This window comes from Malania oleifera, chromosome 5 (genome assembly GCF_029873635.1).
Source record: "Malania oleifera isolate guangnan ecotype guangnan chromosome 5, ASM2987363v1, whole genome shotgun sequence".
NCBI lineage: Eukaryota > Viridiplantae > Streptophyta > Magnoliopsida > Santalales > Ximeniaceae > Malania > Malania oleifera.
The window spans coordinates 72,782,131-72,926,309 of NC_080421.1; the positions used below are offsets into that span (position 1 = coordinate 72,782,131).

Consider the following 144,179-nt stretch of genomic DNA (forward strand, 5'->3'; position numbering starts at 1 on the left):
CTCCCTCATTGGATTTTAAACTTTTTTACTATAAATAATTTTTTTTTAAAGTACTTTTCTATTCATGATGTTAAATGCTTCCAAGCATTTTTTTAACATCCCCATACAAAGCTGTTCTTCTTTTATGCAAAGCATAATATTCAAATTTCTAAATCGTGTATGGCATGGCCGTAGGGGGTGTGCAATCAGCCATTTCGTCAATTAGGCCATTAACCGAAGTTAACTGAAAAAATTCGGTTAGAAACTTATTTAGCATAATCAAATCGACGACACTACCCTTCTACTTGAACCTTACCCACCAAATCGAATTTTTGGATTAATTTGGTTAACTAAATGAATTGAATCAAATCAATTATAATCAATATATGAGAAAACTATATTGTATTCTTTCAATTTTAATTTATATTTAATTATTAATTATATAATAATTATGGAGCCCTAATTTTAAATTATATAGATTATATTTTAATTATTAATTTATAATTTGGGTAAATCGGTTAATCAAAATATAATTTCTCCATACCAAACCAAAAATATCGAATTAACTGATTATGAAAATAAAACCAAATGTAAAAAAATTACGAACCTGAACTTACCAAATTTGGTTATTTATTTCAGTTGATTCGATTTTCACCGAATTATGCACACCCCTTGTATGAGGGTATAAAACGTGAGGCTTATGTGTTGATACTAAATAATTAATAAAATAATATAGTTATTTACTTCTAAAATTTTTTATTAATTTGATAAGCTTGTCTGTAAATTATGTAATGCATGTGATAGGATTTTGAGAAGTCTTAAAAAGGAATTGTTTGCGTCCACAATGTTAAGTCCATTTCACCACATTAATCTATCTGAATCTGATTCTATACTTTTAAAGCCTAAAGGACTTTTCTGGTGGTCTCATTGCTGAATAAATTTTAAAATATCAATTTTACCTAATTACATCAATACTTTATTCTACTTTCTAATTTCGTTTCTGTTGGCATCTCATTTTGTTTAGGGTAACCAAAAAAATTATCTAAGCAAAGATTTAAAAAAATAAAATAAAATAAAATAAAATTTTAAAAATTGGCCAAAATTCTATAATAAAATTAATAACTTTTTTTTAGAAAAAATTAAATAAAATTAAAAAAGAAAAAATCAAGAAAAATAAATAATAAAAAAAATTACTTGGGTGCATGAATTCACATGCTCATACATGGAAATAAATATTGAGGGGTCAAAAGTCAAAACATCTATATGGTGATCGACACTTTATGAAATAAAAGAAAAAAAGCATCAAAATGTAGGAAATCTCCACTACATACGTGTGTGTGTGTGTGTGTGTGTGTGTGTGTGTGTGTGTGTAAGCCAAGTACTTTAGAGTATTCTCAGTATGTAGGAGTGTGAAAGCATATGTAACATTGCTAGTTGATTGTTTTGAGCAAGTGAGATAAGCTATCGTTGGAATTGGTGTATTCCCAAGAAGGGGGGTGGATTGGAGATTTTTAAATTTTTTCCTAGGTTAAATCAGATAACAATAGTATTGTACAACTTAGGGTCTATCTAATCAATCACAATTCTCACAATTATTTAAAACATGTATGTAAAGCATTTAATATAGAAATAATCAAACATACATGAGTTGAATTTAAAGTGCTGAAAAAAAAATGCACAAGGAAGAGAATGACACAAGATATGATATCGGGGTTTGGCCAATACTGCCTACATCCCTGCCTCAAGCTCACAAGTAAGAGGTTTCCACTAAGTGCTCGCTTATGGGTGGAGTATCACAGATTACAATTACCTTCTCCTTATTAGGCAAGGGAGGGCTGACCCCAACCTTATACAACCACACCTTAGAAAGGTGTACCTGGTTTTCTTAAACGGGTCTAAACCATTTGGTGCTTTCTTAATCAGGTCTAAGCAATCCAGTGCACGTTACAACCCAGTGCAATCCTCTTCCGACCACACGTCAGGAATACGACCAAATTCCATTATTTTGTGTACAAATAACATGCTTCTAATCTAAGCAGGTGTGTACAACATTAAGCACAATACACTCACATATGATATGAATTTAAAGCTCAGAGAGTGTGAATTTTCTTAAAATATTTTGAAATCTTTGAATGAGATATTTATGATAAGCACTTCAAAGATTTAAACCCAACTAAATTTCTCCAAAAATATTTTCAATAAAAGGTGTAGGAGAACTTAGGATTTTGCTTTCAAGAAACTTTTGTAAGATAAAGATTTATCAATAAAAGCTCAAATATAGGAAGACTAATCCAAGCACAAACTATATGAATGTAAAATAAATGCTTAAGTCTTTCAAGAAAAATCAATAAAAATTTTCTCCAAAGAAATATTTATCAAGAAGATGTGTGGAGAAACTCTAGATTTACTTTCCAAGAACGATTTGTAAATTGAGATGTAAAATGAAAGTAAATGCAAAAATAAATATTATGCCTAAGGAAATATTCCTCCAGCAATCTTCAAATACAATAGATTTGCAAGTGAAAAAAGTGAGTAAAATCAATGCTCTTTTTCAACAAGAATTTTTTTTTAAAGATTTGTCAAGAGAATAATGAAAAGAGAGTAAAGAATATGAATAATACACAAAAATATTTAGGGAGGATTTTCTCTCTAATCTCTTTGTTAAAAATGAGTTATGAGGGGGTATATATAGACTCTGGGAATTTTATGACCGTTGGGAATATGCTCGTCATTTTAGAAAAGATTAAGTGAAAAATTAATGTCGTTTAGTGGCTAAAAAATAAGCCAACCTGAGAGGTTCGGTCAGCTGACCCTCAATGTCGGTCGACCGAACACACACAACAAATTTGATTTTTGAACAGGTTCGGTCGCTGTGGGCGGTGGTCGGTCGGCTGAGCCAAAAACGATTCCGAACCTTCATAGGTTCGATCGACCACGGCCTAAGGCTGGTCTGTCAGTTCTTAAGGGTCAGTCGCCCGTGGCCTTTTTGAACTACAAGGTCGGTCAGTCGAGGAGCAGAAGACAGACCAAAATGTATTGGTCGGTCGGCCGAGCAATGAGTTCATTTTTAGGGGTTGATCGCCCGAGATTGACCACGATTACATTTTTGCCCTTAGAACGAGTTTGGTCGACCAAGATTATTTAAACTGTAAAGGGTCGGGTGAGACTTTTTAATTAAGCCTAAAAATTCAACGTCGATCGATTGAAATCTTTGTCAAATTAATTTTAACCCTAATTTTTTACCCTAACCAATTAGTTAAAAAGATTTTTTTGTGAAAAGTGTTGGTCCCTAGGGTCTGCCTATGGTCATTTGAGCTTTCATTCATACCATGCATGACATGCATTATTACAAACCAAAATATAAAACTAAATGCTATTACAATTAAATCAAACGTCTTCTTGTCTTTTGCTCTTCCGTCTTCCATGCAATGCGCTAGATTGTATAGACTTCAAGTTCCTCATGGCTTCCATGACCCTCTTCCATGTGTGTATTCTGAATAATTAACATGTCCAAGTACTAGCCACACACATTAGATCCAAGTGCTTTGTCAGCATCAAAATAGGGATCTAACTCAAAAAGTCAACAACTACCATATCACAACTATTTTAAAAACTTTATATTTAACATAAGGTCAAGGAACCAATAGTCTATTACCAAAATCTATATCAATTAGATAATTAATTACTACAAGTTGATCTATCTTTAAGTTAAACATTAGGTCAAGGAATTGACAGTCAAAGTGTATATTACCTAAATTCGGTTCGAAAATATGGTTAAGCAAGGGAAGCTATTGACAACCTTACCTACCACCTTGTTCCACGAAATGTATCTCAATAACTTACTAAGATAATTATCTTAGTTTGATCAAATGTCATTAATTAATTGCAATTTTTTTAATTATTAGTCATTTTAATATTGAATTGTCCGTATTTATTTGGAATTCCATTCAGGAGCATGAATTTCATCTTGGTATCTCAAAAATTTTTTAAAGGAAATCCAAATCTACAATCTTCACCTCCATTCAAAATTGTAGGGAACCTTAGGGTCCCCTATAGTGCTGCCACACCTACTCTCCATGGTTGCCACTAGACATGACTATCCTTATTGGTTAGATCCAACTACCATCATCTCCTTGACTACCATGGAAGGGGTAGACACCTCATTTTATCTAGTGTTATATAACACAATTTGGGTAAATATCCAGTAATATAATGCAAAAAATAAATGAAAAATGAAAAATACAATGTAAAATGAAAATTTTTATATTGAAAGTAAAAAAAGAAAAATAAATAAAAAATTTAGAAAGAAATCTAATGGGTCTGCTTCTCCATGCTTGCACCTGCATGCTTAAACATAAAAGAATTTCAGTTAGGAAATTAGAATAAACTAATTGGTTTTCAAATTTGATTGAACAATTTAGAATTGATTAATTAATTTAATTAAAAATATAGTTTTAAGTTTGATTGATTAATTTAAAACTGATTGGTTAATTAAATTTTAATCAAGGTTCTTCATTCAAGCTAATAAATAGAGAACTTTAGAAGGAACACAAACATAAGCAAAGAACAAAATAAAGAGAATTGCTTAGGGAAGAAGGAAAAGGAGAAAATTTGAGAGAGAAATATTGGGAGAGCTTAAGGTTCAAAGGAGAGAAGCAAAAATATTAAAGGCAAGGTGGCTGAAAGAGTGAAGGGTAGGAGCAGTAGAAGATTGGTGGTAAAGAATTCAAGGGGCTCAGGCAAAGGAAGAGAAGGTTGTAGATCGGAGAATTCAGGTACAATGGGTGGTATTTTTAAATTATATATTAATCTTGTTTAAATTTTTGGCATGCTGAATGTTGAAGTTAAAATTCTGTAATTAGAGTTTAACATTTGAACAGAACAAAAATCAATAAATCTAAAAATTTTTCTAGAACATTCCAAACAAAACTTGAGTATTTGAAATAATAACAAAGTAAGTGATGCTTGAGAAGCTCTTCCCCAAGCTCAATTTGATTTCTAGCTAGAACTATCAATCCTCAAGTTGTGAAGCAGAAAACATAGGTTTATCTCAATTTGTAGGCAATTGAGGAGATCATGCTACCACAAAAAGTTAGGGAATCTTAGTTGTAATTGGGTGATAAAAGCAATAGATTCTTCTACATCATAGCTAATGAGAAGAAAGTTGACTCCCAAATAAGATAGCACCTAAATTCTACTAAGGAGAAAATTGAAACGGATGATAGTGCTTTAGTTGATTACTAAACTTCTATAAACAAATATTGGAGAAGAGAAATGACGAGCTCAAGCCATGTAATAGGTAATATCTCAAAATGATCATGAACTTTGAATGGAACTGAAAACATAATAAAGCATAGGGAAACCATAGGATGAACAAGAAGTGAAAGAGGCTATCTTCTCTTTTTTTGATAATAAAGCACCACATCGTGATAGTTTTAATGTCGAATTTAATAGAGCGTGCTACCATATAGTGGATAATTCAAGAAAGTGTTCATTTTCCAAACTAAGCTCTTAAACATAGGATTTTTATTTTGACAAAAGAGCCATGTAGCTAGAGAATGGAGAATGTAAAAAAAAAAAAAAAAAAGGAAACTAGCTATTAAAGTCATATGGCATAAGAATAAAATATTTTAGGGAAAAAAAAAAGAAGAATAAAAGATTAAGTAGGAATTTTATGATTTTACACTATATTCCCTCTTTAAGAATAGGTCTCCTTATTCAAATTTAATGGATCACCACCAATTAAGCATCAAAAAAAAAGGAAGAAGAGTAAAAGATTAAGTAGGAATTTTATGATGTCACATTATATTCTCTCTCTAAGAATAGGTCCCCTCATTCAAACTAATGGCTTACCACCAATTAAGCACTAAGAAAATGAGGAAACTCCTTTGCAATTATTGAGACAACCATAAATCATAGTCATCTTTTATTTCAGGGTCTTCTTTCCTCTTTCTTCTTTTGTTTATATATATATTGGGATAAAGCCAAGTACTTTAGAGTATTATCAGTATGTAGGAGTGTGAAAGCATATGTAACATTGCTAGTTGATTGTTTTGAGCAAGTGAGATAAATTACCATATCACAACTAATGTAAAAAGAAAATTATATTTAACATAAGGTTAAGGAACCAATAGTCTATTACCAAAATCTATATTAATTAGATAATTAATTACTACAAGTTGATCTATCTTTAGGTTAAACATTAGGCCAAGGAATTGATAGTCAAAGTGTATATTACCTAAATCGGGTTCAAAAATATGGTTAAGTAAGGGAAGGTATTGACAACCTTACATACCAACCTGTTCCACAAATTGCATCTCAATAACTTACGATTATCTTAGTTTGATTAAATGTCATTAATTAATTGTAATTTTTTTAATTATTAGTCATTTTAATATTGAATTGTCCGTATTTATTTGGAATTCCATTCAGGAGGATGAATTTCATCTTGGTATCTCAAAAAATTTAAAGGGAAATTCAAATCTACAATCTTCACTTCCATTCAAAATGGTAGGGAACCTTAGGGTCCCCTATAGTGCTGCCACACCTACTCTCCATGGTTGCCGCTAGACATGACTGTCCTTATCGGTTAGATCCAGCTACCATCATCTCTTTGACTACCATAGAAGGTGTAGAAACCTCATTTTATCCGGGACTTATATAACACAATTTGGGTAAATATCCATTAATATAATGCAAAAAATACATGAAAAATGAAAAATACAATGAAAAATAAAAAAAAAATTACATTGAAAGTAATAAATAAATAAATAAATAATTTAAAAAGGAATCTAGTGGGCCCGCTTCTCCATGCTTGCACCTACATGCACAAACATAAAAGAATTTTAGTTAGGAAATCAGAATAAAAACTAATTGGTTTTCAAAATTGATTGAACAATTTAAAATTGATTAATCAATTTAATTAAAAAATTAGTTTTAAGTTTGATTGATCAATTTAAAACTCATTGGTCAATCAAATTTAAATCAAGGTTCTTCCCTCATGTCTATAATAGAGAACTTTAGATGGGACACAAACAATCAAAGAAAAAAAAAATAAAGAGAGTTGCTTAGGGAAGAAGGAAAAGGAGAAAATTTGAGAGAGAAATATTGAGAGAGCTTGAGGTTCGAAGGAGAGAAGCATAAATGTTAAAGGAAAGGTGGTTGAGAGATTGAAGGGTAGGAGCTATAGAAGATTGGTAGTAAAGAATTCAAGGGGCTCGAGCAAAGGAAGAGAAGGTTATAAATCGGAGAATTCAGGAACAATGGTTGGTATTTTAAAATTATATATTAATCTTGTTTAAATTTTTGGCATGCTGAATGTTGAACTTAAAATTCTATAATTAGAGTTTAAAATTTAAAGAGGAAAAAAATCAATAAATCCAGAAATTTTTTCAGAACATTCCAGATGAAACCTGAGTATTTGACTCAGATTTGGAAAAGCCAGATCCGAATACCCATATCTAGTGTAGACTCCCCATTTTGTCTTGGGGACAAATGTGACAAGAAAAGACATTATTATTATTATTATTATTATTACTACGTTGTTTATACAACATATAGCAGAGAAAAAAAATACAAAAAGGTAATACAACAAAAAAATACAAAAAAAAGGGAATAATACGATAGAAATAAAGGCAAAAAAAAAAAAAAAAAAGAGGAGGAGACATAAGTCTTGGAATATTGCCGGCACCTACATGCCTACATAAGGGAAATTGGCCAGTAATTAATGGATGGATAGTTGTTGTGAATTAAATGCATCCCTAAGCCTATAAATTGAGGTTCAAAGGCATAAGTAGGAGGATAGGGATATATAGATAGAGTAACAACAATAGCAGGATTGAGTAATTCACAGAAACATTGAGTAATAACACAAGCAGAGAAGAGCAATTCACGAAAAAAAAAAAGAGGTTCTGATATTCAGAAGCATACATCAAAAGAGGAAGCACAAGAGCATCAATAATATCGAAAGGGCCATCAACATTCTGTTTAAAGACCGAAGGAGTGGATAAGAAGATAGCAGGTAGTTTTCTTTTTTACTTATTCTTATATTTTCTTTGTTGTTTCATCAATATTCATTCCAAAACAATAACAAAAACACTCAGAAATCAATCGGATCCGACCTACTGACCCATTTACCCAACCTATTGACCCAACCCGTTGACCTGACCCGTTAACCTAGACTCCGTAAAACCCAGGTCCATATGGACTTGGGGTCCATTGACCCATTGCAAATAGAACCCAACCAAAACCCCAACTAAATGGGTTAACCCAACTCAGTGGGTTAACCTAGCTCGATGAGTTAACCCACCTTAGAACCAAATCAAATAGTGCAAAAAATCCAATCCAAACTCAAATCCATGAAACCTGATTGAATCTTGAGAAACAAAGACAAAGAAATAGAGGGGGGGGGGACTTATCTTCATCCACATTCAAACCAAATGATCCCCCTATTCCAATATGATCTTCAAACCTAGAAAACAAAAAAAAAATGAAAAAAATATTAGTAAAATAAAAAACAAGGGCAAAGAGAGCACGCAGAATAGATGGGAGAGATAAGAAGAATAAAAAAAAAAACAGAACAGGGAGAGCATGTAGAACAAGAAAAGAGAGAGAGAGAGAGAGAGAGTGTGCATGTAGAATAGAGGGGAGAGATAAGAAGAAGAAACAAACAGAAGAAAGAGAGAAAAGAAGAACAACTAGAGAGAGATAGAGCACACAGAACAGAGGGGTGAGATAAGAAGAAGAAATAAATAGAAGAAAGAGAGAATAGAAGAGAGGAGAGAAAAAGAGAGAAGAAAAAGAAGAGAAAGTGTGAAGAGAGAAAAAAATCATTTTATATGGGGGGGGTTAGTAGGCCACGTGTCACCACTAGAGGGTAACATGTGGCACATTCTGGTCCAGTTTTTGTTATAGGCGACGTGGCCTCATCTAGATTGTCTGATCTATATTTCTTTAAACAATTGGATTGCTGCCACGTCGGCAATCCAAATCACTTTTCTTGAGCCACTCAAAGGCTGCCACGTGACATGGTGACGTTATGATGACATCAGCCACTAGTAGAAAATAAAATAAAATAATAAAAATAATAAGATAAAATAACAATGTGGGACACGTGTCACAATCTCAGCTGTCAAATTTGTGTTTTCTCTGGACAGTTGGATTGATGCCACGTCAGCAATCCCTGTCATCCATCCACACCCACTTAAGAAATGCCATGTGGCAGGATGATGTCATGATGATATTACCCTACTATAGTAAATTAAAAAAAAAGAATAAAAAAATAAAATACAATTAGCCACGTGTCACCACTCTATGTTTTGACAAGTCGCCCCCACTCCCTGAACCGGTTGACTCGGTACAAACTGGCCAAACCGATTTGTTTCATTCGAACCATTTTATTTATTTATTTATTTATTTTATTAATTTAATTTTGAATTAGTTTTCTAATTAAAAAATAAAAAAGACCTAAAAATTAGGAAACAATTTGTACAAATCAAGAAAAAATTGGTGAAAAATTAGGAAAAATGTTGAAAATTTTCAGAAAATTTCTCCAAAAATTTTGAAAAATCTGGGGATGTTTTCAACAGTTTTCTTGCTTATAATTTGACATTTTAGCCTAGTTTTTCCTTACTTGTGTGTCCCCATGATTTGAAAAGAGCAATGAAGTATTTTAGACCTCACTTGTATTAGCTTTAAAAGGGGGGGGGGGGGGAGGGAAGCTTTATCTAACAAGAACCCCTTGTTTGGAGCTCTTATTAGACATTCCTAAATCAAACTGAGGATTGTAGCCACTTATTAATTTTGTTTGTTTGTTTGTTTGTTTGTTTATTTGTTTGTTATTTTATTTTAAAAGGAGTTAATTAAAGGTTGTTAAATTTAATTTAGGGATAATTCATAATTAATTGGGTACCGTTCGTTGAACATGTGTGCAAGGGGTGTGAATACCTTCCCCTTGCATAACTGAACTCCTGATCCCAATTTTGGAAACAAACAGACTAAGACTACTAATTCCTTAACCTAGGTTTAGTCTAGTGACCAATCAAATGAGTAGTAATTAGGTATTCTAACTGCACCTAGAAAGATAATAGGTTAGTGGCGACTCCATCAAATTTCAATATGACTATTTCCTCGCCATTTGGGGTCCTTATCCGAGACATTACGATAGCTTGGCGACTCCACTAGGGATATTAGAGAGTTGAGTCATTAATTAATTAAGAATTATCCCAAATGTGAATTGTGGTATTTGTATGTGTGGCTCTTCTACTTAGGATTCATAAACAGAAGATGAAAAGCATATGGGTTGAATTCTTGAAGAGTGCAGTAGTGACTTGTCGATGAGTCACCTGTTTTCATCAATGAGTGCTTGCAGTGACTCGTCAACGAGTGTCCTGTTTACTCTATGAGTCTAATTCGGTTTTGATAATGACAAATCACTTGGTATTTGATCTGTGCATTGAGATTGTGAACAAGAACTATATTAAGCATGCACAGAAGGATAACAAGTCATGGAAGCCATGAAGATTAAAGCATACACAAATTGATTTGTTGATTGATATCTATCTTTCAAAGAGCTTGTCATTACAAAATCCATTTTTGAATATTTGTAAAGAGGTTGATCTTGAGTGTGCATATATTAAATCATTTTGATAAGATTACCACTTGAGAAAAGCTTTTGTTATTGATTAGATATTTTTGATTCAAGTGAGTTTTCATTCAAAGACTTGATATTTTTAATATTCCAAAATCTACTTGATTGAAAAGTCTAAAGGTTATCTATATACACTTGAGAGAAATATTGTTGTGACAAAGTGTGTTTCGAATCTTTGCAATCTTCAAAGCTCGTAGAAGAGGCTATATTTCTCGTCGACGAAGTCTCTTCTGTGGCTCGGCGACGAGATGCAAAGACCCGTCGACAATGAGATACTGAGGGATTTCATTACTTCCATGCTAAGTTATCCCATTCTCTCTCTCTCTCTCTCTCTCTCTCTCTCTCTCTCTCTCTCTCACACTTGAACTCGAACTCAAACCAACCCTCTCTCTCTCTCTTTTTAAGATTTCGTTTCGTCTGTTTCCAGAATCAACAAACCGACATTACTACGTGGATTATGAGGAGAATCTCTACAGTTAAAGCGGATCAGATTATCGTTTTGAAGATTTTCGAGTTTTCCCTAAAATCGAGGTAAGGATTTTTGTATAATAGAGTATAACAAATCTCAATAATAGTTTTAGGGTTTCAAAGATGCTGCAAACAATATTCAAACAATCTCAAAATATTTTCTATAATGAAATAAGCACAAGATTTTTTTTGAAAAAAATATAGCTCGTAAAATATTTTCCACAACAAAAGTAATAGCTATAGGAATCTTGCAATAACAATGCAAAGATCCACAAGCTAATGAGTTTTCCCAAACACAAGATTTATTAAATTAAATCTGTGGGAAACACTCTTTCTTAACTCTCAAAAATCAAATGATCAACAACCAATCTAATGAGAGCGTTAAGTAATCTATAAAGCCTGGTATGATATATGGCTCAAATACTGAATGAGATGCATGTACAAGGAGAGAACATTGTGTAAAATCATAGTGCAGAGGAGCAGCGGCGAAACCGTCGATGGATTCACCATAACCATCAACAGTTTGGCACCTGATTTCATACAATTTCTATTCTATCTTAAACCATTGATGGTTTGACTCAATCCGTCAATGGTTTGGCTCGGGAACCCAGTGCTGATTTTTGAATTTTGAAAGAGAGACGTTAAGTTGGTTTGGGTTTGGAAGGAAAGCCTCCGGGAGCTTTATATATACATTGTTCTTGATGTATTTGTAATGACTCACTCTAAAATGAGCAGCACAAAGGCTATTCCAAGTATAGGAGTTCTTTCGTGTAATAATTAGCCCAAAATGTCAAATCGTCTCCTCAGGGAATGCAGATTAATCTTAAAATTGCGTTAAAAAAACAAGGAGAAAATAAGAAAAACATTTACTAAACACAGTTCAGATTCATATTTCTAGGTTTTTAAGAGTTTATGATGAAATTAAAACAAAGTGAAACCTTAACTAAGAACATAACATGCACAAACAGTAAGATAAATACTATGAAATTAAATGGTCCTAACAACTATATCAACCCAATATAATTCATTCAATAACTCATTCAAACGATCAAATAAACTATAAAGAAAGTAAATGAACAAAATAACCCAAGCTTGAAAATATTCAAATAGTGAATCAAAATGATGGCTATATTAATCTAATGAAAATCCTTCAATAATAAACTAACTCAACACAATAATAACTTGAATAAAAATTAAGGAGATGGAATCACTACATAAGAATCAAACTTGGGATTTGGAGGAGCTTCCAGATGGGAAGAGACCGATAGGTTGCAAATGGGTATATAGGAAGAAGGAAGTAATTTCAGAAAAGGAAGGGAAAAAATTCAAGGTACAGTTAGTGGCAAAAGGATACTCATAGAAGAAAGGAATGGACTATGATGAGATATTTTCACCTATGGTCTGACACACTTCTATTAGGATATTGTTGGGGTTGGTAGCTTATTTTGATCTTCATTTTGAACAAATGGATGTGAAGATGGCGTTTCTTCATGGTGACTTGGAGGAAGAGATTTATATGGTGCAGTCGGAGGGATTTAGCGAACCAGGAAAAGAAAACTTAGTTTGCAAGTTGAATAAATTTCTTTAAGAGTTAAAATAGTCTCCAAGGCAATGGTATAAAAAATTTGATTCCTATATGATGAAGATTGGTTACAAAAGATGTGAGTATGATTGTTGTGTGTATGTGAACAAGCTTGATGATGGTTCTCTTATTTTCTTGTTATTGTATGTCGATGAAATGTTCATAGCCGCAAAAGATTTAACTAAAGTAAATTAGTTAAAGGAATTGTTGCATAAAGAGTTTGACAAGAAAGATCTTGGCCTAGCCAAAAAAGATACTTGGGATAGAGATTCGCTGGGACACAACTGTAGGGAGGTTATGGTTATCTCAGGGTGGTTATGTACAAAAGGTGTTGGAGAGGTTTCCGCACAAATGTCATGTGAAAAATCTGGGTTTTCACTATTTATAGAGCTGGATTTGTCAATAAGACACGTCACCTCGTCGACGAGTCCTTTAATAATTTCGTCGATGAACTTCCTCCCTCGTCGACGAATTTCAGACTATTCCAAAAACCTCTCTGAGTATTTTCTCATCGACGAAACCTGTCCTTGTCGACAAGCTTCTCTTATATCCTCGTCGACGAATCCCCTGTGTTCGTCGACGAGATGCAGAAAATTCTTCGGGTTATTACACTAAACATAATATCAGGCCTACTAGCAGTGAGATATAGGAGACTCCAAATCATGCCACGATACAATTTTACGTCAACATGAATTTCTTACTCATCTTTATCAAGCTTAATGGAAGAGTTCATAGGTGTACCAAGAATTTTGCAATCTTCCATATTAAATTTCTTTAGCAAGTCCCTGATATATTTAGATTGGGATATGAAAGTTTCATGTTTGGCTTGTTTGATTTGTAGCCCTAAGAAGAAACTAAGTTCACCCATCATGCTCATTTCAAATTCACTTTGCATGCATTTGGCAAACTCATTACACAATTCATCATTAGTTGCTCCAAAAATGATATCGTCCACATAAATTTGAATAAGGAGCATATCATCATTTTGGATTTGATGAAGAATGTAGTGTCAATCTTGCCATGGGTAAACCCATTTTCTAGTAGAAACCCGCTAAGCCTCTCATACCAAGCTCTAGGAGTTTGTTTCAATCCATATAAGGCTTTAGACAATCGGTAAACATGATTGGGATATTTATGATTTTCAAAACCGGGTGGTTGTTCTACGTATACCTCTTCATTAATGTAGCCATTCAAAAAAGTGCTTTTAACATCCATTTGAAACAATTAAAAATTTTTAAAAGCAGCCAAGGCAAGTAGCATACGAATGGCTTCTAAACTAGCAACAGGAGCATATGTTTCATCAAAGTCAATCCCTTCCTGCTGGTTAATCCCTTCCTGCTGGTTATACCCTTGGGCAACTAGTCTAGCTTTATTCCTAGTTACTACCCCATTCTCATCTTTCTTATTTCTATAAACCCATTTTGTTCCAATAATTGATTGATCATTAGGCCTAGGTACCAGAGTCCACACTTTGCTTCTTTAGAATTGATTAAGTTCTTCTTGCATGGACATCACCCAAGACTCATTTTCTATGACTTCTTTAATATTTTTAGGTTCTTCTTGGGATAAGATAGCGGAGTGATTTACTATATTTCTCAAGGAGGATCTTGTGGCTACTCCACGGGATGGTTCGCCTATGATTTGATCTATAGGATGATTTCTAATGAATTTCCAATCTCTAGGCAATTCCTGATTTTCATTTTTATTGTCTTCAGGTGATTTTTCATTTGCTTCTTGATTTTCACTTGCATTATTTTCAATACACATTTTTTCTAAGCATTTTTCTAATATCAATATCATCTTCATCATCCTTATTAGAAAAAGGATTAGATTCATCAAATACAACATGAATATATTCAATTACGGTCAATGTTCGTTTATTGAAAACCCTATATGCTTTGCTATTAAGTGCATAACCTAGAAAGATGCCTTCATCAGATTTAGAATCAAATCTTCCTAAGTGTTTATTATCCCTAAGCACAAAGCACTTACAACCAAACACATGAAAGTAGGAAATATAAGGCTTACGGTCATTCGTCAGACCAAATGGCATAACAAGGAACTCGTAATGTCCAAACCTGGTCCTGAAGGTCATCTTCGATACATCTTCTGTTTTACTTTTACCTAATGATAGCCTGATTTAAGGTAAATTTTAGAATATTCCTATGCACCCTGGAGCTGGTCAAACAAATCATCTATACAAGGTAGAGGATACTTGTTCTTGATGGTCACTTTATTAATCTCCCTATAATCTATGCACATCCTCATAGACCCGTCCTTCTTCTTCACAAATAATACTGGAGCTCCCCATGGGGATACACTAGGTCGTATAAAACTCTTATCAAGTAAGTCCTATAATTGATTTTTTAATTCTACCAACTCTACTGACGCCATTCGGTACGGTGCTTTAGAGATCAGCACTATACCTAGATTTTTGGAAGAGTTTGCAAGAAGCACTAGGGTCTCAATTGTCAATTAGTACGGCATTCCATCCTCAGTCAGATGGACAAACTGAGAGGACGATACAGACATTAGAGGATATGCTCCATGCCTGCGTATTGGATTTTGGGGGTAGTTGAACTCAGTTCATGCCACTAGTAGAATTTGCGTATAATAACAGTTATCAAACCAGCATTGGCATGGCACCATTTGAGGCTTTATATAGTAGGAGATGTCGTTCTCCTTTATTTTGAGATGAAGTGGGTGAGTGGTGAGTAGTGGGGCCAGAGCTTGTGCAGCAAGCGCGTGATAATGTTCGGCTTATCAGAGATAGGATCAGTGTAGCTCAGAGCCGATAGAAAAGTTAAACTAATAATCGCCGCAGGAATCTAGAATTTGATGTGGGTAATCATGTGTTTTTGAAGATAGCTCCGATGAAAGGGGTTATGCGATTTGGGAAGAAGGGTAAACTTAGTCCTAGGTTTATCGGTCCATTTGAGATTCTAGATAAAGTGGGACCGGTAACTTACAAGCTAGCTTTGCCACCTGTGTTGTCCAAGATCCACGACGTATTCCATATTACTATGTTAAGGAAATACGTCCCAGCCCGTACGCTGGCAAATCATTTCTATAGTTCGGCCCGTATGCCGGCAAATCATACACATTGCACAGCCCGTAAGCTGGCAAATCATATACATAGCACAGCCCGTATGCTGGCAAATCATACATATAGCTCGGCCCGTACGCTAGTTTTCCATTATAAAAATCCATATCATTAATACATTACCAGAAAACAGTATTTCATATCATTTCTACTCATGCCACACGAAATAGGTTTTTCATATATCCAACATACCATCATTTTCAACAGTATTTCCCAAATATAAATCGTATATAAATATATTTATTTCCCAGAAATCAGATGTTATAATAATATAATACATTTTCATAAAATAACTAGTTTAGTTTATCCCCTTACCTGATTCTTGAAAAACCCCTAAATCAAACACTTTTGCACCCGCAGGGTCCCCTGTTCAATACCCTGAAAACAACATTTCCCAAAACTAAAGTTCAGTATTTCTACGCGTACTATGCTTTCTACAACTATCAAAAAGTCAAATATTGAGTAGAAAACCTTATCCTAGATTTGGGATGGTTTCTAACTCAGCCCCACCGACGATTCGCTCCGGGCAGACTTGCAAAGAACTTTCCCAGGAGCGTCGTGGCGGCTTCAGATCATTGAACCGGTGGAAATTCAGCCCAAAAGCTTAGAGAGAAGGTGAAGAAACCGAAGGATGGGAGAGAGAGAGTTTCTGCGCATGAAAATGCACTGAAAATCATGTTTTACCCTATTTATTCTGTGGGATTCATCAACGAGCAACGTCACCTCGTCGACGAGTCCTATAGGAAGTTCGTCGACAAACTTCAACCCTCGTCGACGAATTTTAGGTTTCCATAAGTCCTCTTTTGGTATCTTCTCGTAAAAATTCAAGACCTAGAAAGAAAGATAGAGAATCAAGCTAAGATCATCCACACATTTACTAAGGGAAAAGAAAGTTTTAAAATCCAATTCACCCCCCCCCCCTCTTGGGACTACACCTTGCTTTTCAAAACAATCTCAAAATATTTTCTTCAATGAAATAAGCACAAGATTTGTTTGAAAAAAATATAGCTTGTAAAATATTTTGCACAAAAAAAAAATAATTATAGGAATCTTGCAATAACAATGCAAAATCCACAAACTAATGAGTTTTCCCAAACAGAAGATTTATTAAATTAAATATGTGGGAAACACTCTTGCTTAACTCTCAAAAATCAATAATCAACAACCAATCTAATGAGGGTGTTATGCAATCTATATCAAAGCAACAAGCACAATAAGAACTCTCACAATGTTAGGATTAATCAAAGGAATGATTGTATGAGAGTATTAGAAGAAGATTGGGCAAAATAAGCTTTCTAGGTTTAAAGGGATTTTTGCTAATGATTTTCACTAATTTCTTACTAATCAGCACAAATGAGGTCATATATATAGAAGTTGCCCAAATTATGACCGTTAAGGACTTATAGTGTGAACGCACATGGCCACATATATAATTCATAGCAACGGTTCTGTGCTCATAACATAATGGTCCGCAGGGTTCTTAAAGCATATCGTGCAATTTAAGTAATAAAAATCATATTTCATATTCATTTCATATAAAACTTGAAATTTAAAAACCTCCGGCCCTTAGCTGTCATATGAAAATCGGATCACAACCATTAAACATATTCCTGACCCTCACAGATGTAAACATCATCTTGGCCCTCGCAGCTGAAAACATAATCCTGTACTTTCATAAGCAGTTCCAGTATTTCACAAACATTCATCATTTCGGTTACAAAAGAGTACATACATATCATTTGCCTGCCATACAATTTCCTGTACTTTGAACATAGGCAACCAAGAAAACATAGCATATATGGTTTAAAATATAAAACCGAGCTTCCCACCATTCGTTTATACTAAAAAATACCAATAACATATATCCTAAGTTTGAATAATGATCTTTTGAATGGTCGGTTTTAGAAATCTAAAATGAAAACATAAATATGCTTACTTCATAAACATTTCAAACGGTTCAATTTCATTAAAAAGCTAACTTAACTTAATCTCCTTACCTTTTTCTTGAAGACAACCTAAGACACTCAAAAACCAAATCCTAGCTTTTTCCTGAAATCAAGAATCTACTTCGCTAGGATTGTAGATAGTTGCTCCTTAATCCTCGTGGCAACTTTTGATCGTTGATTCGGGCGACGAACGACAAAGAAACCAGAGAGAGAGAGAGAGAGAGAGAGAGAGAGAGATTTATCTTTCTTAATAAAGAAGCAAACAAAAATCCTACTTATAAACTCTTGACCCGATCAAATTCGTCGATGAAGTGGCGCCTTCGTCGACGAGCTACAGAAGGCCATTCATCAACAAAAGAAGGGCTTCGCCGACAAACCCTAAACTTGATATTTTCAGCCATTCTGGATCTCTTCATCGATGAGACTCTGAATTTCAGAGACGAAACACCTAAGGGCATTTGTTGATGAGAACCTAGATCTCGTCTTCAAACCATGGATTGGAAAGCTTGGGAGGTTGTCACGGATAGTGATCTAATTCCTACCACATTAGTAGATGGAAAACAAATACCTAAGGAAAAGAAAGACATGACTGAAAGAGATTATAAAATGTTGCAAATAAACTTTAGTGCTATGAATGCTCTATATTGTGATTTAAATGCCAATGAATTTAATAGAGTAATGGTTTGCAAATTAGCTAAGGAAATATGGGACAAGCTTGAAGTCACTTATGAAGGAACCATAGATGTTAGGGATAATAGGATCGATATGCTTACAAGTGAATATGAAGCCTTTAGGATGAACCCGGATGAATTCATAACTAATATGTTTACTAGGTTCACTCACATAATAAATTCCCTAAATGCATTAGGAAAAACCTACACTACTTATGAGATGATAAGGAAAATTCTTAGAGGGCTGCACCCTAGATGGGAACCAAAAGCCACTACTATAATTGAAGGAAGAAATCTGAAAACCACTTCCTTAGATGAGCTTATAGGTTCTTTACCCACATATGAAATGTCAATGAATGAAAAGAGTGGAAAAACCAAAGCCCAAGATTCAATAGTCTTTAAAGCCTTAAAAGAAAACTCAAGTAGTGAAATGGATGAAGATGAAGAAGCCTTCATATCTAAAAAGCTAGCAAGGATATTAAGAAGGAGAAACATATTTAAAAGAAGAAACCAAGATACCGAATCAGAAGAAAAAGATATTAGCAAGAAATCAAAGGATAAAAATCCTACATGTTACAATTGCAACAAAGTTGGACATATAAAATCAGAATGTCCACTACTATTTAAGAAAGAGACTAAGAAGAAAAAGAAAAAGGCCATGAAAGCAACTACTTGGGACATGATAAGTACAAGTAGTTCTGAAATTCTGAATCCCGACATCCTCCTGTAGACTCTCCTCTACTATCATGGCTTTATCAACCAAAGTGACAAAGTCTTGCATCTACTAGATCGCATTCTGCTTACGAATCTCCTTCCTCAGGCCCCTCTGAAATTTCCAGGCCTTCATTGCCTCGTCCTGAACCATGAATGGAGAAAAATGGGATAGCTCCTGAAATCTAGCAACGTACTGCTAAACTGTCAGCTACCCCTGCTCCAGACTCACAAATTCCTCCATCTTGGCATTCCTGATTGTGGCTGGAAAATAGCGTTCAAAGAATAACTCCTTGAATCTAACCCACGTCACTACTACAAGGATGGGTCGATGCTCTTCAAGCATCTTTATAGATTTCCACCATCTTTCCGCTTCGCCCAACAACTTGAACGTTGCAAAGGCCACTTTCTGCTTCTCAGTGCAGTTTAGGACGTCCAAAATTTTCTCAATATCCCCAATCCAATTCTCAGTTTGAATCAGGTCTGCACTTCCCATGAAAATAGGAGGCTTCAGCCGCGTGAACTGATCAATAGAACAACCTAACTCAATCGCAAGATGATCCTGCCCCCTATCCGTCCAAATCACCTCAGCCATCAGCTACTGAGCGAAGTCCCGCAGAACATTAGTGGAATCACTGCCAACCTCAGTGCCAGCTCCCTCACTTCTACTACCTCCAACATTGGCAGTATTATTCCTGGATTCCATCCTGAAAAGCAATTGAGGAAACCAATTAGAAGCTTAACCAACTAACACTGCAATACTATAAACTTACTTCCCATAATAACAGTCCTAGTACTGACGTACCCTAATAACTCACATGCTCATTCTAACTCGAGTTTTGCCCTTCCACTTAGAAACAATACTGCCAATAGATTGCCGTGATTTTCAGAACCTTTCAAATGATCCAGAAAAGCATAGATGTCTGTCTCTAGGTATACAAAGAAGCACTCACTAATCTTATTCACATTCTAAACTCTGGTATATTCTAAACTACAGAACCTAGTAACCTAAGCTCTGAGTATACCCCTAACTAGGCAGTATGAACCATATCACACTTCCGACTGGTTAAGGGCTCTGATACCATACGGTAACGCCCCGGTCCTTTATACGAACCTAGAGTGCTACTCCACATATGGAATTCTTTTATCTGATAAACATACATAAACAACCCGCCCTAAATAGGGACAAATAGGCGTATCTTAGACATATTTATAATCATGCATATCGGAAAAAAGAAGCATTCTCATTCGGGGTTCAATTAGACATATACCAAAGTTCTATCTATATTCCTCAGTACAAAGGATTCATGTTTAAAACATAAACATATTACACTCTCTTCCATTCTACCAGGCTAAAAACCCAGTACTGATACAAAAATTTACGTCTACTAACTAGACTATACGCGCCAAAGTCCCTCTATAAGAACTAGGACCAACGTCCTGTAGGACCTGAAACAAAGGTTGTAAGATTGGGGTGAAACACTTCTCAGTAAGGTGGAAGATATTACATCAGCACGTGACTTCATGAGTTTATTCCAGTTAAAAACAATTACACAGTATTACATACACAGTACAGTATTATCAAAGATATATAAACATAATACGACATCATTACAAATGAGAGTCCCCAAGGTTAGGATAGGGTATAGGCCCATACGTTGTACGATTCCCTCCACACGGTACTCAACCCATTGACTTTGTCCATTTCAGTTTTAAAATCATGTATATGAAAATTTAAGACAATGACCAACTTTGGAACTTTCAGTAATATACCTAATTACCCCGTGGCATGGGGTGTGCACTGATAACTTTGATAGAGCCTTGCTCGTGCAGGCACTATTAAGCATCACAAATATAGTTCGGCTGCCCCACCTAGTCTATTATTTCACCAGTGGCCTCATACACTTCTGCAAGCCCCCTATCTCGATACCCACACTGATTCACATGTGTGGTTGCACTATACCTCAGTTAGCAATGGAACCGCGTCTCTAACTATTTAAAGCCTCAGATAACCTGGAGTATATTTCAACTCCTTCGGAGTGTCTTTCAACTCCTTTAGTAACAAGTTGTGGTCCCAATTAATCATATATATATATATATATATATATATATAATTTGCAATAAAACATAACAACCTGCGCAGTTCCAATATTTTCACAACCGTAACCATGCAATCTTTCATGTATTTTTCTTTTTTGTCAGTCAGTGGGGTTAGCCAGCACAAATACTCTTGGTTCAAATCTTTTACACTTTAAAGCTCGGTGATTAACCGACATCTGTTTTCCACATTTTCAGATAACAGAATGCAATTTCAGTTTTCCCAATTTATTCACAAATATAACAGTTTAGTATGTTCTAGTTCATATCACATGTCATATTCATTTTGTCAAAAGCCACTTTAATCAGTGTAAAACTTGAAAAATATCATTTGGACCGCAAACATGGGTATCAAGCAGTTCCTACCTTCGTTTTAAAGCAGTTAAATTAGTTTTGAAAAATTTAGAGTTCATATGCCAAACCCCTATTTTTGCCAAAAACCGTAAAATTGTAAGAAATAGCATTTATACTTGGTAAATTTTTGCAGATAAGTAGTCAAAATGTGCAATAAGACATAAGCTATCTTTCTAGTGGCCCAGTTTTCTAAAAATACTAATGTAAACAAATCCCCTTACCTTAATCCTGAAAATAGAAATACGAACGGATCAATCCAAAACAACGACCTGGGATCCCCCAAACCAAAAAACCGAAGAACATTACTTCACTATAATCATGACTATTACATATATTTTGAATTAGAAATGGAATCAGATCCTTTACTCAATTTTAGGGAAAACCCGAAAATCTTCAAAATGATGATCTAATCCGCAATAACTGTAGAGATTCCCCTCCTAATCCACGTAATGATGTCGGATTGTTGATTTCAGCAATAGATGGCATGGAATCTTAGAAGAGAGAGGGTTGGTTCGAGTTATAGAGAGAGAGAGAGAGAGAGAGAGAGAGAGAGAGAGAGAGAGAGAGAGAGAGAGGGGGGGATAACCTAGCATGGAAGTAATGAATATTCCATTTATAATTAGGTTGACTTGGCCAGCCTCGTCGACGAGTCGGAGTTCTCGTCGACGAGCCGAAGAATGTCGCTCGTGGCCAAGAAGGTGACCTCGTCGATGAGTCTGAGATTTGAGAATCTCTGAAAATCCTTTGGTATCTCATCGTCAACGAGTCTTTGCATCTCGTCACTGAGCCACAGAAGAGACTTTGTCGACGAGAAATGTAGCCTCGTCGACGAGCTCTATTGTTTTATCCTTTTTAATTTCCCTTCTCTTTTCTTTATTTATTTTACAGATTCGGGTCCCTACATATATAATCTTAATCGGTCAACCGAGTGGTCAACTTGTTGACCCAGTGGGGGTTCGGTCAACCTAGGATCTCAGTGTAATTGAGTTCGGTCGACCAAACATGCCAATTTTGGAATTTTCGATCCTTTTCTCTTTGAAATGTTGTCCCTATTCATATGATGACTAACTTAATTTTAATAGGACACTTATTTATACATGCATGGGGGATCTAAGGTCAGTCTAGGTCTTTTTGAGGACACAAAAAAAAATCAGCGTCAGTCGACTGCCCTAAGGTCATTCAGATCCCCATGGTTAATCTACGGTCTTGTTTGAGCTTTATTTATATCATGCATGCAGATGTAAATATTACAGACCCAATAGAAAAACTAAATGCAATACAAGTAAAATTTAAATGTTTCCAATCTTCTTTGCTCTTGTGACTTCCTTGGAATACGTCAGCTGATGTACATGTCCTTCGTGTTTCTTCTAGTTTCCATTTTCAGTCCTTATGTGTGTGTTCTAAAATGTTACCGGTTCAAACACTAGATACACACATAAGAAACTTGCAGTTTTTCATTATCAAAACTAGGGATCAGACTCAAAAAGTTAACAAAATCATTATATTCAATTTAAGGATAATTCATAATTAACTAAGTATCGTTTGTAGAACGAGTGTGTAGGGGGTGCTAGTACCTTCCCCTCACATAACTGAACTCTTGATCCTAGTTCTGGTAAAAGCAGAGTGAGACTACTAATTCATTGGCTTAAGATTAGTTTAGAAACCAATCAATGGTTAGTAAAGGTGTTCTAACCGCACCTAGGTAAATAATAGGTTAGTGGCGGTTCCATCAAATTTTCAATATTATTATTTCTCATCATTAATTCCGAACCCTTCTTCGAAACGTTGTGACAAACATATCAATTTTTTTTTCTTATTTTAGAATTACAGTTTAATATGAAATGGATGGACAGTCACACATTAAAACCATCATTAATAACATGTATAAGTGATGGTTATAAATTACCATTAATAATAGATACAAATACAAGTAAACAACATTTGTAGTGCTTTTTATTTTTTTTAGTGACAATTCTCTTTCCTTGTAACTAACATTCATTATTAGTGACCACTCTAAAAATCTGCCACTAATAAGGCTTTAGATCATTGATGGACATTGAATAAATGTCAGCAATAATTATTTGTGACAGATCGTGCTTATTAAATATGATTTTAATGACTCTTAACTCATTAATAGTTAATCTTTTAGTGGGAAGTAAACTAACCTAATTAACCTAAAATATTTTTTATTGTTTGAAAAAATAATAACCAAAAAATTAGTAATATATAAGGCTTGTTTAGCTGCAAAAATGGGTTTTTATTTCTAAATTCTCTAGTAATTAAAAAAAATACCTTGTTTTTAAATTTTTAAAATTTGTATAAAAATAAAAAATATATATTTTCAACTTTCAAATACAAATTATGAAAACTAAAATAATTTGGTATTTTACATTTGTCTAAAACTTTTAAAAAAATTTTCGTCATATCTTTTGCTTTTCGTAATATGATAATGAGTTCCTTGTGAAAAGGCCTGCACTAGAAGACTTGCTTTTGGAGTTTTCTCTTGTTTTATCTTTATTTTAAAATAATATATTAAATAATATTTATTTAAAAAAATATTTTTCAAAATAACTCTGATCTAATCTCGATACTTGGTTTAACGAAATTTAAACAAATCTCGTTGAATCAAAAAATAAAATTTAAAGGATGAGTATAGTTCAGATATGACATGCGGCAAGAAAATCTCGCAAAACCATGTAGCGAGATTCAGAAAACAGAATGGCAAAATAGTCACGAAGTCTGGACTCTTCTTCGAGCTCTCAATGTACTCCGATCATGGTTTTAAATAAAGGTCGCGACCGTTACGTAACGTCGTTACGTAAAGGTTTTTTGGGTTACCGATACCGTTACACACCGCAAAATTGGTGGGAAGAAAAATCACTGCCGTAGCGGCCATTACGGACCGCGACCGTTACGTAGAGGCCGCTACGGCCGTTACATAACCGCTACAAGACTGTTACACCAAAAAAATATTTTATTTTTTACTTTTTCTTCTCACTTTTTCTCTCTCTTTCATATATCATTCTCAATGTATCAAGTGGCAACAGGGGGAAAAGATTATAATGAGGATGACAATGATACAAAATTTACTTTTTCTTTAAATACTCACAATAGATGCATTAATTAACAATTTCAAAATACTAACTTGTTAGGAATTTTTTTTTAATAATATTAGTAATGTGATATTTATGTTCTTTATTTTTCAACTTCAACCTTCTTTCTTTTCTAGCTATTTTATATTTATATTATTCGTATGTCTTATGTGTCTAATAGACTAATGGAGTGTATAATGTATTTTATTTTATTAATTCATTTAGCACACATAAGAATTTATCACAGATAAGAATAATGAGAAGTATAAATACGCGCACACACGTAATTTTCTATCAATGATGGTTTAAAACAAATGTAAACTTGTTGTCCTTACCAAATAACTTAGTTACTCAAACTAAAGGGTCCAAAATACACTAAAACCCTTTCTAAGAATGGTCAAAAGTTTAAAACATGCAAGTACGCTAATATGCACAAGGTTGTCCGTGCTTCAAAAAAATTCACAGCCGTTACACCCGTTTTCCGTTATGTAACATCCGCTACTCCTGCTTCCCGTTACACCTGTTACCGTTACGTTACGCTACCCATTACCGCGATTTAAAACCATGACTCCGATGAAGTCGCGAAGAACGGCAAAACACTGTTGCCCACGTCACCGTCCCACGTCTTCCTGACCACTCCTACTAGCTCTGAACCATACGATTTGAGCATGCAGAGGCGAGATTGTAGAACGATCTTCACATTTTTCGGGGGAGATTCGGCGGATCGAGACCTCTGGACCGGAGTTGTCAGTTTCTGCGCCCTCAACTTGCTAAAGATCGCTCGAGCCGCAGTTGCCATCGAGTGATCGGATCAAAGGCGACCAGAGCTGGAGAGTCTCTAGAATCTACTGGGATATTCTGGTGGTTTGGCAAGTCAATATTTGGGTAAGGGGTGCCGAAGTCGTAGCCATAGTTGTAGCAGCCGCTGCCGCAACCACCAGACCATATTTCTGGAGCCTCCGCAGAGCTAGGGTTTTAGCTCTTGTGCGGACACCCAAGGACGATTGCGACACCTCCATGACCGCTACTTCCACTGTAGCCTTCGCCTTCCTCATGTACTTCCCTATCTCGGCTACAATCTCATAGACTGAGAAAATACACAAAGATTATAGAGATAGAGGATAGACATATGGTGAAGGAAAATACAGGTGGAGTGACACAGGAGACAGAGACACAGATGTCTGAGACTAAGAGAGAGAGAGAGAGAGTGAGTGAGAGAAGGGAGGAGAATTTTCTGTTGGTGGTTTGGGAGGTTAAGAGGCTGAAATTAAGAATAACTTGGGGTGAATTGGATTCTAAAAATTTCTTTTAATTTCTTTTAAAATATCTTAAATTTTTTTTATTTATTTTAACTAATTCTTGACTTGTTTTTTAATTTCTTAATCAATCAAGAACTTAATTCTTTTATCTAATCAATTAAACACAATTTTCAAATCAAACAATTAATTTATTTGTCAAGTACAAGTGAAACAATAAACAACCAAATCAAGATATAAAGTATTCAGCAATTTGATAATATAAGATCTTGAGATAGTTTGTTTATTTATATAAGTCCTGTGGTTATGAATTATAATTTATGCTTACTGAAATAAAGCCCTGTATAAATAAATCCAATCACTCTTTTCAAATATTTAGAATTCAAATAAACTCTTGGTAAATTTATCTTTAGGGTGTTAACCAAGTAACGTACTCGCGTATGATTTCCGTAAGATATGGTGTAACTAACTACTCCCTTTCGATTTCCGCAACCCAAATCAAAATTGGATTTTAAGTTTACTTGATTTCCAAATATGCGTAGTATGTATAATTTAGATATTTAAATTATCCACGCTGTTGTATATGAACTGAAAATAAAGAATAGGAAAAGAGAGAGTGAGACGGAGATTTTTACGAGGTTCGGCTTATACGCAGCTTACGTCCTCGCCTTTGGCAAACCACCAAAGGATATTCTAAACCTGTTCTGTTGACGGGTATAACAAAACAGATTACAACATTCCTTGGTTAAGGTTAGAGTCTGCCTTCTCCAAATGATATTCCCTCGTTCGATCACTCCTTACATAGGCTAGAGTTCGCCTCTCTAAGAAATATCCCCTTACTTAACCAATGATCCAAACACCTTGGAACGTCAATGAATTACAAGAAACACAAGATAAAATCTGCGTACAAGTATACTCTCTCAAAGAGCAAGTTGGTACAATTTCAGCACTATATACTTCAATGTAAAATATCAATAGGAAATAGAATGAAGCTCAAGTGTAGAATTCACCAATATCCTTCTTAGAAAAGGATTAGCAGTAGGAATTCAAAGGAAGAAGGATTGGCACTTCAGAATTCTTAGTAAAAGAATTTTTCAATGAGTGAGCAAGAGAACTTAGGAAGAATAAGAGTACTTTCAGCTCCTCAAAACAGATTTTTCATTTCTTTTGTTTTTTTTTATTTTGTTTTGCAAAACCATGTATTTATAAGCTTTCAAACTTGCAAAAGTTTCCTTAAAGAATTTCCCTATTTATTAGAATATTTAAGGTTCAAATGGCTATAATTTAAAACATTAGAATTTTAAAAATTTGCCCATTGAACAGTGTTTAAATGTCTGACAACAGTGACCCCATTTCAGTGTTTTGGCCATAACTTTTTATATATAAATCCAAATTAGATGTTCTTGGTGTCAAGAGAAAGCTAAGAGAACCTCCTACAACTTTCATGTTTACTACTCTTTAAAATAATGAGTGTTTGATAAAGAAAAATTCACCTCAATGCGACTATATAAAACTGACAGCATTTGAGAAAAACTCTTTTTGGTGCTCTTTATTCCAAAAATGATTCTAACCTTTTTAAAATAACTTTTGACCTTATAAAAATATTATTCAGGTATTTTAAAAAGTATCTAGGTCTAAGAAGTTAACCTAAGAGCTTCAAAATATTTCAAACGATATTTTAAACATTAAAGCACTTACATGAGACTTCTAAAATATTAACATTCTAAGTTCTTGAGTCTTCATGTTTTGTCCTTGGATTGAATCCATTTTTTCTTCAAGCTTCCATATTCTTTAAGCTTTCTTACTTTACCTTTTTTTGGATCTTTTGACTTTAATATGCCTTGGCTTTCAACAACTTATCCATGTCCTCATGTTCTTCAACAAGTAATTCATGTCTTGGCTCATTTAAGCTTCATTTGATCCTTGTGAGCACTTTGACCTTACTTCCATCATATTTGATCCTTGTGAGCACTTTGACCTTACTTTCACATATATGAACCCTAAAATATCATTACTCACACAAATACATTAAATTTCACTTGTTTGTTAGCATTAAAACATGATAACAAGATTTTAAGCCTTGTAAGGCTAACAATCTCCCCCTTTTTTATGATGACAAATAAGGAACAAAAATTTGAGTAAGCCTTAAAAAAAAAAAAAAGGCTCCCCCTGTCAATAAGCTTCATCTTAATAAAATCAATATTAATTTCATCGATCATGCTCATCACTTTCTTTTGGTTTTACAAGCTTTTTCAATCAATATTAAATACTTAAATACTTCTTTTGAATAGATATAATGTTCATGCTCAATTATGCCCAATTTTTGCTTCACAACTTCTCCCCCTTTTGACATCAATCAAAAAGAAAAAAAAAATGATTTAAATTCAAATACAAATCATTTTGAGCATATCAATAACCATGTATTCCAAACATATGTACACACTCAAGTTATTGTTTTTCAATATAGCATTTATTCAAGATACCAACTAATATTAATTTGATGGTTTTTATGATACCAATTTAAAATTTAAAAAATAATAATAATAATTCATTATATCAATTGATTAATGATTCATGACACTCCCCCTGAATTCAATACATTCAGTTTTGTTATTAATTTTGCTTTTATCATCTTATGTAAAATATTGAATTATATCACATATCAAATATCAATACCATGATAAGATCATCAATGTCACATCATGCTCATAAATATAATCATGCTCATGAATAATTTGACTTTGTGATACCAAGTAAGCTTTTAGATTTGATATCTATTGAAATTTTTAACATGTAAAACCAAAACTACTTTATAGATACCAAAGCTTAATATCACATAATGTATAGTTCATGGATACCAATATAACTACTATTATCTTTCATAGCTCATAGATAAAGAATAGTATGTTTATCGATGTGATTCATTTAAAATCATGCATATTCAAGAATTATCCTTATATCAAAAATTTATACTTAAGCTCAATAATCTCATTCTCAATTTTCAACATAATGAGCCATACTTTTCAATATAAATCAAGTCAAGTTAATTAATACACATGTAGCATATTAATACATCACTTGTAGGCAAGTAAGCATGTAGCATGTAACATCAAGGCGCTTATATAATAAGCTTAAATTTGATATTTTCCTTATATTTTCTTAAGTTAAGCCTTGTAAAAAGTCATCCTATGATTTTGGCTAACAATGTCATTTTCTCTTTTATATATGTATGAAGTCATTATTTCATTTTTGGTACCCATATTTTCTTGGGTTCGGAGGATTTTTCAAGGGAGGTTTCTTTTATTTTCCATACTTGTTTGGTTTTAACACTTTTCCTCTTAAACGGACATTCAAACTTTATATGCCCCTTTTTCTTGCATTGATAGCATATAATGTTTGTGTAAGCATTAGAAAATGTGCAAGTATAGTCTTTGGATTCTTTCAAGAAATATTCCATGTAAGAATTCTTTTTCTTTTTATTTTCAATTCCATTGAAACCAATGCCTTCTTTATTTAAAGACATTCTTTGTAAGTCAATCATTTTATCAAGATTTTCTTTTCCTTTAGTGAAGTTATGAATGATCTTATCTTTTTCTTCAATCTGACTCTTGAGATTTTCTATCTCTTTCTTGTTATCAAATTTCTTTTGTGATTTCTCTAACTCTAGAGATAATTTTCTTATTCTATCCTCTAATTCAGAAATATACATATCTTTCTCATATACGGTAAAGGATAGAGATCGAAGGTCTTCTATCATTTATTCATTCTTGATTTCTAGTTTCTCAATTTTCAAGTTGTTTTCTTTTTCAGCAAAATTTTTGGATTCTATTTCTTTCTTTGCTGATTCATACTTATGTTGTAATTGCTTGAGTTTTGAGTCTTTATCTCTTTCAGTATTCTTCAAGAGTTCTAACTCTTTTATTAAACTTTCATTCTTATTCTTCAATAAGGTGTTTTGTTTATTTGCTTTCATCAGCATCTTATGTACTTTGAATAGATAATTTTGAAGTTCATCATAAGATGACATACCCTCCTCACTTGATTCATCACTACAAGAATTATTTGAAGATTTAGTTGAGGAGCTTTCTTTGTTATCTCATGCCATAAAGCACGCGTAAGCAACCTCTTGGTCACTTATTTCATTCTCCGAACTACTTGTACTATCCCAAGTAGTGGCTTTCATGGCCTTCTTCTTTTTCTTCTTAGATTCTTTCTTTAGTAGTGGACATTCCGGTTTGATATGTCCAGCTTTGTTGCAATTGTAACACGTAGGAGTTTTATTCTTTGATTTCTTACTAACTTCTTCTTCTTCTTCATCTGATTCAGATTTTTGAATTCTTCTCTTGAATTTGTTTTTCCTTCTTAGTATCCTTGCTAGCTTTTTAGATATAAAGGCTACTTCATCTTCATCCATCTCTTCACTACTAGAGTTTTCTTGTGAAGTTTTAAAGGCTATTTTTTCTTAGGCTTTGGTTTTCCCACTCTTTTCATTCATTACCATTTCGTATGTGAGGAGAGAACCTATAAGTTCATTTAAGGATGTATTTTTCAGATTTCTACCTTTCGTGATAGCAGTAGCTTTTGGTTCCCATATGGAGGGAAGGCCTCGTAGAATTTTTCTTATCATCTCATAAGTAGTGTAAGTTTTTCCTAAGGCATTTATGGAATTTATTATATGAATGAACCTAGTAAACATATTTGTAATTAATTCATCTGGGTTCATTTTAAAGGCTTTATACTCGCTTGTGAGCATATCAACCCTATTATCCCTAACATTCGTTGTTCCTTCATAAGTAACTTCTAGCTTATCCCATATTTCCTTAGCTGATTTACAAGTCATTACTCGATTAAATTCATTAGCATCTAAAGCACAATATAACGCATTCATAGCACTAGCATATCATTTTTTTATTTGTAGTATCTTATAGTCTAGGTCGGTCATATCATTTTTCTCTTTGGGAACTTGTTTTCCATCAATTATCTTAGTGGGAATTTGGTCACCTTCCATGACAACTTCTCATGCTTTCCAATTCATAGTTTGAAGATATATTTGCATTCTCTTTTTCCAAAAAGTGTAGTTCAAACCACAAAAGATTGGTGGCCTAAGTGAAGATTGTCCCTCTCCAAAGGGAGCTACGCCTAAGTTAGCCATTTAGATATTTTTATAGCTACTATTTAAGATTTGTTATAACCCCGCGCTGATACCAATTGAAATTAGGAATAGCTTCCCAAGGGGGGGTGAATTGGATTCTAAAAATTTCTTTTGATTCCTTTTAAAATATCTTAAACTTCTTTTATTTATTTTAACCAATTCTTGACTTGTTTTTTAATTCATTAATCAATCAAGAACTTGGTTCTTTTATCCAATCAATTAAACACAATCTTCAAACCAAACAATAAATTTATTTGCCAAGTACAAGTTAAACAACAAACAACCAAACCAAAATATAAAGTATTCAGTAATTTGGTAATATAAGATCTTGAGATAGTTTGTTTGTTTATATAAACCCTGTGATTATGAATTATAATTTATGCTTACTGAAGTAAAGCCCTGTATAAATAAATCCAATCACTCTTTCCAAATATATAAAATTCAAATAAACTCTTGGTAAATTTGTCTTTGGGGTGTTAACCAAGTAACGTACTCTCGTATGGTTTTCGCAAGATATGGTGCAACCAACGTACTCCCTTTCGGTTTCCGCAACCTAAATCAAAATTAGATTTTAAGTTTACTTGATTTCCAAATATGCGTAGTATGTATAATTTAGATATTTAAATCATCCACGCAGTTGTATATGAACTGAAAATAAAGAATAGGGAAAGAGAGAGTGAGACGGAGATTTTTACGAGATTCGGCTTATACCCAACTTACGTCCTCGCTTTTGGCAAACCACCAAAGGATTCACTAAACCTGTTTCGTTGACGGGTGGAACAAAACCGATTACAACATTCCTTGGTTAAGGCTAGAGCCTGCCTTCTCCAAACGATATTCTCTCGTTCGGTCACTCCTTACATAGGCTAGAGTCCGTCTCTCTAAGCAATATCTCCTTACTTAGCCAACGATCCAAACACCTTGGAATGTCAATGAATTACAAGAAACACAAGATAAAATCTGCGTACAAGTATACTCTCTCAAAGAGCAAGTTAGTACAATTTCAACACTATATACTTCAATAGGAAATAGAATGAAGTTCAAGTGTAGAATTCACCAATATCCTTCTTAGAAGAGGATTTGCAGTAGGAATTCAAAGGAAGAAGGATCAGCACTTCATAATTCTCAGTAAAAGAATTTTTCAATGAGTGAGCAAGAGAACTTAGGAAGAACAAGAGTACTTTTAGCTCCTCAAAACAGAATTTTCAATTCTTTTGTTTTTTTTATTTTGTTTTGCAAAACCATGTATTTATAGGCTTTCAAACTTGCAAAAGTTTCCTTAAAGAATTTCCCTATTTATTAGAATATTTAAGGTTAAAACGGTTATAATTTAAAACATTAGAATTTTAAAATTTTGCTCGTTGAACAGTGTTTAAATGTTTGACAGCAGTGATCCCGTTTCAGTATTGTGACCATAACTTTTTATGTATAACTCAAAATTAGATGTTCTTGGTGTCAAAAGAAAGCTAAGAGAAAATCCTACAACTTTCATGTTTACCACACTTTAAAATAATGAGTGTTTGATAGAGAAAAATTCACCTCAATGCGGCTGTATAAAAAATGACCGCATTTGGGAAAAACTCTTTTTAGTGTTCTTTATTCCAAAACTAATTCTAACATTTTTAAAATAATTTTTGACCTTATAAAAATATTATTCTGGTATTTTAAAAAGTATTTAAGTCTAAGAAGTTAACCTAAGTGTTTCAAAATATTTCAAATGATATTTTAAACATTAAAGCACTTACATGAGACTTCTAAAATATTAACATTATAAGTTCTTGAGTCTTCATGCTTTGTCCTTGGATTGAATCCATTTTTTCTTCAAGCTTCCATATTCTTTAAGCTTTCTTACTTTGCCTTTTTTTGGATCTTTTGACTTTAATATGCCTTGACTTTCAACAACTTATTCATGTCCTCATGCTCTTCAACAAGTAATTCATGTTTTGGCTCATTTAAGTTTCATTTGATCCTTGTGAGCACTTTGACCTTTCTTCCATCATATTTGATCATTGTGGGCACTTTGACCTTACTTTCACATATATGAACCCTGAAATATCATTATTCACACAAATACATTAAATTTCACTTGTTTATTAGCATCAAAATAAGATAACAAGATTTTAAACCTTATAAGGCCAACAGGGGCATCGTTCTATTTGTTTGCCAACTTCTCAACTGCCCCGATCCTTTAAATCTCGCTATTTGATCGAACGAGACTTGTTTAATTCTTATTGGATCAAAGTGGCAAAATTATGTAAGAGTTATTCTGAAAAATATTTTTTCAAATAAAGTTTTATTTAATATATTATTTTAAAATAAAGATAGAAGGGAAAAAAACTCCTTGCTTTTGTGCATTATCGCCTGACAAGGAATTCTCGCAGGCAAAAGCATGGACCCTGGCCTGTACTGCAATTATTTGAAAAGAAACAGTAAAACTCTCTTCCAATAAATGGATGCATTACCCCATAATTTCATCATCATCGCTCTCTCTCTCTCTCTCAAGTAAAGCCATGAATGCGCCAGCCGCCATGGCGCAGGGGCCAAGCAAGGACGACGCCGAACAGAGACTCGCCAGAGAAAGCGAGCTATACAACGCTCTGATGATGGGAGAAGAGGACAAGGTGGTAATTGAGATGTGCAAGCGCATCCCGGAGGGCCCATTCCACAGCCTCACCGTCCACCACGACACCGTCCTCCACGTCGCCACCTACTCCAAGCGCAGCGACCTCGTCATCCGTCTGCTCCAGAAGTTCGCCGACGGCGCCGATCCCGCCTTGCTGACCCTCCAGAATGACGTCGGAAACACCGTGCTTCACGAAGTGGCCACCACCAGGGCTGCCGCCGCCGCCGAGATTATGCTGGCAAAGGCTCCCAAGTTGCTGAGGGTGGCCAACCTACTAGGGGAAACCGCGCTCTTCCGGGCCGTCCGGTATGGAAAGAACGAGATGTTTGAGTTTTTAGCGGCGAGGGTGGCTGAAGCCGCCGCCGAAAAGAATGGGGAATTTGATCTCAGACGCCACCTTCAGAGGGCCGACAGGACCACCATCCTTCACATGGCTATTCTTGCTGAACACTTCGGTGAGTGCGTTCTATACTCGCGCCGTAGTTATATTTCATTTTTCTATTTTTTTAAAAATTAGAGAAGATTAAGGAGAAAATATTAAGGCTTGTATTCCCTGTGGAATTTTTTTTATTTTTTTATTTTTTATTTAATTTTTCTGATAATTATAAAAATTTTGGCTTATTTTTTAAAATTTTCAAGATTCAAATTAAAAATTTATAAAATAAAGAATTCATTTAATGTGTCAAATAATTTTTCATTTCTAATTTCTAGATTACAAAATAATCAACTTACTTTCTAATTTTTCAAATTTTAGATGAAGTAGTATTGGGAGTAATAAATTTTGGGATTTGGATTTTGATTTTTATAGATTTAGAAAAAAATTTGTATATAATTTATACAAACTATAGTCGAACAACTAAATTTTATGGTTGTATATCAAAGTTAGGAGTTAGAAATTTAGAAGAATAATAAATAGATGTTTTTCTAACTTATATATTTGAAAAATTAGAAAACAAAGTGCATTTATTTTATATAAATGTTATAAAAATGAAAAATTAACTAAATAAGTTCACTTTATATACTTTTTTAGAAAAATAAAATAGAAATAAAAAATATTTTTCAAAACTAAACAGATCCTTAGGTACTCCAAGTGTACACACAAGGCCAATACAATTTTACTGTGTTAGAAAATAATTATAATTGTCTGAAATTATACTAGTCTTAGTGTGTACACCTAATGAATCTAATATTTTCTCAACTCCATTTAGTTGTGGAAAATATCTTTATTTTTTATTTTTATTTTTATTTTTATTTTTGTGTTGAAAAAAGAAATTTAAAATTTTTTTTAGGGTTTTAAGATTCATATTAAAAGGGTAGAAAGTAAGAAATTTGTTTAAATGTGTAAAATAAATTTTCATTTATTTAAAGTAATTGTAAAAAATAATAATTTATTTTTTAATTTTTTCAAAATTATACAAGGTAGCATTTGGTATCATGAATTTTACGGGCACAAATTTGGATTCATGTGAAAAAAAAAAAAAAAAACTTAATACATAATATACACAAATTAGAGTCTTATATTTGAATTCATGCTCCCCATACACAGAGTTAGAAATTTAAAAAATAATAGTAAATAAATATTTTATAAATTTTTTATACAAATTTGAAAAACTAAAAAATAAGGTGGCTTTTTTGTGATTTAAACAAAAGTTAGAAATGAAAAATAAAACTATTTGCACAGGCAAATAGCAGCAAAAGTTTTTATTATAATTTATTTATTTCATACAAATGTTGTAAAGATGAAAAATTAACTTTTTGATAATTTTTTTGGAAAATTAAAATACAAAATAAATTTTTTATTTTTTAATTTTAAAATTTTTAAATAGTTACAAAAAGTGCCTTTTTAGTTTCTTCCAAATTTACGAGAAAGTTAAAAATATATATCTTTTCATATTTTCTAAATGAAATTAGAAAATAGAAGAATATAATTTTTTGTCTATGTAAATGTGTTAACAATGAAAAATTAACTAAATTTTTTGTATTTTTTTGAAAATTAAAATAGAAAATATTTTTTTCTTTCTAATTTTTAATTTATCAAATAGTTACAAATTTTGCCCTTATAGTTTCTTCCAAAATTAAGAGAAAATTATATACATCTTACAACTTTTCTAAAATTTCAATATAAATTTCATGAAATTAGAAAATAAAAGAATATCATTCGCATAATTATTTACAAATTTTAAAATAAAAAATATTTTCCACTATAAAACATACTCTTAGGTTGTTACGCAAAAAAGATAAAATATAATGTAATTTTATTACCATTCCAAAACCTCCTCATGCCTTCTAGACCAAAATTCATACTATTATTGTGCCTATGATTAGGCTTTGTCATCACTAATTTTGATTGAAAATAAATATTACTTTTAATAGTTATGTATAGTCTAAGAAATTTTAGATTATACACAAAAAAAATTTGAGATAAAAACTTTAATTTTATCTTTTCCTACTATTTTTTAACTTTTCTAATTTTTTTTGGTCATTTTTTATCATTATAGGTGATCCAAAATGGTTAGGAGCAATTTAGTAATGTATCGCAATTTAGTAATGTGTCGAGTTTCACGCGTGAAAGTTAAGGCAAAAATCATATTTCAGTGTTTTCCTATAGATCATCTATGTTTATGCTCTCTTTTGGTTACAAGTGGTCCAATGAAGTTCCAAACTTTGTGCACAAAACTTGAGAAAAAAATTTTCTTTTTATGTGTTTTCTCTTTTTTATTTTTATTTTTTTTCTATTATCTGATATTTCTAAATTTTACTGAAAAAATTAGATTTTTTTTTCTAGGACAACCCAAATTTTACTTCTTTTTGGTATGTTAAAATATTTTCAAAAAGATTAATTAAAAATTAATTAAAAAATTTGGCGAGTGACTCGGTTAAAATGACGTAATTTGGTCAATGCATGGGTAAAATTCAAACAGGCACCACTTAACAAAAGGACATTGTTTTAATTCTTATTGTTTTTCTAAACAAAAAATAAATAAGAAAGGGAATCCGAAATGACATCCTTTTTATTTATTTATTTATTAGTAAAGGGTAAATTATATTGATCAAAGGAATAACAGATAAATCCGAAACATATACTAAGAAAGGAGGCCAAAGCTCCCAATCAAGAACAAGCAGCATCAACTTAGGATGAACCTAGAAACAAGTACAATCAAAACCTGGGCATTCCCAGGGCACAAAGCTTACAGACAAGTAGCAACAAAACTACGAAGAGCCTAGAAACAAGTACAATCAAATATGGGCATACCCAGAAAATAAAGGGAAGGCAAGAACAAAAGAGCTCAAGGAGGCCTAGACCCCATGTTCCTTTTCTTCCTTTTCACAAGCGGAAACCCCTTGTCCTGCACCATTACATTCCCGTTGGAATTTCCACTGACCGAAGGCACAAGAGGGCCTTTTCCTATATCATTGATCTTTTCAGCTTCATCCATTGCAGCAAGGGAAAAAATACCTTTTTCCCTAAATAATTCAGATTCTCTCCCCCTTTGCAAGGAAGAAGAAGCATTAATCTTTACTGCTTCAAAGGACACCGAAGTGTTAACCTTCTCAGCAATAATCTTGTCATTGGACCTGCAAGAGTCCAAGCAGACATCCAAAGGCTCTTTAATTATGTTAGGAGCTTTCTTCTTTTTGTCCTTTTCTCTATTCAAGTTCTTTCTTGTTTTTACCATTCACTTCTGCATGACCAAGCATATTACAAAACTTACAGAATTTTGGCACATTCTCATAAGAAACCTCTTGATTAAAGATCAGTCCATTAGGCATACGAACTCTCACACTATACTTTAGTTCTTTGGCAACATCAATCTCAACCAACGCCCTTGCAAAGGAGATACTTTCCTGTTGGTGGTCAGTTTATCAGCATGTACAGGCCAGCCTAACATAGAACAAATCTTACCAAGAGCATTCAGAGTCCAAAGCTCTTCAATTGAATCCAAACAGGCAAAATGCTCAGTTCCTCATTATTAAATTGAAATATGTCTGGCAATCTTTTGAGAAACAGAGGCCTTCCATATGCAAGAAATGGACCACCTTGCAGCACCTGAAACATGTCCTCCTCATTGTAGAACTTGAAAATGATCCAACCACTCTTATGGTGGAAAATGTCAACTTTAGCATGCCAAGATGAGACAATATCATTAAGGGCAGACTTTCCTGGAAATTTGCCAGCAAAGTACCCCGCTAAGCAAAATTTCGACTTCTCTTCAGGGTCAACCATATCTTTTTCTTCAATAAGAACTTCATCACCACCAGAATCAAATGAGGGAAGAGCACCACAGTTTTCTTAATGTCTATTTTTAGCAAACATTTCAGCCCAAGACCTTTTCTTAATCCCATTCATGAAGCCTTCCTCCTTCCCTCTTGCTGTGGCATTTTGACAAACACCTGGAGCATTTGTACCCTCAGTGCCCTTGGCCTTCTTAGAATCCACAATAGAAGTGCCCTTTACAGCATTAAGGCAAGAACCTACCCCGTTAGAATTGTTTCCTTCAGCTAATCCCAAAGAGGAAATTTGTCGAGCACTTGGAGTGCACACTGCGTTCACAGCTTCAACAACCGGTCTATGCTGCCCTTCATTCCCTTTCACAACAATTAGGTCCTTTGAATTGTTAATGAGAGGGCGAGTAGCAGAAGCCCAACCTGGGTTCGGGACAAAATCACCCTTAGGGGCAGATGTTAGAGCAACAGGAACACCACCAGCATCATCCTTCCTTAAACCTGGCAGAGTAGAGGCGTTTTCCAGCCCTACTGTGACATTTCTTCGAACACCTGGTGCGCGAGCGCCAGCAGTGCAAGCTTCTGTCCCTTTCGAAGCATCAACAGCTCCATCTTCTGGCAGACCACCAACAGATCCAATCCCAGCATCACAATCCGAGTCGCACCCACCATCAGAAATGACATCCTTTCGTGCATCCTTTTGCGCGCTGTCTGCGCACAACCCGCCGCAAACAGCCATAGTTTCTGAGTTCTGACCTATTGTTCCCTCGGCCATCATCTGACTCCTCCGCCACCACCCCAAACCCGCCGGAAACAGCCATGGGCGCGCACTGTGGATAATGCATGGGAGGGAACAGTGAAACACGACCACATATGCATGTATGGTGATGGCTATGCATGTAGGTTCGTTTCACTAGTTCATGAGGCTATGGAGTGGTATGTATATTCTTGAGTGGATAAGTCAGCATGTGAACATGTGGCAGCATTGATGGATGCATGAATGACTCTGTATGCGATCATGTGCATGTTGCTTGAACATGAATCCATGAACTAGAAGCAATGTATTCATGTGGGTGTGTGTGTCTACATGAACACATGAATTAGGGTCATGTGCTTCAAAAGTCAATAGATCCACTTTCTAATCCTATTTAAACCAATTTAAGTAGGTATTGCTTTCATGAATACATTTTTCTAATGAAATTAATAAAAATAAAAATCATTTGAAAATGTGTTTTTTTTGAATGTTCGAGTTACATTTTTTTTTTTTTTATCAAAATTTGATAAAATACAAATCACATATGGAGATGTATTAATTAACTACTTCCGCAATTAATTTTGTATCAAACTTGCATTCCTTTATCTTAACATCTTATTTGTATGAGACATGTTATTTATAATAATCTATAATGATCACGAGTTGATGTAGCAAGCAAATAGGTCAATATAGGAATTGTGTGTCCTGTCTTACTTGCTTGTCAAGTCGATCAACCCATACGACAAATATTGTTTTTTTTTTTTTTTAAATACTTCTATTGATGGTAGTACTTTTATGAAAAATGTGAAACAGACTTGGCCTATTTGATAGCAAGCAAATATGAGTATCTAATTGAGGAAGAGGATGGAGATCGTATGACAAGCCTTCAACTCTTAGCATGTAATGCTAAAGCATTCAAAAGTTCCATGAAGCAAGGTTTCCTAAAGCAACTCATCTACACTAGTATGTATATTAAGCCACTTTTCTTTTTTTAATATTTTTTTGCTCAAAAACCTCCTGTTCATTAGTGAAAACCAATTTTATTTTTTTTTATATAATGTTTTGTATAATTACAAAAAAATTAATTGTTTATTACCCTCACTCTTCATGCTTCTCACCAACATCACATTTACCAAACTAACTCAGATGCAAATGCTTCCACCCCAACCTTGTTTTCTTTTGTTTTTTCTTATATTTTCATTTAAGTCCGACCCTAAAGCTCAAACTTCTAATTGTCAAACTCAAAAATAGAAATTTGTGCAAACTTGTTTTCTTTCATATATATTCACAATCATATCATTGTCTACTTTCATATCGCCATTTCTTTTATACATAAACTACAAATGTTAAAAATACAAAAATGGAGTGTTTTCAGGAGTCTCAACTGATGATCCAACTCAACGAAACAACAAGGGGCCAAGTACGCAAGTTAACAAGTGGAAATCCGGTATGTTGCATGATACATTTCAATTCACCATACTTTGTACAATTCTACGTAAAAATTATGGTATTGATAAATGCGTAGTTTGTGTCCAACAAATGATTCATGCCCCAAGAAATAGTGTGTCAACATGCATGTGACACATACTCTTTTAGGCAGTATTTAAGAGTTTAAAATTGGAGGTGCCTGATTAAAGAGGTGTGTGTGGTCGAGGTGTGCTAATTACTAACTTTTATTTTGTGTGCATGTAGTAAAATCATGTTGCAAATTGCCCATGCTTGAAGTCATTAGAAAGGAAAAACAAAGGCATGATTCAGCATTGAGACTAGCCAAGCTTCTAATAGCAAAAGACAAGTCATGGGAAAAAACATCCCCTCTAATAGATTGGTCCAAGCCCAGGACACACAAATTTGGGAAAGTTCCAACAGGAGGCCCCATCAAAGTAGCTGAAACAATGTCCAGTGTAAATGCATCACCGACCAAAGGAGAAGGGTTCTCAAACCCAATGCATCATTCCCCTACTCAATTGCAGTACAAAGAAGAAGAAGAAGAAGAAGAAGAAGAAGAAGGCTCAGGCCAAAGTAGTATTGTGCGAAATGGTAACTCTGCATTGATTTTGGCAACAAGGTCAGGTTGTGTAGAGATTGTGGAAGAAATCCTAACAAAGTACCCTCAAGCTGTGGAACATATTAACGCCAAGGGAAGGAATGTGTTGCATGTAGCCATTAGACACCGACAAGTGAAGGTTTTAGACCTTTTGGAGAGGATGGAAACACGGATGAGGAGGCTCATAAGGAAGATTGACAACCAAGGGAACTCTATTCTGCATATGGTTGGTATGAAAATGAAAGAACATATGGAGGAGAATACCCAGAGCCCTGCACTCCAATTGCAACAAGAGTTGCACCTATTTGAGGTGAGGCGTGCATTTCTAATAACTAAGTACTCATTACTGCTGAAACCAAATCATAAAGAGAAGTCATTTCAAAGACAGGAAAAATAGACATAATTAACTTGAACATTAACATAAAGCTTTGGGAGCTTAGGATTTAAAACTTGAATTCAGATTTTCATGGATTTTAGCAAAATACAATAAAAATTTCAATTGAACATCATACAAATCAACAAAAATTCAATTTTAAGCTTCAAATCTATGCTTCCTACCATGATCTAAGTTTTGAACTCTATTGAGATTCATAAATGAATAAACTTTGGCCGAAGTTAGAAAATGACACCACCTATAGTTACATTTTAACATAATGATAGTTGTCTTCTATTTGTACCATTGACTATTTGTATTAAAAAGGGGGGGAAATGAGTCAATGTATTCTTATTCTTTGTAACTGGTAGTAAAATTGCAAATAACAAATACATGATGCATCTTTCTATGTTTATGCTTCTTATTCTTACATGCATATTTTTTAATATGGCATCTTTGCACTAAAGAACTCGTTTCTCATTGAAACCCAATGAACAATTGTATCGAAATATTTTTTTTACAATTCCTATGGTTCTCCACATGCTAGCCTATAGAAGTCAGATTTGTTATTAAAATCTAAAATATCAAACATTTTAGCTACTTATATGTGAAGGGAATTTATCCTCTTTTCTAGGTGATTTCTAACTGCATTTATTTTGTGCAGCGTGTGAAGCAAATCTCAACAGTGCATTTCATCAAACACTACAACTCCAACGAGCAAACTGCAGAAGAGCTATTCATTGCCAACAAAAAGGACCTTCATAAGGAAGCTAGAGAATGGTTGAAGAGAACCTCAGAAAACTGCATTATTGTGGCAGTTCTCATGGCCACTGTGGCCTTTGCTGCTGCCTATACCATTCCTGGTGGCCCAAACCAAAGCACCGGCCTCCCCATTCTCCTTTACCAGCCATTCTTTGTGGTCTTCACCCTCACTGACGTCTTGTCCCTCATGTTCTCCCTGACCTCAGTTATCACCTTTCTCTCCATCCTCACCTCGCCAATTCGACTCCAAGATTTCAAGCAATCCCTCCCCCAGAAGCTAATGTTGGGATTCACGTTTCTACTCCTCTCAGTGTCCATGATGATGGTGGCATTTGCAGCTACTGTCATCCTCATGATCCGTAACAAAGAAAGATGGACTAAAATTGCATTGTATTCAATGGCATTCCTTCCTGTGACCATCTTTGTGCTGTCCTATCTTCCACTCTACTTGTCCTTGATGAAAACTTTCATGTACATGGTCAGGAAGATTGGGGACGCTTGTCCTCGATTCGATCACATACCTATTCCAAATTTTATCTTCAACTTGTTCAAATGCCGAAAACCCCAATTTCCCACAATCTCCTCCAAGCATCAACATTCTCAAACCAATTCCACACAGCTTTCATCACCTAAAATGAATCCCGTTTGAGTTAAAACTAAAAATGGAATACCATGTAATACCATTCTAGCATCGTACTCTTCCCAACACACCATTTTCTCTAGCATCAAAGTCGCATACTCTTAATAACTTGTAAATGTAGGTGGGACTTGTTCTGTTATAGTTAAATAAAGACATCAACCCCTTATTTTGCAAAAATATTATGGCTACTACTGATTAGTGAGCACTTGTAAATTCCAAAGTCACCCTCCGTGACAAACTAAAATTTGCAAAAAAAAAAAATTGTGGAGTGAAAGAAGCTTCCCTAATCATAATTCCCCTTTAACTAAATTTTGCTATTATTGTTTTACTTTTCATTTTTAAAGTAGAGCCTAGCCTTTTGTCCCAAAAAGTTATTCTCCTTCGTATAAGAGTGAGTTTAAGGTCTAGTTCTAGGGGTCAAAAAAATTACAAATAATCAAACAAGAAGGTAAGATAATTTTTATGAAGGATGACCAATAGACCTAGTTATTATTATACATAAGTCTTTACATATGAAAAATCATTAACCCTAAAGGCCTTAGCAATTGAAAAGAGCATACTAAATACTTTCTAATGAGTAATGGCAAATAAATTGTAGCTTAATACTCCAGAGTTTGAGATCAAATCTTGGTCAAATTATGGCTTGTACTCTTAGATGTGAGTGTTACTTAATATAAGTACTATCGCAATGCCCGGATAAGGGTCTGAAATGGCGAGAAATAATAATATTAAAATTCAATGGAGTCGCCACTAACATATTATTTTCTTAGGTGGGGTTAGTTCACATGATTAGCACTTGTTGATTGGTCTCAAGACTAATCCTACGTCAAGAAACCTATAGTCTCAGTTTGTATTTACTAGAATTGGGATTAGAAGTTCAATTATGCAAGAGAAAGGTACTAGCACCCCCTACACAGTCGTTTTACAAATGATATCTAATTAATTATGAATTATCCCTAAATTTAATATAATAATCTTTAATTAACTTATTTAAAATAAATAAAATAAATAAATAAAAATCTAAAGGGAAAATGAAAAATAAAGTGCGATTTAAGAATGTCTGATAAGACCTTCAACGGAGGGGATCTTGTTAGATAAACCTCCCCTCCCCCCTCAGAATTAATATAAGTGAGGTCTAAAATACCTTTTTACCATTTGTTTAATCAATAAGACACACAAACATAAAAATAGAATATATATATATATATACATATATATATATATATATATACATATAATAATAATAATAATAATAATAATAATAATAATAATAATAATAATAATAAAATCATCAAATTTGAGCAAAAAAAAGTCGTAGAATTTTTCTAAAAGTTTTCCAATATTTTTCTAAAAATTTTTGGAATTTTTAAAAACTTTTCTTCATTTTTTTTGTATTTTTTTTCTGAGTAAAAATAACTCAAATATTTTATGTATTTTTTTTCTTATTTTTTAAAATACCTTTTATGATTTTTTCCAATTTTCTTGATTATTTACTTTTTAAAAAAAATTAAAAATCAATTTTTCAAAAAAAAAAAAAAATTAAACTAAACCGGCGATGCAGTTAACATCAATTTAAATCCAAACAAGTCCTGTAAAGCTTGAATAAAAAACTTCCCAAGCTGATACCAAAAAAATATCTCATAAAACCAAACTTGAAGAATGTTTTTTCCTCCAAAACCAATCCCAATTTCAACAAGTTCTTCTTTGCTAACTATTGGAAGCAAGAATTTTAAATCTTGAATTTAAATTTTTGTGAATTTAAAAAAAAATGCAATACATTTTTAAATTTTATTTTGTTCAAATCTGCATATATTCAAGTTCAAACTTTGAAATCCATGCTTCCTAATAGAAAGTTGGTGTTTTTCTCGGCCTTTAGCTAGTAATCAAACTTTCCTCTCTTAGAAAAAATGTATACTTTTAGATAGCTATAGCTCGTAGAGATGAAATGCTCTTCTCCAAAACGCTAGAAAAACCCATCCAAATCCTCCTTCTAAACATTAGGCCTAAGGACTTGTCTTCTATTTAAACCAGCCTAGCTAGTAGGGATGAAGAATTTGTCAAAAAAAAAATAAAAAAATAATCAATGGTGCTTAAATAAACAGATGTGTAAGGTAGACATGTCCTAATTATTGGTGCCTAATTAATTAACCACTATTCACACCAATTTGGGAGAGTTTTAGAGGGAGTGTACCAGACAGTGTGACATAGGAAGTAAAACTTTCAATACGCTGGGGTTAAAATCATTGGTGCTTAATTAAAGGGGGTGTGTATGGTAGAAGTTCTGATCTAATTACTGACTTTCATTTTATATGTATGCAGTAAAACCTTGTTGCAAACTGCCCATGCATGAAGTCATTAGGAAGGAAAAGCAATGACATGGTAGCATTCAAATTAGTGAAGCTCCTATTAATAAAAGGTATGTCATGGGTGAAAACATACCCTCTAATATACTGGAGCAGGCACCAGACACAAAAATTTAGGAGAGTTCTCAGGAGCCCCCATCAAAGTAGCTTAAACATAGTCTAGTATCAATGTATCCCAGTCCAAAGGAGAGGGGTGCTCAAACACCATGCCAAGAAGAAGAAGAAGAATAGTGAGGAGCAGTGACTTTGTGCTGAAATATTGACATGGTACCTCATTTTATGGAGCATATTAATGCCAAAGGGATAGATATGTTGCATGTAGCCATTAGGCACTGACAAGTGAAGGTTTTACACCTTTTGGAGAGGATGGAAACATGGATGAGGAGGCGTACAAGGAAGATTAACAATCGAGGGAACTCCAGTCTGCGTATGGTTGTATTGAAATGAAAGAACATAGAGAGAAGAAGGCTCAGAGCCCTGCAATCTAGTTGCAGCAAGAGTTGCACCTATTTGAGGTAATATTCGGATCGATGATCTGAAGCCACCACAACGCTCCTGACAAAGTTCTCTACAAGTCTGCTGGAACTGATCGTTGGAGAAGTTGGTTTGGAATTCGTCCCAATCTCAGGGTAAGACATTTTGTTCAGTATTTGTCTTTTCCTCAGTTATACAATACATGAAGAAATACTGATATTTTGTTCTAGGGGATTTGATTTTCAGGATGTTGAGTGGAGAACCCTACGGGTATCAGGCTAGAGTACAATAGGGACTTTTTAGAGATAAGGTAAAGGAAATATGCTATGCTAGGAGATTTACTTACATTATAAGAAATTTTATATATGTATGCATGTGTACTAGATATTATACAGGATATGGAATTTTAAAGCATGTGTAGCCAGAGTATATGATATTGATATGGAATTTTATGTAGTTTTTCAGTATTTCAAGTTATACAGATATAGTTAGATAATTGCAGATTTTATACAGATATAATTTGTATACATATACAGTTTATTTCATATGATTACATAGACAGTTATATATATATACAGTGTATATAAAAAGTTATGTTTTCCTAAATGCCATAACACTTTGATTATACAGAAAGGATATTATATAGAAAGAAAGTACAGATAGATTACACAGTTATAGCATCAAGATGCTACAGATATTACAGTATTTACAGTTCATCGATATAGTCTTATGGTTATTTCGGAAATATAATGAAAACAGTATAGAGTATAGTATGTATATATATAGTATCAGATCCCTGTGGAAAGATTACAGACAGATATAGTACAAATATAGAATACAGAGTACGGTACAGTTGCTAAATACAGATAGAGTGCAACCACATATCTTAGATAGTGTGTGGGTACCGTCGACCGTGCTCGGAGAGTATGCAGCTCCCCAGTTCGTTGGGTGGAGGGGGCCGGTTTAACGAGGTAGCAGCCAATCCTGAGTTTAGGAGTGTACGTAGTTTGGCCGGGATGGAGTAGCGTAGAGTATAGTGACTTACCTGGAGGGCCAACCAGGTTAAGTCCCGCCTACGCGCTGTACAATCCTATCATGAGGGGTTAAATCATGACATACAGAGTCCCAGGGAAAGAGCACAGTTATGTATATGTATACAGTGTTACAGTTTTATTGTATGTAGTATATTATATCAGTATGAATAATAGAAAGCTCAGATGATACAAATGTTTTAAGCTATTATACATATGTTTTATAGATTTTTCAGATCATGCAATTTTTAAATACTATTACTATAATTTTATGACTCGGTCGCCATACACTCGTAATAGCATATTTCCACTTACTGAGCGTCGACTCATCCCATTACTTTAACATTTTCAGGTGAGCCAGCTAGGCGAGTAGATCAAGTTCGCTGATAGGCGGGTTTACTTGATCACTCTAGTTATAGGGTAAGTTTTTGTATAGGGTTTTGTATTTTTGGGGTAGTTGACACTGGAAATAATGATGTATTATGTAGCTATGGTTGAAAATACTGAATTTTGGTATTTTATATATATATATATATATATATATATATGTATATGTGATTATGTGATTTATGTTCCTGCTGCATAGGGGTGCCTATTATATTCAAGTATTGGAGTAATTTTTTATTATTATTAAAAAAAATGAGAATTTTGAGGTTGTTACATTTTGATATCAGAGCCTTGGTTGCTAGGTTCTGTAGATTCTAGAGTGCAGCGGAAAACAATACCAGAATATAGGAAAAAGATTGGGGGTTTTGTTTTGTGATCTAGATACGAGATTTTGTGATTGAATCTGTGTTTTTCCTAGGGTGACGATTCCAGGAAAATCATAGTAAATTGTTGACGAGTCATGTGTTTTGGTTGCAGGATTGGATTGTGGGATAGGATCAAGGGGAAAAGTTGATAATGAATTTGAGGTTTTAGTTAAAGGAAATAAGATAGATCTGTGTGGGAAATAGGATTCTGAAAACAATGTTCTATATGTTTACAGGATGGCCCTAGGAGGCAGTAGCACTCACACCAGTGGGGATGATGGAGCTAGACCTTCTAGCACAGGAGGTGGAGATTCCGATGCTGTGCTACGAAGTGTGGCTCAGCAGGTTATAGCTGAGATAGCATGGAGCTTTAGAGAGCAGGAAGGTCCATCTCTAGTTTAGGGATGTACCATAAAGAAATTTTTGAAAATGAATCCGCTGGCCTTTTCTGGAGCGGCTAATCCTATAGTTGCTGAGAATTGGATACAGGAGATGGAGAAGATTCTGACAGTACTTCACTGTACCGATGAGCAGAGGGTTTTATATGCTACATATAGGCTAGCAGGGGAGGCCGAGAGATGGTGGTCAACAACCAGACTGTTGAAGGAGCAAAGGGCGATACCAGTGCCGATGACCTGGGCCCAATTCAGGGACATTTTCTTTGATAGATATTATTCTGCTTCAGTCAGAGATGCTCGAGTACAGGAGTTTCTGAGTCTGTCCAGGGGTCATCGATTGTCCAGCAGTACACTGCGAGTTTTATCGAGCTATCGCATTTCTGTCCCTATATTGTCCCAGATGAAGCGAAGAAGACTAGAATGTTTGAGAGAAACTTGAGGCGTGATATTTACAGGCAGGTGGCAATACTGAGGATTCAGGACTTCTCAGAGTTGGTTGTGAGGTCTATTATAGCAGAGGAAAGTTTGCCCAAAGAGATGAAGACACAGAGTCGGAGGAAGAGGACTGCACCCTCGAGTTATCAAGAAGGTCCTAGCCGAGGCCCTTGGAGAGGGGGTAGATTTGGCAGAGGCTAGAGACAGATGGTAGAGCACGGAGGATTTCAGGGTGGACTGCTTCCTGCCATTTGTCCTAGATGCGGGCGAAAACATCCTGGTGAGTGCCGACTGGGGAAAATGTTTGTTATCGATGCAGAAGGCCTGATCATATAGCTCGATCATATTGGACACCGTCGAATTATGCACAAGCTCCCAGACCATTTCGGGGTGGATATTAGGCGCCCCGCAGTGGTCAGCAGAGGAACACTGCGCCGGCGAGGGTCTACGCATTGACACCTAGAGACGCTGAGATAGCTGGAGACATGGTCACAGGTACTCTTACTACTTTACCATATAAAATGATTGTTTTGTTTGGTACAGGTGCCACCCACTCTTTTATATCGGCGGGATATGTGAAAATAGCTAGAATAGAGACATAGCTATTAGATATAGAACTGTCTGTGGGTACACCGATGGGATCTGTGGTTAGATGCAGGAGGGTACTTTAGAATTTTCCAGTAAATATTCAGGAGAGAGTGCTATTAGCCGATCTTATGATCCTGGATATGCAAGGATTTGATGTGATACTAGGCATGGATTGGCTAGCTATTTATTACTCTAGCGTTGATTGCCATCAGAAAGAAGTGATTTTTAGACCCCTGGGTGAGCTAAAATTTAGATTTTTGGGTTCACGCGTGCGTGCCTCGCCACAACTAGTGTCAGCTATTCAAGCGAGGAGACTGCTATAGGGTGGTTGCCGGGAGTATGTCACATACATAAAAGATTTTCCAAAAGAAGAATTGAGACAAGATGACATACTAGTAGTGAGAGAGTTTCCAAATGTATTTCTAGAAGAATTACCTGGTTTGCCACCAGATAATGAGATTGAGTTCATTATAGACCTTTTGCCAAGATCTGCACCAATATCAAAAGCACCATACCGTATGGCCCCAATAGAATTAAAAGAATTGAAAGAACAGATACAGGAATTACTGAATAAACGTTTCATCAGGCCCAGTGTGTTGCCTTGGGGTGCGCCAGTTCTGTTCGTAAAAAAGAAAGATGGGACCATGATATTGTGTATCGATTATAGGGAGATTAATAAATTGACAATCAAGAATAAATATCCCCTCCCTAGGATCGATGATTTATTTGATCAGCTTCAGGGAACCCAGGTTTATTCTAAAATTGACCTGCAGTCGGGTTACCATCAGGTGAAAGTTAGAGCAGGGGATATTTCGAAGACCGCATTTTGTACAAGGTATGGGCATTACGAATTCTTGGTGATATGCCATTTGGATTGACTAATGCACCAGCAGTATTCATGGATTTGATGAATCGGGTGTTCCATCAATACTAAGATCAGTTTGTGGTTGTGTTCATCGATGATATACTGGTCTATTCGAGAAGTTTTGAGGAGCACGAGCATCATTTGAGATTGGTGTTGCAGGTATTAAGGGAAAGGAAATTATATGCAAAATTCAAGAAATGTGAGTTCTAGTTAAGGCAAGTTACTTTTCTCGGCCATGTGATCTCAGAAACAGGAATATCAGTTGATTTGAGTAAGATAGAAGCTGTGGTAAGTTGGAAAAGGCCGGAAAATGTTTAGGAAGTCAGGAGTTTTCTAGAATTAGCAGGTTATTACTGGCGCTTTGTGGATGGTTTCTCCAGGCTATCAGGTCCATTAACACGACTTACGAGAAAAAATGTAAAATTTGAATGGACTAATGACTGTGAGCAGAGTTTTCAAGAGTTAAAGCGACGGTTAGTATTTGCTCCGATGTTAGCTATTCCATCAGGGGAGGACGAGTTTGTAATATATAGTGATGCCTCTTTAAAGGGTCTTGGATGCGTGTTGATGCAGCACGATAGGGTTATTGCATATGCGTCTAGGCAGCTTAAAGAATATGAGAAGAATTATCCTGTCCATAACTTAGAGCTTGCTGCGGTGGTGTATGCTCTTAAAATTTGGAGGCATTACCTATATGGTGGGAAGTACAAGATTTTCACAGATCACAAAAGCCTGAGGTATTTCTTTACCTAGAAAAAGCTAAATATGAGACAAAGAAGGTGGCTAGAGCTTATTAAAGACTATGATCGCACGATTAGTTACCACCTAGGAAAAGCGAATGTAGTGATAGATGCTCTGAGCAGGAAATCAGGGGGACCCGTACTGGCAGTTATGGAGATTCAACACTCAATTCTGATAGATTTGGAGAGGCTCATCATAGAATTGGTAGAGAAGAGTCCTCGGGCAGTTATTGTTAGTCTAGTGGTTCAACCTATGTTATACGAGAGGATCAAAGCAGCTTAGGTTGATGATGTGGAGTTGGTAGAGGTGATAGCTAGAGTGCCGGATGGTCAGGGTGAGGAATTTAGCATATCATATGACGGAGCCCTACGATTCCGTACTAGGCTATGTGTTCCTACAGATACCGAGATCAGGAGGACTATGCTAGAGGAGGCTCACATATCCCTATACACCATACATCCAGGTAGCACTAAAATGTATCAGGATCTGCGGGAGTACTTCTGGTGCAGTGGAATGAAGAGATAGATAGTTGAATTTGTACAGCAGTGCTTGACGTGCTAGCAGCTGAGCACCAGAGACTAGCAGGACAATTACAGCCATTGTTTATTCTTGAGTGGAAATGGATTTTGTTACGGGATTACCACCAGTGTGACAGGGATTGAATGCAATTTGGGTATTTGTGGATCGTTTGACAAAGACCGCACATTTTATCCTTATTAAAGTTGGCTACTCCATGGACAAATTGACAAAAATTTATGTTCAAGAGATGGTTCACGTCCACGGTGTGCCGATATCGATAGTCTTAGACCGAGATCCTCGGTTTACTTCACGATTCTGGAAAAGTTTTCAGGAGGTTATGGGTACACAGTTAGCTTTTAGCACTGCTTTCCATCCCCAGACAGATGGTTAGACTAAGAGGACGATTCAGACACTAGAGGATATGCTTCGTGCTTATGTGCCAGATTTTGCTGGTAGCTGGACTCAGTTTCTACCACTAGTTGGATTTTCTTATAATAACAACTACCAGGCTAGCATCGGCATGGCACCCTACGAGGCATTGTATTGCAGGAGATGTTGTTCTCCTCTTTTCTAAGATGAAGTAGGCAAAAGGCGAGTGTTGGGTCTAGAGATGGTGTAACAAGCTTGTGACAAGGTCCGACTAATTAAAGAAAGAATCAGTACAACACAGAGTCGGTAGAAAAGCTACGCAGACATTTGCCGCCGAGAGTTAGAATTTGATGTGGGAGATTGAGTATTTTTGAAGATAGTTCCTCTAAAAGGAGTTATGAGGTTTGGAAAGAAGGGCAAGTTGAGCCCTAGGTATATTGGCCCTTTTGAGATACTTGAGAGAATAGGGCCAGTTGCCTATAGGCTAGCTTTGCCGCCAACTTTGACTCGAATTCATGACGTGTTTCATGTTACCATGTTAAGGAAATACATCCTAGACCCATCCCACATCATTAGCTATGCAGAGATAGAGCTTAAAGATTCATTGGCATATGAAGAAGTACCAATACAGATTTTGGACAGAAAGGTTCAGACTCTACGCACTAAAGAAATACAGTTAGTTAAAGTCTTGTAGAGGAATCACGCCATAGAAGAAGCTTCTTGGCAGCTTGAGGAGCAGATCAGACAGAAATACCCGCAATTATTCTATGAGATATAGAGGTAATCAGGTAAAGTATAATAGTTAGATAAGTTTCTTTTGCAGGTACATGTATTGATTTTAGTTAGTAGATAGTTTTTAGTTTTATATGTGTAATCTCCCAGAACATAAATGTAACCACGGTATTCCTCCGCCACAAGTGAGGGCAGGTAATAAAATAAGTAGACCATTTGCCTTTATAGGATGATAAATGAAGATATAGATAGTAAATTTCGAGGACGAAATTTTATAAGGAGGGGAGAATGAAACGACCCAAAAAAAAATAAAAATAAAAAAATAATGGTTTTTAAATAATAAAGAGGGAGAGAAATGGAAACAGAAACAGAAGGAGGCAGCAGACTTCGTCGACGAACGCTTCGTGTTCGTCGACGACATTGTACTGAAGCGTTCGTCGACGACATTGTACTTTGGAGATAATAACCCGAAATTCGTACATAGGGTCTCGTCGACGAACACAAGGAATTCGTCGATGAGCGCATAAAGGGACCTCATCGACGAAGCCACACCTCGTCGACGAGAAGATATCGAGAAGGGTTTTTGGACAGTCTGAAATTTGTCGATGAGGGGGGAAGTTCGTTGACGAAATAATTAAAGGACTCGTCGACGAGGTGACGTGTCTCGTTGACGAATCCAGCTCTATAAATAGTGAAAACCCGGGTTTTTGATGAAAAATCAGTGCAAGAAACTCCTTCTCTCTCTTTAAAGCGTCTTCCACCCCTTCTCTCTTCGATTCTGGGCCTGTTTTACGCCGGATCGATGATCTGAAGCCACCACAATGCTCCTGGTAAAGTTCTCTGCAAGTCTGCCGGAGCTGATCTTTGGAGAAGTTGGTTTTGATTTCATCCCAATCTCAGGGTAAGATATTTTGTTCAGTATTTTTCTTTTCCTTAGTTATACAATACACGAAGAAATACTGATGTTTTGTTCTGGGGGATTTGATTTTTAGGGTGTTGAGTGGAGAACCCTACGGGTATCAGGCTAGAGTACAGTAGGGACTTTTCAGAGATAAGGTAAGGAAAATATGCTATGCTAGGAAATTTACTTACGTTATCAGAAATTTTATATATATATGCATGTATACCAGATATTATACAGGATATGGAATTTTAAAGCATGTGTGGCCAGAGTATATGATACTGATATGGAATTTTATGCAGTTTTTCAGTATTTCAAGTTATACAGATATAGTTAGATAATTGCAGATTTTATACAGACAGAATTTGTATACATATACAGTTTATTTCAAATGATTGCATAGACAATTATATATATATATATATATATATATATATATATATAGAAAGTTATGTTTTCCTAAATGCCATAACACTTTGATTATACAGAAAGGAAGTACAGACAGATTATATAGAAAGAAAGTACAGACACAGTTATAGCATCAAGATGCTACAGATATTACAGTATTTACAGTACATCGATATAGTCTTATGGTTATTTTGAAAATATAATGAAAACAGTATAAAGAGTATAGTATGTATATATATAGTATCAGATCCCTGTGGAAAGATTACAGACAGATATAGTACAAATATAGAATACAGAGCACGGTACCGTTGCTAAATACAGATAGAGTGCAACCATATATCTTAGATAGTGTGTGGGTACCATCAACCATGCTCGGAGAGTATGCAGCTCCCCAGTTCGCTGGGTGGAGGGGGCCGGTTTGACGAGGTAGCAGCCAGTCTTAGTTTAGGAATGTATGTAGTTTGGTCGGGCTGGAGTAGCGTAGAGTATAGTGACTTACCTGGAGGGCCAACCAGGTTAAGTCCCGCCTACAAGCTGCACAATCCTGTCATGAGGGGTTAAATCATGACATACAGAGTCCTAGGGAAAGAGCACATTTATGTATATGTATACAGTGTTACAGTTTTATTGTATGTAGTATATTATATCAGTATGAATGATAGAAAGCTCAGATGATACATATGTTTTAAGCTATTATACATATGTTTTATAGATTTGTCAGATCATACAAATTTTAAATACTATTACTATAATTTTATGACTTGGTCGCCACACACTAGTAATAGCATATTTCCACTTACTGAGCGTCTACTCATCCCATTACTTTAACATTTTCAGGTGAGCCAGTTAGGCGAGCAGATCAGGCTTGTGGATAGGGGGGTTTACTTGATCACTCTAGTTATAGGGTAAGTTTTTGTATAGGGTTTTGTATTTTTGGGGTAGTTGACATAGGAAAGAATGATGTATTATGTAGCTATGGTTGAAAATATTGAATTTTAGTATTGTGAATATATATGTATATGTGGTTATGTGATTTATGTTTCCCGCTACATAGGGGTGCCCATTATATTCAAGTATTGGAGTAATTTGTTATTATTATAAAAAAAAAATGATGAGAATTTTGAGGATGTTACAGATTTACATTTACTGCTACTTAGATTTCCGCTGTGAATGTCAATTGTGTCCCTATTACCCACGAGTTTGTTTTGACTATATTAATAAATATATTTTACTATATGGTAAGATAAGTAGGTCGTTACAGACACAGACACAAATAGATAGAGGAGACAGAGGTTGATATATATATTTGTGTTAGTCAGTTTAATTTTGTTTAAATTTTATGCATGTTTAAAAATTGAATTTGGTAATTTGATCTTAAATTTGAACAAATCCTCGAATAGAAATCAATTTTAAACTAAACGAATTTGAGAATTCTTTTAGAGTCATAAAAGGGTAGTTGGGGTATTTAACTTGAACCCGAACACTTAGATCCACATTTGGATCCAAAACCTCAGACTTGAATATTCCTAGATTCGACCCAAAAAAAGTCGGGTCAACTTGACCTGGGTCCAAGTCAACTTACCCGAATACTCAACCAGAGTCTAATGACCCAGGTCTGACCTAAAAACTTGGACCCAAGACAATGTTGACTTGGGCTAGCTAAGCCCTGATTCCATCTACAATTTGAGCCCAAAACACATGAGGCTAAATTGGGTATGATTCAATTTAAGTTAACCGGCCCACAACTTGGCCCCATTGTGTAAACTAAAGCCAATACCTAAAAGAAACCTAAACTAAGCCTAAAGCCCAATCTAGTCCTAAAGCCCAGGACCAGTTGGCCCTAGCCTAGCCTGATTAACCCAACCTAGCTAAACCCCCAAGACCTAATTAATCCATGGTCTAATTGGGTTTGTCTTCAGCCTAAATTCAGTTCAATCCATATTAACCTAAGCCCAATTACCCTAGTGTAACTCAACCCTGGTTAAGTTAATCTAACTTGAGACCCAAAATCCGTTTGGTTCCCAAGAAAATCTAGTGAGATTGGACAAGAAATTGAAATCAAAATTTAAAAAATGGATTTACCTTTTAGTTATTCAGATTTGCACCTTTGAGAGCTTCATGCTCTCTGTTCTCTTAATCAAGACTTGCAAGAATGAGAAAAAAAAAAGCGAATGAGAGAAAATAGATAAGAGAGAAGAGATCATATAGAGAAAACAAAATTAGGGTTTACCTCTTTAAGAAATCCAAGCTTGGATCTAAATAGGATAAAAAACTTTAACCTCATGAATCTACATTCAAACCTGTAACAAATAGAGATCGAGTAAGAAAATAGAAAGAATAGAATAATAGAAAAGAGAAGAGAGAGGAAGGATTGAGATAGAAGAAGAGAGAGCCGTGAGAGGGAAACAGAGAGAGAGAGAGAGAGAGAGAGAGAGGTAGAGAGAGGTTTGTAAGAGAGAGCGAGAGAATGAGGAAAGAAAGAGGGGGGATGATATCTACAAGGAAGAGAAAGAAATGAGAGAGAGAGAGAGAGAGAGAGAGTAGAGAAGAAAAAAGAGAGAGAGTGAAAAGTAGAAAGAAACGAAGAGAGAGTTGTGAGAGAGAGAGAAGAGAGAGAGAATGGAGAGAAAAGAAAAGAAAAGAGGAGAGAGAAAAAGGCCTTTTATATTTTTGAAAAATAACATATATTAGTGGGACATGTGTTACCATACGAATGGTAACACGTGGCACAACCAAGACTGCATACTGAGGGAGTGACATAGTACAATCCTAAGCATCCAATCTATGTTTTCTCTAGATGGCCAGATCATTGCCACGTCAGCAATTTGTGCCAAATTCTTAGAGTTATCAAAGCTTGCCATGTGGCGGATGACATCATGTTGATGTCACCCTACTGCAATTTTTTTAAAAAAAATAAGAAATAAAAAAATAATGAGTGCCACGTGTCGCCACCGATGGTTGACATGTGGTCATTGTTCCCTAATCTAATTTGACTTAGGTCAACTTGAGTTGACTCGTTGACTTGATTTTGACCGATTGAACTGATTTGACTCTTCCAAACCATAGGTTCATTTTATTTAATTTTAAAATTAATTTTAAATTTTTAAAAATTAGAAAAAACTAATAAAAAAATGAGGAAAAATTAGGAAAAAAATTGAAATAAATAAATAATTGAAACTTATTTAAGTTAATTTGACTCGGATAACAAGAATTGGAGAAATAAAAATATCAAAAATGAAAGAAAAAGTCTTTAAAAATTTTCAAAAAATTGCAAAAAATATTGGAAAATTTTCAAAAAATTCTTAAGAAAATTTTGGAAATTTGGTAATGTTTTAAAGACTCTTTTTACTCAAATTTGATGAATTTATTTGATAATTATTTGTATATATATATATATATATATATATATATTTGTGTGCATCTCAATGATTAAACAAAAGATAAACAGGTATTTTAGACCTCACTTATATTAGTTATGAGAGGGGGTTTATCTAATAAGATCACATTCTTTGGAGGTTTTATTAGACATACCTAAATCACAACATAATTCATATTTACTTTTAAAATTTTAAAATTTATTTATTTTTATTTTTTTAAGGAGTTAGTTAAAGACCATTAGATTTAGTCTAGGGATAATTAATAATTAATTACGTATCGTTCATAGAACGGGTGTATAGGGGGTGCTAATACATTTCCCTCACATAACTGAACTTCCAATCCCAACTCTGGTAAATGTAGGTCAAGACTACTGGTTCTTTGACCTAAAGTTAGTCTAAAGATCAATCAACGAGTAGTAATTAGATAAACTAACCACACCTAGGAAAATAATAGTTTAGTGGAGACTCCATCGAATTTTTAACATTTTTATTCCTCACCATTCCGGACCCTTTTTTGGGGCGTTGAGACAGGGACCAAAAAAAAAAATTGAGAGAGAAGACATACAGTAACCTAGTTTTTGCATTGTTGACAAATTTTGCAGTTGAAAAACATATATCAACAAATTTTAGATTGCACTTGTGTTATATGTTATTTGCTCAAACATCCATAACTCTTGATCAAACTTATGCCCACGAAGATTGGATATGAGTCCATCGTCCGACATAGTTAAATTTGTCACCTAAAAGATTCACGCCACCTTATTAGAATATGCTCATGGAGCTTTCAAACCAATAGATTTATTTTCAAAGAAATTGAATTACAGAAATTTTTAATTCTTCCTTATAAATAATTCTCATGAATATTGTATCCATTCTTTACAAAATACAAAATTAAATATTTGTACATAATATCTTATTTGAATTTTTAGACACAAATTTTATTGCTATAATGATAGTTTTGCATTTTACTTTTTGATCGCTAATGTAAGAAAGTTTAATACACTCGATAGGATAAAAATGAAAATAAAACTTCAAAATTTAAAATTAATGAGGGTTTGAGTGGATATTAAATCTTGCTGCGTGTCACGAAAAAAATTTAAAAAATGCTTATGTTGCAATAAAAATAAGTTTGAACCAAATAAAAGTTGACTTCTTGTAACTCTATTTTACAAAAGAAATCACGTTTGAGCATTACTAAGCTTATTTAGTAAATTATTATTATTATTACAGCTTAAATCAAATTTCGCCTCACGGTCATTTGAAATAATCAACTTTCAAAATAATGAATATAATTTGATCTAAATAGTGAGGTTCTCGTGGGAACGAGACTCTCATAAAACTTACCCATAGAAGAAAGTAGAAATAGGATACCATGTTTCGTGAGAATCCTTCCTTATATTTACAAGAATGTGAGGCACGTCATATTTTCATACTCAAACAAATATGAGAATGAGATGCCATAGGAATCACATTCTATGGAATGTAAGGGGTATAACAATTCATACTCCTTGCATAATAAGGGCCCATTAAAAAGAAAAAAAAGACTCAAAGACTCGTTTTTACTTCATGGTGAACCCATATACAACCAATCTTCGAGTGGAGACATTCGTAAGTATTGAAAATATATAAATGTCTATATTTAATTTTTAATTAGTTAAAATAAAATAAATATAATTGTGACAAGTTATTCTAATCATTTATAAATATTAGAAAATACATAAATATCTATAACTAATTTAATTGGTTAAAATTAAATAAATTTATGACTAATTATTTAGTTATAGCCTATTCATACTTTATGACATTTCTTAAGGGGACAAAAAAAGAAAAGAAAAGAAAAGAATTTGTATACATCCACTTAATCTTTGTTCTGGCAAATTTTATAGTAGAAAAACATATATCAAACAATTTTAGATTAAACTTGTTTAATCCGTTTTTTGCTTGAATATCCATAAATTTTTTTTTTTTAAAAAAATGTTGCAATGAAAGTAAGTTTGAACAAAAATAAAAGTTGACTTCTCGTGGCTTCACTTTATAAAAGAAATCATAGGGATAGAGAAAAAGAAGAGGAAGGAATAAGAGAGAAAAAACAAATAACTTTCGCCCCCCTTCTTCTTCTTCTTCTTCTTCGAAGACAATATTAGTGGAAGCAATTTGCTCTCTTAGTTGAGTAAGAAGACAGCGTCACCTGCAGGTCACTGTGAAAGGTAGTGGAGCCTCACACGTGTCTCAACACTACGCGCTTCACACCATAAGCGTTATTTACTTTCCCGGAAAATGACAGTGGTCCCACCTGCAAGTCGTTCGTTTTCTTTCTTTGATGTTCATAAAAAAATGAAGCAGAGTCCAGGGAGACAAAAGAACAGGAGTATGTTCAGATCTCATAGCTTTTAGGAAGTTCGCGTGGAGAAACGAGAGAGAGGATTGGTGAGAAAAGATTACGCACAGGAAGAGAGTGTAGAGATGGCCTCTTCTGCTTCCCAACATATCATGTCTTCGTCTTCGTCTTCGTCTTCGTCTTCTTCACCAGTCGACGAAACCCCCGCCCTAATTCCAGGCCTCCCAAATGACCTCTCAGCTCTGATTCTGGCCTATATCCCGTATTCGTACCATGCTCGTCTGAGGTCCATCTGCAGGTCATGGAGGGCCTTCCTCTCCTCCAAAGCCCTAATCTCCCTCCGCCAGACCCACCTCCCGATCTCTCGTCTCTCTCACCTTCTCTGCCTTTTCCCTCGGGACCCCTCCATCGCCTCCCCTTACCTCTTTGACCCGCGCTCCCTCGCGTGGTGCCCACTCCGCCCCATGCCCTGCAACCCCCACGTCTATGGCCTCTGCAATTTCACCTCCGTCTCCCTTGGTCCCCACCTCTACGTTCTTGGTGGCTCGCTCTTTGACACCCGCTCCTTCCCCATCGACCGCCCCTCCTCCTCCTCGGCTGTCTTCCGGTATGACGTCGTTTCGTCCTCCTGGGAATGTCTTTCTCCGATGCTCTCGCCGCGCGGGAGCTTCGCGTGCGCCGCCATACCCAATTCGGATCAAATTTTGGTTGCAGGCGGTGGCTCGCGGCACACCATGTTTGGGGCTGCCGGGAGTAGGATGAGTTCGGTGGAGAGGTATGATGTGAAGAGGGATGAATGGGTGGCGCTAGATGGGTTGCCGCGGTTTCGAGCCGGGTGTGTGGGGTTTTTGGTGGGGAGTGGAGAGGAGAGACGGTTTTGGGTGATGGGAGGTTATGGTGAGTCAAGGACTATATCTGGCGTGTTTCCAGTGGACGAATATTACAGGGATGCTGTGGTGATGGAATTGAAGAATGGTGGGAAGTGGAAGGAGCTTGGGGATATGTGGGAGGAAGGGGATAGGAGGCGGCTGGGGAAGATTGTTGTTGATGATGAGAATCAGGGAATGCCTAGCATCTTCATGCTCGATGGTATTGATATTTTTAGGTAAAATTTTCATTTGCTGAACATTGTACTCTGTTCCAATTGGCGTTTTAAATTTGTTGTTTGTTCTGTTTTTACCGTTACGGTCAAATTTAATTCAGTGCATATACGTTATTTAGTGTTATCTTGAGTTACTTTTTGATTTCTATTATTTATTTATTGTTATTTTTTATTATTTTATTTTTCTTGCATTTTGTAAAGATATAATTTGTGTCATTCAGTCGCTTGATTTCATTGTTCTGTTTGTTCAAGTGAATTTTAATTTTTCTGAGATGTGTAAAATATAATAGAGGATAAGGGTGGTAAAGAAGTGCAAGATCCAGGCTCTAACCTTGCAACTCATGAAAAGAAAAGAAAATAGACATTTTTGTTGATAGTAGATACCATTATAGTCTTCTTAGGAAGACAAAAATTGGTTTGGAAGCATATGAACCTTGCAACCCATGAAATGAAAACAAAAGAAAAGATGAGTGTAACAGTCTCAATATACGTAGTTTTAATTGATAGAAAAAACTATGATGGTATGTACTATCTGTATGCTTCCAAACCAATTGTTGTTTTCCTAAGAAGACTATAATGGTGTATAGTATATACTATCAATAAAAAATGGTACTTGTATCAACATTGAGACTGTTACATTCATCTTTTCTCATCTTTTCATGGGTTACAAAGCTTGGATCTTGCAGTGGTTTTAAATAGCGTCAGCAACGTAATGGTTTTTTGCGTCCCCGATTTTTGTTAGCCCCCCGCTAAATCAGTGGGAAGAAAAATCACAACTATAATGGCCGTTATGGACTGCTATCACTATGTAATGGCAGCTATAACCGTCATGTAAACTTTGAAGGACTGTTGCAACAAAAAATATATACATTTTTATTTTTTTGTCTTTTCTTTTCATTTTTATTTTTCCCTTTTCATAAATTATTCTTGGTAAGCTATGTGGAGGGGGGCTATAATGAGGATAATGATACAAAAATTATTTTTTAGTTATTTACAAAAGATGAGTTAAGTAATAATTTGATATGGACACTATTTTGTTCAAAATACTTATTTTGATAATAATTTGATTTTTCTTTTCTATATTTTTCAATTTCAACCTTCTTTTCTTTCCTAGTTTTTAGCTTGTTCAAACTGTTAGTACATCATTGATTTAATGATAAATTTGATGATTATATATATTATAGTGTTATGATTATATATTACAGTGTTAAGTAATAATTTGATATGGACACTATTATGCTAAAAATATTTATTTTAATAATAATTTGATTCTTCTTTTCTATATTTTTCAACTTCAACCTTCTTTCCTTTCCTAGTTTTTACCTTATTCAAGTTGTTAGTACATTATTGATTTAATGATAAATTTGATGTTTATATATTATAGTGTTAAAGCATGGTTATAGTTACACAATATAACTTGTTAGTCTAAATTAATTAAATTTTTATTACTCAAACAGATAAAATAATAGAATGTGTTTAATTTATTGTATTATTTGTATGTCTATGTGCCTAGTTGATTAGTGGAGCATATAATGAATTTTGTTTTATTAATTAATTTTTCAAGCATGTGATTAATGAAAAAGTGTATATATAATTTTTCTGTCAATAGCAATTTGAGACAAATGTAAAATTTGTTCCTAAACAATGTGTAGTAAGTTGAACTAAAGGATTGAAAATACACAAACTCATTTTAAGAAGAGTTAAGAGATTAAAACATGCAAATTTACCAATATACATAGGTTATGTGTGCTTGAAAAAAATTCATGGTATTTGCTTCCCATTATGTAACATCCACTACTTCTACATCCCGCTACACCCGTTACCATTAGGTGTTTCTATCTCTACCGTTATTTAAAACCTTGCTAGTGAGTGGCAACCCTAGTTACACAAGGATTGCCTCCAATAAATTACCATTCTATAGGTGCCCCTATTAAATATGTCAATACTTGAGGCAAGCTGTGTCCCACCGCCATCCCTATGAAAACATGATAATGCAACTACTATGACCACCACCACCATTAATGCTACCAACTATGAAAATCCTTTACCACCATTAGCAAGATACCATCCCCGTGACATTAATTATGCAACAATGATCTCCATCTGTTGCATCGTTCTAAGTATTTTTAAACATAACTACGTGAGTAAATTATAGCTCTATGATTGCATCTGTTAAATTTATCAAGATTGGAGGCCCCCTGTCTTTCAGTTACCAGCTCTATAACATCATAATGATGCCATCATTATATCCACTATCTCCATACAATGATTATTGGCCCTGGACTAGAGTTTAGAGGGGGGGGGGGGGGGAGTGAATGGACTCTTTTGCATATTTTGGTTTTCCTCTACAAAATAATAATTCCTGGTAAGATACAAGCAATTATATCTCAATATAAAGAACATAAATCATGCACAAGGCATAAATTAAAGAGTATAGGGAAGAGAAGCTTGACAAACGATATTAATGTGGTTTAGTCCCTTGCCTACGTCCAAGCCTTAAGACACACTCAAGGATTCTCAATCCACTATCAACCTTCCTCATTGGTGGAGAAGCCTTTACACAACAAGGGGAACAAATTCCTATTACTCACCAAGAGCCGCAAGGTTCACCAAGAAACTTCACACGGGAATCAATCCCTTTCGCTCACCAAGAGCAGCAAGGTTCACCAAGAATTCTTGGAATTCGGTTTACCAAGAACCCTTCGCAACTTGGTTCACCTAGAACCCTTTGCAACAAGAAGATGAAAATGATTTATAAAACAAATGCTCCTTGAATGAGCTGATAATTGATACAATCAAAATCCTCATACAACTCTCTCAAAGTAATGTATCACACCAAGATTAAGGAGTAAGAGAAAAGTTGAGCACAAATATGATGAACTAATTGAAGTGTGCTTGCACATGATATATGACTATATTAATCACCCTTTAAACAAGCCTTTAGACTTGTATTTATATGCAAAGTGAGTTACTAGCCTTTTTATGGCCGTTTGGACTAATAAAATAATTGTTTACTTTGAAAACTAGCCATTTATAGCCGTTGGGGGCTTGAATCCTGACACAAACCGTCGACTGTTTAACCTAATGAGTTGACTATTTACCCCAATTAGTCAATTGATTACCCCAATCAGTTAGCTGTTTCATTTGGGTTACATTCTGCCTGAAACCGTCGAATGTTTACCCCAAACTGTCGATTGATTACCCAAATCAGTGAAAGTCTTCAACATGAAAGTTGTGAGATTTTTTCTTGGCTTTACGTAGATATTAAGATCGCCCTTTTTGGAGTTTTCTAGAAAAAGTTATGCTCCAAATACTGAAGGGTGTTCAGGAAATTTGAGTGGTGCATAAATGACGTTTTAAACCCAACCGGGACCAAGTTTTTAATGGATTATAATACTAATATGATTTAAAACTTGTCCCATATAAAAGTACATTTGAGTAAAAGATAATTTTATAAAACTCTTGTTTTGACTTTGAAAACTCATAAGTACTGAAGATATCCTATATACTCCTATGTCCTAGTATGCATATGCAATTTGCTCAACTCTTGCTCAATAAATATGTGTGAAATAGAACTATAAGAGTTACAACAAATACTACCTCAAACACTCCCTATTACATATGTTTCTACATTAGCTTCCATTGGTATGTGCTTGAGCTCTTCCGATTGAGTATCCTCTTCATCTTTGCCTATTTGATTGTCCACTCGATCTTTGCCTATGAGAATGTTTGCTTGATCTTTGTACAAAACCCGTATCTGTGTGATTTTGCCACTTATACCCGCCACAACTTAGTATTAAAGATTAATTTAACTAAGAACCACTAATGGGTTGATATCATCAAAATACGATAATTATGATCATGTAGCCACTCAGACTAACAAAATTTCCCTTTTTGATGATGACAAACCATTGGTGTTCTCATAGGATATAGTTGTAAGCTCCCCCTTAATTTATGCTTATTGTTAAATAAGATGAAATTTTTCTCCCCCTTACTATATGCATATAAGTCATAATTAAAACATTTAACTAGATGCTTGATATCCATTGGAGCTATAGCAAACAATTATACAAACTAGAAAGTTCATTTTATATTAAAACAAATAAGCACATAAGCTGAACTTTCATTAAAATAGATTAAGTAACAAATCTGCGTTTTAAACATCACTACAGATTTGTACTTAATACACCCACCTATAGTACCCAACCTATAGTACCCAACCTATAACACCAACCTACTACTCCCCCTTTGATCATCATAAAAAAGAGAGGAACTATTCTTTTAGCTTAAAAAACCTTTTGGAGATAGGAGACATGTTCTCCCGATTAAGCACTAATCGGAAGATACCATAAGTTAAGATTAATTTCCCTAGGATTCAATTTTATGCAAGAAGTACGCTGACTGTGCATATTCAAGAGTTTTACCATCATATTTTCATAAGACTAAGGAAATCATATTTTGTCTAAGAGGTGGGTTCTTGGGCATGCTTTTGAGATTTTAATCAAAAGTAGATGACGTAGGTTGTTCATCTTAGACTTACAAGGTTTTTCTATTATTTCCCATAAATTTATTCCTAAGGAACAAGCTTAAATAAAGAGCTTGTGAGGGTGTGCATGCTACTTTATCCCATAAACTATAACCAATACTTTTAAAATAAATCAACCAATCAACAAGGATATATACAGTTAAAAGATCATATTGGTTTTAGCATTTGAACTCATCAATATTGGTTTGATTTTCTAAAGTTCCCAGCGTACTAATCAACCAATTATTATGCATAAATCGGGAATTTATACCTTGAGTGCTATTATGGCAAGTCTCTTTAATTTTTCACGATATAAACTCACTTAGTCAAACACTTGTTCCTAGGTATGTTTAAATCTACCTAATTCCTATCAAATCCAATAGTCTAAAACTTAGGTAATTCGTTTTGGTACCCATTCTTCTTTGGGTCTCAAGGGATTAGTCTTCTTAACTACCCATTCCAGTTTCCTTTCTTTGCCTCTAGCACCTCTAAATGGGGCACGTGAAACATATGTGATCTTTCCTTTCACAATATAGGCAAGTCTTGTTTGCATGTGAAGAATTTGATTTATTTGCCCTATTTGATGATGCATAAAAATTAGTATGACCATGGGAATTATAAGAGGAATTGTAATTTAAACCCTTTTTGTGTAATCTATTTCATTGGGTTCCTAAGGGTTTATTAAAGTTTTCTTTCCCATTGGTGATTTTACAAATAATCTTACTATCATCATCAATCTTCCTTTTCAATTGTGCATTTTCTTTTAAACAATTTTTAATTTAATTTTCAAATCTTCAGCATTTGCAATAAGCTCTTCATTTTGCCTTTTAAAGGAACTATTTTCGTCTTTCAATAAGGAACAAAGAGGTTCCTTTTGTTTACGCTTTTGTAATTTGTTCGTTAAGATTCTTGTTCTTACTTTTAACTAAAACTAATTCATCAAATAATTTGGTACAAGTATTTATCAGTTCATCATACGTAGGAGCATATTCATTGTCATTAGAACTTACCTCTTCTTGCTCGTTAGCCATGAGACAAGAATGTTCCGCTTCTTCCTCTATTTCATTGTTGGTGGAAAGTCCATCAAATTCGTCCCAAGTTGTTGCAGCATCCACATCACCGTTCTTCTTAACTTCGTATGTGTCTTTGAGCTTGTTCCAAATTTATTTTACGGTTTCATATCCGCAAATACGATTGTACTCTTCATCGCACAAGCTACAATAGAGATAATGTTTTGTTTGAAGTTAAGTTGTACTAACCTCTTTTCAACGGTTGCTAGCTCCATCATTGACTTTGGAACATCTTCATTTTTCTTGGTGAAGGAGAAGTGGCCATTTGAGATGATCTCCCACATATCCAGATCGCATGATTTAATGAAGATGGTCATTCTATTATTCCATGATGGATAGTTGGTGCCATCGAACTTTGGTGGTTTAAATATGGATTGTCCTTGGGAAGAAGTGTCCACCAAGTATGCCATTTGATCTTTTCACTCTGGAATTTACTTCGAAAAATTAAGCGCCTTGCTCTGATACCACTTGTTGGCCCTGGAGTAGAGTCTAGAGAGGGGGGGGGGGGGTGAATGGACTCTTTTGCGTATTTTGGTTTTCCTTTACAAAATAATAATTCTTGGCAAGATACAAACAATTATATCACAATATAAAGAACTTAAATCATGCACAAGATGTAAATTAAAGAGTATAGGGAAGAGAAGCTTGACAAACGATATTAACGTGGTTCAACCCCTTGCCAACATCCACGCCTTGAGACCCACTCAAGGATTCTTAATCCACTATCAACCTCCTTCACCGGCGGAGAAGCCTTTACACAACAAGGGAACAAATCCCTATCACTCACCAAGAGTCGCAAGGTTCACCAAGAACCTTCACACGGGAACCAATCCCTTTCGCTCACCAAGAGCCGCAAAGTTCACCAAAAATCCTTGCAATTCGGTTCACCAAGAACCCTTCGCAACTTGGTTCACTAAGAACCCTTTGCAACAAGAAGATGAAAATGATTTATAAAACAAATGCTCCTTGAATGAATTGATAATTGATACAATCAAAATCCTCACACAACTCTCTCAAAGTAATGTATCACACTAAGATTAAGGAGCAAAAGAAAAGTTGAGCACAAATATGATGAACTAATTGAAGTGTGCTTGCAAATGATATATGACTATATTAATCACCCTTTAAACAAGCCTTTAGATTTGTATTTATAGGCAAAGTGAGTTACTAGCCGTTTTATGGCCGTTGGACTTAAAAAATTATTGTTTACTTTGAAAACTAGCTGTTTAAAGCCGTTGGGGCTTGAATCCCAACACAAACCATCGACGGTTTAACCTAATTAGTTGACTATTTACCCCAATTAGTCGACTGTTTCATCTGAGTCACATTTTTCCTGAAACTGTCGACTGTTTACCCCAAACCGTCGACTGATTACTAGGGGTGTACAAAAATTACCGAAAAACCGAAAACCGGACTGAAACCGAACCGAAACACATTTTGGTTCGGTTTTTCGGTTTGCGGTTTCGGTTTCGGTTTTGAAATATAAAAAATTTCGGTTTCGGTTTTGGACCAAAACCGAACTGAAAAAACTGAAAACCGGATTAATAAATAATAATTGTATAACTTTATATAATAGTGATCATGCTGCCTGTTGGATCGCTAGTCGCCGGCGAGAAACCACCTTCGAATCCACCATGGCTACCGCCTACCAAAGTCAGAATAGTTCAAGTGCTTATGGTGGTTCTTCTAGGTTTAATCGTCAATCTCCATCTTCGATCTGGAATGGACTCTAACCAGTCCCGAAACTGTTTGCATCCTCGGATTTGGGTAATCAACATTCAACACCAGATTTTTCTTTCCAAGCTTGACGCCATTTGGGCCTTCAAATCTGCCGCCGACATGTTCGACGACTCCAACTCCATGAACTTCGGCGAGATAGCCTCGCCGAACAATCTAGCTTGCAGGCTGCAGCCTTTCCCGGTGGGCGGAGACCTTCTCATGCAGAAAACCAGAGAGAAGAAAGATGCAGGAGCAGGAACCACAAGAAGGGGAAGAAAGCAGAGACAGGTAGAGGTAGAGAGGGAGGTACAGACAGAGGAAGAAAGTAGAGACAGGCAGAGCCGCAGAGGTAGAGAGGGAGAGGGTGCTCCGTGCTTTCTTCCTGCGTCCCACATCAGTTGGGAATGGGAAGAATACAAGTATCTCCACCCTATATATTTTATTTGGATCCTACGCTTTGCAAGTAAAGCCTTGGCCCATGAGTTATAAAATGGGTTGTGGCCTGTTGATGCAGCCCAACTTGGGTTCAAGTTGTTTCATAGTTCAAAATTTAGTAAAACCGAAAATAACCGAACCGAACTACAAAGTTTACGGTTTGGTTTGTTCATAAACCGACGGTGTACGGTTTGGTTTCGGTTTAGTCATTTTGAAAACCGAGGAGTTCGGTTCGGTTGGCGGTTTTGGCAAAAACCGAACCGAACCGAACCGTGTACACCCCTACTGATTACCCAAATTAGTGAAAGTCTTCAACATGAAAGTTGTGGGATTTTTTCTTAGCTTTCCGTGGATACCAAGATCACCCTTTTTGGAGTTTTCTAGAAAAAGTTATGCTCCAAATACTGAAAGGTGTTCAGGAAATTTGAGTGGTGCATAAATAAGGTTTTAAACCCAACTAGAACCAAGTTTTTAAAGGATTATAACACTAATATGCTTTAAAACTTGTCCCATATAAAAATACATTTGAGTAAAGGATAATTTTATAAAACTCTTGTTTTGACTTTGAAAACTCATAAGTACTGAAGATATCCTATATACTCTTATGCCCTAGCATGCATATGCAATTTGCTCAACTCTTGCTCAATAAACATGTGTGAAATAGAACTATAAGAGTTACAACAAATACTACCTCAAACACTCCCTACATATGTTTCTACATTAGCTTCCATTGGTATGTGCTTGAGCTCTTCCGATTGAGTATCCTCTTCATCTTTGCCTATTTGATTGTCCACTCGATCTTTGTCTATGAGAATGTTTGCTTGATCTTTGCACAAAACCCATATCTGTGTGATTTTGTCACTTATACCGGTCACAACTTAGTATGCAAAGATTAGTTTAATTAAGAACCACTAATGGGTTGATATCATCAAAATACGACAATTAGGATCATGTAGCCACTCAGGCTAACAGTGACAAATAGGATCATTGTTAGCTTGATGTCATCACCACCATAACCATTTCACAGCTACCATGTCCACCTTTTAATTTGCCCAGCATCACTGTAGTACCACGTGACTTCTATTAACCTACCATTACCATACTATTGCATCCATCATAGCCACTGCCTCGTTTTCATGTTGACATCTCATCCCATCCATTGTGGTATCATTTCAACTACAATTTCAATATTTTTCTGAAGTTTGATTTGACCTAATAACCCATTCAAGTATGAATTAGTTCCATTTTAAGATTGTCTATAGGGCGTTTTTGAAAGCTAAAGAGGAGATGAGGCAATCCCTTGGAAGCTCTAAGTGTGAGGGATGGCTAGAGAAACCATTCCAATGGATGGAGGGGAGTGCCAAAAGATCATTAATAGAGAAGGAAACATGTGTGGGTTTTCATCCTCCAATGAGAGTGCCACACATTATGTCTCAACAAATGAGAAACAATTAAATTGTTGCTCCAGGGGGTTACAATACAGGGAAAGGGTAAGAGAGCAGAGAAGGGACAATATCATGAACAAAATGTGCAGTAAGTTTTCAGCAGCCTATGGCTGAAGAGGGGGGGGGGGGGTGGGTGGGTTCAGGACTCCCCTTAACAAACCTTGGTTCAAGCCTACTAAGCCAAGACATTCTATAACATCCTAGGATCCCCATTTTTACTGGTCATGTCTCCACGGGCAATCTCGTGCATGCACCCTACCAGTTTCTCCAATGGTGCAAAATAAGATAGTTACTATATTGTCATTAGAGCCTCATCTTCCTTTTGTGACTGGTACACTTTTTTTTTTTACGCTTTGTGGTTGCAACCATGTTGGTTGTGTGCTTCTGTGCTGTTTCTGAAGTGTGAAGTAATCCCTTGTTTTCTATTTTATAAGAGCAAGGAGTTAGAATATGTTGCTCAATGGAGACTAGAGTATCTGGTTTGTGGTTTATTCATATAACTTTTTGCTGGGTATCGGATCTATATTTTTGATTCTGCTGTGTTATCATATCTGAACTCCTCCTCTAGTATCACAAGATGTTGATAGTTGCTGTTCTAGTGTTCTGGTTTATCTCCAGTATGTGGCAGCGATTCTGCCTTTCTGGTTATATTTTTGAAGTTAATGTTTCCGCTGTTGCTTGTGTCCTCTGTTATATTTGTGACGAGCTGTTCTTGTTGTTAGTTCTCTGCCCTTGGCTGCTTATTGGAAAAAGGTTGGAGTACAAGATGATTTCTACTGATAAAGTTATAAGGGACTCTGTCATTAAATTGGCTGGAGCTTCTAATTGCTTGCTGTGGTCTTAGGCTGTGAGGGGCTATATTATTGCAAGAAAAGAAAACTAAGAGCCCATTTAGTTGTGGAAAACATTTTCCAATTTCCAATTTTTAGTTTTCAAAGAATTATAAAAATTTTAACTTATTTTTTATTTGTATTAAAAATCTTGAAAATAAAGAGTTTTTTTTTAAATGTGTAAAATAGTTATTTATTTATTTTTTTATATTTTAAAAATTATAGTGATGGAGCACTTGTTGAAGGGAGGAGTCTTCGATCATTCGATTCTTTGTCCATTCGTTGATAGAAAAGCACGATTGGAAGGGCCTTTCTGCCCTATTTTGCGGTTTCTTTAATTTTTTTATGTTATTAAAGTAAGTAAAGGGCGTTTTTTCAGTGGAGTCGTATGCTCCGACCTAGAAAGTGTACACATAGCAGGATTTTCGCATTTTGAACTACGCCTCAGTGTTTTCTAGCAGCAAAATGCCTCAAGGCATGCCTCAACAATGCCTTTTAAAACACTAGTGTGAAGGTCTTCCATTTTACTCAATTATTCAACATGATATCAGAGCAAGATTTGACCGAAACCCTAATTGCATGACCGCTGCTAAATCAAATCCTAAACATCATAATATTATGCAACCTGTTGCTGTAGAAGGGTCAGCAACATCACCAAAGTCCAGGAGCAGGTTCAGCAGTTGCTGGAAAAAAGCTTGCAGTCACCAGAAAAATCCTGGACGCCGCTGTCCTCTTCAACACCTCAAGAAATACCTCATATTTTGCAAAACTAACCTTAAAATTTCATAGCCAGAGGAGCATCTGCGCGCTACAGTGCTGACCCCACACACTGGTGCGTGAGACACTTTTCAGCAGTCATTTTGCTCCGATTTTCCTCCCAAATGTCTTGAATCCTTCCTCACACTATAATACCAAGTTGTCTGTCATCTTTTTTGTCTAAAGATACCACCTTTTTTAGTTGTTCATGTGTGGCATTCTGGGAATGATTGCTTGCTAATGTCTGAAGCTGTTGGTCAATGTTTATAGAGTTCATTGAGGCCTGAAACAGTGGTATTGCTGTGTTCTTGATTCATTTTTATCTTTCTTGTTCATTGTGTTCTTGTGGTTTGCTCCAGTTGTTGAACGTTGTGTGTTGGGATGGTGTTCATGAATTCTAGGAGGATGTTGTTTCGCTGTGTGCTTCTGATTTTCTACTGTATAGGGGCTGTTTGGTACTGTTAGAGCTGTATGTTGGTTTCTTGGGGCCGTGTCTAAGTCTCTTGGAGCAGTGGCAGTATTTATACATTGATTTTGTAGGGTTGTGGCAGTGCTATGTCCAGTTGCTGGTGACTCGTTCGTGGTTAAATCAACGGTTGACTCATTTGGTCTGGAAGTTCACTTGCGGTTGTTTCGGTTGGTCCAAAAGTTCACTTTTGGAATCCCAAGAGCATTTTTCTCATTGTGTATTTATGATTTACTGTTGTATCGAGGTTGTGTATGTCTTGGGATAGCATCCTCAAATCCCAAAAGTTTGTTTCCATTGTTAGGCATTTGTTCACGTGAACAACCGACTATAACTATTTCGGAGGAAAAGTATTCAAGGTTCCTATAGTATCAAACATCCTAGCAAGCATCTCATCAAATTGCATCTTTTGCTCAAAAGGGTAATCCTATAGTTGGTATGTCATAACGTATCTCTCCCACTAATCCTTGGATTATTGACTTCGCTGCTATTGACCACATGACAGATATAACCAACTTCTTTTCTGGCCTCCAGTATCCTAAAAATCCACCTCAAGTTTCCCTTGCTGATGGGTCCACAACTATAGTTAAGGGAATAGGAACAGTAAATCCTACTCCCTCTATGTCTCCTTCTTTTGTTTTATACATTCCTAAGTTCCCTTTCAATCTCATGTCATTTAGTAAGCTTACAAGGGCACTAATTGTTTTGTAACCTTCTTTTTCCTGATTCTGTGATTATTTAAGATTTGAAGACGAGGAAGACGATTGGCACAGGATGTGAAGCTCGTGGACTCTACTACTTTGAGCCGTCCTTTTCTCCATTGCTTGCATTGCCGCTGCTACATTGCTTCGAATCCATTGTCACTTTGGTTATTTGTCCTTAGACAAATTAAAACAGCTAGTTCCTACTTTGAGCTCTATGTCTAGTCTTGAGTGTGAGTCTTGTCAGTTGGCAAAACATCATTGTGTTCCCTTTCATTCCTGATTCAACAAATGGACTTATAGTCCTTTCATGCTTGTCCATTCTAATGTTTGGGGTCCTAGTTCTGTCACGTTGAAATTGGGGGTTTTTACATTTGTCGATGATTACTCCAGGATGACTTGGTTGTATTTAATGTAAAATTGTTCTAAGTTGTTTCTTTTGTGCCTTCTACTCTCAAATAAAGACTCAATTTGATATGCTAGTCTAGATACTTCATAGTGATAATGCCAAGTAGTACTTCAGTACCTAATTCAGTACCTATATGACTAATTTTGGTGTAGGATCCATTAGTCATCTTGTGCGCACACTCCATAACAAAATGGAGTTGTAAAACGAAAAAATAGACATTGTCAAAGTCACTCGTACCCTATTGTATCAAATGAATGTCCCTAAAGTTTTTTTTTTGGAGTTATGTTGTGCTCACTGCTTGCTCTCTCATTGATAAAATGCCATCCTCTGTCCTTGGTGATAAAATCCCATAGTCAGTTTTCTTCCCTAAGGCTCTTTTGTTTTCCCTTTCCTTGTGCATATTTGGTTGTCTTTTTTTCCATCAGTTAACTACAAGAGTAGATAAGTTGGATCATCGTGCTATCAAATGTTTTTTTTATGGGGTATTCCTATACTAAAAATTGGATATCGATGTTATAACCTTACTTTATGTCGATTCTTTTTCTCTTCTTTCTCTTCTAATGTGACATTTTTTGAGTCTACACGATACTGCTCTGATTCCTTGAGTTCTGTTGACCTTGATGAGTCTCTTCTTTTGCCTAGCCTTCTCGATCCTAACTTATTTCCTTCGTCCTGGCATCCTACATCTTCATCCAGTTTGAGTCCTTCTCGTCACTTGGATTGGCCCAATTTGCAAGTGTGCACACGATGACTCAAGGGAGGAGAGCCTCCTCCAACTTCCACTTCTACGCTTGTAGTTCCCTTGTTAGATGATCCTCTTCCCCAAGTTGTTAATCCTCCTATTGATGTTCAAAAAGGTAAGCGCACTTGTACCCAACATCTGATCTCTAATTTTGTTTCTTATGATTTCTTGTCACCCTTATACTACTATTTTGTTAGTACCTTGTCTTCTATTGTTCTTCCCAAATCTAATTTTGAAGCTGTGTCCCATTTTGGGTGGAGGGACACAATGATAAAAGGGATGCATGCTCTACAAGAAAATGATACGTGAGACTTGGTATGTCTCCCCTTTGATATGTCGGTGGTTGATTGTTGTTGGGTGTATACTGTGAAGGTTAATCCAACTGGTTTCCTGGTTCGATTGAAGGTCCACTTTGTTGCTAAGGGGTATACTTAAGTGTATGGCCTGGACTATTCAAACATGTTCTTCCCTGTAGCCAAACTTGCCTCAATACCTTTGTTCATCTCCTTAACCACCACCTATCACTGGCCTTTACACCAGATAGACGTGAAATACTTTCCTACATGGTGATCTTCAGAAGGAGGTTTATATTGAGCAACTACTTGGGTTTGTTGCTTAGGGGGAGTTAGGCTTAGTGTGTTGGCTCAAGAAGTCGCTATATGGTTCAAAATAGTCTCTAAGGGCATGGTTTGGTCGCTTCAGAGCTCTACTACTTGAGTTTGACCTTCAACAATGTGTAGTAGATCATTTTGTAGTTTATTGTCACACTTCATTCAAAAGGATTTTTCTTATTGTGTATGTGGATGATATTGTGATTATTGATGATGATGATCAAGGTATTTAGAGCCTAAAGCATTTCTTGAAAAATAAGTTTTAGGCAAGGGATTTGGGATCGTTGAAGTACTTGGGCATAGAAGTATCAAGATCTCGTACTAGAACGGTCTTGTCACAGGAAGTATGTTCTTGATCTTTTAGATGAGACTGGAATGTTGGGATCCAAACTCAATTGATGTATGGATCCTAGCAATAAGCTAGTGTCAAATATGGGTGCTGTTGCCCAACCTAGGACAATATCATAGACTTGTTGTTAAGTTGAATTATTTGACGGTCACTTAATCGAATTTATCTTTCGCAGCAAGTGATGTGATTCAGTTTCTTGATTCTCTGAAAACAAGTCATTTGAATGCACTAATTTGCATCTTGAGATATCTTAAAGGTGCACCTAAGAGAGGACCTTTATATCAGGATCAAGGTCACACCGTCACACTCATATTCAAGGATATACTGATACAGATTGGGCCGGGTCACTTTCCGATAGAAGATCCACAATCGGGTAATGTATCCTTATTGGTAGAACATAGAAATTTGGTTTCCTGGAGGAGTAAGAAACAAACTGTGTGGTCAGGTCAAGTGTTGAGTCGGAATATAGGGCCATGGCTCACATTGCACGTGAACTTGTTTGGTTGAAGAATTGTTGAAAGAACTAGATTTCCCACATTCTCAGTCTATGGAGTTAATGTGTGATAATCAAGATGCCATTCATATTGTCTCCAACCCGGTCGTCTATGAGCGGACAAAACGCATTGAAGTTGATTGCCACTTTTGTTTGGGAGAAACTTGTGTAGAAGCTCATTACCACCACTAATGTGAAGTATGATTTGCAGCTTGTTGATTTATTTACTAAAGCCTTGGGGGAGGGGGGAGGCTCGTGTTAAATTTTTTTGTAACAAGCTAGCAGCATACAATATGCATGCTCCAACTTGAGGGGGAGTGTTGATGGTTAATCTTAGTCATTTTAGCATTTTTAGTGTGCGAATGTTATGTTAATGACTCACTCTAAAAATGAGCAGTGTAGAGACTATCCCAAGTATAGGAGTTCTGTGGTGTAATAATTAGCCCAAAGGCCAGATCGTCTCCTTAAGGAATGCAGATCAGTTTCAAACTCGTGTAAAACAGAAAATGAAAATAAGAGAACAAATTTTTATTGAACATAGTTTTGATTCGGTTTCTGGGGTTTTTGAGAGTTTGTGATAGAATTAAGACAACGTGAACCCTACTTAAGTTTTAACTTGCATAAAAACAACCAACCAACTCACTTATTAAACGATGATAAACCAAAATTAAACTCAACAATAACGTAAGGATAAATACCCAACTCAACGCAATGATATCTTTAACGCAATAAATAGACCTTGCAATATCTCAAATAAATAAGAACAAACTAAACTAGATAATAAATAATGCTCAACTAAATAAATTTAATAATAAATAAACTCAAACAAGCTTCAACTCCAACAATGTCTAAAAAAAAGAACCGACTTTAATAATATAAATATCCCAAAGAAATATTTAAATTCCAACAAAGACTTTAAATAAGAAAAAGACAAACTGAAATTGACAATAAAATTAATTCAAGCAGAATTTAAATTCAAACATAGTATTAAAATAACTATTGAAATAACAAATACGTTAAAACAAAAGAAAACCAAAGAGAGAGAGAGAGAGAGAGAGAGAGAATAGAGAATAGGCCGTAGGTAATGGAGAAGGGAGATGCTCCTGCTGCCCACGGCTCCCAAGTAAGAACTTCACCAAAGCTGCCGCCTCACTGCACACCTTTTTTGAACCCTAAAAAAAACTTGCTAATAAAACACCCTAGCCTCCCTTTTTATTCCTTGAAGCTGCCCTTCTTTTTTTGACTCTTTCAACCCGTCCCAGAGTCCCCTCACGCATGGATGTACACAGCCCCACATCATCTCACGTGCCTCTAGGGGTTCCCTCATCTTTTTTAATGCTCCAGTGCATGCCTTCTTGCTTAGGTATTAAAGCCCAGTTTCTTCACACCGTTGTTGGCAGCCGACGTAGTCTTGTCACAGCGCATGGGCTTCTCTGCATGCCTCCAGCGCCTGGTGTTATTTGCATTTGAAGCCCTGCTCTCCTTGGATTCTCATAACTCCACATGGCCCGGCCTCCTTCACGCATGGGCCTATGTGCTTGGCCCATGCACGTCCAACCCACACGCATCTAAAATTCCCCCTAGGCCTCTTTTTCCTTTCCTCATTAAAGCTGCCTAAGACCCAATCGTGGTCTTGTCATCTTGCATGCATGAAGCCTACAGCCCAGCTACTTTAGTGCACACCCTTCATCCTCGTGCATGATTTTGTTCTTCACACGGCTCAAGCTCACGCATGCATTGCCCGGTCTCTTCAATTTTACACACGCACACGGCTTCCGTACACGGCCTCTTTTCATGCTCATGACCTTGATTCGGACTCCAGCTCACGTACACGGCTCACTTTGCATTTTAATTTCGACTTTAATTTCTAAAAATTATCCTGTAATTATAAAATACGAATATCTGTAAATTTATGACAAAAATATGATAATTATCTTAAATTTATTAAATAAGCTCAATGATTAAAATATTGGACATAATAAGTATTTAATTGAAATGGTAACACTTAATTAATGCATTTAAGTACTCAATTACGCAACTTTGACGCTTAATCACACCTCTCAACTAACGTTTTGTTAGTCTTTGGCAACGGCGCTAAAAACTTGACACCCTCTAAAAATGAGTAGTGCAGAGGCTATCCTAAGTATAAGAGTTCTGTTGTATAATAATTAGCCCAAAGGCCAGATTGTCTCTTCAGGGAATGCAAATCGGTTTCAAACTCATGTAAAACAGAAAAAGAAAATAAGAAAACAAATTATTATTCACACAGTTCAGATTCGGTTTCTGGGGTTTTTGAGAGTTTGTGATAGAATTAAGACAACATGAACCCTACTAAAGATTTAACACACATAAAAACAACCAACCAACTCACTAATTAAACGAAGATAAACCAAAATTAAACTCAACAATAACGTAAGAATAAATACCCAACTCAACGCAATGATAACTTTAATGCAATAAATAGATCCTGCAATATCTCAAATAAATAAAAACAAACTAAACTAGATCATAAATAAAGCTCAACTAAATAAATTTAACAATAAATTTAAAATCAAACAAGCTTTAACTCCAACAATGTATAAAAAAAAAAAGAACTGACTTTAATAATGAAAATACCCCAAAGAAATATTTAAATTCCAACAAAGACTTTAAATAAGAAAAAGACAAACTGAAATTGACAATAAAATTAATTCAAGTCTAAATTTATGACAAAAATAAGATAATTATCTTAAAATTATCAAATGATCTTAATGATTAAAATATTGGACATAATTAAGTATTTAATTAAAATGGTAACACTTAATTAATACATTTAAGTACTTAATTACGCAATTTTGACGCGTAATTAATTAACAAGTGAGAGTTAGTAAGGGCATTATAGTCATTTGTATTTACTTTGGCATATATTATAAATAGAGGAGAGGCCTATCATTATGTTCATTTCACCCAATTATTCAACAGCTAGCATGAAGCTTATGGAAATGTGTCGGATCCTAGAAAGAAGTGGCAATGTTTCTTATGCAAGTGCTTGGAAGTTTATTTCCTAGATTGTATTGTCTTTTTTTTTTCTTTTTTTCTTTTTTTTATCCTTTTCCTTTTACTTGGTTCAGGGTGAGTAATGGTAACAAGATTTGGTTTTGGGAGGATATTTGGGTGGGAGAGATCTCATTGGACATATTAGTGCCTTGTTTTTTCTCAGCTATGTTGGTGCCTTGTCTTTTTATGCTATCTTGAGTTGTCAATGCACCAATTACTTCTTTCTTTTGTCAGAAGGAGACTCTCTTTGTTGGGACTTCTAGTTCTTCAGGAATATTAATGACAGAGAGGTTCATGAGCTTACTACATTGATGAGTGTTGTGGACTATTTTGTTCCCCAAACTAGGTTCTTTTTCTTCCATGTCTTTTTTTTTCTCCTTCATTTAATAAAAACCTCCAATCCTTAAGAGTCAATATCCTTTGAACCATATCATTTAGAAGGCTAAGTTTGCTGAAGAGATCCAAGCTTTTATTTGGACTGACTTTTTGTAGGATTAATGCGAATGACTTGTTACAGGTTTGAAGGCTTTATAAGGCCATTAGTCTAGATTATTTTTATGACATGCCATGAGTCCAAAAAGACAAATGAGCATCTCTTTCTACATTTTCAGTTGGCAAGCCAACTTTGGAACACTCTTTTTTCCTGCTTTGGTGAAATGTGGGTGGTGTCTTTAGTGTGGTGACTTCTTGTTGGTGAGATTTTAGGGCTTTGGAAAAAGTAGAAAAGAAAGGTTTTATGACCTGTATATTGAGGACCTTTTGGAATGAGAGGAATACAAGAGTTTTTAAGGCTCAAATAGCTTCCCTGCCTTTGTCGTGTGATGGAATTGCCCTCTTGGATTCACTTTGGGCACGTTATTTGGGATTTTTTGGGGGGTTTTGTGGTTTGATCTTCAAAGTGATTTGTGGGCAGCAACACTGTAGTTGTTACAGTTGATTCTTGGAGGATGTCTTGTCCTTCACATGTTATTTTGTCTCATTTTTTTAATGAATTCATATTTACTAAAAACAAGTTCCCAATTGGAGTCCATAATGCAATCTTCTCTACATTGTAAAGCCATCTTAATTTGATTATAGCCATCTATGGACGAGAACATGTTGTTTCCTACTGCTGCATCCATTAAATATCAATATTAGGAAGAGGGAAGTCATCCTCTGGACGAGCCTTGTTGATGTCTCTAAAATCCATGCCTGAATTTGGCCATTCTTTTTCTTGACGGGAGCTATGTTCGCTAGCCATGTAAGGTAGCCATTTTTGGTGTTGGATTGGCTTGATTATTCTGGTTTTTTGATGAATTTCTTATTCTCCATCCTTCTACCTTATATTAGAACTCCCTAGAGCAACTTCCAATCTATGCATTCCTAACTTCTCATCCAAGTTGACATCTTTTCATCAGTCTAAGAAAAGACATCCCTATACTTCTAAAGGAGCTTAATAAACTTCAAATGTTGTTCCTTAGGTTGTTCCCAACTTATTAATATAGAGGTTTGGAATATTTAACATCCTCAGCTACATTTATTTCCTCCAATTCCTCCTCTCAAGTCAGTCTTAGACTGTCTTAGGGGCAGGAGTTGGGTCTTGAATTGGATGCACTTCGAGAGAAATGGATTCTTTTCTCTTGGGCTTGTAGTGTATGTGGGAATGCAGGATTGGGAGAGATATCCTTTTGAAGCCCTCTACTCCATAATTGGTACACCTTTTTGTTGTCTAAGCATATGTATGATTGAACCTTCACTTTTTTAGTCTTCTTACCTATTTAGGGATTAGAATTTCCCCTCGTTCTATTTCCTCCCCTCTTCTTCTTCTTAGCTGCCCCCTTCATCTCCTCTCATGAAGGGGCTCTCCAATATGGCAGGAAATGGCTGTTTTTCTGCTTACGCAAACTGTTCGAAGAAAGCTGACCTGGTCGGGTAAGATTTTTGATATTGAAAGGTGCCTTTGCTTTAGGAATAAATATGTTATTCTCACTTCATTGTACCTTGATGTATTGATGATGGGTAGAAATTAAGTTGTGATCATGCTGTTGTTTCCTATTAGTAAGTAGATGGTAGATGCCATGATCATCAAACACATGAAATTTGGTAGAACCTTTCCATCCAAAAATAACATTCTCATACCCTAGTGTTTTCAATGAGTACATGTTGAACGCTTGGATTGCTATGGATTGCCTCACAAGATGTTGTCCTCAAATATTTGCAACCTTGAAGGTGAAGAGAGCATAATGTTCATGGATGTCTTGTTGTCAATGAAAGTGTTCTGAACATTGTGCTCTTCATGTATAGAGGATGATTGTGGTTGGCAAATTTGGCACAAAGACCATGACATTCTTAGAACACCTTTCCCATTGGATGAGAGCCATGGCTGCAAACCCTCATGGAATGAGAGTCCCAAGTGATTAAGGAAAATCATAAAATTTGCAATCTTTATTAAAGCACACACCGCTTGAGCATCCTTGTTCTTTTTGCCTTAGTTAAATGCTCCAACTAAAAAAGTAGGTTGCTTGTTGTTTCAATAGAAACCCAACTAAAGCGTTAGCATGAGCTCCCCTATTATCATGGCAACACCATCCCTCACATTTAAGAGTTCACCATCCACAATCTTTCTTTGGAAAACAATTCTTCCTAAACATCCTGCAATCCTTTGTAGGATGGCTGACAACTCTATTGAAAAAATTGACAATATTTTGGATGATCCTTCCTTAGTTCCTTGCATTAGTAGGCTAGTGCTAGGCATTTGGGGGAGTTGTACCAACTACCAACCCATTTATCAAAGAGAATGTACACCTTGTTCATCTTTCAAGGAAGAGCTTAAGGGGTGTTAGATTTCTTAAGGGATCCTCCCGTTCTGAAGCTTATTGTTGAATTTGTTCTCCATGCTTTGGATTCCATTCACATTGGGATCTATGTTCCCAAATTGGCACTGTCATTACTTTGTACGTGGATGGAATTGTTAGTCTTCAAGTAGCTTTGAGCATGGTATTAAATAACGGCCGTTACGTAGCATAACGGCCGTTATGTAACGGAAAACGTAACGGCCGTTATGTAACGGAAAAACGGGTCACCGATTCTGTTACAGGCCGTATTAGCGGCGAGCCAAAAATTCACATGAGTAACGGCCGTTACGGAGACGTAACGACTCGTAACGGCCGTTACACTAACGTTACGGAACGTAACGTCTGTTACTCCATGTCATGGCCGAAAGCCCCTTACAGCGTACCTCGTCTCCTCGAATATGCTCCATTGTGCGTCTCTCCTTCGTCTGATATCATCATTTGAATCCTCCAAAGTCCGAAGAACTGAAAAGCAGCTTCGAGCGTTCAAACCTTTACATCTGTCGTCTGCAAGTTGAGTTCAGTTCCCTCTTCACTTGAATTACTCTTCGATTCTTCGTCTCCTTCGTACGTACAGTTTCGATCTACTGATCTGAAGCTTCGAAATCCCTAAAACCCCCAAAATCTGCTTTGTAGAGCTTCGTCTTCCTTGGTCCGTCATTCATCTCCTTCGTCCAAGAACACAAAAATCAGCAAGCCTTCGATTCCTCCAAAATTTGGAGGCTTGCAGGTTGCAGCTGCAGCAGACCAGCAGTTCTCTCGCAGAGGCTCGCAACTTCCGCGGGAGTGGGTATTGGGTATTGGGTAAGTGGTAACTGGGGGTTGTGGGTGGTGGCCAGTGGGTATGTAATTTATTATTTCAATTTATGCTTTATTGCTTAATAATTTATTCTGTTTTATTATTTTAATTTATGCTTTATTGCTTTATATAAATTATAAATTTCAGTTTATTTAATTAGTATATAAATTGTAAATTTCAGTTCATTTAATTAGTATATAAATTGTAAATTTCAGTTTTAAATTTAGTTTGTTTTATAATTTCAATTTATAGTTTATATAAATTATAAATTTCAGTTTATTTAATTACTAATTAGTATATAAATTGTAAATTTTGTTTTATAATTTCAGTTTATAAATATAATTAGTATATAAATTTAGTTTATTTATTATTTAATTAGAATACAAATTAAAAATTGTAAATTAATAATGATTGTATAAGTAGAATTTATTAATTAAAATAAAAAAAATAGTATAAAGTTTTTAAAATATAAAATTTATAGAGTTACTTAGACTCTTAGAGAGTTAGAACCTAGAACTTAGAATTTAGAAACTTAGAGTACAGATTTAGTAAATTAATAAATTCTTAATACCTTGAGGTCCTTGACAATTAATAATTTAATATTAGATCTATAATTTATAATAAATTCTAATTTGTACACAATTAGTCAAGTCTCAATTCTTAAGTGACTCAAGTTCAAGTCTATTACCATTTAAATAATTAAATTGTAAGATTTACAATTCTCTATTTATTTTGTTAAATTGTAAATTTTAAAGTAATGTAAATTATAAAAAAAAAAATATTTTTTTTGTAAACAGCACACTAAAATTAATCTAAAAATCATAATGCCTATTAAAAAACATTTGTAGGTTGAATGAAGACCTTTAAAATTCATTAAAAATCATGTATTAATGGATTTCATGCTTATTTTTCGATTTTGGCATGGTTGTGCATGTGTGAAAAAAATTCACGACCGTTACACCCGCTTCCCGTTACGTAACACCCGCGTCTCCCGCGTCCCGCGACCGTTACGCGACGTTACCCGTGATTGCGATTTCGAACCATGGCTTTGAGTAATAAAAAATGACAATGCTGAGTTCTCCAAATGCATGGGGTATTCAATGAGCATCCCTTGGATGTAAAACCTTAACAATCTTTCACTCTTCGATCTATTCTTGGCAAAAATTCTTCACAAGAGCATCCTATATTGTCCATCAAATTCTTCTAAGAGTTTTGATGCTAAGAATTTCTTGCGATGAAGATGACATATATTACTATGTCTCCATTGACCTTTGTTTAAGTTTGGCATTGGGTTGTGTATATGTCTTTTGAATCATGATAGTCATCCGACACATTGACATTGCATGTCTCCACAAAATATATTAGAAATTCCTAGGTGTTATAGGCATGGTTCGAAATCGCGGTCGTGGGTAACGTCGCGAAATGGTCGCGGGTGTCGCGGGTCGCGGGAGACGCGGGTGTTGCATAACGGGAAGCGGGCGTAATGGTCGTGAATTTTTTTCACGCATGCACAACCATGGCAAAATTAAAAAATAAGCATGAAATCCATTAATACATGATTTTTAATAAATTTTGAAGGCTTTCATTCAACCTACAAATGCTTTTTAATAGGCATTATGATTTTTATATTAATTTTAGTGCACTGTTTACAAAAAAAAGCATATTTTTTTATAGTTTACATTACTTTAATGAGTAAAAAGATGTAGAAATGTAAGAATCAATTACTTAAAGTCATAAAGTTACTAAAAATGAATCAATACTCAATAGACTTAATACTCAATATACACATTACACATACACGAATTTAAAAAGTGATTAATATCAAATATCAATAAATAGTTGAAAATACATGAATACAATATTACAAATTTATAACATAACACATGTCACCACAAAAAAGAATGACGTAGAGGGTCTTCATAATTTGCATCTGTATCTTGAGATTGGGATGAGAAATTATCTCCCTATCCTTGTGGAAATACATAGTTGAATGAACCTAAGTTTGCGTCATTTTGTTGTTGCTCTTGAAAATGTACTGGTGATGAAAATTCTCCTGAATAATGTCTATAAGTTGGGGCAGGGGCAGGGGCAAGGGTTGGTTCTAGGTAGTGTGTAGAAGAAGACTCACTAGATCTTGAGATTCTTGATCCATTGGGATAAAAATGTGAGTCACGAGATGCATAATGTGGATATGCTGGATGAGATCCATATGATTGTGATGATGAACCATCTAAACCAAAGTCGCCAAAACTACGAACCACACCATATGAATCTTCAGTAGAATCACTAGGGTCACCACGAGCACTCCTTCTCCTGGGTTGTGAAGATTGGTTCCCTGGAGGAATACCCAAGTCATAATTTTCAGGTATGTCATGTAGTCCATAAGGATCAGAAGGATATATATCCCTTGCAAATGATGTCCCTGTATTATATCCATAATTATATTCTACACCGCCGCCTCCACCACCACCACTGCCACCCCCCCCAACCCCAGCTCCAGCACCACTATTACCATCATCATCACTTGGTGGGCTCAAACCAAGATTGTCATCACTTTGTGTACGTTCAGGGCTTGAACTTGAATCATCATGCGCGTTTATTGGTGGTTGATCACCTCCTTCTGTAGTACCACCAACTTCTTCATTTAACCAATTTGAATTGTCCTGACCGTCGAGTAGTGGTGTCTCTCTCTCCTCTAACCATTGACTTAAAGGATCATCTTCTTCGAAAATGTAGTTCAAATTGATAGGATTGAAACCCTCTTCAATTTCTCGTTGCCTTCTTCTCATTGTACGTCTTAACTTTAACCTCATGTTGTAATGTACGAAAACAAGTTTTTGTAGTCTCATGTACTTTAATCTATTTCTTGTTTTCGTATGGATGAGGCTAAAGGTGCTCCAATTATGCTCACAGTTCGAAGCTGATGTGGTCTGGCTAAGAACTCTAATTGCTATTCTTTGGAGCTCAGGAGCACACAAGCCATAATGAATCTACCATTCAGTTGCATGAATAATTAAAAAGAGTTTTATGTCAGTATAGCGTATATTTCAAAAGTCAAATTTGAACACAAAGAGAGAAAATAGAGTCATTCTCCATTATTTAGCTATATAGCCATATTTACCAGGATTTGTTTGTTTCACTGTCCTTTGAGCCAACGGGGTTCCAAAAGTCTCCTGCCTATCTCGATATAGCAACAACTAAAAAAGGATGATTGTGAAATATAATTAATTAATTAGATGTATTAATAATTATTCTTGAAAGTATTACAGAATACTAGAACAACTCATTATTCAATTTAATGAAACCAATACTTACTTGATTAATAGCCCGAATTTGAGTATTTATATCGGGTACCAACTTGGTTATCACTTTTTTTCCCATCAATGACTTTTCTAGCAACTTCAGGAGAGGGTGGGGCACCATAAAGAAATTGTGGGTTCAAAAAATACCCTACAATTAAATTTAGAAACATAATAATCAATAGTTTTCTAATGCAACTATGCATAATTTAAAAGTTAAAATAATAAGAAATTGTATTTGATTTACACTTACTAGCAACGTGCAAATCTTGGTGCAACTAAAAACTTCACCAGTTGTCAATAATTTTCCAATAGTCTTTGTAAAACCGGCAATCTTTTTGAAAGACTAACTTCGCCCTATCAATTGCCTCATATATGAAGCCTATGGTTGGTTTTTCATCACCATCAACCAATTTAAGAACTTTCACCAAGGGTTCTTGCACTTTAATTATATCAGAGGCCTTTTGCCAAAACTCTTTGCCTAAGATAATTTTCTTTGAATCATATGCTAGGCCTGATTTTGCCATTCCAAATCTTGAGTTTTTCCAAGCATTAGATGTAAACATTTCCCTTAGTGCTTGTTTATGCCTGACAATAGTCTCCAAAGTAATGAAATTTGTGGCAAATCGAGTGATGGCAGGGCGAAGTAACTCTCTATTATTTGTGAATTTCTTCATGAAATTCACTGTCCATGTGTGGTTGTAAATAAATGAGGTTATTGTTCTTGCATCTTCTAAGACCTTCTTCACGTTACTTTTCTTACCAATATCTTCAAGAATAAGGTCTATACAATGAGCTGCACATGCTGTCCAATAGAGATTGGGCCTTTTCTACATTAATAATTTTCCTCCTGCCTTCATTGCAGCTTCATTATCAGTCACTACTTGGACAACATTTTCGTCTCCAATTTCTTCAACCACCTCGTCCATTAATCTGAAATGAAATTATAGATTCAATAATTACTACTATTTAATTAAAAACATGCAAGTCCATAATACTATTTACATATACAATTAAAATTAGAAAATTACCTGAAATAATATTCAGCTGTTCTGCTTGGGACATCAGAGGCATCAACTGATTTATGAAACACGGTGCCTCTATCGCAATAAACTAAAAAGTTTATAAGGTTTTTTCTAGTTGGTCCTGACCAACCATCACACATAAGTGTTACACCTTTCTCCTTCCAAATTCCAGCAAAAGAAGCTATATAATTTTTCATTTCTTGATACTCTTGCTCCAAATAAATTTCAGATATCTCATAGGGTGATGGACCCTTCACTCTCTTTCCAACCTCTGCAGCAATATCAAGCATAGGCTGCATAAATGAAGAGTTAGCTACATTCGCTGGAATCCGATTATAAATTAGGAATTTTCCAACCGCTTTTCCTAATTTACTTCTTAAACCTTTCAGTAACTTTGTGTTGATTTTTGGTTGTTTCGCACTCTTGCTTCTTTTTAAAATAGGATCCATTGCCTTTAGTCTAGCTTCAGGGGCATCAGGATTGATCCATTGTCGTCCACTACCTCCAGCTTCTCGACCACTATAAGATCGAGCTCCTGATCTATTGAAACCATTGGTAGCACCACTGCCAGAGCCACCTCCCTCTTCATAAATATTACCCCTTCCAGTTGTTCTTGCTCGAAATCTTTGTCTCTCTTCCCATTGTTGTTGTGATCGTATGCTTTCTTGTCGAGCAAATTTTAAACTTTCTTCTTCCAAGTCTTCTTCATCGCTCAAATTCTCAAAATCTTCTCTAATTTGGGCTTCTGCTTCTTCTTGCCTTTTTTGTTTATTTCTTTTCTTCTCAACATACTGTTGTAGATGTTTCATCATTTGTTCTCTTACTTGTGTGGTCACATTTGAGCATTCAGCTACTTGACCCTTTTTATGTGCCAAGTGTTGTTTCAAGCGTGTAATGCCCCCTTTGATTATCTTTCCACATAACTTATACATAATAACATGTCTATTACCGTCCACCGCAGTACCAAAATGCCATCCAATATCCTCAGTAGGTAAGTTTTCATTTCCTCTATCACGTGACATATTGATAGACTTAATTTGATGATCTCTACATAAAACATAAAGAAAATACAAAGTTACAACCTTTCTACAATGACAGGAATAATATAATTAGTAATTTAGTGAATATTAAATAATAAGTACTAAATAGTCCTAATTTTAAATACTTATTATGTAAAAATAAAGTATAATATTTGATTAAAAATAATAAGTAATGTTTATTATTTTTATATTTAAATAAACAAAATTATAAAATATTAGATATTTTATTACAAAAAAAATATATTCCTTTATCTTTAAAAAGATATTTTCATTATTTTTTATAGCTTGATTTTATTTTCATTTATAACTATAAGAAATTAACATTGTAATTTTAAAGGTGAAAAAGATTTTTGCTCTACTTTTATATACATCACAGCATCACAAATAGAGATCCATACATTACAAATTGACTATTTAATTTTTTAAGCATTTTCTTACTATATGGATTAAAATTAAATTTTTCTACAAATTCTAGTAGTAATTAGTAAAAATCAGATTTATTAATGTATTAACAATTAGGTTAATTTTTTTTATTAAGTTATCATTTTTTACTTTATTTGATAACTAAAAACAAAAAATAGATGTAAACATTTATTTTACCTAATTTTAAATTTAAGGTCAAAATGATGTTTTAAAACTTAAAAAATATTAATAAATAGGGTCACCCTACTCAAGAAATGGCAAGTAGATACACACGTAACATAAAATGGGTGACAAATGTTATTTAATTTTTTTTTCTTTTATAATATGAATATTATTTAATATTTTTTCAATAGATGGGAGTGAATATGATATCTTCTTTATCAAAATGACCACTTTGTCCTGCTGAGATAAATAGTATGTTAGCCAATTGGTGCCATGAATTAATTTTATTTCTATAAGTTTGGCAAATCCTAAGACTAAATATTATAATAATTGTGCAGAGTATTCCTTGGAATTTTTTAAGAATGGTGAAAAATAGAGCTCAATTAAGCCTAGATAATATAAAATGCCATCACATGGATGTCTTGTGTACATACATTATTTTAATGCTTTGTTTACGATGGTGAATGCAGTAGTGGATATTCGAATATTATTATAAAAAAGGCTTCAATTATTATTGGTAAATATTAATTATTTACTAACCTTAAAAAATATTAATTATATACTATTAATAATTGCTTGCTATGTCATGGAATTAATTTTCATAATTATCTTTCAAAAAATATAATACAATTAAAATATTTATAAATTAAGAAAATTTTATTTTACATAATTATTAATGATTTCTAATTTTTTACTCTATTAAATTATTATTTTTTTAATTCAATTTAACAAACCTATTTTACAACAAAATATAATTTAAAAAAAAAAATATGATGATAAGTGCTATGGGTGTTGAGTGTTGAGTGTTAAGAGTGTCTTATACGCTGGGAGCCAGGAGTCGAGTCAGATCGAGAGAGGGGAGGGATTCGAGGGAACTCGGAGGAGCCTCGAAGGAGCGAAGGCTGTGAAGCGCAAAGCAGCGATGACTCCAAGCTCCGACGTTGAAATCGAGAGGCTGGCTGGTGGCGACTACGACGACTGGCGGAGGAAGGTGCCGATGGGCTATCGGCGACTCGTAGGGGCAGCGGAGTTGCTGCAGACCTGTCGCCGGTGACTCGCCAAGCTGCTGCAACTGTAAGTCTGCAATTCCTGAGTCCTGGAAGGCTGCGAAGTGCGAAGATGAGTAGATCTGCTCAGTGCGCTCACTCTCAGGCTTCGAAGCCTTCTTATTGCTTCGGCCAACAAATTTTCAAGGTCAGTTTGTAACTTTCCATTTTACCCTTTGAATGGCAGATGGGTGTGGGGACTGGGGAGAGGGGGAAAGCAGCGCTGCTGCCTGCAGCAAAAAGCCTTCAGCGAATCTGCGACTTGTCGGCCATGTAACGGTCCGTAATGGACCGTTACGACGTGTAACGTTGGGGTATCGGCCGTTACGGCCATGAATTTTTTCCGAGCCGCATTATCTGCCCGTATCGGTTTCGGGGCCTCCGATTTCCGTTACGTATCGGCCGTTACACTACGTAATGGCCGTTATTTAAAACCATGGTTATAGGTCTTGCCATTTAAATTTGGGATACGTGTAATCCTTGGTAAGGCTTGGAGACATATTGAGTCCTGTAAGGCAAATTGAAATTTACCTAGAATACAGGATTTCTACCTTGTCTCTAAAATTTTGTCTAATTCCCACATAGTCATAGTGGGAAAAATTAGATCTAATAGTAGTTGAAGGTATGGAGTGAGGTTTAGAGGAGCATGTGAAGTGGGTCTCGTGCTCAACTTGGATTGTCACGTGCTTTTATCACACGTCTAGAGGAACAATAGTCATTGTTCCCATTTGGAGGTAGGTTGGTTGAGGAGGCTGATATAGTCTATTGATGATGTGAAATCCAAGTGAATATAGAACCATTTGACTGATGGTGGCCACCGCTTGATTAGGTTTTCTAGTGTTATCCTGGAAAAAATCCTACACCATCTTTGGGGAGGATTGAAATGTTTGCATCATCTACGCATGTAGGTGGCAAAGTCTTAGGGTTTTTGGCATTTGGTAGGATGATAATTTAGGTCCATTCATCATTTTAATTAGTGGTAATGGTCCGTTTAATGTTAATGTTCGGTTGTCGTGGATGTACATAAGGGGTAATGGACACTGCATCTGTGAATTCATATTTTGCATTAGCAAACTTCTTAATAACATAGACTTACATGTTTTGATCCTAGAAACCTATATACTAATACTTTAAATGATCTTTTAGTTAATTTTAATCACTTTAAATATAACATATAGTACAAGTATAGGATGTCATCTTGGTTGCTTTACTTGTTATTGCTGAGAGGAAACATGCGTTTGCTACTTTTCACTACTTACATAGATTATAAGTGAAATTCAAACTAAGAAATCATGAATATGAAGAAATATACAGTGTAGAATAACATCTTTTGTACCACTTTAGTCATTAATGGAAGGAACAAAAATGTATACAATAGGACATATTTTAGTTTCCAAACTAGGTGTAAGTAAAACAGGAAAAATGAAATAAAATTGAAAGAACTTAGAAATACAAACATATGTAATCTAATGAGAGAAAAAGTTGAGTTTATTTGAATGGTAGTTATTTAAAAAATGCACAGAGTGTCAAGGAAAATATAACTAAACCCAAAAAATGATTTTCTTTTTAAATTGGAAAATCTCTAACTAAATAAACCAACTGGAAATATGGAAAAGGGGTTAAATGCAAAAAAAAAGAAAAAGAAAAAAAGACTCATAAAGTTGTTTTATGATTCACATCCAGTCTGGCACTGTAACGGCATGTTACAGACCATAATGCCAGTTATGGTTGTGAATTGGAGCACCTCCAAGATATTACCCTGTAATGGTTTTGGGAGCTGTCAATACCGCTACGTAATGTTTGTAACAGCCATTATGCACTAGTTTTAGAACTATTGAGTCCTTTCCTTTCTCCATGTCTTGGGCATGTTAAATGTTTGAAACTTCTTATTAAGTACCAGACCACCTCTTACATAACCCTCTGCACAATCACTCTCCCTAGTAGAGTTCCAAAATGTTGAAGTTCTTTAAAGGGAACAAGAGCCTGCATTGTACACTAGGAATAGATGTTCTAGCGGGGGTCCAAAGAGGAGAATTGGGCAATGCTTGGAACTTAAAGCGTGTGGGTGGCAGGTGAGAAGGTTTTGATGGTTGGAGATAATTTGTGAATTTGAGGGATTCCAAAGTTTTTTTGGGGTGGGGGTGGGGGTGGGGTTGTGAGAGTGAGTGGCAAAGAGAGGGCCCAATTACCAAGTACCAAAGAACACCTCTAAAGTATGATTGTTGGTACGTGGTAGTTATAGGGGAGAAGCAAACTTGGTGGTTTTTTATCCTCCAATGAGAGAATGCCTCCAGTTCCCAACCAATGAGAAAGAGATTAATTGGTGGTTTGATGGTGACACTTGATCATGGGGTGAGAAGAAAAAAGGATGTGTCACAAAGGGCATGTGGCAGATGCTTGACCAATTTATGGAAAAGCTAAGTGGTAGGGACTCTCCTTAATAAGCACTGATTCTAGTGCACCAAACCATGATGCCAGAACATCTTAGGACTGGGATTGGTAGACCATGTTCTGTGTCTTTAGACAAACCCTTGGGTGCACATATTATTAGTTCGACCTCTTTAAGGGTGTAAGCCAACGTGGTTAATAATTGGATCATAATTGTGCGGCGTGCGCCCACATGTTCAATGTGGGCCGATTTCATAATTCAGGGAAGAATTGTACAATAATTTTTTGAACACCACATATTAAATGCGGGCAACGAGACTAGAACCCAGGACCTCTTGTTTACTAGATATGACACCATGTTAGATTATGACTTCATCTAAAAGCTTTAAGCTGTTAGGTTGGGGGCCAACAATGCGTATCAAGCTTTAAAAGTTCAATGGTTTTGTTCCAAGCTGGGCCGGGTCAATTTGTCTGCTGAGGGGGGATTGTTTAAGAATATACTTGAATTGTAGAGGCAGCTTTGGGATATTGTATTATCTGGTTTATGGAGGGTATTTTAGTCTTTTAATTACAAGGATGAATCAAATCTTGGACAATCAGCAGCATGATCTCTAGTTTAGATCCCTTATTTTCTTCATCATCTTTTGTTGAGATATATTTATTTTAGGTTACCAATTGGAGGATTTTGGTTTTGTTACAACTTGTTTTGTGGATATATTTTTATTCTAGTGTGTTGACTGTCATTGACCAAATGAATTCCATTATGAAAATGGTATACCTGGAATGTATTTTCTTGATTTTTTTTTTTGTTTTTTTTAACCATGTCAAATCATGTAATTATTGTGTATTGATTTTTCAATTTTGTCTGGATTGTATATCATTTCATATCGTGCATCTCCAGTTCTTTTCATAGTCAAATACCAAAATAAATTAGCTATTGCATCTCAATTATAGCAGTTGAAACTTAGTTTTGTTTGGATTCTGGGAGATCAGATCCCTTCCTAATTGCTTTTCTTCTCTACATATGCAATTAAGCACACCTGAACTAAGAAAATTTGGTAAAAAGAACATTGAAATAACCTTTATTCTATGAAGTTGTCTATTAGATTCCTTTCACTTTCAGAAAAATTACTTGCATATATTAGTGGCACAAAAATTAAATGCAATAGTTACTAAGACAAAAGAACAACATTTATGTGAGACTGATGGAGGTTGCTACAAAAGCAATTACAGCCTTAATATCCTATAGCATGTATCTGTAAGGTTTTAGAAATGCTTTCCAAGTTCCATGTATTTTGTGGGTGTTGGGGGGAGGGGAGAGGAGAGGAGTAACAAATGGTTAATAGCCACAAGTTTCTTAATCAAGAGTGTAGGGAAGTTCACATGATTTTTGCGAGGCCATAGCTTTAGTTATTTATTTATTTTTCCCAAGTAAGATGATCTGGGTGATATTGAATATCATTGACAAAAAAATGGGAGTTATCATCTGTCATAATTTTTTTTAAACTATGATTTTTATTTGCATTGCCCCCGCCTGGGGGGGGGGGGGGGTAAGAGAGTAGTAACAAACTGTTAATAGCCATAAGTTTCTTAATCAAGAGTGCAGGGTAGTTCGCATGATTTTTGCAAGAGACTGGCTTTATTTATTTATTTTTTGAAGTAAGATGGGCTGTGTAATGCATATTAAATTTCCTTGACAAAAAAGGGAAGTTATCATGTATCATAAATTTTTTATAATTATGATTTCTATTTCCATTAACCAAATAACAATCAGCCAAAAAAATCAGTATGCAATTTTTGAAGGGTAAGCAGTGGCCTTAAGGTCGTGTACCTCTTGAACTTTTTCATATCATATTGTACCTTTGAAAATTTGTTTTTGATTTTATTTGGAAAGACTCATTTATATGTTTTGAATGTCGTATCCCAGGTATAACATGGCATCAAACACTTGGACGAAGGAATCATGTGTTCCAAGAAAGGGCCCCATTGATTCTGAATTTGGTTTTGTTGTATTGGATGGGGAGCTCCATGTAATGACCCTTCTTAATGGAGCTGACTCAGTTGAAACCCGAAGGCCACGGCATCAAAAGAAGTCGGCAACATTGTTCATACAGATTTACCATCCTGGGAAGAAGACATGGAGATCACTGATCACGAAGCCACCTTTCCATTACCTTTTTGATTTCAAATCGGCAGTAATGTGCACCATCCGAATATAATCTCAGATGACATGTTGTTAGCGCAGTTATTCTTTGCTTAAATGGTTAAATGATTCAACGGTAGGTTTGTCTGTATAGATCTTTTAGTCCTCTGCTGTCAGCATACTTCCTATGGGTTGTACAGATTGATGATGTTATTGGTCCTGGACTCGTTGGGAAAAGTATCAGTTTATTCTGATTGGATCCTAGTACCTATGAATTGTATTGAAATCATTGTAGTTGAATGAATGTAGTTCTATATTCAATTTGAGAAGTGCAGCTTGCTTGTCACCAGTAATTTTTTGTGGTTCTATTGAGGTTTGTGATCCTTAATGCAATCTCTTCATTTCCACTCATGCTATGGCATTTTTAGATAGATTTTAATTTATGGTCCCTTCAGTGATTTCTCATTTTTCTTTTTTCTTGTTTCTGTTTTGAATCTCCTCTCTTCAGTTGAGCATTTTTCTTGGAGATCTAGCACTGCTGTAGGCTTTAGATTTGAATGTGTAAATTTGAATAAAATACAAAAATTATACTCAGTTACATGCAATACCAAATTCAAGGCTCCAAACTGTATACTTTGAAATGCTATGTCAAAAAAATTCTCCTTTTACTCATTATTAATGTCTGTGAACTATGAGCAGGCTTTCACTGTACGTTTCCTTTTGTTTTCTAGTGAGGGTATCAAATTATACTGGCTTATAATTTGGATTGCCTTACCAGTTAGGCATCATTTTAAGAAATGTTTTTGTATTTAATTTGTTGGCATAAGTTTGAATAATCCTTTGACAACATTTCTTAATGAAGGGCATTAATTAGTGCCCTAGCTGCACTCGTTAACAAAAACCATTTTAATTTATGGAATTTTGGTTTAATATGAGTAGAGCCTGTAAATAGAGGATTCTTTCAATCCTTGAGCTCATGCTTTTAAAATTGGTTATATTAATTAACCCAATGATTTTTCTTTTGAAGAAGACGATGATAAAATATCACTAGCTGAGTGTGATAGGACACACACACACACACACAACATGCGTTTGCTTATATCTCTCCAATCGACTGTGTTGGGCCTTCTCCAATTTAATTGTTTTATTTTTATTTAACAGCCTCACTTATTAAAAAAAAAAAAAAAAAAAAAAAAAAAACCTCCTACACGTGTCCCACCTAATGAGATGACACTGTAAATAGTGTGATCTCCAGGAAATTAATTAATCATGTATACACTTGTTTTAAAGAGTAGACATTTTTTAAAGAAATAAATTTTCATACTATATGTAAAAGTAGAAGTTATGCAAATGATTTTGTACACAAAAATCCTTGTTTTTTAAAGTAAGACCAAATATTTATAAAAGTACACAAAAATCCAAATCTAATTGATGTTGAGGGCATAGAATAGACACAACAAAAATCAACATGTTCATTTTCTCAATGTTTCCCTAATATTATTTTACTTTTCCCTCATTTTCATACTCATTAGACTCAATTCAATGTCATCACTACCCTCCTATTCTTTTAAAAGACAACCATCTCCACAATTTAATCAAAAAAGGAGTTACAACTGACATACGATACGACGAGTTTGAGACTCATAAAGTCAACTCATATGAGTGTTTTAAAAACATCACGAATTTTTTAACTTTTTCCCCATCAAATCTACTTGGTACACCATCCATAGCCTCAAGTTCATTTATGTAAAAAGGATCTTCATCTCTAAACCTATCAAAAGCCAGTTCAAGTCTTTAAGCAACATCTAGCATCATATAAGTGAAATTCAATAAAGTGTTAACATTGAGGCACAACATCCTTTTGTAATTTTGTATTGTATCCTAATTGCATCCCTAATATGAGCTATGAAATCCCACATTTCTTCCAAGACATCTTCAACAACCAAGTTAATTATATGTGCAAAGCATGTGAATGAATTTACCACCTGAAACACCCTTTCCTCAATTTGAAAGATTTCCTTTTTATGCAGGAAACTGCATCATCATTTGAACTTGCATTAATTATCAACCATGAGAGTGAATACATCATCAATACCCCCATTCCATAAAACAATTCTCAATTACCATACCTATTTCCTCACTTCTGTGACTAGAAATTAGACAAAAATTAAGGATCCTTTTTGTGCAATTTTTAGTAATCATTTATAAAGTGTGCCTTAAACACATGTAATTCACTGTTTTCAATAAAAGTCCAAGTGTTAATTGTAAAACAAACCCTTTTAGATGAAGTTATCAAAAAAAAAAAAAAAAAAAAATCAATTTCAGCTTCTCTACCATGTAAAGGCTGTTGACATCAGTTTTTGAAGATCTATTTTGGATTGCCAACATATGGTTACTTGTAATAAACCGAAGTAAGTAATATAACCCTCCTTGGTTATCTTACTTACCTATTTTATTAAAGTTGGAGTTGCCACTTTATTTTACTTTTAGAAAGGCAAAATAAAGGAAAACCTTTTTCTTTCCAAATTCTCGCTTCGAGAGTACTGTTGTGAATAGAGAAAGTAGATTTTCAAATCTCTTCAATTTGAGATTTGAAAGACCTAGCATCCTAAAATATCCATTCTAAGAATGGTTGTAGCATTTACCCTATGTGAGTGTGCATTCCCTTCAAAAATGAGGATTTTGTAAAAAGGGTTGAAAAATAGCCCAAAATAAAGTTTGTAGTATCAAGTGGCAATCGACCTTTGCTGGTTTTGGTTCTCTTCCATTTTTGCACACTTTGAAGCTCGCACCTCTTTTACCCTATTTGAAAGGCTTTCATGGAATTCATACAAAGGCAGAAAGTCCAATGTGAATTCCACTAATTATGCCTTAACAAATCCTCAAACAAAATCACACAAAAAACAAACAATGAAACGGAAAACAATGAAATAAATGAAAAAATGGAGGGTTTTTTTTTTTTTTTTTTTAAAATCTCTAAATCTACCAAGGTAGATTGCTTACATATCCTCCAATGGAGGAATCAAGCCCCTCGTAGTTCCAAAAACGTTTTCAAAACACGTTTAAGAAAACATTTTTGGTGGATGTTTTTGAGAAAACAAGTTTTAGAGAATATTTCTGGTCAATCCTCCTACGCTAAACAAGTTAGCTATGTTGGCTTCCCTATTTGAACTTGTTATTTCTACTTCATATTTCCATGGCACAACTTGGTTTAAGGAGTATGGAAATGATGAGGGTAGTTTGATGGTTGTGAATTCCCCACTGGTTGAAGATGTTTCATGGTTATTGGATGTACAATGGTCTGTAGGTAATGTTGATGGAGGGTGTAGGATTTTGGACTTCACAGATGCAACAATGGATTGGTTTTGATGTTAGGATTGGTAGTATCTCCAAGAAGTTGGAACTTTAGTATATTGGCATTTATTAAATCCTGCACTCTATGTTTAAGGGCCAAATAGGCATTTATGGCATGGCCAGGAGTGTTCATATGATATTCACATGAAATATATAGATTATGAACCTCATGTTCTACATAGGTTTCAGTGGTATAGGGATAATCTTCCTTTCGGATACCAATTGATAGTACAAATTGACCAAGGGTTATTGGTAGTGTGATAAATTCTCTTTTGGGTTGAGGATTGGAGTTATTCTGGTTTAGATTAAGGTTTGATGGATTTGGGGTATTGGTTGGTTGACTAATGTCGGGCTGAGTGGTACAAGTACAAATAGTTTGGGTAGTTTGATTTTGTGCCTTTCCTTGAGATACAACATTGGCTTCCCATTTATTTTTCTCTTTCTTAATGAATGTTTTCTTTGCACTGAGTTGCTCAATTGTTTTCAATGTAGTGTAATCAATTAGCTTTCTTGATTTCAGGCCACTTTCAATTCTTTCTCCAATGGAAACCACTATTGCCTGCAAGTTGGATAAGCTTTATGAGATTAACTTATCATAATACATTCCCTTCGGTGTCTCTACAAATATTAGATAATGGTGGATTCACTTGTGTTGTAACCTCTCTCCATATGGTGCATAGTCTTTGAAGTTTTCATAATTTTTCTTCTCCATAGTCTACAAATTCATTTGATCTATGGCAACATCAACATTGAATCAGTATTGTTTCAGAAGTAAGTTAGGTCCCTTCAATTTTAAACTTTATTTTATCCACAATGAAGCATACCACCTCAATGCAGGTCCAGTTAAGCTTTCGTAGAAGACGTGCATGAGTAGCTTTTGGTTCTTTGCATATGCTACCATCTTTCTTACATAAATTTGTAATATTTAGAATTATGGATTTCGGGCTTGAATTTGGATTTGTATGGATTTAAAAAAAAGAGGATACCTAATCCATACAAATTAAAAGTCCAAAATCTGATTTCCATGTTCCCATATGCAACGTAAAAGTTGGAAATTTAGAAAATATTGGAAAGATGTTTTCTAACTTTTCTATATAAATTTGAAAAATTGGAAAACAAGGTGGCATTTTTGTAGTTATTAAAAAAACTATTTTCACAAGCAAATAGTGTCGAAACTGTTTATTGTTATTCACTTATTTGATACAAATGTCATGAAAATGAAAAATTAGCTAACTTTTTTTGAAGTTTTTTGAAAAGCTAAAATAAAAAATTTAAATTGTTTTTCAAAAGTAAATGAGCTTTGAAATTCCATGCAAAATTAAATTAAGATATCAACTACAACATTTTATTTGACCTCTCAATTCTAAATTAGTTGTGCTCACAAAATAAATAATGTTTATTAGATTTTTAAATTTTATATATATTAATTGAGTATGAATATGTTTAATATTGTTGTACCTTATACTCCATATACCTGTCATACTGATATATTTTACTTATAGTAATTTAGTTCTAAATCTTGCATTATGTTTATAAACATTTACTAAAATTTCATATAGAAATTTCATGTTTTATTATTAATTTCCATCATTTTTTTTTTCAAAAAATGGAAATCAAAATCAAAACTGGCGTTGAAATTTCTTGATTTTCTATTGTGATAAAACTATCAATTTTTTCCCTTCATGTTTGATATCATCCATTAAGTATTTAGCTAGTTTCCTCTTAGGATATGATTGATAGTGCCTTAAAAATATATTTTGGCAATAAAATAGCCTCAAGATGTGAAAGATCAATGGACCGTTCAGTCATACAATTACTTACCAACCAAAAAAAAAAAATATTAATATTGTATTTGAGAGTGTAGATTTTAAAATTTGTATTTGAATTTTGTGAATTTGGCTTAAATATAATACAAATTTGTATTATATTTTGTGGCCATATCCACAAAAATCAAATCTGAGGCATTTTTTCAATCATAGAGAAATAGTATTTTGTTAATTCGGTATAAACATATCTTAATCTAAGAGTGGTTGACTTCCTTTTGAATAAGAACCATCAATTTAAGTGATTAATTACTAAATTTAGTAGTTAGTTAGTATCATCTTCCTTGAAGCATAAGTAGAATAAACCATTTACACATACAAACTTTCTATGGAGAGAAAGCTTTCATAGAACTTTTGATTCGAGTGAGTTGAACACTCTTTCTTGTTTAATTTGGAACCTTATTATCAAGCCCCAAACCCATAGCGTCTGAGGTGTTACTTTCTATAAACAATTCATAACGGAAGTAAATAAACTCCAACATTGATTTTATTACTGGTGTACTAATTAACCGCATTATAAACGTATTTCAAATATTAAAATTAACATTTTTTTAAAAATAAAAATATACAAACATAAACAACTAGTATTATACTAATTTTTAGTCTAATTTTCTTTTTCTATTCCCATTCGTGCACTTGCTATGCCTGAATTCTTGTATGCTCTTTAAAATTATTTGAAATATAAAATATTATTGGGGTGAGACGACGCTCAGTAAATAAATAATATTATTATTAGTGTGTGATCAAAATGAGCTTTCACAGTATTATAGTTTCGTAAAATAACATTTAATACTCAAACTTCAAAACTGCATTTAAAATTAACAGTAAATTTAAAAATTTTTGCATAAAACTTTTACCATAAATTATAGCAGTATAATCTTATAACCATACATTGTAACTGTAAAATGGAACTTGTTAACTTTAAAAATTGTAACTATAATACTTATATGTATATACACTTTCCTATATGCCTTTCTCGTAAATCATCATTCAAGCCTTTTCAAACACGACCCTATTTCCATCAATACACACATATATTTTCTTTACTTTGTAGAAATATCTCTTAAGTCTGTTAACTGTAAGTCATGTTTACCCCTTGACAAGGTTGTGCGATCCGAAAATTAGACTTTGCTGGTTGGCCGACCAAACTAAATCAAACTATAATTTGTAAGTGAGATTTTCCTTATTAAGTCCTGATCCAGAACCAGGTGTGCACTCAGAAGAAATCCACTATTCTGTAAACCACTCTGCAAATAGTGTGGGTGCACTCTGATGCCTTTAAACTTTAAGTTACGGTACCGAGCATCTGTAATTCTGTGATTTTTGAGCCATAAGGGGTTTTAAAAACATTCTATTATATAATTTATAAAATTTACGTCATAAAATTTGTTCATATAATTTGAATAATACCATAAAATTTTACATATAATTATGTAATAAAATGATATCATAACTATTTTACTGTCTCAAATTATTTTTTAAAATATGCAATGTAACTTAATAAAATAAGCTCATTCCACACAATTTTTCGTACTAAAAATATTTTTTTAAAAAGAAAATAATGTTGTAAAATACCCGAGGGAATTAGAACATTTCTTAATTAAAAAATAAACGCAAGTATATTAAAATAAAACTGGCATACATAAAAATAAACTCAGGTAAAATTTAACAAAAACCTAACATAATCAAATTTACTTTTACTTAACCTTGTGAAACGGTCACAACGAATATCTCTAAAAATGAGATTGGAAAGAGTGGGCGAGTGAGAATTTTAAGTATAACAATAATTCTCCCTCAACCACTAATTCTTTCACTCACTAATCATTCTTTTCCTTTAGAAAATTTTGTGAAAAATGAAGGTTGAAAGCTTCTTATTTATAGGAAAATTTTGGGGAAGAAAATTAAATTTTCAAGAGTATGGGGAGAGGGGTGAAATTTTAATTTTAATTTTTAAAAATAATTGATGGTATATGTGGAGAAATGGGATGTGGGAAGACATTATTGCAATTGGGTTGCCGACATGTTGGAATTGGTGTGATCCTAGAGGTGAATTGGGTTTTAAAAATATTTTGGCTAAATTAAATATTTACGCCGATTCACCACATATCATATCCCATTTTAATTATAATCATGTATATAAAAATGAATAAGCATTATGTGCAGACATACACGTGTATCTCATTTAAAATAAATGTGTGCATGCAATTATTTATAACCATAAATGAACAAGTATACACATGATGAATTTAAAGCGCAGAAATTAAATGAGATAAGGAGAGAGAGACACACGACATTTGTTATTGAGGTTCGGCCAAATCAGCCTATGTGGGACCTTGGGCATACCCCCCTAAGGATTCCACTAACCCTGTTCACTTACAGGTGGAGCAGAAACCGTTTACAAACTCCTCTCCTTACTGGGCAAGGAATACCCCAGGTCTCATCATAGGGTTGACCCCAACCTACACACCTCTTCTTACAAGGTGAGGAACACCCCAACTCAATTACCAAGCTGAGCCGAACTGGTCTCCCTTACGGGGCGGAGACTTTTCAGTTCAACTTTCGGGCTAAACCCAACCGATCTCCCTTACGGGGTAGAGAATCCCCAGTTCAATTAACGGGCTGAATCCAACCGTTACATAAAAAATATTTTTGTACATAATAATGCTTCTGAAAATACAAGCCGAAATATACAAATTGAAGCTCTAAATATACACTCTCTGATGATATGAAATTTGCTCAGTAGAGTATGGGTGTTTTCAATATAAATTTGCAATCCTTGAAAAATGATTTGTATAATAAATACTCAAGGATTTAAACCCTGATAAGAAATTCTCTTCAAAAATATTTTTTAATAAAAAGTGTAGGAGAACCTAGGGTGTTTGCTTTTCAAAAACTTTTTTGCAAAGATATGATCTTTGAATATAAATATACAATGACAAACATCAAAGATCTTATACCCTACAAAAAGTTTCTCCGATAAGTATTTATCACAAAAATAATCAGGAGAAACCAAGATTTACTCTCAAAATTGATTTTAAAACAATGAAGGAATTAATGAGAGTAAAATGCTTTTGATGATAATGAATGCCCAAATAAAATACTCTCTTAAAAAAATATTTCAAAGAAAGTAACAAAGAGAGTTAGAGAGTATGAAAAATTTAACCCCAAAATGATTTTTGAAATAAAAGTGTATGTAGGGGAACTTTGATTAAATAAAAATTTAAGAGAAAAAATTTACTAATCAAAGTTACTAATTTGAGTTATGAAGGGGGTGTTTATAGATTTTCAAGAATTTTGACTGTTGAGGGACGCAGTGGGAATTTTGAAATTTGTTTAATTAAAAATTAATTACTTTTAAGCCCTTAACAAATTCGAAACCCTAGAGGTTCGGTTGGCTGACCTTCAGGGTTGGTCAATTGAACACACACAACCATTTTGAGTTTTGAAATAGGTTCAGTTGGTTGTGGGAATGACCGGTTAGCTGAGCAAGGCGATTTTCCAAACCTTCGTAGGTTTGATCGCCTGGTCTTAAGGACGGTCTGCCAGTTCTTGAGGGTTTGTCGCTCGGGGTGTTTTTGAACTTAGAGGATGGTCGACCGGGGCAAGTAGAAAGGTCAAACTTCATTGGTCGGTCGACTATGGAAGTTATGTTCAAATTAAGGTCGGTTGGCTAAGGTTTTAGTCAACTATTTAACTTTTGGCCTACAGAGCGGTCGATTGACCGTGTGATTTAAACATCAATGGGTCGATCGACTAGGGCTATTTAATTTTTCCAAAAATCCAACGTCTGTTGATCTCTGGTCAACCAAAGTCTGTAAAATCAATTTTGGACCTTAGAGGATGGGATATATACAAATATTCTTTGGAATAGATTAGCTAGCTCTATTAAAAAGATAGCAAAAGAGATTTTAGGTGAATCAAGGGGAAGATTCTCGAATAGCAAAGAGAGTTGGTGGTGGGATAAAGATGTACAAAAAATCATAAAGACGAAAAGAATTTGGTATAAAACGTGGAAAAAATGTAGAAACAGAGATAACTTTGAAAAATATAAGGAGGCAAGAAAAATGCAAAAAGGGCTGTTAGTGAAGCTAAATATAGATCATTTAATAGTTTGTATGATAGATTAGGTACAAAAGAAGGGGAAAGAGATATATAAACTTGCTAAAGTTAGAGAAAGGAAGAACAAAAGGACTTAGGAAATGTAAAATGTATAAAAAGTGAGGATGATAGTCTTGGTTAAGGACGAAGATATTAAAGAAAGATGGCGAAGTTACTTTAGTAAGTTGTTTAACGAAAACCAAATAGAAGGCATAAACTTAGAATTGTCAAATGAGAGAAAGACTAAAAATATAAGATTTATTCACAAAATTAGAGTTAATGAAGTTAAGTTTGCACTAAAAAAATGAAAAATGGGAAAGTTATGGGACCAGATAACATTCAAATTGAAGTTTGGAAATGCTTTGTAAGAACTAGAACCGTGACATATGGATTTATTATGTAAAATAAGGGTAAAAAGGTAATTGTACAGACTTCTTCGACGAGGCCATCATTCGTCGACAAAGGTTGAAGGCTCCTCGTTGACGAAATTCAGAGGCTCGTCGACGAGGGAATGCCGAGAGGTTCAGGAAAATTGGAAATATCCAACTCGTCGACGAGGCCACCGTCTCATCGACGAAATTAATGATGGACTCGTCGACGAACGAGGACGCCAATTCGTCGACGAATCCACCCAGTCAAAGGCCTTTAAAAGATATTTTTGGGTTGCTTCATGGCTAAGATTTGGAAATCCTCTCCCTCTCTCTTTAGAACTCGAAGCTCTCTCTCTCTCTCTCTCTCTCTCTCTCTCTCTCTCTCTCTCTCTTTCTCCTCGATTTCTTCGTCGTTTGTTGCATGATTCATAAATCCAATGTTACTGCGAGGATCAAAGAAGGATTCTCTATGTTTCTAGCGGATCGGAATCTCGTTTCAAGCGATTTCGGGTTTCGGGTTAAAATCAAGGTAAGACTCGGTTTTCATTTCTGATTTAGTATATGTGTAGTAGTACGAATTGTAAGCATGTATTGTACTGTGATTTGTAGGTTTTGGAGTCTTGATTCATAGTTTTGGGGACCGTAGAGTTTGTAGTTGGAATTCGGGTTAAGGTAAGTAGATTCTTTTTATATCAGTTTATTTTTGAAATCAGGATCGATAAGCTTGTAAACTACGATTGTATGTATGATTTGACTACTTGCTTGGGGAAATCTATGGGGTAAAAATGCGGGATTTTTGGGTTACAGTTTTTGGGAAAATTGGAGATTTTGGGTATCATCTCTACTTTGTTTGGGAAAGCTGTTGGTTATGTTAAAACTATATTATTGAGGTGACCGTAATCCATATTTGCATAAACTGTATACTTGAATTTGTAAACGATATGATTTGCCGTAAACCAAATAAGTGTGGTATGTATGGTTGTATGTAATTGTTCCAGGTATGTTGTAAAACAACTATGTGATGGCTTATTACCGTACACTGATATGTATAGGAGTATGAACTCCAAAATGATTCCAGGTTTTGTGAAATCAGCTAGGGGCGGCTAATTACCGTACCCCAAAACAGCTATGTAGCGGCTAATTACTGTACGCTGCGTGATGTACCGGTTAACTACCGTGGACGAGAGTGGCCGACTCTATATCCGGGGTGTGAAATATCACCAGTATGTTTCGGCTGGTCAACGATGGGTGTGTTCTACACCGTATAGAGCAATGTAATCACTATTGGGCCTTGGTCGTCGCAGCGTAGTTGCGTATGTAGCAATGTAATCGTTGTGAGACTTAGGTGACCTTGTGTATTTGTGTACTAGTGTGACGACACTGACTGTATGTTTTGGGTATCGTATGTACTAGAATGGTTTTGTGAAAATACTAGAACTGTATGTAACTTTATGAAACTCTATGGAAATGTTTCGAACTGTATTGTATCTTATTGTGTTATAAAGTATGTAAAATAACACTGGAATGCTACACACTGATATAACCTATTTTCTTCCTTACTGAGAGGTGTCTCACCCCGAATGTATGTAGAATATTTTTCAGGTCCTTCAGGTAGCCATAATTAGCATCCTAGCATCTGGAAGCGGGGGTGACGTTAGCTACTTCTAGTATCTGTTAGGTACGAGTTTTGGTATCCAGGTTGTTGGGATGGTTTTTGTAGAGTCCTGGGGTATGTTTGGTATTATGGGAATGTATATCCTAGCTTGTCTAGACTCTGGTATGATACTGTATATGTATAAAAGACCGTATTTCGCTACGTATTTTGGATGAGTATGGATGTTTATGTGTATGTATATGGGCATCCGTTCACCCCACGGGGTCGGACCCTCTTTTTGTACTGTATCATGTATGTTTTAAATTGATACAGAGACATGTTAGGTTACTTAATTCACACCTGGGACCCACCTGCGGGTTCAGGGCATGACAGCTTGGTATTAGAGCTAACTAGGTTACTAGGTCTTGTAGACTTGGTTAGGATTATTGATCTGTGCATACCAGAGTATAGGATGTAGGAAATGGGTAGTGTTGGTTGAGGGTTGTTTTATTGCTAGATCGGGTTTTATCGGCAGTATTCCGTGTTTTTCCTGGAGTGATGATTCCAGTAAAGGTAGGGCAGACCATTGATGGATTTGTGTCGGTGTGACGGGACAGGCTTAGACCTGTGAGAGTAATAGTTGACATGATTAGGTTTATGATTGTGTTAACTGCGTACGATATAGGAATTCTAGCCAATTCCTATTCTGTTTTCAGAATGGAGCTTAAGGATAATAACTTGGATAGTGGCTTCGAGGATATGGCAAGCGATGAGTCTTCTTCTGTATCTTGTGGTTTGGCGAGACAGGTGATCGAAGAGATTGGGCGGAGTGTTAGGAGACGCGAGAGCTCTTCTATTGATGCGGGGTGTACCATTGAGAGGTTCACACACATGCACCCTCAGACATTTATGGGAGGACCTAATCCGCTAGTGGCAGAGGATTGGGTTGAGAAGACCGAGAGGATTTTGGAAGTCCTCCACTGCACTGAGAAGCAGAAGGTTTTGTACGCTACCTTTCAGCTGACTGGGGAGGTAGGGCGATGGTGGATGGCCGTGAGTCTGCTTGAGAAGCAGAGAGCTGGTCCATCTGGTATGATGTGAGGCTGCTTCAAGGATGTAGTTTTCGAGAGATACTTTTCGGTCTTCACTTGGGATGCGAAAGCTGATGAGTTTTCGGGCCTGATGCAGGGAACTTTGACGGTGCACGGGTATGCTGCCAGATTTATCGAGTTATCTCGATTTGCGCCATACTTGGTTCCGAATGAGCACGAGAAGTCTCGGAGATTCGAGAGGGGTCTGAGGAAAGACATCTGTTGTCTTGTGGGGATGCTACAGATCCGTGAGTTCTCTGTCCTGGTGGATAAAGCCACTATAGTTGAGAACGACCTTCGGGGAGATGAAGTAGTACAGGGTCAGGGGAAGAGGCCAGTATCTTCTGGTCCTCAGAGTGGTCATTGACAAGGTCAGTGGAAGAAGAAGAAGAACTACAGCTCTGGTTATCGCCGAAACACCGAGTGGTCAAATTCTCAAGGGGATCCATGCTCTGCACCGTGCGTCAAATGCCGTAAATGGTGCGATGGTGAATGTTAGCCATTCTGGGGTGTTTGTTACAACTGTGGTAAGTCGGGCCACATGACGAAGAGCTGTCAGGAATAGAGAAGGGTTATGCCTGCACAGAGCTAGAACCGTGGGAGTAATCAGATGCCTCGAGGGAATTACCAGGCAACCACGGCTCCGACGAGAGTATATTCACTTACTCCAGTAGATGCGAAACACGTTGGGAACGTGGTGACAGGTATTATGTCACTGCTCTCGAGTAAAGCTGCTGTTTTATTTGATTCAAGAGCAACCCACTCTTTTATATCTGCTAGATTGGCGAAATTGTGTGGGGTTGAAACCCAACTTTTGGATGAATGTTTGGCTGTGGCTACACCGAGTGGGAGTATAACGATCTGTAGTAAGATGTTAGGAAACTGCCCAGTTGTGATTTAGGAGAGACTGCTACCGGAAAATCTTGTAGTATACGACATGTCGAGTTTCAACATCATATTGGGAATGGATTGGTTGTTCTCCAGTTATGTAGTGATTGATTGTCGTAAGAAGGTAGTAGTGTTCAGACTTCCTAGGAAGTAGGAGTATGAGTTCGTGGGATCGTGTGTGCGTTTGACACCATAGATTCTATCGGCATTACAAGCGAGGAGGTTTCTCTTGGATGGTTGTTAGGGGTACCTAGCTTGCGTGAAGGAATAGTCGCGGGATGAGTTGAGACTCGAGGATATACGGGTGGTCAACGAGTTTCCAGATGTGTTTCCTGAAGAATTACCCGATTTACTTTCGGATCGGGGGGTGGAGTTTGCGATAGTGTTGCTGCCTGGCAAGGCACCGATCTCTAAAGCTCCGTACCGGATGGCTCCAGCAGAATTTCGAGAGTTGAAGGAGCAGTTGCAAAAATTACTAGACAGGGGATTCATTCGACCTAGTGTTTCGCCCTAGGGAGCTCCAGTATTATTTGTGAAGAAGAAGGACGGATCAATGCGTATGTGCATTGACTACCGTGAGATCAACAAAGTGACGGTGAAGAATCATTACCCTTTGCCTCGTATAGATAATCTCTTTGACCAGTTGGAGGGAACGCATGTCTTTTCAAAGATCGATCTACGATCAAGGTATCATCAGGTGAGGGTTAGGTTTGAGGATGTAGCGAAGACTGCTTTCCGAACTAGATACAGCCACTATGAATTCTTGGTTATGCCGTTTGGGTTGACCAATGTGCCGACAGTGTTCATAGATTTGATGAATAGGGTGTTTCATGAGTACCTGGATCAGTTCGTAGTAGTGTTCATCGATGGCATTTTGGTATACTCAAGGAGCCCGAAGGAGTATGAAAACCATTTGAGGTTGGTGCTATAGATTTTGCGAGAGAAGAAGTTGTATGCTAAGTTGAAGAAGTGTGAGTTCTGGTTGAATCAGGTCGCGTTCTTAGGCCATGTGGTGTCTAAGGGTGGCATCTCCATTGATCCTAGCAATATTGAAGCTGTGGTCGACTGGGCTAGACCAAAGAGTGTGCAGGAGGTTCAGAGTTTTCTAGGACTAGCGGGTTACAATCGTTGGTTTGTGGAGGGTTTCTCTAAATTGTCTGAACCTCTGACACAATTGACTAAGAAGGGGATGAAGTTTGACTGGACTAGTGACTGCAAGCAGTGCTTTCTCGAGTTGAAATATCGGCTGGTTACTGCTTTTGTATTGACCATTCCTTTGGGGAATGGGGGTTTTGTGATCTATAGCGACGCGTCCCTGAAGGGTTTGGGATGTGTGCTTATGCAACAGGGTAAGGTGGTAGCTTATGCTTCTCGACAACTCAAGGAGTATGAGAAGAATCACCCTATGCATGATCTAGAGTTAGCTGCTGTTGTTTATGCCTTGAAGATGTGGCGACACTACCTGTACAGTGTTCAGTGTGAGATTTTCACTGACCACAAAAGTCTCAGGTACTTTTTCACGCAGAAGGAGCTGAATATGAGGCAAAGGTGGTGGCTAGAGTTGATTAAGGACTACGATTGCACGATCAGTTATCCCTGGGAAAGGTTAATGTGGCAGCAAATGCGTTGAGTTGGAAGTTAGAGCATGCAGCAGTAACTGCAGTTGTAGTTCAGCATCATGTTAGATGGAATCTGGAAAGCTTTGGCGTGGAGTTGGTGTTTGGTGATCTTCAGGCTTTCGTTGCTAGCTTGATAATTCAACTGACCTTGTTTGAGCGTATTAAAGCCACGTAGGCTAGTGATGCGGAGTTAGCAGAGATTGTGGGAAAAGTGCAGCAGGGTTTGGCTACGGATTTTAACATCTCTGATAGAGGTGTGTTGAGATTTGGGACCAAGTTGTGTGTTCCAAGCGACGAGGAGATTAGAAGGACGATTCTAGAGGAAGCGTATCGTTCTCTGTATACGGTACATCCAGGTAGTACGAAGATGTATCAGGATTTGCGCGAGTCCTTCTGGTGGAGTGGTATAAAGAGGGATATTTCTTAATTTTTGGAGTAGTGTTTGACGTGTCAGCAGGTGAAAGGTGAACATTAGAGGCCGGCAGGGCCATTGCAGCCTTTTCCTATTCCGGTGTGGAAATGGGAGCACATTTCCATGGACTTTGTTACCGGATTACCGACAACGCTTCATAGGCAAAATGCTATTTGGGTAATTATGGATAGGTTGACGAAATCTGCACATTTTGTACCGACGAAGGTTAGCTACCCTTTGAGTAGACTAGCGGACCTATATGTGCATGAGATAGTGAGAATGCATGGCGTACCGGTGTCCATTGTTTCAGATTGAGATCCAAGGTTTACTTTTCGATTTTTGAAGAGCTTGCAGGAAGCATTGGGGATGAAGTTTACTTTCAGTACAGCGTTCCAGCCCCAGACCGATGGACAGCCAGAGAGAACGATACAGATCTTGGAGGATATGTTACGGGCTCGTGTATTAGACTTCAGTGGTAGTTGGATTCAGTTTCTGCCACCAGTGGAGTTTGCCTATAACAATAGCTTCCAGGCTAGTATGGGGATGGCACCGTTCGAGGCTTTGTTTGGTCGAAGGGGTCGATCTCCTTTGTATTGGGATAAGGTCAGTGAATGTTAGGTTTTAGGACTTGAACTCGTGCAGCAGACGTCTGAGAAGGTAGGTTTGATCCGGGAGAGGATTAGATCGGCTCAGAGTCAGCAGAAGAGTTACGTGGATGTTCACCGCCGTGAGTTGGAGTTCAAGGTAGGGGGTAAAGTATTCCTTAGAATCGCTCTAATGAAGGGAGTGATGAGATTCGGAAGGAAGGGCAAGTTGAGCCCGAGGTATATCAGACCATTCGAGGTCATTGAGCGAGTGGGTCCGGTAGCCTACAAAGTTGCACTACCCCCAGCACTCTCGAGGGTGCACGATGTGTTTCATGTATCCATGCTGAGAAGGTACGTGTTGGATCCATCTCATGTTATCAGTTATGATGAGTAGTAAATTGAGGATACTTCAGTGTATGAGGAAATACTTGTTCAGGTTCTGGACCGTAAAGTTCAGAAGCTTCGTAAGAAAGAAATATTGTTGGTGAAGGTATTGTGGCGAAACCACGAGGTTGAGGAAGCTTCTTGGGAACTGGAAACAGAAATGCGCCGGAAGTATCCGTAGTTGTTCTGAGTAGTAGCTGGATAGCAGGGTGGTATGATTAGGTATGTATATATGTAATCCTCTATTATCGTATTGTATTTGGTGGTTAGTCTCTGGGAGAGTTTTGTTGTATTGTAAACTCTCGAGGGTACGTATGTATGTAACCACGGTATTCCTCCACCATAAGTGAGGGAGAGTATATATGTATCATAACGGGGCTGCGTATAAATGGCTGCAATTTTCTGTAGAGTATGTATGTATTGTAGAGGGGCTGCGTATAAATGGCCGCCGTTTCACCTTAGAGTGTGTATGTATGTAGTAGTATGAATATGTTTGTAATGAGAGATTGCAAATTTCGACGCAATTTTTGTAAGGAGGGGAGATGTAAGAACCTGAATCGTGATATATGGATTTATTATGTAAAAGAAGGGTAAAAAGGTAATTGTACAGACTTCATCGACGAGGCCATCATTCGTCGACGAAGTTTGAAGGCTCCTCATTGACGAAATTCAGAGGCTCGTCGACGAGGGAATGCCGAGAGGTTTAGGAAAATTGGAAATATTTGCCTCGTCGACGAGGATGCCAATTTGTCGATGAATCCACCCGAGTCAAAGGCCTTTTAAAAGATATTTTTGGGTTGCTTCATGGCTAAGATTTGGAAATCCTCTCCCTCTCTCTCTAGAACTCGAAGCTCTCTCTCCCTCTCTCCTCGATTTCTTCGTTGTTTGTCACCTAATTCATAAATCCAACTTTGCTGCGAGGATCAGAGAAGGATTCTCTACGTTTCTAGCGGATTAAAATCTCATTTCGAGCGATTTCGAGTTTCGGGCTAAAATCGAGGTAAGACTCTGTTTTCATTTCTGATTCAATATATGTGTAGTAGTATGAATTGTAAGCATGTATTGTACTGTGGTTTGTAGGTTTTGGAGTCTCGGTTCGTAGTTTTGGGAACTGTAGAGTTCGTAGTTGGAATTCGGGTTAAGGTAAGTAGATTCTGTTTATATCAGTTTATTTTTGAAATCAGGATCGGTAAGCTTGTAGGCTACGATCGTATGTATGATTTGACTACTTGTTTGGGGAAATCTATTGGGTAAAAATGTGAGATTTTTGGGTTACAATTTTTCAGGAAAATTGGGGATTTCAGGTATCATCTTTACTTTGTTTGGGAAAGCTGTTGGTTATGTTAAAACTGTATTATTGAGGTGACCGTAATCCATATTTGCATAAACTGTATACTTGAATTTGTAAACGATATGATTTTCCATAAACCAAATAAGTGTGGTATGTATGGTTGTATGTAATTGTTCCAGGTATTTTGTAAAACAGCTATGTGACGGCTTATTACCGTACGCTGATATGTATAAGAGTACGAACTCCAAAATGATTCCAAGTTTTGTGAAATCGGCTAGGGGCGGCTAATTACTGTACGCCGAAACAGCTATGTAGCGGCTAATTACCGTACGCTGCGCGATGTACCGGTTAACTACCGTGGGCGAGAGTGGCCGGCTCTATATCCGGGGTGTGAAATATCACCAGTATGTTTCGGCTGGTCACCAATGGGTGTGTTCTACACCGTATAGAGCAATGTAATCACTATTGGGCCTCGGTCGTTGTAGCGTAGTTGCGTATGTAGTAATGTAATCGCTGTGAGACTTAGGTGACCTTGTGTAGTTGCATACTAGTGTGACGACAATGACCGTATATTTTGGGTATCATATGAACTGGAATGGTTTTGTGAAAATACTAGAACTGTATGTAACTGTATGGAAATGTTTCAAACTGTATCGTATCTTATAGTGTTATGAAGTATGTAAAATAACACTGGAATGCCACACACTGATATAACCTGTTTTCTTCCTTATTGAGAGGTGTCTCACCCTGAATGTACGTACAATATTTTTCAGGTCCTTCAGGTAGCCGTAATTAGCATCCTAACATCTGGAAGTGGGGGTGACGTTAGCTACTGCTAGTATCTGTTAGGTACGAGTTTTGGTATCCAGGTTGTCGGGATGGTTTTCGTAGACACCTGGGGTATGTTTGGTATTATGAGAATGTATATCCTAGCTTGTATAGACTTTGGTATGATACTGTATATGTATAACCGACCGTATTTCGCTGCATATTTTGGATGAGTGTGGATGTTTATGTGTATGTATATGGGTATCCGTTCACCCCACGGGGTCGGACCCTCTTTTTGTACTGTATCATGTATGTTTTAAATTGATACAGAGACATGTTAGGTTACTAAATTCACACCTGGGACCCACCTGCGGGTTCAACGCATGACATGCTTGGGTAATGGAATTATATGGTTAACTAATTTATTTAATACAATTGTAAAAACTAGGAAAATGCCTGATGAATGGAGGAAAAGCACTTTAATACCTATATACAAAAATAAAGGAGATATTCAAAATTGTAATAACTATCGTGGAATTAAACTTATGAGTCATATGATGAAACTATGGGAAAGGGTAGTTGAACAAAGATTAAGGTTAGAAACGAAGATCTTAGAAAATCAATTTGGTTTTATGCCTGGGAGATCTACCATAGAAGCTATTTATCTTTTAAGAAGATTAATGGAAAAGTTTAGGGAAAAGAAGAGAGACTTGCATATGATATTTATTGACCTTGAGAAAGCATATGATAGGATACCTAAGGAAGTTCTATGGTGGGTTTTAGAAAAAAAAGGGTATATGTTGTAGGTATACCGATGTCATTAAGGATATGTACGATGGAGTAATGACTAGTGTAAGGACTATAGATGGAGAAACTAGAGAATTTCCAATTGCCATAGGTGTACATCAAAGATTTGCTTTGAGTCCTTATCTTTTTTCTTTAGTGATGGACCAATTGACTAAGAGTATTCAAAAGGAGGTTCCATGGTGTATGTTGTTTGCAGATGATATAGTATTAATTGACAAAACTAGGGATGGAGTAGAGACTGAGTTAGAATTATGGAGAGAAGCTTTGGAATCTAGAGGCTTTAGGATAAGTAGAAATAAAACAATATATATGAAATGTAATTTTAGTAATGATAGGAGGAATATTGGAGACAAAGTTAAATTTGATGATAAAGAAATAAATAGCACTTGTAGATTTCGATACCTTGGATCTGTTATGCAAGCTGAAGGATAAATTGAAGATGATGTAATGCATAGAGTTAAAGCAGGATTGTTAAAATGGAGAAGTGCTTCAAGTGTGCTATGTGATCGTAGAATACCTTTAAAATTGAAAGGGAAGTTTTATAGAATAGCTATACGACTAGCTATGCTATATGGATCGGAATGTTGGGTGACGAAGAAACATAATATCCAAAAAGTAAAAGTTGTTGAGATGAGAATGCTTAGATGGATGAGTGGTATAACATTGAAAGATAAATTAATTAATGAACATATTTGTGGTAAGTTAGGTGTAACTCCTATAGAAGATAAGATAAGGGAGGGACGACTCAGATGGTATGGACACTTGCAACGTAGGCCTTATAGTGCACCTGTGAGGAAGAGTGACTTAGTTACTTGGGGGGCAGTAGAAGGGGTAATGGTAGACCTAAAATAACTTGAGAGGAGATAGTAAGTAAGAATTTAATATCCTTGAATCTATCAAAAGAAATGGTCCATCATCACATAAATTGGCGGAAAAGGATTCATATAGCCGACCCCACTTAGTGGGACTAAGGCTTGTTTTGTTGTTTGTTTGTATAGCCCCAATTTTGACCCTAAAGGATTTCTAAACCTTTTGTATGATTTTAGTCTTTTAGAAAAATGTTTGTCTTTGAAAGTTAAGGTCACCAAAGGTCAATCTATGGCCACCTGAGCATTCAACCCATATCATTCAGATGCATGCATTATTTCAGATAAAATAATAATAAAAAAACTTAAATGTAATACAAATTAAAATGAATGTCTTTGTCTTTTGCTCTTTAGTCTTCATGGAATACGCTAGAATGATGATAAGCTTGAAGTTCCTCCTAACTTCCACTTCCCCTTATGTGTGTGTTTGAATTAAAGACCTGTTCACATACTAAATACACACATAAGAAACATGTGCTTTTTCAACATCAAAATAGGGATCAGACTCAAAAAGTCAACATGACACTTCCCCTCTTTTCTTATTAATTATTTTTAATTAATTAATCAATTAAATAATTAATTTTTTTGGAAGTTATCAATGCTTTCCTATATATATATTGTCATTTATTTATGCAATGCATGCTAGTCAAAATATTTTATTTATATGTATTTATATATATGCATACCAACTGTGTCTACTTTGTATATCCTATGAAATTTTACTTTGACTAGGCTGACCTCCAGGGAGCGACTATGCCGCAATGGTCTCTGAGCACTCACTTAGATAAGATCTTTTTTAGGTATCAAACATGGAATCAAAGATTCTAATAGAGAAACACCCCTGTATTGACCATTTTATTATTATGCTAGGGTAGTGTATGAAAGTAAATAACCGGTTAATGTCTACATATATTATATTACTATGTTTTATATTTTTGGGGTTATCACATCCTCCCCTCCTTATAAAAATTTTCTCCTCGAAATTTTCTTAATAAAATTTTTAATTAGAATGAGTACCTTGAATAATGTTGCACTCTTAGTTTATCCTTCTATCGTTGAAAAGGTGCGAATATTTATGACATATTTCTGCTTCCAGTTCCCATGATGCTTCCTCAATGACATGGTTGCGCCAGAACACATTCACCAATGGAATCTTCTTTGTATGTAATTCCTGATCCTTCCTGTCTAAAATCTGGATTGACACTTCTTCATATGATAGAGTATCATTAAGTTCCAACGACTCATAACTTATCACATGAAAAGGGTTTAGAACGTACTTATTCAACATTGAAACATGTACTACATCGTGAATTCTTGACAGTGCAGGAGGTATGACTATTCTGTACGCGACTGGACTAATCTTCCCTAATATCTCAAATGGTCCAATATACCTAGGGCTTAGTTTACCCTTTTTCCAAAACCTTATGATTCTTTTCATAGAAGCAAATTTTAAAAATATATTATCCCCCACTTCAAACTCCAACTCACGCTGAAGGGTGTTGGCATAACTCCTTTGCCGACTCTGAGTGATTTTTATTTTGTCCTGAATAAGCTTAATTTTCTCAGAGGTCCTTTGTATAATCTCGGGACCTAAAAGCCGTCGTTCACCAACATCATCTTAATATAATGGGGATCGACACTTTAGACCACATAACGCTTCATACGGTGACATATCTATGTTGGACTGATAGTTGTTGTTATAGGTAAACTCAACCAACGACAGATACTGAATCCAACTTTCTATGAAATCCAGCGCACATGCTCTCAACATTTCCTCAATATTAGAATGGTTCTCTCCGATTGTCCATCAGTTCGAGGATGAAATGCCATTTTGAAGGTAAGTTGGGATCCCACAACTCTTTGTAAACTTCTCCAGAATTGCGATGTGAATCATGGATCTCGATCTGATACGATAGACACTGACACGCCATGTAGTCTAACTATCTCTTGAACATACAATTCCGTAAGCTTATTCAAAGAGTAGTTAACTTTGATTGGAATAAAGTGAGTAGTTTTTTTTAGACAATCAACCATTACCCAAATGGAGTTTGCCCATGGAGTGCTGGTGGTAACCCGGTTACAAAATCCATGGAGATGTGCTCCCATTTCCACTCAGGAAGGTGACGTGGTTGCAGTGGCCTTGTTTGCCTATGATGTTCAGCCTTCACTTGCTGACAAGTAAGGCACTATTCCATGAATTGTGCAATCTCCCTTTTCATGTTATTCCACTAAAAAGACTCTCTAAACTCACGATACATCTTCATGCTTCTCGGATGCACCGTATAGAGACATTGATGAGCCTCCTCCGAGATTGTTCTTTTGATATCTTCGTCATTGGCCACACATAATGTGGTTTGAAACCTCAAAACCTCATCATCTAAAAGGTTGAAATTAACCTTCAGTCCATTCTGTACTTTATCCATAATCTTTTACCAACTCTGCATCTTTCATATGTTGTTGACTTTTTGAGTCCGATCCATGTTTTGATGCTGACAAAGCAAGTGTATCTTATGTGTGCATTTAGTGTATGAATAAGTTTACATATCCACATGAACATAAGATACCAAAAAATGGAAGCCAACAGGGACATAAAACTCACACACTCCTGGCGAATTCCATGGAAAATGAAGAGTAAAAGAAGAAGACATTTTGATGTTATGTGTATTGCATTTAATTTTTTTATTAATTGATCTATAATAATGCATGCATATGCATGACATGGATTGATTGCTCAGATGATGTTAGATTGAACTTAGGGACCTAACCATTCACATAAAACGTTTTTCAAAATTGTCTAAATCACACAAAGGTTTTCATAATAAATTAAGGTAAAAAATTAGGGCTTACAAAGACTTCGGTTGACTGACGTTGGATTTTTGGCTTAATTAAAAAGCCTCAGTCAACCGATCAATTCAGTTATAAACACTTTGGTTGACCGAACACATTGTAGGCCAAAAGTCAACTTGTTAGCCGTGCCTTGGGCAATCGATCGTAAAATGAGCTTACCTTCCATGGTCGATCGAATCCTGATATTGACTTTTCTAGCGTCCCCAAGTGACCGAACTTGTAGTTTAAAAATGCATCGATCGACCGAACCAACGAAGGTTCGGAAAATCACATTTAGCTTAGCTAACTGGCCATTTGCTCAACAGCCTGAAATCTTAAATTGTTTTAAATGCTTTTGAGGGCTTAGTCGACCGAAGCATTTGCTCAGCAAACTGAACCGCATGATTAGCCGACCGAACCTTATTTTGGTTGACTGAAACTTTCTATTTGGCCAAACAACTAAGGGCTTAAACTTAATTAATTTTTCATTAATATTTTTCAGAAATACCAAGAGTGTCCTTAATGGTCATAATTTCCTGAAAAACTGTAAATGCCGCTTCATTTACTTTGATTAGCAACTTTGATTAACCAATTTTTCTCTCAAACTATTTTCTTAATCAAAATTCCCTCACTTACATTTTTAATTATAAAATCACTTTAGGGTAGAATTTTACACTCTCCAACTCTCTTTATTACTCTTTGGAAATTCTTTTTAAAGAGAGCATTTTATTTTGTTTGGGCATTTCGTTTTTCAAAATCACTTACTCTCTTTAACTTTTAGTTTGAAAATTATTTTTGAGAGTAGGTTTAGAGTTCTTCTCGTATTATTTTATGTGATAAATATTTAGTGAAAAACTCTTTGTAGCCTTTGAATCTTTGCACTTCTTTTGCAAGATTCAAATGCTTAAATAGTATTCATTGCACAAATATTTTCGAGCTTAACTCTTAGCTTCTCCAAACATTTTTATTGCAAGATTTTTATTAGAGAACATACTTATCACATTCAGATCTTGGAAAATGCTTATTGCATATTTCATTTTTGAAACCAAAGATCATATGAGTTTTTGTGTGCAAAAATTATTTTTAAGAAAAACGCCCTCACTCTACTAAGCATTATTTCATATTATATTAGAGAGTGCATAAGCTTTAATGTTGTACATTTCTGCTTGTATTCAGAAGCATATTTATATGCACAAAAATGTTTTATTGTATCGGTTAGGTTCAACTCGAAATTGAATTGGGGAGTCTCAGCCCTATAAGTGAGACTGGTTCGGTTCAACCTAGAAATTGAACTAGGGTGCCTCTGCCCGTAAGGGAGACCAGTTGGGCTCAACCTGGTAATTGAGCTGGGGTTTACCTTACCCCATAAGGAGAGGATGTAAACGGCTTTTGTTCCACCTGTTTAAGTGAGCAGGGATAGTGCAACCCTTGGGGGGTATGCCCAAGGTGGGGACGTATGCAGTATTTGCCAAATGTGTATGCTTATAAATTTAATTACTACACAGTAAATTTCCATATGTGTATGCTTGTTTATTCATAATTCTAATTATTTGCATGCACACTTTTATTTAAATGAGATATGCTGCACGTGTGTGTTCACACCCATAGCTTAATCATTTTACATACACATTATATTATTAAATGGAATATGATCTGTGGTGAATCGGCAAATGTTTAAATTAGTTAAAAGGTTTTAAAACCCATTTCACCCCCCCATTTGGGATCACACCAATTCCAAAATATGTGCAGCTTTAATCTTCTCCATCAAGGTTGTTTGGATTACCAAGCTTACAATAATGGCTTGATGATTTTCCTCCACTATTTCAACACTCAACCTTTCAAGATCTATTTTGATTTGATGTGGAGTCACGTTTCTCGAAATTGAAGCTTTCGATGACTTTCAACTCAAGGCGTCTGCTACCACGTTGGCTTTTCCAGGATGGTAGTTGATGGTGCAATCATAATATTTAATCAACTTTAACCATCTTCTCTGTCTTATGTTCAATTCTTTTTGCGTGAAGAAATACTTGAGTGTTGAAATTTTGAGTTCGATCTCTATTTTGATGTTGACAAAGTACCAGTGTCTTATGTGTGTTTTTAGTGCTTGAATAGGTAATAATTCAGAATACACACATTAAAATGAAAGCCAAAAGAAAGTCCAATATCATATGCATCTGGCACATTCCATGAAGAAATAAGAGCAAGAAGTTTGAAGACATTTAATTTTATTGTAAATGCATTTTGTTTTATATTATGGTCTGTTATAATACATTTCATGCATGATGTGATTGAAAGCTCAAAATGACTGTAGACGGACCATAGGAAAATCAAAAGACCATAGACAATGTTGACCGACATTGGATTTTTGGGTCAAATTAAGGGCAAAATTGTAAATTGAAATGTCCTTGGTTGACTGACCACCCTTGAGTTATAATACAACGGTCGACCGAACCATTGTTTGCCCGGATTCAAAGTGTTCACCAAAGTTCGGTCGACCGACTGAATTTCAACTTAGCTTCCATGGTTGACCGAACCTAAAAATTGACCTTTCTTACTGCCCCCGGCCAACTGATCCTTTAGTTCAAAAGAGCTTCGGGTGACTGTATGTCAAGAACCGGTAGACCAAACCATTCACTAGGCGACTGAACCTACGAAGGCTCAGGAAACCACCTGGTTCAGCCGACTGGTCATTGCCCATGATTAACCAAACCCGAAAAGTAAATCTAAATCTTTGTGAGTGTTCGGGTGACCAACCCTAGGCGCCAGGCGACCGAACCTCTCGGGTTCTCTATTTTTTACCGCACAAATTAGGGGTTAATTTTTACTAATATTTTTCCAAAATGACCGCCGTATCCGCAACGGTAATATTTTTGAGGATATCTATATATACCCCATCATTTGCTCTAATTAGTAACTTGATTAGCAATTATTTTTATCTCAATTTTTATTTGTTAATCTAGGAAATTTTTACTCACATTCGAAGCTTAAATTTTTACTCTCTTTCTCATACTCATTTTTTTTTATTATACTTTTTAGAAAGAGAGCATATTTCCTCACCTTCTTCACTTGCATATTGATTGCATTTCGAAGCTAGGTTGAGTGTTATTTTTGTGAGAAAATTTCATACTACTCATAAGCTTAAACTCTCTCCCATACTTGCATTTGTTGCATACTGATTTTTGAGAGTTAGTTTAAACGTTTTTCCCATAGTATTTTACTTATAAATATTTGATTGGGAAAAACTTTCCATAGCTTGAGATCTTGCATTATTGTTGCAAGATTCATAAGCTTGCTTTGTGATTTTGATAAAATATTTTTTAGCAAGCTTAAACCTTAAATATCTATTGTGCTTGATACTAGAAAATTCTTATTGAAATATTTGCATAGGGTTGTAGAGTATCTTTGAGTGTTCATATTGTGATAATACCATCTTGAATCAAAGATCCCACTTACTCACACATATACATAGTGTAACGACCCAAAAATTCATATAATTTTTTTTTGCTATATAATCGTATTACTATGTGTTGGCCTTACAAGGCTTAATATCTATTAGCCTAGTTAGGCTTACAAACTCTTAGTTTTGATGATAACAAAGTAAGGTTCTTTAATGCATTTTCAAGTGATATGACTACAGGAAAAAATGATTTGCTCAAATTACATATCCTGACATGAAAGCTTACAAGAATCAAAGAACAAGGAAAGTCATGTAAGAACACCAAAGATCCACAATGAAAGCTCATAGAAGACTGAAAGATTGAAGAAGCAACATTGAAAGGACTCAAAGCAAAGAAAGTGTCAAAATAAGCTTAGGACAAAGTCTTTGTAAGTACTTCTAATTTTATTCAAATATGAATCTTTCATTTTTAAGATCATTAGGCAAAGAGACTTAGAGGCCTTAGTATAAAACTTGGAACACATTTTCAAAGTTAAACAAACTCATATTTCAAGCTTAATTGAGCAAAGAAGGGAGAATTCAAAAATATGTTGAAATAAGGAAAATCTACTAACACACGTCTGTCTGTTCAGAGACAGAGGACTGACATGTTTTGAAGTGTTTTAATACAAGTCAGAAGACTGATAGACGACTGTCAAGTAATGGACAGATGACTGTTAGTGACTAGTGAGCCGTCTGTGAGTGTTCTGCTAGACGATTGTCAATCTTCTGTGTATATTGAAAAATTTGACTTGTTCATGGATAGACGACTGTCGCCATATGGACAGACGACTGCCACCCTACTATGTTATATTAAAACTAAATTATTCTGGTGACAGACGACTGCCAATCAAGTGACAGATGACTGCCACCTTCCTGCCTATGAATTTTACAGTTATAATATATGGACAGACGACTGCGAGGACTTCACAGTCGTCTGGCTCGCTGCAGTTTTCAAATTTCTAAAGGATAAATTTTTTGAAATTCAAATTATTTGAAGCTTAAATAATTTTAAAACTTGGAAAAACTCTAAGTACACTTAGGGAACAAGCAAGGAGTTTTTCTATCTCCATAAATACCCTCAAGGATGATTGTTTTATACACTAAGAAATCAATTCAGCTCTAATTCTCTCTCAAAGCCTACCGAAATTCTAAAAGTGTGCTATTGCTCTCATCACTCAGGAAACTCTTTGAAAGCTTTTCTGAGTTTCTCACTGAGTTTGTGTATCAAGTTGTTGATTCTTTCATCCATTGAAAGATACCTACGGTGATAAGTTTCATGTTCTGAATTTACTGAAGTACATAGTGTTTCAATTTGTACTGATCAGCACTTTGAGGAGCAAGTTCTTGTACGCCTTGTTTTATATCTTTGTAACAGGTTAATTGACGGTGCGAGTGCTGAATCGTTGGACCAAACAAGGGGATATTGTTTGGAGAAGGCGGGCTCTAGCCTTACCCAAGGAGTGTTTGTAACTTGTATTGTTCTGCCAGGTAAAGCAATGGTAATAGTGAATCCTTTGGTGGTTTTGCCAAGGGCAAGGATGTAGGCTGTGTTGAAGCCAAACCTTGTAAAAAACCTCGTGTTCTTCTCTCTCTGCCCTACTCTTTAGTTTTCAGAAAAAGATATAATATGTGTGGTTGCTTTAAAATTCAATTTTGAATATTTGGTTGTTAAATAGACTGGAAGGTAATTTGTTTTGGATTGATCAGCTTTGAATGTGGAAACTGAAAGGGACTACGTTGGTTGATCATCATTGACTTATTAATCTGAAAGTTTATTTAAAAGCTGAACATTAGGAAGAAGAATAATTGTGATACAGGGCTTATAAAAAGTTAAACAAATTTTCACATTTATACAGGGTTATTGTTACAAAGATTGAGTGATTGATCTTATTGTGTTGATTGTGATTGTGTTTAAGTTTTGATTGTTGTTACAACTCAAAAGAGCTAAGACTAAGGGGAATAAAATTCTTAAAACCCAATTCACCCCCCTCTTGGGAAGCTATTTTGATTTCAATTGGTATCAGAGCCTAGTTATAGTAATTCCTAACAAGAAACTATAAAAAGATCAAATGGCAAATATAGGAGTAGCACCCTTTGGTGAAGGTCAATCATCAACGCGTCCACAAATTTTTGTGGACATAATTATACGTTTTGTAAAAAAAGAAAGCAAATCTATCTCCAACACATGGATTGGAAAGCATGAGAAGTAGTTATGGATGGAGACCTTATTCCCACTAAAATAGTAGATGGAAAACAGATTCCAAAATAGAAAAAGGATATGACTGATTTAGATTATAAAATGCTTCAAATCAATTCAAGCGCAATAAATGCTTTATACTGTGCCTTAGATGCTAACGAATTCAATAGAGTCATGGCATGCAAGATGGCTAAAGAAATATGGGACAAATTAGAAGTGACATATGAAGGAACTATAGATGTTAGGGACAATAGGATAGATATGTTGACAAGCAAAGAATATGAAACATTCAAGATGAATTTAGATGAAACAATATTGAGCATTTACACCAGATTTACCAACATAATAAATTCCTTAAGTGCCTTAGGAAAAACCTATAACATAATAAATTCCTTAAGTGCCTTAGGAAAAACCTATACTACCTATGAAATGATTAGAAAAATTCTAAGAGTCCTTCCCTCCATATGGGAACCAAAGGCTACAACCATTACAGAAGGTAGAAACCTTAAGAACACCTCTCTAGATGAACTCATTGGTTGACTACTCACTTATGAGATGGCTCTAAAGGAAAGGAATCTTGAACCCAAACATAAAATATCCATAGCATTAAAAGCCTCTAGTAATAGCTCGAGTGAAGAGGAAAGTGAATCAAGTGACTTAAAAGATGAATTAGCAATCTTCACTAAGAGACTAGGGAAGCTCTATAGGAAAAATAAGAGGTTTCCTAGAAAATTTAACAAAAAGAAATATGAAAAAGAAGAGATAAGTAAAAAGGAAAATAAAGGTAAGAATGAACCTCCTATATGCTATCACTGCAAGAAACTAGGACATATCAAGCCGGACTGCCTGTTTCTCAAGAAAGACAAGAAAAAAAAGAAGGGAGCGTTGAAAGCCACGTGGGATGATTCTAGTTCCAGCGAGACAGAAAATGAATCAAGTGGACAAGAGATGGAAAACATATGCTTCTTGGCTAATAACGAAGAGGTAAACTCCTATTATTCCTCTACAGAATCTTACAATGAGTTGTGTGACGGGTCATGTGACATCATGCCTTCCTATAAGGAATTGCAAACTAAGTTGTTTTCTTTACATAAGAGATTCATAAAAATTTCCAAAAGAAATATAACCTTGAAAGATCAAAATAAAGAACTATTGAAGCAACTTAAATCATTCAAAACCATTGAAAAAGAAAAAAGACTCTTGTATTAAGAAGTTAGAAGAGGAAGTAAATAAAGTAACTCAAGAGTTAGGCAAAACTCATGAAGATGATTTGAATAAAAACGATTTAGAAGTAAATGAACTTAAGAAATCAGTAGAGGATAAGGTGAAAATTATATATAACTTTACCAAAGGTAAAGAAAATCTTGAAAAGATGATTCGACAGCAAAGGCTACCTGAAAATAAAGAAGGGATAGGTTATATTGGTAAAAGAAATAAAAAGAATAGAAAATTGTACGTGGGATACTTCGTCAAGGAAGCCAAGCACTATGCTAGCACATCCTTAAACAACGAACTTGAACATACCACTTGCTATATGTGCAAAACTAAAGGGCATGCAATGTTCAACTGTCCATTAAAAAGAAAATATGTTAAAATTCAAGGAGAATGGGGAGTCAATAATGGAACTAAAAACAACACAAAGAAAGTTAAAAGAATTTGGGTTCCAAAGACTAACACAATAAATTCCTCATTGTTGGTATGCTTTAGGACTACACCGTCAACGGATGAATGGTACTTGGACAGTGGATGTTCAAGGCACATGACCGGTGACAAGACCAAGTTTACCACACTAAGACAAAAGGATGGGGGATACGTCACCTTTGGCGACAATGTCAAAGGTAAAATTATTGGCTTTGGAAAAATAGGTAAAAAGCCTTCTCTTACCGTTGATAATGTGTTATTGGTAGAAGGATTAAAACACAACCTTTTAAGCATAAGCCAACTAAGCGACAAAAGGTTCGAAATAACCTTTAAGAAAGAAAAATGTGTTATCCAAAATCCTAAGAACAATGAAACCTTGTTTATAGCCAATATGATAAATAATGTTTATTATATAAACCTTGAGATTCTAGTAAATTAAAACGTAACTTGTTTGATAGCAATGAATGAAATAAGTTGGCTACGACATAGAAAACTAGGACATGCTAGCATGGACCTATTATCCAAATTATCAAAGAAAAATCTTGTAAATGGATTACCAAATACCAAATTCATAAAAGACAAAATGTGTGATGCATGTCAAAAGGGAAAGCAAGTCAAAACAAGCTTCAAAAAGAAAAAAAAAAAAAATCTACTAAGAGACCTCTAGAACTACTGCACCCAAACTTATTTGGTCCAACTAGAACCTTAAGCCTAGGAGGTAAACAATATGCTTTTGTAATAGTGGATGATTATTCAAGATTCACTTGGGTATTATTTTTAACAAACAAAGATGAAGCCTGTGACATACTAATCACTTTATGTAAGAAATTATAAAATGAAAAGGGCTATAATATAACAAACTTTAGAAGTGATCATGGTGAGGAGTTAAAAAAAAAAATCTTGAAAAATTCTGTAATGAATATGGAATAAATCATAATTTTTCAACACCTAGGACTCCCCAACAAAATGGAGTTGTAGAAAGAAAAAATAAAACCTTACAAGAAATGACAAGAACTATGTTAAACGAAAATAGTCTACCTAAATACTTTTGGGTAGAAGTTGTGAATACAACTTGTTACATTATAAATAGAGTATCCATAAGATCTAGTTTAGACAAAACACCATATGAATTATGGAAAGGAAGAAAACCCAATATTTCCTACTTTCATGTATTTGGATGCAAATGCTTTATCCTTAATACTAAAGATGATTTAGGAAAGTTCGATGCAAAATCTGATGAAGGAACTTTCTTAGGTTACTCAACAAATAGTAAGACTTATAGGGTTTACAATAAAAGAACTCTTACAATTATTGAATCAATACACATACCGTTTGATGAATCAAATGATCATGACAACAAAATTAAGATTGATGAAAAAGAAGATAATTCACAAAAAGAAAAAGATATTTAAATAAAAAAGAAAATAATACTGAAACTTCAAAAGAAAACACCATTGAAAATCTAGAACTATCTAAAGAATGGAGATATGCTAAAAGTCACCCAACATACCAAATTCTTGGTGAACCATCAAAAGGAATATCCACTAGAGTCTCATTAAAAAATATTTGTAATCATTATGCTTTCTTGTGTCAAGATGAACCCAAGAATATAGAAGAAGCTTTAAAAGATGATTCTTGGATTATAGCTATGCAGGAGGAACTAAATCAATTTGAAAGAAGTCAAGTATGAGAACTTATACCTAAACCCAAAGATAAGTCAATTAGAGGAACTAAATGGGCATTTAGAAATAAAATGGATGAAACTAGGGTAGTTGTAAGGAATAAAGCTAGGCTTGTAGCACAAGGTTATAATCAAGAAGAAGATATTAATTATGAAGAAACCTTTGCTCCTGTAGCAAGGATGGAAGCAATAAGGATGCTTCTTGCCTATGCAGCTAATAAAGACTTCAAATTATACCAAATGGATGTAAAAAGTGCATTCCTAAATAACTATATTAATGAAGAAGTTTACGTTAAACAACCTCCAGGTTTTGAAGACTCTAAAAATCCAAATCATGTATTCAAGCTAACTAAAGCCTTATATGGATTGAAACAAGCTCCTAGATCTTGGTACGATAGACTAAGCAAATTCCTACACCAAAACAATTTTTCAAGAGGAAAGATAGATAACACTTTATTTATAAAAACCAAAGAAAACGATATGCTTATAGTATAAATTTATGTTGATGATATTATATTTGGAGCAACTCATGAAGACTTGTGTAATGAATTTGCTACAACTATGCAAAGAGAGTTTGAAATGAGCATGATGGGAGAGTTAAATTACTTTCTAGGATTACAAATCAAACAAGTTAAAAATGGAACTTTCATAAATCAAAGTAAGTATATTAAAGACATGTTAAAGAAGTTCGATATGGAAGAAATTAAACCTATAGGAACTTCCATGAGCACCTCAACTAGTCTTGACAAGGATGAAAAAGGGAAACAAGTAGATACCAAGCCTTACCGAGGCGTGATAGGAAGCTTACTTTACTTAACAGCAAGTAGAGCAGATATCATGTTTAGTGTGTGTATGTGCGCTAGGTTCCAATCGGCTCCTAAGGAATCACTTCAAATAGCAGTGAAACGAATTCTTAGATATTTGTTAGGCACACTAGATTTAGGATTATGGTATCCAAAAGGAACTGATTTCGAAATGATAACTTATTCAGATGCAGATTATGTAGGATGCAAAATAGATAGAAAAAGCACTAGTGGGACTTGTCATTTCCTAGGACACTCACTAGTTTCTTGGTTTTCAAAGAAACTAAATTCCGTAGCATTATCTACAGTTGAAGCGGAATACATAGTAGCTGGGAGCTGTTGTGCTTAAACTTTATACATGAAACAACAATTAAGGGATTTTAAAATTCAATACCAAACAATCCCCATAAAATGTGATAATACAAGCACGATAAATATTTCAAAGAATCCAGTATCACATTCAAGAACTAAGCATATTGATATACGCCATCATTTTTTAAGAGATAATGTGGATAAGAAAGAAATAGTACTTGAATTTGTTAATACCAATGATCAATTGGCTGATATTTTTACAAAACCATTAACTAAAGATCAATTTGTATTTATTAGACGGGAATTAGGCATGCTACATATAAGAGAAGTTAACTAAAAGAAAACAAGAACAACTGTTCAGGGCAGACCACTGCTAGATAGCTAGCAGGCGACTGGCAGGCTACTGTCTATGTAAAAAGAGAGTGGACAGACAACTATCAACTTAGTGATAGACGACTGTCTCGCGGCAGGTCGTGTTCATTTCACATAAAAACACTATTTTTAAACCCCCAGACGTCTGTCCATTCGTCTCCCCTTCTCTAAATCAACTCCCTTTCATTCTCTTCAAAGTTATTTCTCTCCTAAACGCCTCCGAACGATCATCCATCATAACCCTAATCCATACACATCTAGGGTTTTCTAAACTTCAACTATTTCAAAATGGTTCCTACTAAAACCGTAGGAAGAAAAGAAAAAGCCTCCTCGTCTTCTTCAAAGCCTACAAGCAACGATGACATAGAAAAATAGCTGGTTTCATTGCATGCGAGAGCATTATATCAAAATCATATCTCGGCAATTGATCCAATGTTCTGCAAGGTAATAGATGTTACTTTCTTTGAAGAAAACTTCCCTGAAATCCTTGAAATGTTCAAAAATATAGGATGGGATAAGTTCATTCTTCACCCAGTTAAGGGGTATTACTCGAATCAGATTAAGATTTTTTACTCAAACTTGGTAAAGAAAGAAGTTGGCATTGCTACTGAAATTTATGGTCAGAAAATAACACTTACCCCACACTCTTTAGGAAAAATTCTTCGCATCAAGCATGGGGATTTTGAGTGTACTCCAGTAGAAAAACATTGGACTATGGAGAAAGGATTTTCACCACAAGAATTTTTGCCCCTAGTAATGAACGATGCACCCATTATTTTGGACATCCTCCACCATACAAATAGCTAAATCTCCAAGCACAAATCCTGCACAAGATCATTGCATATAATATAATTCTGAGGTCCGGATCCTTTGATCATATGTCCTTCTTCGATTGCTTTGTAATGTGGTGCTTATTAAAACGTAAGAAATTAGATTTAGCAAGCATCATCCTAAAATGGATGGTTATGAAGCTCGAATCTCCTAGAATAGGGCTTCCGTATGGCGGCATTCTCTCCTTGCTCCTCGCTTTTTCAAGTCCTTTCTCCATCATCAAAAATAGCAAAACGATCCCATTACCATGTCTTCTCCACTACTACACTGAAAAGAATGGGTTACAAAAAGTATACTGAGGGATGGATGCTTAGGGGCAATAGACCGGCAAGACTTGCACAAGAAGAAAGGAATCCAGTTCCTAAAGAAGTTGATATGCCACCTTGGTTTGTTCCATTTTATCAGAATTATACCAGCTTCAGTTTTGAAATGCGGGAAAATTTTGCTTCTCTTCAGGATAAGATCTCAAACATTGATGACAAATACACTTTGCTAGATAATTGCATTGCCAAAATAGAACACCATGTCACACAAAATCAAGGGAGCAATGACAATGATGATGAAGAAGAAGCTGCGAGTGAAGAAGGAGAAGATGAAGGAGAAGCTGAAGAAGAAGGGGAAGATGCAGGGGATAATGAAGAAGAAACTGAAGAAGAAGAATTGCTGCAGCAATCCAAAGGCAAAGGAATTGCTGCAGCTAGTGCCACTGATTCTGATGCATAGATGCTGTTTTTAACACTTTTGCTAAACATGCTCAGTTTCTGAATGTTTTATGACTTTTTGTTGATGTGAAAAAGGGGAGTATGCGTGTTGAGCAAAGTCTATGAACTTATGTATGTAATTAAGAACCTATGTATGTATTTGCTTATGTATGTTTGTATTTCCACTATGATTACTGCGTTTGTATTTCCAGTATGATGTATGAAGAGTTTTATGGATCTTGGAATCTTGGAACTTATGCCTTAATGTGTCTTAATGAGCATTGAAAGGACTCGAAGCAAAGAAAGTGTCAAAATAAGCTTAGGACAAAGTCTTTGTAAGTACTTCTAAGTATATTCAAATATGAATCTTTCATTTTGAATCTCATTAGGCAAAGAGACTTAGAGACCTTAGTATAAAACTTGGAACATGTTTTTCAAGGTTAAACAAACTCATATTTCAAGATTAATTGAGCAAAGAAGAGAGAAGTCAAAAATATGTTGAAATGAGGAAAATTTGTTGACAGACGACTGTCTGTTGAGATATAGAGGACTAGCATGTTTTGAAGTGTTTTAATACAAATCAGAAGACTGATAGACAACTGTCAAGTAATGGACGGACGAGTACTAGTGACTAGTGTGACATCTGTGAGTGTTCTGCCAGACGACTGTCAACCTTCTGTGTATATTGAAAAAAATTACTTGTTTATGGATAGACGACTGTCGCCATATTGATAGATGACTGCCACCCTACTATGTTGTATTAAGACTAAATTATTCTGGTGATAGGCGACTGCCAATCAAGTGACAAATGACTGCCACCTTTCTGCCTATGAATTTTATGGTTATAGTATGTGGACAGATTACTGCCAGGACTTCACAGTCGTCTGGCTCGTTGCAGTTTTCAAATTTCTAAAGGATAAATTTTTTGAAATTCAAATTATTTGAAGCTTAAATAATTTTAAAACTTGGAAACAACTCTAAGTACACTTGTGGAACAGGCAAGGAGTTTTTCTATCTCTATAAATACCCTCAAGGATGACTGCTTTACACCCCAAGAAATCAATTCAGCTCTAATTCTCTCTCAAAGCCTACTGAAATTCTAAAAGTGTGCTATTGCCCTCATCACTCACAAAACTCTTTGAAAGCTTTGCTAAGTTTCTCATTGAGTTTGTGCATCAATTTGTTGATTCTTTCATCCATTGAAAGAATCCTACGGCGATAAGTTTCTAAGAGCTTCATTCTGAAATTCATGTTCTGAATTTACTGAAGTACATAGTGTTTTAATTTGTACGAATCAGCTCTTTGAGGAGCAAGTTCTTGTACGCCTTTTTTTTATATCTTTGTAATAGGTTAATTGATGGTTCGAGTGCTGAATCATTGGACCAAACAAGGGGATATTGTTTGGAGAAGGCGGTCTCTAGCCTTACCCAAGGAGTGTTTGCAACTGATATTGTTCTGCCCAGTAAAGGAATGGTAATAGTGAATCCTTTGGTGGTTTTTCCAAGGGTGAAGATGTAGGCTGTGTTAAAGCCGAACTTAATAAAAAACTGTGTTCTTCTCTCTCTACCATACTCTTTATTTTTTAGTAAAAGATATAATCTGTGTGGTTGCTTTAAAATTCAATTATGAATGTTTGGTTGTAAAATAGACCGGAAGGTAATTTGTTTTGGATTGATCAGCATTGATTGCGGAAACCGAAAAGGACTACGTTGGTTGATCATCCTTGACTTATTAATTTGAAAGTTTATTTAAAAGCTAAACATTAGGAAGAATAATAATTGTGATATAGGGCTTATAACAAGTTCAACAAATTTTCACATTTATACAGGGCTATTGTTACAAAGATTGAATGATTGATCTTATTGTGTTGATTGTGATTGTGTTTAAGTTTTGATTGTTGTTACAACTCAAAATAATTAAGATTAAGGGGAATAAAATTTTTAAAACCCAATTCACCAGTATCCATTGTCTCGGACCAAGATCCTCGGTTTACTTCACTATTCTGGAAAAATTTTCAGGAGGCTTTGGGCACACAGTTAGCTTTTAGCACTGCTTTTCATCCCCAGAAAGATGGTCAGATTGAGAGGACGATTCAGATACTAGAGGATATGCTTTGTGCTTTTGTGCTTGATTTTGGGGGCAGTTGGATCCAGTTTGTACCGTTAGTTGAGTTTGCTTACAATAATAGCTATCAGGCTAGTATCGACATGGCTCCATACGAGGCATTGTATGGTAGGAGATGTCGTTCTCCTCTTTTCTAGGATGAAGTAGGTGAAAGGCGAGTTTTGGGTCCTGAGATAATACAACAGGCGTCTAACAAAGTTTGATTAATTAGAGAAAAAATCAGTACAACACAAAGTTGGTAGAAAAGTTATGCAAACACTCGCCGCCGAGAGTTGGAATTTGATGTGGGAGATCGAGTATTTTTGAAGATAACTCCTCTGAAAGGAGTTATGAGGTTTGGGAATAAGGGTAAGTTGAGCCCTAGGTATATTGGCCCTTTTGAGATACTTGAGAGAATAGGGTCAGTTGCCTATAGGCTAGCTTTACCGCCAGCTTTGGCTCATATTCGTGACATGTTTCATGTTGCCATGTTAAGGAAATATGTCCTAGATCCATACCACATCATCAGCTATGCAGAGATGGAGCTTAAGGATTCATTGGCATATGAAGAAACATCAGTACAGATTTTAGACAGAAAGACACCAGTACTGCGCACCAAAGAAATTCAATTAGTGAAAGTTTTGTGGAGGAATCATGCTATAGAGGATGCTTCTTGGGAGCTCGAGGAACAAATTAGACAGAGATACCCGCAGTTGTTCTAAGAGGTATAGAGGTACTCAGGTAAAGTATAATAGTTAAATAGGTTTCTTTTGCAGGTACATGTATTGATTTTTGTTAGCAGATGGTTTTGGTTTTATATGTGTAATTTTCCTAGAACGTAAATGTAACCACGGTATTCCTCCTCCACAAGTGAGGGCAGGTAATAAAATAAGTAGACTTTTTTTTTTTCTTCTATGGATTGATGGACTGTATAGATGGGGATACATATAATAAATTTCAAGGAAGAAATTTTATAAGGAGGGGAGAATGTAATGACCTAGAAAATACTGATATTTAAATATTAAAGAGAGAGAAAAATGGAAACAGGAACAGAAGGAGGTAGTAGACTAATAATTTCAAGAAATTGCCAGAATTGGTCGACAAATACAAGGGTTCGTTGACGAGTGCATAAAGGAATTCATTGACGAATACAAGGGTTTGTCGACGAGTGCATAAAGGAATTCGTTAACAAATATAGGGGTTCATCGATGAGAAAATACAGAGAGACGAATTTAGGCTACTTCGACGATGAATACAGGGATTCGTTGACGAATTTATTGAAGGATTCTTTGACGAGGTGACGTGTCTCGTTGACAAATCTGGCCCTATAAATAGCTAAAAATTGGATTTTTATCCATTTTCAATGCCGCTCTCTCTCTCCTTTCTCTCTTTACATCCCTCTATCACTTCTCTCTTCGTTTCCGAGCCTATTCCTCACCAGATCGAAGATCTGAAGCCACTACGACGTTCCTGGCAGAGTTCTCTTCAAGTTTACTAGGACGGATCATCTGTGGGATCGAGTTGGAATTCATCCCAATCTCAGGGTAAGGCCTTTTAGCCCATTTTTGGCCTTTTGACAGTTACAGGAAATGATGTAGACGAAGAAATACTGATATTTTGTTATGGGGAATTTTGTTTTCAGGATGTTGAGTTAGGAACCCTGCGGGTATAGAGCCAGAGTTTTATAAGGGCCTTTTAGAGTTAAGGTAAGGGAAATATGCTATGCTAGGAGTTTTCATAATGCTATTAGAGATTTCATAGACACATATTTATTCCAGTTTATTATACAGTATTTACAGAATATGGGGTTAAATGCTTGTGTGGCCTGAGTAGATTTTCATGTGATGAAGAATTTATACAGCTTTTCTAATGTATCATACTATACTGAATATATAGATATATATATAGATATATATATATATATATATATATATTCATAGAGATTATACAGAGAAATTTACATGCATATACATTTTTTATATGAATAGTTTCATGAAGCAGATATATATATACATATACATGTATACAACTTTATTCAGATCAGTATATATACCACAACTTTATACAGAACGGTATATACAGAGTTATAGTATGCCATGTTTCCTATTACCATAACATACAAAGTATACAGACAGAGTATATAGACAGAGTATATAGACAGATATACAGAGGTAGCATCAAGATGCTACAGATATAGTATACAGAGATTACAGTATTTATAGTATAGAAAGATAGCGTTATGGTAATTTTGGAACATGAAGAAAACAGTAAAAAAGTATATATGTATATATGTATATAGTATCAGATCCCTGTGGAAAAATTACAGACATATACAATACAGTTATAGAATACAAAGCACGGTACCATTGCTAGATACATATAGAGTGCAACCACATATCTCAGATAGTGTGTGGGTACCGTTAGCCATGCTCGGCGAGTATGTAGCTCCCCAGTTCACTGGGTGAAGGGGGCCGGTTTGACGAGGTAGTAGCTAGTCCCGAGCTTAGGAGAGGATGCAGTTTGGCCGGACTGAGGTAGTGTAGAGTATATTGACTTATCTAGAGGGCCGACCAGATAAAGTCCCGCCTACGGGCCGCACAACCCTGTCATAAGGGGTCAAATCATGACGTACAGAGTCCCAGATATAAAGCAGAGTTATGTATACGTATACAGTTTTACAGTATATGATGAGTATAGTATGATATTATCAGTATGAAAAGTAAAAAAATACAGACGATACAGTATATTTTAAATTGTGAAAGAAAGATATGCTTTACAGATTATTTATTGCATTACAGTGCAATTACTATTTATAAATACTCTTAACTTAGTTGCCACACAGTAGTAATAGCATATTTCCACTTACTGAGCATCAACTCACCCCATTACTTTAACATTTTTCAGGTGAACCAGTTAGGCGAGCAGATCAGGCTCGCGGATAGAGAGTGTTCTGATTACCCTGGTTATAGGGTGAGTTTTTGACAGAGTTGCGTATATTTTTTGGGTAGATGATGATGGAGAGGTATTTTTGTATGGCTATGGTCTGTATATACTAGATTCTGGTATTGTATAATATATATGTGAATGGTTATACGAATTGTGTTTCCGCTGCTTAGGTATGGATGTAGATACACAAATATATATATATATATATATATATAATGGTAAGAATTTTCAGGTCGTTACAATTTCTCTCCTAAACTCCTCCCAATGATCATCCATCATAACCCTAATCCATACACATCTAGGGTTTTCTAAACTTCAACTAGTTCAAAATGGTTCCTACTAAAACCGTAGGAAGAAAAGAAAAAGCCTCCTCGTCTTCTTCAAAGCCTACAAGCAACGATGACATAGAAAAATGGTTGGTTTCATTGCATGCGAGAGCATTATATCAAAATCATATCTCGGCAATTGATCCAATGTTCTGCAAGGTAATAGATGTTACTTTCTTTGAAGAAAACTTCCCTGAAATCCTTGAAATGTTCAAAAATATAGGATGGGATAAGTTCATTCTTCACCCAGTTAAGGGGTATTACCCGGATCAGATTAAGATTTTTTACTCAAACTTGGTAAAGAAAGAAGTTGGAATTGCTACTGAAATTTATGGTCAGAAAATAACACTTAGCCCACACTCTTTAGGAAAAATTCTTCACATCAAGCATGGGGATTTTGAGTGTACTCTAGTAGAAAAACATTGGACTATGGAGCAAGGATTTTCACCACAAGAATTTTTGCCCCTAGTAATGAACGATGCACCCATTTATTTTGGACATCCTCCACCATACAAATAGCTAAATCTCCAAGCATAAATCCTGCACAAGATCATTGCATATAATATAATTCTGAGGTCCGGATCCTTTGATCATGTGTCCTTCTTCGATTGCTTTGTAATGTGGTGCTTATAAAACGTAAGAAATTAGATTTAGCAAGCATCATCCTAAAATGGATGGTTATGAAGCTCGAATCTCCTAGAATAAGGCTTCCGTATGGTGGCATTCTCTCCTTGGTCCTCGCTTATTTTCAAGTCCTTTCTCCATCGTCAAAAATAGCAAAGCGATCCCATTACCATGTCTTCTCCACTACTACACTGAAAAGAATGTGTTACAAAAAGTATATCGAGGGATGGATGCTTAGGGTCAATAGACTGGCAAGACCTGCACAAGAAGAAAGGAATCCAGTTCCTAAAGAAGTTGATATGCCACCTTGGTTTGTTCCATTTTATCAGAATTATACCCACTTCAGTTTTAAAATGCGGGAAAATTTTGCTTCTCTTCAGGATAAGATCTCAAACATTGATGACAAATACACTTTGCTAGATAATTGCATTGCCAAAATAGAACACCATGTCACACAAAATCAAGGGAGCAATGACAATGATGATGAAGAAGAAGCTGCGAGTGAAGAAGGAGAAGATGAAGGAGAAGCTGAAGAAGAAGGGGAAGATGCAAGGGATAATGAAGAAGAAACTGAAGAAGAAGAATTGCAGCAGCAATCCAAAGGCAAAGGACTTGCTGCAGCTAGTGCCACTGATTTTGATGCATAGATGCTGTTTTTAACACTTTTGCTACACATGCTCAGTTTCTGAATGTTTTATGACTTTTTGTTGATGTGAAAAAGGGGAGTATGCGTGTTGAGCAAAGTCTATGAACTTATGTATGTAATTAAGAACCTATGTATGTATTTGCTTATGTATGTTTGTATTTCCACTATGATGTACTGCGTTTGTATTTCCAGTATGATGTATGAAGAGTTTTATGGATCTTGGAATCTTGGAACTTATGCCTTAATGTGTCTTAATGAGCATTAAAAGGACTCGAAGCAAAGAAAGTGTCAAAATAAGCTTAGGACAAAGTCTTTGTAAGTACTTCTAAGTATATTCAAATATAAATCTTTCATTTTGAATCTCATTAGGCAAAGAGACTTAGAGACCTTAGTATAAAAATTGGAACACTTTTTCAAGGTTAAACAAACTCATATTTCAAGATTAATTGAGCAAAGAAGAGAGAAGTCAAAAATATGTTGAAATGAGGAAAATTTGTTGACAGACGATTGTCTGTTCAGAGACAGAGGACTGGCATGTTTTGAAGTGTTTTAATACAAGTCAGAGGACTGACAGACAACTGTCAAGTAATGGACAGACGACTGTCAGTGACTAGTGAGCCGTCTTTTAGTGTTTTGCCATACGACTGTTAACCTTCTGTGTATATTGAAAAAATTTACTTGTTCATGGATAGACGATTGTCGCCATATGGACAGACAACTGCCACCCTACTATGTTGTATTAAAACTAAATTATTCTGATGACAGAGGACTGCCAGTCAAGTGACAGATAACTGCCACCTTCCTGCCTATGAATTTTACAGTTATAATATATGGACAGACGACTACCAGGACTTCACAGTTGTCTGGCTCGCTGCAGTTTTCAAATTTATAAAGGATAAATTTTTTGAAATTCAAATTATTTGAAGCTTAAATGATTTTAAAACATGGAAACAGCTCTAAGTACACTTGGGGAACAAGCGAGGAGTTTTTCTATCTCCATAAATACCCTCAAGGATGATTGTTTTATTCACCAAGAAATCAATTCAGCTCTAATTCTCTCTCAAAGCCTACCGAAATTCTAAAAGTGTGCTATTGCTCTCATCACTTAGGAAACTCTCCGAAAGCTTTGCTGAGTTTCTCATTGAGTTTGTACATCAAGTTGTTGATTTTTTCATCCATTGAAAGATACCTACAGTGATAAGTTTCTAAGAGCTTCATTTTGAAATTCATGTTCTGAATTTACTGAAGTACATAATGTTTCAATTTGTACTAATCAGCTCTTTGAGGAGCAAGTTCTTGTACGACTTGTTTTATATCTTTGTAACAGGTTAATTGATGGTTCGAGTGCTGAATCATTAGACCAAATAAGGGGATATTGTTTGGAGAAGGTGGGCTCTAGCCTTACCCAAGGAGTTTTTGTAACTTGTATTGTTCTGCCCGGTAAAGGAATGGTAATAGTGAATCCTTTGGTGGTTTTGCCAAGGGCGAGGATGTAGGCTGTGTTGAAGCCAAACCTTGTAAAAGACCCCGTTTTCTTCTCTCTCTACCCTACTCTTTATTTTTCAGCAAAAGATATAATCTGTGTGGTTGCTTTAAAATTCAATTTTGAATGTTTGGTTGTTAAATAGACCGGAAGGTAATTTGTTTTTGATTGATCAGCATTGATTGCGGAAACTGAAAGGGACTACGTTGGTTGATCATCCTTGACTTATTGATCTAAAAGTTTATTTAAAAGCTGAACATTAGGAAGAAGAATAATTGTGATATAGGGCTTATAAAAAGTTCAACAAATTTTCACATTTATACAGGGTTATTGTTACAAAGATTGAGTGATTGATCTTATTGTGTTGATTGTGATTGTGTTTAAGTTTTGATTGTTGTCACAACTCAAAAGAACTAAGACTAAGGGGAATAAAATTTTTAAAACCCAATTCACCCCCCTTTTGGGAAGCTATTCTGATTTCAATTGGTATCAGAGCCTAGTTATAGTAATTCCTAACAAGAAACTATAAAAAGATCAAATGGCAAATATAGGAGTAGCACCCTTCGGTGAAGGTCAATCCTCAACACGTCCACAAATTTTTGTGGACATAGTTATACGTTTTGGAAAAAAAGAATGCAAATCTATCTCCAACACATGGATTGGAAAGCATAGGAAGTAGTTATGGATGGAGACCTTATTCCCACTAAAATAGTAGATGGAAAACAGATTCCAAAATAGAAAAAGGATATGACTGATTCAGATTATAAAATGCTTCAAATCAATTCAAGCGCAATAAATGCTTTATACTGTGCCTTAGATGCTAACGAATTTAATAGGGTCATGGCATGCAAGATGGCTAAAGAAATATGGGACAAATTAGAAGTGACATATGAAGGAACTATAGATGTTAGGGACAATAGGATAGATATGTTGACAAGCAAAGAATATGAAACATTCAAGATGAATTTAGATGAAACAATATTGAGCATTTACACCAGATTTACCAACGTAATAAATTCCTTAAGTGCCTTAGGAAAAACCTATACTACCTATGAAATGATTAGAAAAATTCTAAGAGTCCTTCCCTCCATATGGGAACCAAAGGCTACAACCATTACAGAAGGTAGAAACCTTAAGAACACTTCTCTAGATGAACTCATTGGTTGACTACTCACTTATGAGATGGCTCTAAAGGAAAGGAATCCTGAACTCAAACATAAAAGATCCATAGCATTAAATCCCTCTAGTAATAGCTCGAGTGAAGAGGAAAGTGAATCAAGCGACTTAAAAGATGAATTAGCATTCTTCACTAAGAGACTAGGGAAGTTCTATAGGAAAAATAAGAGGTTTCCTAAAAAATTTAACAAAAAGAAATCTGAAAAAGGAGAGACAAGTAAAAAAGAAAATAAAGGTAAGAATGAACCTCCTATATGCTATCACTGCAAGAAACTAGGACATAGCAAGCCGGACTGCCTGTTGCTCAAGAAAGACAAGAAAAAGAAGAAGGAAGCAATGAAAGCCACATGGGATGGTTCTAGTTCTAGTGAGACAGAAAATGAATCAAGTGGACAAGAGATGGAAAACATATGCTTCTTGGCTAATAACGAAGAGGTAAGCTCCTACTATTCCTCTACAGAATCTTACAATGAGTTGTGTGATGATTTATGTGACAGCATGCCTTCTTATAAGGAATTGCAAACTAAGTTGTTTTCTTTACATAAGAGATTCATAAAAATTTCCAAAAGAAATATAACCTTGAAAGATCAAAATAAAGAACTATTGAAGCAACTTAAATCATTCAAAACCATTGAAAAAGAAAAAAGACTCTTGTATTAAGAAGTTAGAAGAGGAAGTAAATAAAGTAACTCAAGAGTTAGGCAAAACTCATGAAGATGATTTGAATAAAAACGATTTAGAAGTAAATGAACTTAAGAAATCAGTAGAGGATAAGGTGAAAATTATATATAACTTTACCAAAGGTAAAGAAAATCTTGAAAAGATAATTGGACAACAAAGGCTACTTGAAAATAAAGAAGGGATAGGTTTTAATGGTAAAACAAATAAAAAGAATAAAAAATTGTACATGGGTTACTTCGTCAAGGAAGCCAAGCACTATGCTAGCACCTCCTCAAACAACAAACATGAACATACCACTTGCTATATGTGCAAAACTAAAGGGCATGTAATGTTCAATTGCCCATTAAATAGAAAATATGTTAAAATTCAAGGAGAATGGAGTCATTAATGGAACTAAAAACAACACAAAGAAAGTTAAAATAATTTGGGTTCCAAAAACTAACACAATAAATTCCTCATTGTTGGTATGCTTTAGGACTACACCGACAACGGATAAATGGTACTTGGACAGTGGATGTTCAAGGCACATGACCGGTGGCAAGACCAAGTTTACCACACTAAGACAAAAGGATGGGGGATACGTCACCTTCGGCGACAATGCCAAAGGTAAAATTATTGGCATTGGAAAAATAGGTAGAAAAGCCTTCTCTTATCATTGATAATGTGTTATTGGTAGAAGGATTAAAATACAACCTTTTAAGCATAAGCCAACTAAGCGACAAAGGGTTCGAAATAACCTTTAAGAAAGAAAAATGTGTTATCCAAAATCCTAAGAACAATGAAACCTTGTTTATAGCCAAGTAAGGGGATATTGCTTAGAGAGGCAGGCTCTAGCCTAATTGATGGAGTGACCAAACGAGGGTATATTATTTGGAGAGGTGAGCTCTAGCCTAATTTAAGGAGTGACCGAATGAAGGTACATCGTTTGGAGAGGCGGGCTCTAGCCTAATTAAGGAGTGACTGAATGAGGGTACATCGTTTGGAGAGGCGAGCTCTGGCTTACTGAAGGAGTGTGTAAAGGTATTGTTCTGCTTGGTAAAAGAACTGGTTTAGTGAATCCTTTGGTGGTTTGCCAAAGGTGAGGATGTAGGATGTGTTGAAGCCGAACCTCATAAAACCTTGTGTTCTTCTCTCTTTCTTCCCTACTCTTTACTTTTCAGCAAAGTTTATAAATTGCGTGGATGCTTTATAAAACTCCGAATTCTAAGTGTTTGGTTGTTAAATAGAGTGGAAGATAATTTATTTTGGCTTGATCAACATTAATTGCAGAAACTGAAAGGGACTACGTTGGTTGATCATCCTTAACTTATTAAACTGAAAGTTTATTTAAAAGCTAAACATTGGAAAGAAGTGTGTTTGTGAATTTTGACACAAGGATTATACATATTCAGCAAGTTTCTCATATTGATATAGGGTTATATTTACAAGAATGAAGTAATTGGTTCAAATTCATATCCACAAGGCTTATATAAACAAACAAACCATCTCAAGTTTTTACATTACCAAAGTGTTGTATATTTTAATCTTAGTTTGGTTGTTTGCTTTCAAATTGTGTGTAGTGACTCAGAGGAATTATAATATTTAAATAATAAAAGGAAGGGAGAAAAGGAAATTAAAAAGGGGCAAAAGCAACGTTCGTCGATGACGTTGCATATTGGGCTTATCAACGAGGGTGTGATTCGTTGACGAGAAAATACCGAGAGTGGTTTTGGGTGATTCTGAATTTTGTTGATGAGGAGAGAGTTCATCGATGAGTTGTCTTCATGGCCTCGTCGAAGAGGTGACTTGGCTCGTCGACGAAGGCCAATTTATAAATTGTGTTAAATGTGATTTTTCAGCTTAATTTGGCAGCAGAAACTTTCTCTCTCTCTCCTCCTTTGGTTCCCCTCACTTTTCTCTAAGATTTTGGGCCAATCTTTTGCCGGTTTGATGATCTGAAGCCACCACGACACTCCTAAGGAAGTTCACTGCATATCTGCTGAAGTGGATCGTTGGTGGGGCTACTTCAAAATCCATTCCAAATTAAGGGTATGGCTTTCTACTCAGTATTTGGCTTTTTGACAGTTGTAGAAAGCATAGTACGCATAGAAATACTGAAGTTTAGTTCTGGGGAATGTCATTTTCAGGTTGTTGAACGGGAAACCTTGCGGGTACAGGATTGTGTTCTTAGGGGGCTTTTTTAGGAATCAGGTAAGGGGATAAACTAAGCTAGTATTTTATGAAAATGTATGTATGTTATTACATCATCTGATTTCAGGAGAATAAATATATTTATATATGCTTTATGTTGGGAAATACTGCTATAAAAGATGATATGTTTAAATATGTATAAAACCTATTTTGTGTGGCATGAGCAGAATTTGTAATGAAATATTATTTTCTGGGAATATTAAAAAAATATGGATTTTTATAACGAAAAATCGACGTATGGGCTGAGAATTTTTACATGTATTGCCGGTGTACGGGCCGTGCTATGGATATGATTTGCCGGCGTACAGGCCGTGTTATAGATATGATTTGCCGACGTACGGGCTGTGTTATAGATATGATTTGCCGGTGTATGAGCCGTGCTATGAATATTGTTTTTAAGCATACGGGTTGCACAATGGATATGATTTGCCGGTGTACGGGCCGAGCTATGGTAAAATACAAAATGCCGGCGTATGGGCCGATGATTTTTCATGATCTATATAAATGCAAAACGATATGATGATGTTGATTTGATAATTAATGGTATGAAATATCCATGTATCTGAAATTAGGATAGCTTCTCAAAATATTGGGGGGGGGGGGGGGGAGTGAATTGGATTTTTAAAATTATTTCAATTTTAATACTTTGTTTTATATCAACAATCACAACAAGTAAATACAAAATCAATTCAACTCCAACCAATCAACAAGATAATCAAAATCTTGATCTTTGTATCAATAGCACTGTAATAAATTGTAAAGCACGCTGAATTTATGTAAGCCCTGCGTTATTCCAAACTCACACTTCTTCTTTGTGTTAGTTTTTAAACAAACTTTCAGATTAATAAGTTTAGGATGATCAACCAATGTAGTCCCTTTCGGTTTCCGTAATCAATGCTGATCAAGCCAAAATGGATTATCCTTCGGTGTATTTAACAACCATACACTCAGAATTTAACAATTTAAAGCATACACGAAGGTTGTAAGTATTGCTGAAAAATAAAGAGTAAGGAAGAAGAGAAAGACACAAGGTTTTACGAGGTTCGGATTATACCCAGCCTATGTCCTCGTCTTTGGCAAACCACCAAAGGATTCACTAGATCAGTTCTGTTGATGGGTGGAACAATACCGATTACAAGCACTCCTTCCTTTAGGCTAGAGCCCGCTTCTCCAAATGATATTCTCTCTTTTGGTCCAAAGATTCTACAACCTTGAATCGTCTGTAAACAAGAACCAAGATAGAGAAAAGTTTGTGTACAAGATACACTCTCACAGTAGAGTAAGTTAGTACAACATTTAGCACAAGAATATTTCAAAGTAAATCAAATATAAAAGGATTGAAGCTCAATACTGAATTTAGATCACCAAATATCTTCCATGTATTGAGAGATTTAGACTTTGAAGACTTTTCTTCGGATTTTGAATCAGGAGTAACTCAGTAGTTGAAGTAGGATGAACACAAGAGAGTTTGAGAGCTTTTTGAGAACTTTAATTTGTGGAAAATTTCTTGGTGTAAAAATCTTTGAAGTTTGGGGCTATTTATAGAAGTTAAAAGTAATTCCTTGCTCCCCAAGTTTCCTTGAACTAATCCCCAAGTTTTTCAAAAAATTAGTGCCCAAGAAATCCATTTAAAAAATCTTCCCGTTAGAAAATTTTAAACAAACGTTCGAGTGGTGGTCGCCTGCCACGACTTGGCAGTCGCTTGCCATAGTGGAATTTTAAAACATAAAACACTGGCAGCTGCCTGCCAAAACCCAAGCAGTCGCTTGACATGACCTCCTAGGTGCTTGGCTGTGCTCAGGTAGTCACCTGGCACCCTAATGCCTCTTTGAAAATATTCATTTAATTTGGGCAGTCGCCTAACAAGAGTAGGCAGTCGCCTGACCCTTCTGTTTTTTAAAAAAACTTTATTTATTAAACCACCCTTCTTTTCTTTGATTTGAAAATCATACTTTAGGGTTTTACTTAAAGCTTTATTTCTAAGTTTCTTTTGATTTTATGAGAGCTTCAATTCAGTTTATATTTGGAGTTTACTTAAAGTACTTACATACAAACATCCTTAAAAACATATTCTTTTGATATTCAAGTAAGTCCTTGTTCTTCCATCATCTTTGAGCTTCTAATCATCCTTCTTTCTTGATATTTTTGGATAGTATTTTCTCCATAAACTTTATCATCCCTTTGAGCTTTGAACTCTCTCTAAGGTTTTTCACTATCTTTATGCTTTGCCTTCTTCCTGAAAATCTTTCACTTGAAATAAACCATATTAAACATATCATGATTTGTTATCATCAAAATAAGAATTGTAAGCCTTGTTAGGCCAACAATCTCCCCCTTTTTGATGATGACAAATTGAGAGAAAAAATAATAATAGGAAATAATGCTCATGGCTCCCCCTTTCAACAAGCATGATATACCAAAAATATTTATACAAACCATGTTACTTGCAAAATGAATTCATACCCATATATATTCATATTCTTACAAGCAATGAATTCATACAAGGTATTTCAATATATTCGTAGTCTTATAATCCCATAGCATATTTCATATTCTTACAAGAAATGAATTCATACAAGGTATTTCATACATATTCATAGTCTTACAAGCCTATAGCATATTTCATTTTTGCACTTCCTTCTCTCAAACACTCTCCCCCTTTGGACATCAATCAAAAAGGAAAAGAGAGTGATACAAAAACAACATAGTGAAGTGTTGTAGAACAAAGTACTTGTAGATCTTACAAACACAAAAGAAATACTAGCTGATGACGTACTCAGAAATTCTAATACATAGACAAAAGTGTTAAAATGAAATACATCAATTAGAAGCTTCCATAGACCCACTTTCATCATCATCTTCTTCTTCTTGTTCACTAGATTGTTCAGTAGATTCATCATCAGTAGATGGAGTAGAGCTGATATCCATATGAGATTTGCCTTTGGAAGAGCTAGCCAAATGTTTCTCAATCTTGTCAACACACTGAACAAGGCTTGAACAATGAGTTTCCACAATAGAAACCTTCTCTCTAAGTGTACCAAGGCAGGATTGCATTCCATCACTGAAGGTCATATAGTGATTATGAAATGGAACGAATCAAGAGGGAGTTTTTGGGTTAAGCTATACTAAAGGGGCTGGCATGGAAGGCTGAGGTGGTGGTGCAGATGATACGTGATGATGTCCCTTGTGAAACCACCCTTGAGGAGAGTGCTTATATCTCATACGCTTAAGAATAGTATTAGATAAAATATCATAATGGGTTTTGCTAGTGAAGTTAAATGATGGTGTGAGAATATTGAATTAAGCAAAGACCATATTTAACATTCCAGCATATGATAGAATGACACGAGAGGCATCAACTTTCATAATTATCCATTGAAAAAGTAAACTTGGAAGATCCAGCTTTTTACCTTTAAGAATACACCACATAACAAAACAATCCAAGAAGGAAATATGATCATGAGAACTGAACGTGGTAGGATATTATATGTAATAAGTTTGTGCAGGATTAAAGCTTGGGGATTGAGCTGTTTGTAAAGAGGTAGATGCCCAAAGAAGATAGGTGTATCAGTAATAATAAGGGGTAAAAATTCCTCTGGAGTAAATCCTTGGGACATTATCCATTATTTCTTCACAATGTGAACCTCAAAATCTCTTGGCTTGACTCAAAGAATTTTTCCCAAAGATATGGGAGTAAGATGAATATTTCGCCCTAGAAGATTTGTTTTGATCCCATTTTCAAACTTCTCCATGTTAGCATAGAAAATATGAACCACGTTTGGATAGTATCCTTTTGCTTGATACGTAATAAATCTTTCCAACCCAATTTCCATGAAAAGGTCCATGATTTCAGGATCAGAATTGAAGAATGTAACATCAAGGATTTAACCTAGAATGGGTTCGGTTGAAGCGATCTGATTCCTATAGAGATTCTTAGAGTGAGGAGTTACTAATCACTTCTCTACTTCATCATTGTTGATCCTTGTGGAGGAAGAGGAACTCTTATTACCAACTGACTTGATCCATGGCATGTTTTTTTTGAAGAGGAAGGCTGATAAGCCTTAGGTTTTATTTGCAATTTGATGTGGAGGGTAGGTTTGATTCACGGTGTCAGACTGGTTTGGGGGAGGAATCTGTTTGGAAAAGAGTAGGAATGAGGTTTTTTGGGGAGAGAGGATAAGTGACAGGCGCCTGATGGAAGTTAAATAGACAAAAAAAAGGGTTTTAAACCCTACCCGCCACGAGGTAGTTGCCTACTAGGATAAGGCAGGCACCTATCAAACAAGAAAATAGAAAGTCAGTAGCCTGGCAGTCGCCTGGCACTTAGGTGGCAGTCGCCTGCTAAGTAGAAAATTTGTTTAGTTTGCTTCACGTATATGCATCATTCCTAATTCTCTTCTAATGAATATGAATCGCTCTTCGGGGAGTGGTTTTGTGAATATGTCTACTAATTGGTCATTTGTATTCACAAATTCTAGCATTATATCTTCGTTTTGCACAGGATCTCTCAAGAAGTGATGTCTTATATCAATATGTTTTTTTCTTGAGTGAGATACCTGATTTTTTGAAATATTTATGGCACTTGTGTTGTCACATTTTATTAGAATAGTTTGATATTGAATTTTGAAAT

The 144,179-nt window shown here is 35.4% G+C and overlaps 2 protein-coding genes across 2 annotated transcripts; both read left to right on the forward strand.

The window, feature by feature from the left end:
• The first annotated feature begins 33,535 nt into the window (after positions 1–33,535).
• Positions 33,536–42,659, forward strand: LOC131155720 (uncharacterized). Its single transcript, XM_058109076.1, has 5 exons — positions 33,536–34,137; positions 39,474–39,623; positions 40,036–40,107; positions 40,353–41,017; positions 41,745–42,659. Exons 1-5 carry the CDS (start codon positions 33,570–33,572, stop codon positions 42,489–42,491), a joined length of 2,202 nt encoding a protein of 733 aa, XP_057965059.1. The 5' UTR covers positions 33,536–33,569; the 3' UTR covers positions 42,492–42,659.
• Positions 42,660–58,446: 15,787 nt separating this feature from the next.
• On the forward strand, positions 58,447–92,947 carry LOC131155721 (F-box/kelch-repeat protein OR23). Its single transcript, XM_058109078.1, has 2 exons — positions 58,447–59,878; positions 92,403–92,947. Exons 1-2 carry the CDS (start codon positions 58,899–58,901, stop codon positions 92,692–92,694), a joined length of 1,272 nt encoding a protein of 423 aa, XP_057965061.1. The 5' UTR covers positions 58,447–58,898; the 3' UTR covers positions 92,695–92,947.
• Positions 92,948–144,179: the final 51,232 nt, after the last annotated feature.

Bases quoted from the DNA above. Each gene is read 5' to 3' on its own strand.
- LOC131155720 (XM_058109076.1), top strand. From the start codon at position 33,570: ATGAATGCGCCAGCCGCCATGGCGCAGGGGCCAAGCAAGGACGACGCC. The intron at 39,624-40,035 runs GTATGTATATTA...GAGTGTTTTCAG, and splicing joins AAAGCAACTCATCTACACTA to GAGTCTCAACTGATGATCCA. The intron at 41,018-41,744 runs GTGAGGCGTGCA...TATTTTGTGCAG, and splicing joins AAGAGTTGCACCTATTTGAG to CGTGTGAAGCAAATCTCAAC.
- LOC131155721 (XM_058109078.1), top strand. From the start codon at position 58,899: ATGGCCTCTTCTGCTTCCCAACATATCATGTCTTCGTCTTCGTCTTCG. The intron at 59,879-92,402 runs GTAAAATTTTCA...GTCGTATCCCAG, and splicing joins GATGGTATTGATATTTTTAG to GTATAACATGGCATCAAACA.